The sequence below is a fragment of the Cottoperca gobio genome, chromosome 15 (genome assembly GCF_900634415.1).
Source record: "Cottoperca gobio chromosome 15, fCotGob3.1, whole genome shotgun sequence".
NCBI lineage: Eukaryota > Metazoa > Chordata > Actinopteri > Perciformes > Bovichtidae > Cottoperca > Cottoperca gobio.
Genome location: NC_041369.1, coordinates 10,272,359 through 10,378,738, shown reverse-complemented (window position 1 = coordinate 10,378,738; position 106,380 = coordinate 10,272,359). Strand labels below are relative to the sequence as shown.

At 40.2% G+C, this 106,380-nt stretch overlaps 8 protein-coding genes and 1 long non-coding RNA gene across 17 annotated transcripts; 5 read left to right on the top strand and 4 right to left on the bottom strand.

Moving 5' to 3' along the window:
• Positions 1–7,756: 7,756 nt before the first annotated feature.
• zc3h6 (zinc finger CCCH-type containing 6) lies at positions 7,757–16,962 on the bottom strand. The gene is given in 13 exon segments (XM_029450349.1): positions 7,757–9,292; positions 9,294–10,624; positions 10,823–11,014; positions 11,110–11,522; positions 12,101–12,333; positions 12,430–12,539; positions 12,676–12,790; positions 12,899–13,027; positions 13,289–13,431; positions 13,567–13,816; positions 13,905–14,015; positions 14,127–14,340; positions 16,504–16,962. Coding segments are annotated over 13 exon segments (3,489 nt in total). The 5' UTR covers positions 16,590–16,962; the 3' UTR covers positions 7,757–9,130.
• A 907-nt stretch (positions 16,963–17,869) lies between these two features.
• fbln7 (fibulin 7) lies at positions 17,870–30,016 on the top strand. Its single transcript, XM_029450372.1, is given in 9 exon segments — positions 17,870–18,203; positions 19,373–19,535; positions 22,348–22,524; positions 25,095–25,220; positions 25,371–25,508; positions 26,053–26,190; positions 26,618–26,756; positions 28,226–28,334; positions 28,336–30,016. Coding segments are annotated over 9 exon segments (1,332 nt in total). The 5' UTR covers positions 17,870–18,125; the 3' UTR covers positions 28,600–30,016.
• A 2,070-nt stretch (positions 30,017–32,086) lies between these two features.
• On the bottom strand, positions 32,087–41,834 carry tmem87b (transmembrane protein 87B). The gene is given in 20 exon segments (XM_029450357.1): positions 32,087–33,840; positions 34,777–34,807; positions 34,907–34,959; positions 35,130–35,200; positions 35,312–35,385; positions 35,482–35,585; positions 35,687–35,745; positions 35,887–35,995; positions 37,295–37,366; positions 38,323–38,416; positions 38,508–38,607; positions 38,696–38,879; positions 39,316–39,377; positions 39,647–39,809; positions 40,052–40,105; positions 40,186–40,320; positions 40,421–40,438; positions 40,440–40,513; positions 40,606–40,666; positions 41,470–41,834. Coding segments are annotated over 20 exon segments (1,710 nt in total). The 5' UTR covers positions 41,620–41,834; the 3' UTR covers positions 32,087–33,798.
• A 660-nt stretch (positions 41,835–42,494) lies between these two features.
• On the bottom strand, positions 42,495–56,950 carry mertka (c-mer proto-oncogene tyrosine kinase a). Its single transcript, XM_029450351.1, has 19 exons — positions 56,866–56,950; positions 55,673–55,988; positions 55,200–55,300; positions 54,949–55,119; positions 50,917–51,003; positions 50,694–50,809; positions 50,421–50,610; positions 49,549–49,694; positions 47,715–47,850; positions 47,018–47,168; positions 46,107–46,195; positions 45,911–46,006; positions 45,708–45,788; positions 45,519–45,611; positions 45,295–45,413; positions 45,079–45,188; positions 44,792–44,951; positions 43,840–43,976; positions 42,495–43,285 (listed from the first exon to the last, which is right to left on the bottom strand). Exons 1-19 carry the CDS (start codon positions 56,948–56,950, stop codon positions 42,847–42,849), a joined length of 2,823 nt encoding a protein of 940 aa, XP_029306211.1. The 3' UTR covers positions 42,495–42,846.
• On the top strand, positions 48,170–49,512 carry LOC115020389 (uncharacterized). The gene is made up of 2 exons (XR_003833565.1): positions 48,170–48,574; positions 48,652–49,512. It is a non-coding gene; the product is annotated as an uncharacterized LOC115020389 (long non-coding RNA).
• A 4,424-nt stretch (positions 56,951–61,374) lies between the features above and the next one.
• On the bottom strand, positions 61,375–65,898 carry LOC115020257 (lutropin-choriogonadotropic hormone receptor-like). The gene is given in 5 exon segments (XM_029450210.1): positions 61,375–61,983; positions 61,985–62,100; positions 62,103–62,197; positions 62,199–62,397; positions 65,838–65,898. Coding segments are annotated over 5 exon segments (1,080 nt in total).
• A 1,972-nt stretch (positions 65,899–67,870) lies between these two features.
• On the top strand, positions 67,871–80,686 carry sft2d1 (SFT2 domain containing 1). The gene is made up of 8 exons (XM_029450374.1): positions 67,871–68,153; positions 68,990–69,076; positions 69,820–69,902; positions 73,339–73,420; positions 73,874–73,909; positions 74,011–74,069; positions 76,658–76,687; positions 78,819–80,686. The coding sequence occupies exons 1-8, from the start codon at positions 68,088–68,090 to the stop codon at positions 78,856–78,858; spliced, it is 483 nt and encodes a 160-aa protein (XP_029306234.1). The 5' UTR covers positions 67,871–68,087; the 3' UTR covers positions 78,859–80,686.
• Positions 80,687–81,566: 880 nt separating this feature from the next.
• prr18 (proline rich 18) lies at positions 81,567–83,272 on the top strand. The gene has a single exon (XM_029450373.1). It carries the CDS (start codon positions 81,834–81,836, stop codon positions 82,596–82,598), a length of 765 nt encoding a protein of 254 aa, XP_029306233.1. The 5' UTR covers positions 81,567–81,833; the 3' UTR covers positions 82,599–83,272.
• An 808-nt stretch (positions 83,273–84,080) lies between these two features.
• tbxtb (T-box transcription factor Tb) lies at positions 84,081–101,394 on the top strand. 9 transcript variants are annotated; one of them, XM_029450360.1, is made up of 15 exons: positions 84,081–84,197; positions 84,291–84,397; positions 86,393–86,500; positions 86,747–86,902; positions 89,091–89,171; positions 89,295–89,433; positions 89,526–89,640; positions 93,896–93,992; positions 96,001–96,072; positions 96,177–96,280; positions 96,462–96,522; positions 96,791–96,921; positions 97,020–97,122; positions 98,545–98,764; positions 98,860–98,970. In XM_029450360.1, the coding sequence occupies exons 2-14, from the start codon at positions 84,314–84,316 to the stop codon at positions 98,734–98,736; spliced, it is 1,443 nt and encodes a 480-aa protein (XP_029306220.1). In that variant the 5' UTR covers positions 84,081–84,197; positions 84,291–84,313; the 3' UTR covers positions 98,737–98,764; positions 98,860–98,970. The 9 variants fall into 9 exon arrangements, 8 of the variants coding, with proteins under 8 accessions (XP_029306220.1, XP_029306222.1, XP_029306226.1 ...); XM_029450362.1 differs by lacking the exons at positions 98,545–98,764; positions 98,860–98,970 and adding an exon at positions 97,214–97,297; XM_029450361.1 differs by having other exon boundaries at positions 84,114–84,397.
• The last annotated feature ends 4,986 nt before the right edge of the window (positions 101,395–106,380 follow it).

Genomic DNA, 106,380 nt, shown 5'->3' with positions numbered 1-106,380 from the left:
TTTAATCAATTGGGCTACAATCAACTAGTCTGATAGCTTTACTAAAACGCAACGTAACACTGGTCTATGTATATTTACTTAAAACCCTTCAATTGCCTTTCCATTCCTGAAAACATGGCAAACATTCTCTCTGTGAAGTTCAGCCATGCTCACAATGACAGTGTCAGAAATAAATATTACAAGTTTTGTTTTGGAAAGGATTATAAAAAAAACATTCCCTTAATGTCCCACTTTTTCTAAACTCACTTGACAAACAAGCAATCAATTAGTTAAAATAATAATTGATAAAAATATTTGATAATTCAAATAATATTGAGTTGCAGAATATATATTCTGCTTGCGGGAACATTGTCACTGCAAGTTTGCATACACCTGTAAAAAAGAAAAGAAAAGCAGCGTGTGTTTGGTCAGGTGACCCCAGTTGCTATGAAACACTGATACCGAGCACTAGCTCCTCTGTGGAGCACAATGAATTATTAATACAGCTACAGAGAGAACACCACAAACAAATGCTCACTTTCTTTTGACCACAGAGAATCACTCTGGTCACTATGTCTTCTTTATTTGATCACGGGTTGATCAGGACTGCTGGCGGTGGAGCAGGTGGTCGCACCAATCGCGAGTCATTTGTGCCTCTTGGTGCTGCTGTGTGAAAGTGTGGAGGAACCTGAGCACTTCAGCCAGCTGGAGGGTGCAGCTCAGGCAGTGGCAAAAGCTACTGAGAACCTGGCAGCCGTGGCCTCTAGGTGCGTACAGTGTGGAGTTTGAGGTAAAGAGACATGTGTAATGTATTATCAGATTAACACCAGGCTCCTTACTTCCAGGCAAATAAGTGACACAGAGGATGAAGTTTTGCACATGGAGATGTCGTCCCTGTTGGAGTCGGTCTCTGTGTCAGGACAACATGTGCTGCTGGCAGCCCAGAAACTCAACATCCAGTCCAGTTTGACTGAGCACAGAGAGGAGCTCATAACTGCTACACAAAACGTCTTCCTGGGAGTAGTCAAAGTAAAGTATGATTTTATGGGGGGGTTTCTCCTGGTTTAAAAGGTGGCTGCAAGTATGTTACTTAATATATCATTCGTTTTGTGTGGTACAGAGATAGGGAGGAAGAGATGACTGCAGACACTGAGTGATTAAAAGCAAACATTTCAATAGATTCATCTTCCACAGCTGCATCTGCTTTATATTTCCCAGAAGTTTCCTTAAATGGGAATACTACTTAACACAACAAGAGGCCAAAATGCTGGCTGTTTTAAATGTTACACCTGAAATATCTCAGCTACTGATCTATGACCCTATGAGGACAGAGAACTGTCTTATATTTCATCTGTAATGTCAGTGTCTGTCATTTATGAAAGGGATTATGTCAGCTACTGCGTGTAAACTGAACAAACAACACAAAAGTCTACTTTGTTACTGACACTGTCATAATCTTTTTTAATTTTACAAGAAGTTCTCCACTGGTGTAACATCACATAGTGTGTGAGAAACTGTTTCTTTGTTCCCTTTGGTAATGGGAAATGCTCTCTAGATCTGCCAAAAACAATGTCAGCACACTAGAGTATCATATTTGAAAACAGAGATTTGTGAAATTTAAATTTCAACATTTTCTGCAAACAATAGCTCTGACTGTGAGAACAGGCAGACATGTTACAGCTCTGTTTCCCATCACTGTCAAAGGATTAGGAAGAGATTGACTGAGATCACTTTTTATATACAGTAGTACTTTTGCACTACAACGTTTTTAAGTTCATCAGTGTTTGATTAATATGCATACAAACCTGGTTTTCATTTCTAGGTTTTACATTTAGTCATTAGATTTGATGTTTGCATGACTAGGTAATAGTTATTATGCCTATATAGGAATACTGTCAACATGCATGAAATATGAACAAGAAGTCAGCCATACTAGCAAGTCTACATGAGGCTATAGGCCTACTGCTAATATTAGCATGCTAACAAGCTCACAAGGACAAAGATAATATGCCGATGATTAGCAGGTTTATTATTGACTATGCTCTACATCTTACCTTAGTGTGTCAGCATGCTAACGTTTGACAATTAGCACTAAACCTAAAGTTACAACTGAGACTGATGCATTTTGTCAGTAGCCTATTGGACAAATTATATTTTGTTACGTGATTTTGGCGGTATCTGAATTAGAATTCAGGGAACATACAATTATTAACCACATTTCATACAACAGTGTAACATTCACTAAAGCCAAAAAAGTCAACCTTCTGATGGCACTAGACAAAAAGTCAGAGGATCACCAAAGTAAAGAGTAGGCTTCATCCACTGGTGACAATGCATGTTTATACCACATTTCATGGCAAACTAGTAGCTTTGAAGATATATCAGTCAAAATGGCGGACTGACAGGCTGACATTGCCCTCCACAGTTCAATGCTGCTAAGCATGGCTACAAAAGAACAAGAAACAAGCAATAACTAGTTCCCATATCTGTCTCTCTAATTTTAGGTTCTGTTAGTGGATGACGATGCTACTATCAGAAGAGTTGTAGCTGCTTCTGATCGTGTTTTGGAGAGCCTCTCTGAGCTCGGCTCCGCCTCAGACATCAAGTCTCTACTCAAATCTTTTCAGGTGTTTTCTGAGGCTCTGCTTCTCCTCAACAATCTGACAGTAGAGAGAGCAAATGCCTTGCAGGATCCCAGACAAAGGAAACAGCTTCTTGATTCCTTGGAGACCCTGAGGAGGTGCATCTCCATGCTGCACACGGCCATGTGCACAACCATCAAACACCCTACAAGCGTGCAGGCACTGGCAGCCAAGAGGTACATTCTGGACAAGGTGCAGAGCACAGTGAGTGACATTATTGTAGCCCTGAAGGGTGAATGCCACATTGGATCACTGGGTCCTTGTGGGTATTACATAGGGAGGAAAAACAATCTGTTGCAACTACTTACTAGTTCCCCCAAATCCTCCATTCAAGGCAGTGGCTTTGACAGCATGGTGAGAGATCTTGTGTTTCACTGCATGGTTGTGGCAAACTCTTCTCGTAGAGAGTTTCAGCAAAGATTGGTGGGTCATTGTCGTCACATCCTGCAGTTCTGGTCAGACATAAAAAGGAATTTAAAGTCCTCTGGGGATGATTGTGAGCAGAGCCTTGAGATAACCTGCACTTTGTTGGTGCAGCAAATACAAACACTTGACAAAGCTTTAACAACTACTGTTCTTTATCAAGTCTTGGACACATTTCTGATAGCATCTTCTATAGTTGAGGAACTTTTAAGTGTGACGAGACAGATTCTAGTCGCACATTCTTCTACTGAGATGGATCTAAACTTTATTCAGCCACTAGTTGAGGATTTCATATCTTCTACCGATAGAATGATCCAAGTGACAGGTTTTACCTCAGCTGTGGCTGTTGATGCGAAGAGTTTGGAGAACGTGGAGAACTCGAGAGTATGCCTCACAAGACTCAGAGCTCGGATTACACCTCTGTCGCTGGAGCTGGCGGATAATTTGATGCAAACTGTTCAAAAGCTTCACGAGGTTTGTAAGAACTGGGAAGAGGAGACTAGTCAGCTTCAGGATGCTCTCAGTGATGTAATGGATGTGAGGGCGTTCACCAGCATTGCTATCGATGAGGTGATCAATGATCAGCATGGATGTGACGCAGCGTACAGAGAGCAAAGCTATAAACTGTTTAATGAACATGCAGCAAATCTTATTTGTCACATGAAGCTGGTGGTTCACTCAGTGAGGAGGCACTTGGACAGAAGCAATGACCCCATTTACAGGAACGGTCTCCTGGTGCTGCTCAAACAGGTTCAGTCATCTCGAACCAAAGTGGCTGAGTCGGTCAGAGACATGCTTTTAGGTTCCAGGATAAATGTAGAGTTATATTCTACTTTTTCAGATAATGTTGCGATAGCTACTCAGCATTTTAAAGTGCTCAGAAAGGGACTGGACGGCCAACAGCATCCACATCTCCTAAGCCCGCTGCGTGAGGGGGCACGTCTTCCTGAAATGTCATGGTCACCAGTGAAAGACACCTGTGAACTGAATCTGGATCATATGATAAGAGGCTCTCCTGTTGTGGAGGTTATGGAGAGGGATTCCCAAACCATACATGAGGAGGAGTACTCAAATGAAGAACCCATAGAAGCAGAACTGGCTCATAAATATGACATTGAAGATTTAAAGATCTCAGCTGTCTCCGTTGAGCCCAAACTAATCCACAAGCCTCTTCAATTTGACCTTTTGCCCCTCTTGTATGAAATTGTGACTGTGACTAAAGGGAAAGATGTGACAGCACTCAGCCGGGCCTGCACTGGAGTTCTCGAGCTGTCAAACTGCTACGCTCAAGCCGCAAAGGAAGCCTTGGCCATTGTTGACGCGGTTGATTGTCAGACGTTGGAAAGTTTTAGAGCAGAGCTGGTGTCACTGACTCCGCTGCTCGTCCAGACGGCTCAAGAGACGGCGATGAGCTCAGTCATGAGCACAGAGAGCATCTACAAACACAGCACGCAGTTTACTGACCTTATTAACAACACCCGAAAGGTTTTACTGCCAGTAGCTGGAACCTGGTATCATGCTGTTTACACTGAGCTGCAAGTAAATCTACCAACAATGGCTGCCACTGTTTCGCAGCAACTAAATGAGGTGATGACTTTATGTGCTGACGTGGTCCAGCTCTTGACGTCGACTGATCTAACCTCACAAAGTGATGGTCAAGAAACATTCAGCGTTTTACACAACAAGCTGAACAAATCCCAGAACAACACAAAGTATCTGGTAGAGTTTTCCACCTCATTGAAAGGACAGGTAGATCAACTAGAGGGACTCTGTATCCACTGGGGCCTGTCCATTCAGATTTTGCTAAATTCTCTTGATAAGATTTTGGGAACATCAACTGCAGTGAACCAGTTGAGCCCTCAGAAAAAGCTTTCAGTGTTGTCAGAGAACTCACTTCGAATCCAAGAGGCAGCGAGGCTAACCAGCCTAAATTGTAAAAGTGCTTACAAATCAAAACAGTTAACAGGATACCAGGATGAACTAAAAGCCCTGACTGAAGCCTATCTCCAAGCTGCTGAAGAGCTTAACATAATGCCAAGTGTCATGCAACTTGCAAAATCAGAATTCTTTCAGAGGCGTCTTTTGATTCAAATTAGAGTGCTTTCTGGTCATCTAAGCAAAGCAAATAAGGATTATGACACAGCACTTCAAAACATTGTCAGCGTTGCTTATTTTGCTGCTGAACACTTTCGGGCAAACAACACAGAAGACGCAGAACAACAATTTGACAGCGCAGCTCAAACACTTTTTGAAAATGTAAAACCTGCGATTAAAAGAGTGGAGGACTGCTTACACTACATCCGCGACCCGCGTGCCCGTTCCAACCTGAGGTCTATCAACGACCGCCTGTCTTTTCAGATTTCAGATATAATCAGCAGGGCGAGGCTTGTGGTGGAGACTCACTACATATGTGACACACTCAGTGTGGAAGTGCAGATACAGTGCTGGTCAGCCAAAGCTCACTATGTGGTGGAGGAGATCTGGAAGGTGGATGGGATTCACCAAGAGGCTAAAGTGCATATCAGGGCTGGTCTACAGGGCAGAACAACTGAGGATGTCAAAGAAGGGTTGGCTACAGTCCCATCTAAAGTCAAAGAAGTGAAATTTCCCTCGGACATGACAATGACTTCCTGGCAGAAAACCAACACAGAACGTGTCGCTGCTGCACAACCCAACATAAACATGGCAGCTGTTGCCAAATATGGACCTGGAATTATGGAAATAGATGTAGGTATCTCATGATTAACACAATTTGAAAGTTCAGTGATTCCTTTATGTCACAATAAATTCCTTCATGTCCCTATTTTTCTCTATAGGACGGTTGCAGGCTTGGCGCATACAAAGAGACCCCTTCGCTGACCTACACGTCCTTTTTTCTAAAGCAAGAAAGTGACAGCTGGGATCCCAAGGACAACAGAATTGTCCAGGTGACCAGGAAGATGGCTGACATACTATGTTACATGACTCAGTACTTGAGGAAGAAAGGCCCAATACCGGTAACGAGCACCAGAGGGCACTTTACTGACTTTTTCTTGATTTTTGCAGGCACACTCATTCACAATAATTCCTCTTTTTTTCAGAATAAAGAGGCGTTTGTCACTGCAGCCAAAGATGTGATCTCAAACTGCCAGTCAGTAACTCAGTTTATCAGAGTTATCGCCAATCACTGCCTGGATAGACAGTGTACGGTTGAACTCTCCCTCGTAGTTGAGCAGATTCTCACCATCACCAACCAGCTCAACATCATCTCCAGGTCAGAAAAGTACACAGAGAAATCACACGCTGAAAATTAAGCTAGAAAATAATAATAAAGACAGTTTTTCTTCATGTTTTCCTTAGTGTCAATGCTGTCACACCTGGGTGCAAATCATCTGATGAGATCCTCGTGAAGAACACACAAAATCTACTCCAGACGGTCCTGCGTGGGGTCCACGCTGCAGAGACAGCCTGCATCACAGTAAATCTAACATCTAAAACAAATCTGTAATGATGTGTAATACACATAGATATGATACAGCTCAAACTCTCCGTTATGTGAGATGTCGCCTGTACAATTACTCTCTTGTTCCAGGGTTTGAAGCAACCTGAGCCAAACTCCGATGGTGCAGAGGCTACAGCTTTGTGTTTCCAGTGGAGGAGGAAACTGGAGATCCATCGAGCCCAGCAGACTTCTAACCCAGAGACTGATGAGCTGGGTTTGAGGAAGACCTCATCCCACCATGTAGCACCCAGTCTTGCCCCGCCAGTTGGCTACAAGTAGTAATAATTTAATAAAATAATCATTTATGTCGGCCCTTATTGATATTTTCGCAAAAATAATGCACATAAAAATAAATAAATAACACTAAGGCTTTACATTAAAGGGAAAACTTAAGCTTATTATAACTACCCTTTTTACAGATCATATTCTAATAGGTAACATTTTCATTGCTAGGTTTATAAAAACAAAACAAAAACAGAAACAAAGTTCCAACCATTTCATACAAAATAATAATCATGTCTCAGTTTTATATGTTTAACACCTTATTTGTAACTTTTTTAATTTGAAAAGTTAACTACACATTCTTGAATCCTCGTGACAACCATTCCACAAGTTAACCACTTCTTTATATATATTTTTAAAACATGCCCATTTCCCTCAATTCCTACTGTCTTCCTCTTATTTCAAACAACCTCTGAAGAGTTAGTGAGCAAATGAGTTTGTACTTTGTACATCATCTGTGCAGTTTTAAGATCAACTACATCACAACATTTTAAAGCAAGTAAGTTAATAAATAGTTCGTTGGTTGGTTCGTAATAAGTGGATCGATTCGTATCGCTCTCTTCTGTAGTGGATTGATGTATGTTTCCCCGTACCTCCACACAGTAGGTAATGTACGGAACTATGAAAGTATGCAGTATATATATTTCTATATATATTTGAGTTCTGATTCAAGATATCTTCAGTTTATATAACGTTGTAATGGTTTTAGACATTTTTGGTTTTACATTATTTATGTGTGGTTCCCAACATAATTTATGATCAGTTATCACGCCCAGAAAAGTGACAACGCCTAAGAAAGAAGAAGCCTAACACGGATCACATTTTTGTTTTCTATTTGATATAATAATGTAAAAACGAGTCAACCCTTAGAGAAAGCTTTTCACAGACTCATGCTCAAGGACACTTCAGCAAGGTGGATGACATACAGTATTTAGTATTTTGAAAAAAATTACCTTTTGTCTTATCTCTTTATTTCAGGTTTTCACAATAAAATCCCTAAAATGTGACGGGCATATGTGTTGTTAAAATGTCTTACAGTATTATCACAACCATTACCACCAAACTGACGGGAAAAAATAAAGCATTATTCATTAAAACACTCAAAAACAGACTGTACAAGTGATACAAAATAGGCATTTACAATGTGAATTATGAAAACGATAATAAAAAAGTACATAGCTTAGTTTCAGTCCAACAAGGCTCACCTTACAGACACGAAATGTCAAATAATACAAACTGTTGAGCATTATGCTGCCTTGAGCCCACAACATTCACCCTTTGTAGGACACATAACCCTGTATGTGTTCATCTACAGATAACAAAATTCAACATAAAATGGTCATTAAGGTCATACTTTTATGAAATATATATCAATGCAAAGTGACCAAGATAATATTTTCACTCTTTTGTATTGTACACTGCTTTTTATCGTATTCTGATGAAAACATATGAAAACAAAACATATGAGTGTTTCGAAGAAAAGACAAATCAAATGAAGTAAGCAATATTAATATACTCAATTAACTGTCATCACTGCTAGGTTAGCCAGTTAAAGCCTACAGCGACTTACATTAGGCAGTTAAAACAAAAAAGGAACGACATTGTAAAAAACACAAATTGAATGACTGCAATGTTGCAAAATAACACGTTTCTTCTCAGCTAAGCAGGGAACCGTCTCATATTATGATTATCTGACCCGATCATGTCAATCATAAACTCATATCAGGGTGTGAGGTAAAAAAAAAGTAAATACGAAAACATCTATTGACTTATTGTGAAAAATAACATAACAATGAGCATAAACAGAAAGATAATCATAATATCATAATATAAAAGTGCCTTGAAATAAATAAGGAAATACAAAAACTCAAGGGAATTCTTACAATTATTGTTTGATGGATTGTTTAGCGTTACCTCTCTGCGACTGAGTGAGTGGATGATCTATTCTACAGGGTGTAATGCCTTGAATGAACCCACATGGGTCTGTCCTTAGTGAAAACTATACAAGTGAAAATTATTTATTTTTTTCAAATTGTTTAAAAGGTACATGAAAATTACACAATGATAAAAAAACCTTAACATACACACTTTCAAAACACACATTTCCGCATCGATATGATTATGTTAGAAGTAACTATACACTGTGTCTGTGCACATTATGTAGCATAATCTCCATACTGACAACATGTGGTATACTATGTGATTTTGTACAGGATCATTTATATACAGAAATAAATAGGTTCACGTGAAGCTTAATAAAGATTAATAGACACGTCTCATCAAAATACAAATCTTCTGTGACTTTTATATAATTCCACACTGTTTACTGACAAAAAGGGGAAGCAGTGGGATCAAAAGTCTTGAACACATCTTTAAGTGTCCTGTCGTCCACCTCCTCATCTTGGCCGTCCTGTTTTGGTTCTTCCTCCATGGCCTCCGCCTGCTCCTTCTTTACCTCTTGCTTCTTTTCCTCTGCCTCTTCTTGTAGCTCCTGCAGAGCCCTGTCCTCCAAGTTTGACTGGCCTGGGGTCAGTGTACTGGGGTCGGATGAGCCCGGCCAGTGCTTGGATGGGGAGGATATGAACTGCAGGGGGTTTGACAGGTGAGGCTGGATGCACGGCGGGAGAACTGGAAAGTTTAGTCTGATCTGAAGCGACATCTGTGCATTTGGCCTCTTCCAAAGTGCCACTTCGCAGGGTCGGCGAAAGTGGCGGAGAATTGTCTTTCTTAGCTGGGAGTTTCAGAATCGTCAACTTTTTGGGAGGCTCTGCCTGCTCCTTCTGAGCCTGCTCGCTTTGATTGCGAGGATCGTAAAGAGTGATGCCCCCAAGGATTGTAGTGGGGCTCTCTAGCCCTCCACCAGAGGATGCCAGACGAGGGGCATAAGGTGGCAGCTTCTCAGGCTCTGGCTTAGCTTGGACAGTATGAGGAGTGGAGCTGGCCTTCTGTAACCTGGGGTCCACAACCCCTCCCCCAGAGGAGGGCACTTTCTGACCGAGCAGCTTGGAGTCCAGGCTCACTGTACGCTTGAGTCTGGGGTCTAGACTCTTCTGCTGACGCGGATCTACAGGTCTTTCAGTGGAGGGTCGAGACTCTAGAGATCCAGAGGCTAATCGACTCATACGTTCTTTCAAACGTGCAGCTACCAGTCTGGGGTCAATAGTTGGTGGGCTGGAGACGGGGGGATGGTCAGACAGGCTCGTTCGGTTCATCTGAGCATCTGCAATTAGGGGCGGAAGGGGCAGGTTGATGGAGTGTTCCTGTTTGGGCACCAGGGAAGGGATGAGGTCCTCAGGGGCCCACACCACTGTGTGAGCAAATGCTGGCCGCTGGAGCAGGATGTCCACCCGGATGTGGCTGAACTGCTTTAACTGGCAACGAGGGTCCCGCAGCACCACATCGGGGCTGCCATCTAAAGGGATGAGCACAGCTTTGTCCCTGAGCTCCCGCTCTCCTTCATCATCCTCATCTCCTGTAGGAGGCTTCTTAGGACCAGAGTGGCTCTGCTGGCGGTAGGAACTCGGCTCCATTGGTCTAATCTTCCTGGGGTCTCTTGAGAACCGCGGGTCTGCAGCTCCGTCGGACTCCTTTTTCATATCCGGGGGTCGCTGTCGTGGGTCTGTCTTCACGCGGGGGTCACTGGGTGGAGCCCTCTCCTTCACAAGCCGAGGGTCCCCCAGTGCCAAAGATACTGGGGCAGCCTGGGGGGGCTTGGACTGAGACTGATGCATCTCATTCTGCTTCTTGAGAGATTTAAGGATGGAGGAAACACAGCTCCCATCCTCCTCATCGCTTGAGTACCAGTTTGTAGTTTCATCTGTAAAGAAAAAGAAGATGAAATCATATTTAAATGTTGGTTCTCTCAGAGCACGCTTGTAAACTATCAACATCTTTTTCTTCCCCTTGGTGTTTTTTTATTCAGTCCCAGCTACATATTTTATGGGGGTTCTGGATTTCTCTGTGTTATACTTTATCTTTAATTCATTCATCAAACCTTCTTGCCCTGGTCACTGACCTCTGTTTGAAGTGTTATCATCCTGGCCCTCCGCTCTCGGTGCCTCATTTCCCTGTGGAAGTGACTCTTGTTGTTGCTGCTGTGTCAGGTGTAAAAAGATGGCCTTCTGTACTGCTGGTGGTAAAGAATGCAACTGTGACTCAGCACCCATTTTCTGCTGGAGGTTCTGCATGAAGGCCAGACCAGGGTCTACTGTATTGAAAATACACACACAATTTTTAAATTTCAGTTACGTTTAAAAGGTAATTAATCTATTGGATGTCTAATTAATGAATAAAAACACTGACCTCCTTGGGGAGCCATGGCCTGGTTTCGGAGGAAGTTGCTGAAGAACTCTACTGGGTTCTGACCCATGGATGGAAAAGGGAAGAGACTCTGCAGCATCTGTAGATCTGGTATAGGGGGGAATGGAGGAGGCCTCTGCATATTAGGGTTCATGTTGAGTCGGTTTCCATGGAAAGGTGGAGGTTGACCCGGGGGGATTGGTGGCGGCATTGGAAATCCGTGCGGTGGATGATGTCCAGGGGGGCTCTGTGGCATGGGTGGTCCAGTGGGGTGAATCATAGGAACAGGGGGTGCAGGGGGAGGTATAGGAGGAGCAGACGGCCCTGAAGGCACCATACCTCCACTCTGTATGTCCTCTGAGCTTCCACTAAACTGATTGGTGGCTTCAACTTGATTCTGGGAGAAGTTGGATCCACTGAAAAATAATGTGCACAATAAAGACAGAGAACAGACTCTTTAGACTTTGATTGGTTGACAAATAATGACCATGAAAACAACATATTGAACTAAATACTGTAAAACGACTAGGAAATAAATTGATATCTTGAGTAGAGTTAGTTAATTTATCATGGCTTAATGTATCATTGTATTATGTATTATAATACTACTTGGGCTGCCACATGTCGCACTTATCAAGATTTTCTTAATCCAAAATAATTTTTTTGAGCGTGATTTGTTAAAAGATGCGACTCATCTGATCCTCTCTTTAGAAAATACAAACTTCGATCAATTTTTAGTGTGAACATTTTAGAGCTAACTCATGACTTTTTTTAAGTCTTCCTCAGACATTCACTTATATTCCACAAAACACTGTAAGGACTTTTATCTGTACATTTTTTTTTTTGTATTACTGCTTAATCTTGAAACTTGCAATCTTTGGCTTCTAACCTCTCCTGCACAATATTTAAAGTTTTTCTTAAAAAAAAATGTATATACATGTATTTGTGCAAATAAATACAAATACAAATATAAATTACAGAAGATTTTAGTTACCTTAGGCCAATTTTTTGTGCCAAGTCTACAGTAGGTTGAACATTGATTTCAAACAGGGAGGGGATCTTCTTCCCCGCTTGGCCCGAGGCTCCATCTGTAGGACTGCTCTGACCAGGAGTGGGCAGCAACCCCACCCCAGGAGGAGGCTTCGGAAGTGGAGCGATACCCTGCTTTCTCAGATCCTCCAGCTCCAACTGGTCCTCGCGGGCGTTCTCCTCCTCGGTGTTAATTATCTGATATATGTGCAGAAAGCAGAAATACAACAACCATTAGAGCTGAGAATCTGTTAGCATAGAAGAGTTTAAAGACACCTTTTCTTTTTGTCCTACCTTATCAAGCAACTCTTTGGTCACATTGTTCAAAGTGTCATGGGAGAATTTGCAGTTGTCCCCTTGATAACATTTGGCTCCTGTATGGAAGAACTTGCACGGGTATTCATGTGCAATCACAGGTTAAGGAACAGGACTAATTAAAAGGCGTAATAGATAGATTCAATTACCGATAGATTCAATTAATTATGCGATGCAATTACACAAAAGTAATTAGAAACACTTGTTGTCATTAGTGAAGGATATTGTGCATGTAAATGCAATTATCTCCTTTACTGCAGTATCCTTGGAGGTAAAATTTACAAAGTTCCTTTTTCTTATCTGGCACGACAAGCTCGTGCTCAAACTTGCACTGTTCCCCCTGTAAGAAGAAAAACAATTACCTTTAAGGTAAGAAAGTGCTTATGCTTTTTAAACTATTTCAGCGATTGTTGTTAAAGCAAGTAAAAGAACATTAGCGGTACTATACCTTAATGCATCGACCCTCCAGGAAATACTTGCAGATGTATCTACCGTTGTGTTCAACTGTGTGTTGATTGATAAACTCTTTGCTCATAATCGGCCGTTTCTTCTGAAAACCGGAAGAGTTTTTTCCTTCCTGTGAATGAATGTTTTGATCATGATTATGTATTGCTTAGTAGTTCAATATAGTTTAATTTCAAGTAATAAAAGTTCATTGTGTAGATGAAATACCAGGTTATGTTGAAATTAAGCATTTTCTCAAGGTTTTATACAAACCCTGCATATACAGTACTTGAGCTTGATTCCCCACGACTAATATAATACTAATATAATTATATTCTTCCAAAATAATATTTAATACTAATACACCTGGCTGAAGTTTTAGGGGTACACTAACCGGGACCATGTCTTCCATGCACTGGTCTCCTCCTCGACCTCGTCCACGTCCTCCCCAGGGTTTGCCCTTCAGCTTCTTGTTCTTGTAAAGCATCCCACGTCCTCTTCCCGGCCCACTCCCTCGGCCTCTTCCTCTCTGCCCAACTGAAAATGACGAAAGTGATCAAACATAAAACACAAACAGTTATCTTTCACAGTAAATCTAGATAAATAACCACAGGGATGATCTGATATATATATATGTATGTATATGTTTTTGAATTTGAGAAACATTCATACACTGCTGTTGTTTCATCCCCCTCATGCTTCCTTTCTTCATCTGCTCTTTGGCATGGCGTCCCTTTCCCCGATTCTGGGATATTGAATCTTTTGACTGCTGATACTCGGACATGTCATCTTCGTAAACATCTTCCTCTTCGTCATAGTCATACTTGTCATCGCTGTAGTCGCTGTATTTGTCAAAATCACTGCTTTTGTGCGGCGGCGACTTCTGTACGTTTCCATGGCCTCCCTTTGAATCTCGTCCGTGCTGGCAAGTCAGCAGTCAAAGAGAAAAATGTCACAGATAATTCCTTCCTGAATGTTAAGTGTCAGCATGCCAGCGGTGGTGAACTCACCTGAGAGGTCTGGCCATCAGATCCCTGGACTTTGCGGTTTTTGGGCCTTTCTGGTCGATCATAGTCGGAGTCATAACTGTCCGAGCTGGAGCTGCTGGAGGGGGAGTGGTGCTGAGGAGAGGGCAGAAGGAATAAAAGAAAAACACAACATTAAAGGGATTTTTGTATTATACTGAGTAGTTGACATCAATGCCTTTTGTAAGAGATATTAAAGCATCTTACTTTCTGTCTGTCATGCCGCCTCCTTTTGGACCTCCTCTTCTCTTTGGTCTTTTTGTATCTTTTCCTGGAGTGCCTGTGAGTCTTCTCTTCTTTCTCTTTAACTTTTTCTTTTTCCTTCTCTTTGTCTTCATTCACCTCTGTAGCCTCTTTGTTTTCCTCTTCAATCCCAATCCCTTCATCGTCTATTTCTCCATCTTCCAGTTCGCCATCCTCTCTAGAAACAGGAAAACAGTCAGTGAGTATAAGTGTAATGGTTTTTGTCAGTCTTAGGCATAATTTAAAAAAAAGTTTAACATCATAAGCAAAACCAGAATCCAGAATCACCTGGTGTAATCATTTAATAAGAATATTAAACTATACTTAAGTTGCCATAATGAATTTTCCCTTCATTGGAGCAAAGTACTATATATCATGCCAGACAGTTTCCATTACACCCTGAGCCTTTCCTGTAATAAAACATCCTTTCAATAATTCAAGACAAAGTTTTGATTTCCTGTGAACCTGTGTGTGGAGTTATTTCATGAAAACCAAATTAAATTCAACTTTGGGGTAAGTAAGATCCATAAAAAGCCTCTTGATTTCTAGAAGCAAGGTTATTCAGTTCATTTATATAATGACAGCCTGGAGTCAGAGATGAGTTAAGTATGATTTAGGCACACAAATAAAAATGTATGACTAAGGCCCATGATTACATAAAAGTAACAAACATGTTGATGAAATGTCAGGCTGTAGGGACAAAACCTCACTGAAAGGCCTGAGCACTCCTGCAGGGACTCTCCAAAGGCATAAATACGAAGGATTGTAAATATCTAATAGCAAGGAAGGAAATCTTTGTAGGAGTGGACACTGGAAGACAGTGACGCTAATGCAGACACTAACATATATTACTGTTATGATCAGTATGTAAGCATCATTTTGGACTTTCTTTCTATTAATTTGCTGCATCACCGATGGCCCATGTGAGTCTGCAGAGGAGTTGTTAGTGAAACACGACTGAGCTGGTGACCAGGTCTTCACACACAAGCTGTTTCAGACAGGGATGGTAATGGGTATATTTAGTTGGTTATAACACTAGAGCTTGGCAGTTAAAAGCAAGCTTTTATTCCACCTGTTCCAAATTATGTCTGGACCAGCTGTGATAGATAAATCAATCCAGTGTTAATAATATTTTCATAACATATAATGTCAGCTGCTTGAAAGATATAATGCAGGTACGAGCATGAAACAAAAACACCCAGAAATGGGAAAGAATGTCCAGCCACTGATCCAGGACTGTTTTCACAGACACTCGCTACATCTTCCTCTGACACCAGTGCAGATCAGGCTTCAACCTGAAACCCTCCACATCCAAATGTTGCCTATGATTGGTGGAAAACTGGCATAAAGCACCCCCTTTACTAGTTTCACGTATTTAAGCATGAACTGCAATAAATGTTGATAACAAATGTTGGAACATACTGGCATCACCTTGTATAAGGATGATATACAAATATCCCAGCAAAAATGTTCAATGTGTATAGACAAATGTATAATGCCATGATTACAGTAACACCACAAGATTCAATAAAACCACACTTAAGTCACTTAAATCGTAGTTGAAGTGGACACATGCATTTCGGACCCATTACAAGAATTACAATAAGTGGTCTACAAGTGTCATTGTCACCATGTCTATCCATGTAAGAGAAAATGTAGATGCCAAAGGTGAGGCATGTAAAAACAGAGACAGGCAGCCTTCAACAGCTGGAGAATACACCAGCTTGTATTCCAAACAAACACTACAACAGCTGTTTCTTCTTCTTTGCTTGTTGGACAGTGAAATCACCTTGTGAAATATTTGGTTTGACACCAGCAAACTGTTGGTCCTGTTTGTTGACATGGTCTTTACAGCCCTGTGAGGACTATAGACCAATAACAAGGACACAGGCATGGCCTGTTTCCAGCAGAAACCCATATAATCTCCACCCTGCGTGAACCCTGCCTCAGCAGTACTGCCAGGTGCCCGGTAGGGGGAGTACAGCACTAGGATGGGCGTGGCATTTACATCATAGTCATTTGCATAGTGTCTTGCAGATGGCAACAATGAAGCCATTAATTCAGCCCAGTACTACAACGACACAAAAGATGAGGTCTGCAATCTTGCATGGAAATGATCATGAATGAGGTTCAACACGGTGATGGGAAATCCAGGTTATTTGGACAGCGTTATTCAATTGCACTAAAGAGGCATGCAAAGATGTTTGAGGGGGGAAACCGTGGGCTCTAAACCCTGCAATTCATGGTTAAAAAAAATAAAACAGTAACACAAGCATGTAGACCCACAGCACTGAAACGCACAGATGAGCGTAGTAAGAATTGCATAAGAATGTTACTCGACCTTTCATCCCCTGCAAGCTCAGAGTCTGTCATGTTTTTGTCAAGAACAGGGGCAGGGGGACTGGAAACAAGGCTCACAGAAGCCATTGGAAAACGGATCTGCCTCCCTTCTCTCCGGTACAAGAGTGAATTAACTCAGTCACTCAAGGAGACGTTGGGTTGTGAGAGATGCAGGAAGATTTCAGACTGGAAAAAACTCACGGTGTTACATGTCTCGACAGAGACAGTAAACAGACACTCTCCTCTTTCATATCAATGACGTTTTAACTCTGTGAGCACAGCTTGATACCCCGCTTTGCTAATGTCCCGTCGGTTGACAGCTGCCATGGTGAAATAGAGGAGACGGAGGGAGAAACAGACAGAAATGTAACCATGTTCGTTGATTTCAGCATCTTCATAGGCTTTCTCAACAGGGACATCATCTCAAAATGGCTTCTGAGGTCTGCAGCACATTCCTAGATCATGTATTCCTCCATGTATATATATATAGTCCTATCTAGATCTATCTAACGTGGTTACAACAAATCCTTATCAGCTATTGGTCAGACATCGCAAGAGTAAAGAGAGCTGCGATTCTTATTGGTTAAACGCAACGTCAGTCATTTTCAACATCTGCAACTATGTAGTGTTTACGACGCACACGTTTGTCCTTTGTCAATGTTTTAATTTATGACGGTGTGTATTGCGTAGTTTCAACGACCAGAGTTTATGTTTAAAACAAAACAAAACAGCTTAAGCCAATTCTCCTCATTGCTTTATTAGTAGCTACGTATTTATGTCCCTGTTATTTACGGTCGCGGACTCATGCGCGCAGATACGTCGATGGCGCAGATGAGCTCGAATTCACGCGCTCGTGCAGTTCTTGTCATTGACCACCAGGTGTAGCTCCGACTCTACAAGCCAAACCCTAAAAGCCTAGCTTGTACAACAGTAACATCAAGCCAATACACATAACTCACGTCCGTGGGTAAAATGTTTAGTCAATGGACTAACAATAGGCTGAAAATATGTTTTGTTATTTATAGTCAAAACAATACGGTTAGCCTTAGCTATGTGGCAGTTATCTGGTGTTACAGATATATACTTGGTCAGTTTAGGTGTATTTAGCCGACTATCAATCAGAGCTATAACGACCTGTTTCGTAATGGACATCATAATAGTCAGAGGAAGATTTTATTCTGAAGAAATCCTGTCATTTGAGTTTGTAAGGAAACATATAAACTATCATTGTGTCCTTAATGGCCGAGTAAACAAAAACAATTAAGGTCATATTGACTCTATATTGTGATAAACCTTCAGTGACAGCAACAGAGAGATGTAAAGAGAAAAACACACACATGTTTGGGAGTATCTCGGTGGGAGGGATTCTTTCTGCAGGAAACCTAGGTGGCGTGCAGAGCTCAGCTCAGAGGCTGAACTTTCCGAGAGCGCAGATAAAGAGACGGGAGCGCATCTCTGTCTCAGACACCTGATGAGCATCCCCCAGACAAACAGGGTACGGAACTTCTCACAACATCTCAGTTTTTTGGATTTTATCGAAGTACCAAAACCAAAGGAGTCTTCTAAATCTGGTAAAACACCTATAGGGAACAGTGTTACTTTATTATTACTGGACTTTCAGAGATGGCACTGTCTTTTCGACGCAGGTGTTTGCTTTTGCTGTGTTTGACAGCTATCCAGAGTGGTCATGCGTCCGTCCAGGTAAGAGCAATTTACTTTACTTTAGTTTAAGCAACAACTGACTTGAACAAGAAGATCTGCCGTCTGGGCATACTGGTTCAATAAAGTGTTATTAAATCTCAAAATTTGAGCAAACCATATTTATGATATACTCATATATTTAAAGAGATGTAATCCATTTTAATATCTTAATCCTGTTATCCATAAAACGTCCCCTCAACCAATACTATTATTCTGTTTTAGCACTTTATCCAGCTTCTATCTATTGTGATTGTGTGTATGTGTCATTTTAAGTTTTGCAAGGTTTGTGATCACAGTCTATGTTTCCACTGGAGAAATTACTTCATACATTCTGCCTTTCCGAAAAACTTCCCTTGTGGTATCTGGATATGAGTCCTCTCATGTCTTGTCAGCTGGTGGCATTTCCCCTTTTGCCTGGGGCAGGTAAATGGAGCAAAGCACTGTCTAACTACTGCACATGTCCAAACTTTGTGCAAACTGAATTTAAATGTATTGAAGTTGTTATTGTCGAAGGCTCTCCAAAGGCCAGGGCAGGAATTTAAGGTATGCTGCACAGAGAAATTGTTCCAGTGAGCATGTGATTATTAAACCATCCTGAAAGGATTAGAGGCACTTTCTGTTAGGAACTTTGTAATGGCTTGACAAGCTTTCTCCCTCAAGTAACTGCTAGTGGCACCCATGCTATTTTAAGTCTGCCCCTTCAGGTTTGTCCAATGAGTATGTGCCTTCCCACTGCCATGCAAAATATACAGAGGAACAGCATTTTGGACTTAGGTCCCACTGACATCTGCCAGACAGCTTTGGTCCAGCTGTGTCTGCCACTAGAGTTGTGATAGTAAGTGGAAAGGGGAGAGAAGAAGAGAGATGGTGGGCCTAGAATATCTCACATGTGAGTGCAATGAGGTCTAATGGAAAACATTGGAGATCAAATATAGTTTTAAATGAAAGAAATCAAGGTTAAAATCGTGTTACATAATGCATTTTAATATCAATGTCAACTGCATCATACTCCACAGCTGCACATTAATGTTTATCCACAGCTCATGTTTTATATTTTATGGTAAACTGAGGTAACTTTTATTCCTGCACTGCATTTTGAAATGTTTTGCCAACAGGGTCTTTTTTTATAACTCTTAATTCTGCTCATAGTGCTCATGCTTTATCCGCAGACGTGCATGGATAAGCACCAGGTGGTCGGGGTGCTTCGTCAAATGGAGAAGTTTCTGAAAGGCCAGGAGATACGATTCACAGAGGGCCTCAGGATCATGAAGTCAAAATTGGCAACGCTTCAGAACTCTGTCTCGAAGTTACCTCAAGCTGACCAGTCAGCTGGTGAGTAGTAAGCAGATAAACACCACCACCATTATCTACTCCTCATCGTATTCTTCATCATTGTCATTTTTAAAGGCCTTTTGACTTGTCGTAGTAGGACGCATGCACAATCCCAAGACCCTGACACTGAAGCAGCTAAATGGAATTCAGCCATCATTCATTTATTATGTACATCTTGTGCTTTTCCCATTGTTCCTGGTTAAAATGTCTTCCCTGAAAAAGGTAGGCCTATTGCAGGGATGTACATAATGTCCCCGTAAACTACCGTACACTGTAGAACAGAGATTAATACATTCTGTAAGATCTGCTATTTTACAATAAACTGGGTGATACAGTAGAATTTGGTAAAGGTAGAATTTTAAACATTTGTCTAATTGTTGAGGTATATAAATAAAAAAAATGTGTGTTTATTTTAGTTATAGAAGTTACAAACTATTGTTTGTTTAAAAGCTGTCACAGAAGCATGTGACACAGAACCATTCTCTGCTCAATTGACATAAATATTCATGGGAGGAATATGTGTTTGAAAAGGAAGTTGCACTTCAATAATGGGATTCTCGGTGGAGTGCTAAACCCAAAATCCAATAAACATTTTCCAAAACAATGTGAAGGTAGCACATCCCAGATTTACAAGTGAAAGAGGACAAACTACTCACATTTCACATTGTGAGCCAAATAAATAATTGAAATGTGAGTATTTTGTCCTTCTTGACTTGTAAATCTGGGATGTGCTACATTTTCACATATTTTGGAATATGCTGTAGGGAGAAATGTATTTTAGGTATTTAATATTATGCAAAATGTGTGCCGTCTTAAAAAGTGGCTATGGGGAAAGTCTTCAAGTTTACATTTAAATACAATTATTAAAGCTGATTAACGCCGGAAACTGTATGAAATTGATTTTATAGTCATAAATTAAAACACATTCTTGATGTGTATTCAGTAAAATCACCATACCTGATGACAGGCTGCTGAAAATACAACTATATATAATTTATAAACCATAAGTAGGTCATCATTTAATCTGTGTTTTGGAATATTTTACGAGTCCACCTAACAACCAGTTGTTTAATTTGAAATCCATGCTGTATAAAGTTTCACATGCATGCATTATATGACTGAGGTTTTGTTCAGTAATCCAGTGAATGATTGTTCACTTAAAGGCAACAGCAGATTCCAAACTATCACATTTACAACATTATGGGAACATTCAATAGTTTGAAGATGATCTTCAAACAGTGTTTTGACAATAGAGAGCCAGATATGGCTTCTTATGGGATTGTATAGTCATCCAACAGCGCAAGTTCATCTCAGTTACATATTCTGGGTACTTGACAGGGGAAGTGGATTTGTGGGATTGTGTTGTTTGGCAGCAGACACTGAGGCCAATTTGTTAGTGATGGACCGGTGCGGTCCATAACTCTGGAGAGGACTTGGCAAGACAGGAGGAAGCTGATATTTTACATTTACACCAATAAGGCTCAACAAAATGAAAAGACAACATTTAAATGATTGCACCACCTGCTTTTAAATGCTTGGATCAGTATGAAAATCATTTGAATAAAATGCATATTTGATTTATATATAGTTTCAATAAATAATAAATGTATAAATAATATATAAATAATACTGCTTTCCATATCTTCTTTTAGTACTGATCAACATTAAGCATGTTTAGCCTATTCTATAGTCTATGCTTCTTTATACAGTGTTGGAGGAACTATTTAGAGCCTTTACTTTACTTTAAGTAAAAGTACCAATACAATAATGTCAAAATACTCCATTACAAGTAAAAGTACAGAAGTATTATCAGCCAAATGTACTTAAAGTATCAAAAGTAAAAGTACTCATTCTGCAGAAAAATGGCCTCCATTTGTAATATATTATTATATATTGTATGACATTATTAGATTGTTCATATTGTTGCATCAAGTAGCATTTTACTGTTTTAGACAAGCAAAGTTCTGATACACAAAGTATTCATGTTTAGGACCTTCTTTCCTTTCTTTTTGTAATATATTGGCTATTTTTATCTCTTTGTACCTCAAACAGTTATTCTATTGGATCTTTAGTGATGCATTATGTTACGTGTTGATCGTCAATACATAATTTCCCTCTGAACTGTAGTGGAGTAGAAATATAAAGTAGCATAAATACGCAAGTAAAGTAGTAAGTAACTCAAAATTGTACTCAAGTGCAGTACTTGAGTAAATGCACTTAGTTACTTTCCACCATTGTCCCTATATACAATACATCATAAAATATAATAATTCACAGTTACCTTTCATACTCCTGTGACATCATGCTCAAATGTAAAGTGGTCAGAATAAGGCACAATGGGCTTTTAGTTATACTGAAAAACACAAGCTGGACATGATGGAGATCTAGCAATGGTTGACTTATCATACAGTATCTTAAGTCAACTGGACGTGGTTTTCACTTGAGGTTTAAAGAATAGGAAACATTTTCCCTGAGTTGGATGAAGCATACATTCTCATAAAAGTCAAAAATGTAATCCATTCACAATGTTACGTAATGTAATTACGTTCTTTATTATACAAGCCTAAAACTTTCCAGAGCATGCAACATAGCATAACATTTGGCTGCTGGTGAAATTCTGACTCATAAAGATGGCCGGTGCTGTACTGTGCTGGTTGACTGTGAATGAGGCATTCGAACCGACCTCTCCCATGAAGGCTCAGCGCAGCCCAGTGACACGTGTATATCCCCAGGCAGGGAATGCCAGAGGATGTCGGGAGGCTTACTCCACATGTGACCGGCCTTCCTCTCGTGCTCTTTCTCTCTCCCACAGCTCCCACCACCTGCCCCTCCCTGGAAGCCCCTGCTCACGGAACCAAGTTTGGATCAAAGTATTTTGTCGGACATGAAGTCCATTTCGCTTGTTCCCAGGGCTTCCATCTTGTCGGTTCTGCCACGCGTGTCTGCCGGGATAACGGCACCTGGACTGGCATCAGTGCCATCTGTAAAGGTGAGCAAGATACAGGAATTCTATGCATATTAAACTGCCATAAATCCTATTTCTTTCCCTGTTTTCTTTTAAAGATGTTTTTATTGAAGCAAATAGCATTTTTTCCATAATACACTTGAGAAAAACAAACAAAGTAGCCCTACCACCCATCCACCCAAACCCCAGGAATGGTAGAGAAGTCTCCAATCTCTCACAATTGAAAAAAAAAGGAAAAAAATGTGAGATCAGTGTTACATTTGATTCAGGTGAGGAATGTTCTCTCACTTCAGTATGTTTTCATCACAGGATTAGAAGCTTTTCACCCCCATGACTTTCTCCAAATACAAACACACATCCACTACTTTTCTGATTTGGGGGAATGTTTCTGGGCGGCCGGGAGCTGCTATGTCTGTGCATTATCACTGTTGAGCAGAAATTTAAGGCGACCTTGTCTCTGCAGTGTCTGAATGCCAGGCTGAAAGAGACATCAGCCAAGAAGCCAAACTGAGCTCCTCACACACACACACACACACACACACACACACACACACACACACACACACACACACACACACACACACACACACACACACACACACACACAGATAACAGGCAAAGAAAAGAGGCATTCTTTAGAGTGCCTGGAACTCCTCGGCGTACTGAATGAAGGCCTCGTTAAAATGGCATTAAATGTCTCTGAACACAGAAAAACACCTGTACTGCATTCCACTGTGGGGTGCCTTTCCTTCCAGGTTTCTACTCGTCATGAACAGCAGTGTTGGGCTACTGTAAGATAAACCCTACCTCTCTTGCTCATGTTTCCCTGGTTCTTTGACAGCAGTCCCACTGGACGGGGTTAGGTCCAGACATTATACCCATACCATGGTCTGATAGCACAGAAGTATGCTAAGCATGCTATTGATAGCCCCTTCAGTCAGTGCTGGTGGCACTCTTCCAAAAATTCCAAGCGGCGCACTGAGTTGATGTGCATACCTTTATTGACATTCATGGTTAAAACAACACGAGAAGGCTCGACTCTGCACAGTATTATCCCTGTTCATGTTTTTCAGCCCGGCATGATGGGTTTAAATTTAGTCATGCTTAAAAAGCAGTATTGACCGAGTGTGAAAACTTTAAAGTTAAGAAGAGTTTAAAAATATCTCACAGAGTGAAGTGGGCCTTTTCATGTTATGGCCATGTGGTGGCCCCTGGGGAAGCCAAATAAACATTAAAGGGATTGGTTGTCATCCAGTAAACTGTGGCCTCATAGAGCAGAAGCTGCTTCATCATTTGAACATCTGCACAACACTGCTGACTACAGAAACAAAGATCATAAGGCACACTGTACTATCTTTCCTACCTTGTGTTGTTGTCAGTTTGGAGTATTTTTGTATCGAGTGATACTACATTCTATACACGTTCAGCATCTTCTGGGCCACTGATCATTAATTAATATACTGTATATGCCAAAAATAAGACGATAAGATCTGAATGGATCTGTACTTAATACATGCTAAGATGTCTTGTATGTATTCAGTAGGTGTAAGTATGTTACCCAGCTCCTTTTGCATCGCAATATTGGCCATTACCAACACTGCTGTACTCGTATTCACAGTCAAAAGCATTATACCAATTTGCACATGTTCAGGTGGAGGCCATAAAGAATTGTAGAGAACTGTGAATGAAGTGTGCTTGAAAACGTGAGTAGAACTGCTGTAAACCTGAGATTTATTTTATGGGAACCTATTAAGAAGAAAGGTACTCCACAGATGTTTCTGCAGAGAGAAAAAACCTTCTAATTTCCAAAACAACAAAGGCATTGATGCCTTTATTCTCATACTTTTCACAATGCTATAACGATTTGAGTAAAACATAGTGTCCGTCCTATTAAACACCAGCTATTTAAACTTTTAAGAATTACACTTTAATGGTCATCCCCATTAGATTTCATGAAGATAACTACTGCCTTTCCACAAATGGAACAAATATAAGGGCGTCGCTGACTTACTGTGGACATGCTGTGCCCATAATGACAGTACCAGTCTCTCATTCTTAAGTATCAGTTATCAAACTGGGTGGACACTCATTGCCGCTCCATGGATGAATGGTAGACAAGAAAGGTTTACAGAGGTATTTCTTTTTTCTTTTTCTTTCAGGATCTAATCTTACCATCACTTTCCCTCATGCTGTTTGCAGCCAACCATTGTGTTAAATCTTTCTATAAAGGATGTTATCCAGAAACCTGTATAAAGCACCTAGTCTTTATTTTTATTTTTTCATGGTTGACGGAAACACACTTAGGCTGTGAAGATATCTTTAGATAAACGTTTCACTGCTTGTGAAGAGCCTTCAGTCTGAAGCAGAGATTATGAATGGAACTGTGAAATTATGTTCAAGGTAGCATCAAAAGTTAAAGTTAATGTTTTTCATTCTAGAAATATTAATCAGAAGGAAGTAGCTCCAAAATTGCAACTGTTGAGCCTTTGATCCATTGGCATCAGTATGATGAGGAAAATGGAAATGGGGTTCAGAGGAAGCTGCAGGTTTCTCATGAAGCTGACCACAGTGCTACTTCTCTCCTACACCCACAGATGTAAGCGAGTGTGAAAGTAATCCCTGCCAAAATGGAGGTACCTGTGTGGAAGGGGCTAACCAGTACAAATGCACCTGCCCCCAGAACTGGAGTGGCTCTCACTGTCAGCACCAAACCCAGACAGGTCGGTACCACAAATGTCTCAGACTACTGGTTTCGTTTGAATTTGCATGTCAAGACTGAGATCTACAACTGCACATGTTTACACATTTTCCAGCTCCAGATCAACTGTTGGCACAGGTTTTTAACTTTCCTATTGTCTCCCTTAATGCAGCACCACCTGAGTGGAGTGTTATGAATGATCCAGCATTCAGCCGAAGACCTCGCTGTGCCCAAGTGAACCGAGCCCAACACTGCAGCTGTGATGCAGGCTTCCACATGAGTGGCACCTCTGACAACAGTATCTGTCAGGGTGAGCTGTAATTACTTAATTGATCCCTGTGGGAAGAATTCTCCTTTTGCTGCTCCTCTTCACAGGGAAGCAGGGTCAGCTACAGAGCAGTTCCCGTCGAACTGGTGCCCTGTTCAACGACATCTCAGCAGGGCAAATAACAGATGTTATAGGGGCTTTACTGCTGACCAGATCCCTAAATACCCCCAAACTCTTACTTCTGTAGTGATTAAAATGGCTGTAAATGAGAGTAATCTGTGGAGCTAGTCTGTGACAAAACAAAATAATCCTTTCGACAGTTCACAAGCTGATTAGCATCCATTTAGGTCACAGTTCAGTTTGCTTTTAAGATATAATTTGTTAAGTAACATTTAGAAATGAGCATTTTCATGCAGCTTCCCTCAAACGTGTTAAAGTCCAAGATGCTCAAAGTGCAAAACTAAGGGACCTAAATACTGACGACAACTTGAAAAACAGAAACAACATAGTTGAATTACTCTAACATGCACAATGGTCTAGTCATGTGATGCATGTTTAAGGCATTTCTTTGTGTGTTTCTTGACAGATGTAAATGAGTGTGAAGTGTACCGGCTGGACCAAGGAGGGAAGCTGTGCATCCACGAGTGCGTGAATGTCCCGGGCTCGTACCACTGCTCTTGCCCCAGCGACTACAAGTTGCTCCCAGACGGGCGGAGCTGTGAGGGTGAGTGACAAGAGGGAACAGAGGACAAAGGCTCATTCACAGAGCCCTGGCTGCAGATCTGGCTGGGTATGTAGCTCCAGAGAGGAATACCTGTGACTTAAAAAAGACAAGGAGCCTTGAGCGGCAGAGCTTTTAGTTCCTGCAGAGCAGAGGTGTCTGTCAGTCCAAAAACCCTTCTACCACTTTCATGTGCACCCCTGAAGCTCACAATGCTTGCCAGTGGAATAAATGATCTCACCCTTTTCCAGCAGAAGGGATCTTTAGGACATGAGGCGTTTGTGGGAGACTAAACTAAAAAATCAAATAAACAATCACAGCACAGCACCCCCTGCTCAGACTGTGGTAACCAGGAAGCAGAGAGTCAGTCTGGCAAGCCTCTCTCTCCCCGCTTCTCATTCTTACACGCCTCTGCTGTTTTGTCTTCCAGATGTGGACGAATGTTTAAGCCAGCAGCACAACTGCAGCCGAGGGACAACTTGTATCAACATGGGGGGAGGCTTTCAGTGTGTCAACCCAGAGTGTCCCCGTTCTCATGGCAACATCAGCTACGTGAAGACATCTCCCCTGTAAGTGGATACACCCCAATGTTTCGCTGTCATTTGTTTCGTCGGTGAAAAACGGTAGAAAGAAATAAACCAGGAAGATCACATCTTCCACGTGTCAGCAGGAAATTGTCACGACCCTTTGCGTGCTAAATCAGACCCAACTGTTAGACACTAACGGGCTCCTGGCGGACATTTCAACTTGGAATAGCAAGAAAAGGAGAAATAAAACTGATCATTGCTGAGTGCAGGTGTGCCAGTAATCCATGCCAGTGAACCAGCATGTGCAATTAGAGGTTAAAATGCATGTATCAGCTGTCATTAAAGAGGTGCACTTAAGCAAAGTGTTGCAGCCCCAGAATTCACTAGATGAAGTACATAAAGGGAAATCAGGTTTCATACAACTGGGGACTTAGTTTTGGCCATCACTGCTATTGGTAGAAATAACATTAAACTCACCATGGTAACTGCTGAGATCTGGCAACGCAGCAATGTCACTGACTGCCAAGTTAACCAAACTGCTTTTGGAAGATAAATCAAAGGCTGCCGATGTTATGAACATCCATCAAAGTTTATCAACCAACCTCCTGGTTGTACTTTGACTCGCTGTGATTGCTGTAGTCGTGTGCTCACAATATTCCTGTGCAATAAGAGATTATTACAAACATTTTGGGTGCACTCACTTTCAGATTTACCGTCAAAAGGTTTAGATAATCTGGCTGAACTGTTGACTGTTGTTTGTCTGATTATCTGACTTTGTTGTAGTGATGCCCTCAGATCTTACTTTATTGAGGACAATGTAACCAATAGAAATGTTGACAATAAAACAAAACAGTCATAGTTATAGCTGTATCACAGTAAAGCAAAACGTTTCTAAGAAAAAAACATACTAAGCAGAACTTCACTGGATGACTTTTTCTCTCTCTTTAAAACCATGTACAACGTCTGTGTCCTGGCCAAATGTTTGGAGACATTACAACATCCTTCTTCCTATTCGCTAGTCATCAGCAAGCTGCCTCATTTAAGAGCATGAAACAAAACTCTGTCTGCTTCTACTGAACCATCAATGTGGTGAAATACTGCTCCACTGCCAGTAAAGGGGATGAATAAATGTTTGGGTAAACACTTGTAACAGAGGAGGAGACAGGGAATCGAGTAAGACAGTAGCAGTGTCCCCATTTTATACTACAAAATAATGCTATGCAGGTTTTGAGAGTTTAGAAACACTGCCCTCACAGAACAAGGTTCACAACTTGCCATGATTCAAGACTTCAGGGCACATGACCTCATATGTTCTGTATGTAGGTGTGTCACTTCTCTTTAGTCACAAAGAAACCAGTATAAACACTTTCGCACAGGGATAGATTCATTATGTAATCGTTTTGTCCGTGTCAAAATGTACCTGACATCTGCAAAAACACAGAATAGAGAACATTTACCACGTTGTCCTGTAATGCCCCCTGCTTAATATTTGCTGCATTTCTGTCCTGCAGTCAGTGTGAGAGAAACCCCTGCCCCATGGACAGCCGCTCCTGCCACCTGGCTCCTAAGACCGTGTCCTTCCACTACCTGTCTCTGACCTCCAACCTGCAGACTCCTGCGAACGCTTTTCCGTATGGCGACCGCCGCCGCCCCAGGGCGCAGCGGGCCGGACAGCCTGCGCTTCGGCATTGTGGGCGGAAACTCACGAGGGATGTTTGTCATGCAGCGTTCAGACAGGCAGACTGGTGAGCTGATACTGGTCCAGCAGCTGCGCGGGCCGCAGGAGATCAGCGTTGATGTGGATATGTCTGAGTACAGCGACCGCACCTTTCAGGCCAAACATGTGGCCAAGGTTAACGTTCTGGTTTCACCTTACAACTTCTGAGAGTGAGCTGGCGAAGGAGGAAGACTAGAGACAGAAAGGTGAAGAAGAACAAGGAAGTTTAATGGGCACTGAGTTTCCTGCTACAGTTTCTTCATCCCCTGACAGAAATTCATTTCAAAGGCCAGTATTTGTTCAGTGGCCAAAGTACCAAAAGAGTGATAATGACAAGTACGGAAGCCCGTGTGTTTATGACTTAAGAACAGGTGAAAAAGAGGCATTGCCAGTATAATTTTTCTTAGTTCCTTAATGTTGTTTTGCATTAGTAAAACAGGTTGGAAAACAAAGTTCTGCAAGGGGAAAATAAAGTTTTTGTCAAGATAATTTGTGTTTGTTGTTGTAATACTCATTTTGGCCACAAGAGGCTGAAGTGCACCACTTGTTCTAAATACAATTAAAAGCATTGATGTATAAAGCAAGTTATGTAACATGACTGCCTTGTATTAAGACATGTAACTTGTGTTGAGAGTGCAAACTCACCTCGAAGTAAACATGAATGATTTTACTCTCATTTAGAACATGGGCTCGTGGTGGACTTCAGTCTCTTGTGACTGAAACGAGTATTACAACAACAAACACTTAAAGTAAATAAAATCAATCTGCCAAAACTCTTTTTTCACCTGTTTCAAAGATGAGAAATATATTTTGTTATTGAACTTAGAAAGATTATCCTGGCAAACCTTTTTTTTTTTGCCTGTCATAAACACAGGAGATAAAACTATTTAGATTTATTTTTTCACTTGCCTCTCAGGGCTTCCGTCGACAAGCCAATATTTAACAGTTATATTATGAATAACAATATATGGCAGAACACATCATAGATGCTTCTTTAAGTAATGTCAGTACGAGCTTTGACTGATGATGTACGACTGAGTGTGTTTGAATGGATGAAAACTATCTAAACAAAAGCATAATGAATTCAGGGAGGGATGGAGAACTGTTTTTGACATTTCTGTTGCTTTATGTTTGTATTTTTGTGTCCATCAAAGATCATGTCTGTCTTGCTCAGGGTCCGGCCCCGGGGCTGATGCACTGCCTCATTGCTTCATTGATGATAAATCCCTATTAGACATTAGTGCTCCTGTGGCTCTAATTTATTGGAAATATTATTGTTTGGTTTTTACGTACCGTATGCCACATGTTTATCTTCCATCATATACTGTATATTTGTTTTGTTTTTTGTACTAGCTTGTCTTGTTTAAGGCACCATCCATTATACTAAGGGAGTTGTTTTTTTTAAACAGTAGATGCAATACTGAACCTGGGCATATTTCCCCTATTACTCATATTCTGTATGTTACCCAGAAATCATTATACTCTAAATCACAGATGATCGGCAAGCTTGGCAAATGCACTACACAATTTATGTGGAATTTTAATTGTCTTTTCATAACTGAAATAAAGTCAGTCTAACATTTCAGTATTTGTTAGATCTACCTCACTTGACGCTGAACAGTGTGCTATTACATGTCCTTGTGGCTGTGCTTGTTTTCATTCTACATCCATTATGAGTGAATTTTAACGAGCGAAATTCAAACCGACGCATAGTTGATGAATGAACGCTGGATGGCTATAAAAAAGTTCTTTGACTGAATGGATGAAAGGTTGGAGAGGAAGAATTTGCGTATTATAACATAACCCCTGGGGCAGAAGTTCACAGACAATACAAGTTAAAGCAGCACTTCCCCACATGTCTCGGAAACAAAAGGAGTTTCACAGTATTTCTATTTGACTTTGATACAAGTAACTGTTACGCTTGAAAAACATATCTCAGTGTGTGGACTTGTTAGAGAAAGAAGAGACTAATGTTCACCACATGTGTTCTCTTCCCTCTGTCCTCCTCTCACGTCTCCATCCAAGGGTTTAAATTGCAATAAAAGGAGCCAGAGGAGCTGCATGCTTCCAGGAGAGAGTGGATGGTGAGAATCAAAACACATATCCCGACGGTACACACTGCTCTGAAAATGACAGCGTGCCCTAATGGCAGGCGTAATTTCCTTCTGTAACCATAACAGGAGGGCTCACATTGAAGCCTTTGTTTCAGACTTGTGCTCGGGCTGTTTGATGTTCACATGTTTCATCCATTCGGAGGCGGAAGGATATATTATTGCCAGAGACAACTGGAGAGTGTTGAGCTACATAAAGCAAGCCATTTGGCTGGAGAGTCATGATACAAATATACAGTAAGGTCCTTGAGGCAAAGTATGGAAACTCTGGTGACTTCAGTGCTCTGTCGAGTCTTCCTTCTGGTGCTTATGGTGACTTTAGTGCAAGATCAAAATAACACAAGCACAAATACAGTAGACACAAAAAAAGATACAGAGGCCTGCAGTGAAGACCAATGAAGCTTATATTGTGCTTTTCAAAGTTTAAGAAGTGATGCCTGAAATTCTCTGATCAATCAGTGACCACTGTTCCCCTTTACCAGTGCAAGTTTCCTGTGCCTTGGTAATTGTCGATGCTGAACTTCTGGTTGAAATAGACAAACATACATTCACACAACATCTTAAGCTACTTGGCTTTGCCAATTCAAGCACAAAGTGTGAACCGGCAAAAACACTGTGAATCTTTGGATCTCCATCAAAACAGAAAAGAAGCACGTGTGTAGCTGGTGGGTGAGTCCAGAATGAAAGGCATTGTAGAGGAATTTACTTTTTTTTTTATCCGGGAGGGGAGAGGTTGCCTGTGGATCATCTTTCATGTGGGATAAATATTTGGAAGAAATCCAGAAATATGTGAGGGTACTGTATAAGAAAACAGAATGAAGGTCCCTTTGCTTTTGTCTCTGACATTAAAGCAGCCTGTAATCTGCCATTACATAATAACACTTGTTTTCATGTTTGAGACAAATATGTTAGATGCAGTCTTATTTTGAAAGCATTTATGATGGATAGACAAGAAAAACTGTGATTAGAAATGAATGAATGTATGTAGCAGGTTGCTCCGATGGAGGTCTCTCTGTCTCCCACAGGACTTTTCTCAAAATGTTTTCCCGTTTGTCTCCACAGAAAGGTCATGACGGTTTTATTGGGGATTCCATATTTGTATAGTTGCAGTTGAGGTATTTGGGCTCCGTTATGGTTTTGTATTTTAGACCCAAATGCTGCAGCAGGTTTGGATACCAACAACAGCACCCGGTAGTGCATGTGTCCATGTTGGATAATAGTGTAACTTTAAAAGGGCACTTTAAGTTTAAAGGTTTAACCAGCTTGGTCTACTATAACTTGTGATGTCATAACAAAAACAGTGGGCTGTTTGTGGACATGATGCTGTTTCTGCCCTCTTGGTCACAAGCCTATTAAGGGCTAATGGCTTGATAAAAAAGTCAAAGTCTCCTCTCAGTGTTTCAGTCTGTGTTTCATTATCATTCATCATCATTTCCCTCACAATAGCCCATTCATTCAACAGTTTCTTCCCCTATTTCCTCTTGAATCTGGCATAAGACCGCTTTAAAAAGAAACAGATTTCAACTGATGCAGCAAAATCACAATCGTGTTAAAATGTTTTATTTTTTTATTTCCCAAATTAATACTGAAAATCATAGCCCAGGAAACATTCTCCTGTGTTCAATATTAATATTTAATCTGAGTGTGCACACCTCCTGAGAAGGAAGAGAGAAGAACACTGCTGGTATGAAAAGTTTTTTGTGACACCCATAACAAATCCAGACACCTCCCCACCTGTGGAATTATGAAATAACAGGAATCAGCCAAAATTCATCTGTACAAATAAATTGAGGTCCACTGCAGGTGTCTGCAGTTTTATATAACAGACGGACAGCTTGCCATCATAAACACAATTCTTCCAGGTTTCCAACCAATAAAAAAAAAAAAACAGAACAGGGACATTATAAACCAAAGTGATCAGCTTGTGCTTGGGCTAACCACACACCTTACCTAATGTGTCATAACATGAAACGGCCTCGACAGAGAAGTCCTGCCGTTACATCGACGACACATGAAAACGGTGTTCAAACTCCAAATCCACACAGACGAAAAAAAACAACAGGAAAACCGTTTTCAGAAGAAAATAAGACTCATTTGACAGAACATGAATGTTATTAAGAGGTTTGTGAAAGCACCACAATGATTAGTGTTTTTTATCAGCAAAGAAAGCAAACAATGCAAAGCAATAAGAAACAAGCTACAGTTTGTTATTCGCCTCATACATTTTGAAATTGTTTGGGATCCAATGCATTAAAAAAATTGAAGGACACATTGTGAACACACTTGGGGAGTAAACATGGGCGAAGAAACTCTTCAACAACTTATAAGTACACTTAAAAGACAAATAAATAATGAAAGGATTTAACATTTTAAATGAAACGGTATATTGCTGCTCATTTCAGATGACAGACACACACACACACACACACACACACACACGGTAGATTCAAAACATGACCGCACATCCCCAATTCATCCCCCCCTCACTTATCCTACACCAACACTGTGGGCGCTTGTAGACATGAACATACATTCATACATATTGTTCTCAACTACCTGAACACATTAGGCGTCATACAAGAACGCCATGTAGTCCCAGCTGTGATGTTCAAAGCTTTGATCTGTTCTATTCAAAGTCAACGTGTTTCTCGTCTCAGATTTTAATGTTGGAAACAAAACGAAAAAGAAGTGTGAAAAAGACATAGTTTACTGAACTTCATGAATGCTTCTGATGGGGAAAAGAAAGGCCTTTTAATTATTTCCCCATAATAAATTAAAGTATCTTAACAACTAACCAATAACATCGAGATTCCCCGCAAAAAAAAGACACTTAACGTATATTTGAAAGTATGCTCATGCATGAGGCCCACTGTTCTTAATCCTCTGATAAAATAAATCCACATGAACATAACATAAATAAATACAGCACTTAATATAAAATGAAACATGAAATTCTCTTTGGAAAGAAAAGCTCAAAACTGATAATAATCAGGGAAATGGTGAACAAGCTGGTCAGTGAAAAGACAAGTTGTCCTCTGGTAGAGTCCTTTGCTCTTGAGAAGTTGAGGAACTGAGCAGAGCTCCCCCTAAACTGTGGCCTGCACCACCACCCTGCGAAGTAGAAGCCTTACGGGAAGTACCCCTGAAGAACTAAATAGCACTCCACCACCACCCGACTGGAAATCCTGCAGAAAACTCTGCTGCAGAGTCAGGGACAGCTTCTTTGTTCTTCCTCCATGTCTGGAAATGTTTTGCCTCACTCCAGCTTTGACATCTCATATCTGGTCGTCATGATTTCCTTCAAAAACAATATGCAAAAATGAAGTTTAAATTTTTGATTTTCAGACAAGATTCCCCAGGAAACCAATGTTATTGCCCGTTATTCTTCAGACACAATATAGTGTTCGCTGAACCTCACCTCACCGTAGTTACTTTTGCTACACCCGTCAAGCTTTCCATTCTGGCAGAGCATATAGTTCACAATAACAGTGGCAACAGTACCACCCACAGCTCGATACGATCCTTTACCCAGAATTATAACTTTTTAAACAATGGCTCCCTACTTTCAGACAGAGCTATACTGCATTCCATTTCCCTCGGGGAGTTGGAAATCGGAGCTGGTAATGACAACAGGAATTGCCATCTTAAAAGACAACAGCCGTTGGCAGATTTTGCCAGCTCAAGCTAACTAGTTACTCATGACTGCACGCCGCAGTGCTGTAGCATGGTACTATAGGGTGAAGGCCATGTTGTCACCGATAGTTAGCAGAGCAGAACAAATAAATGGTGCAGTTACTCCTTTAAATGCAGAGTATTGCCTCTTTACTGCAGCGCCATGCGCATCGGTTTGCATGGGAGGAAATCCAAAGCATGACTGCTGTGCCGAGTTACAGTTGCTAAACTATGATTGGATCATTTCTGTTTAGGGGAGAAGTTTAGCGAATAGTCAGTTAGTATGTGCTTGATTTCAATGTTTGCATGAACAAAACATTTGCCTTAAAGCCCCAAAAACATGATGGGTCTTCACTGTGTCCTGAAGTCTCCCCCCATATCATCACTAATCCAGCAACTCCTAAATGAGTCACTAACATCATCAAGCAAGGCTTTCTCTCTTACCGTCTTTTGGGCAAAATTACTCCGTCCCACTTATCTAGACCAGCTGTCTCTGGTTAAAGACATAAGGAGTGTGAATCCTGTTATTATAAACATTTATAGATTCTAAAGTAATGCATACCTCATCTGAGTCGAGCAGGACAGGTAGAGCTCTGCAGTAACAAACAGGAACAAAGGGAGACTGTTAGAATCACACATGCCTCGTATAAAAACTGCTGGATTAATACATATAGATTTGATAGGATGCTTACACATCCGTAAGAGAGCTAGGAATGTTATCCTCCACCCACTTCAAGTCTTCCTCCTGGACAAGTGGAAAAAGCGGATGAAACAAAGTTAAACACTGCCATCTGCTGAAATATGTGACACTTGTGCAGCTGCATTTCCAGCTGCTCTGATCATAGATGATTCATTTTTAATACACCACAATTAATTAAACTAATCAATACAGAAATATGCAGGTGTGTTACTGACTGGGTTGGCTTCGGCGGGCCTCCCTGTGCCATTCATCTCACTTTTAGTAGATCTCAACTTTATGCCATCAGCTGCGAAGAAAAGATGAAGAAAAACACAATAGGGAAGAAAAATAACACGATTAGAAACTCCAAATGTTTAGTGTTCTGGGTAAAAGGAACGCTCCCATGATGATACCGTACCAATGTTTGTAGAGGCGATGAACTCCTCAATCTCCTCGTCGTCAGAGTCATCAATCAGAGGTGTGAAAGCGTACCTGTGGATATTGAGATTAAGTCATTAATAAATCACAGAACAAAATGTCAAATCCAGCTCTTGTTGGTGAATTCAACAGTCGGGATGTATAACCTGCCTTTGGTTGTTTGCAGAGGGTCTCCACAAAAACATTATGACGAGCAGAATGACTGAGAACAAGAACCTCCAGAAAGCATCTTCCACCCACAGCTCGATCCAATCCTTTACACAAAAACACGTCCAATTATCAATAACGCAATTGTCATTTTTTTATTTTCATTTTTTAAGCACAACTACTGATGAATGTGCCAAACCATACTCACAGACTGGCAATCTGCTAGCCGGAATTTCTTCGCTATCCAACCCATGAAAATGATGGACGCTGAGGGAGAAAAAGGGCAAAACTCTCGAGTCTGTTTTGTGAGGATACTCCACTGTGAAGTGGGACTTCTGTTGTTACAGGTTTTATTGCAATGAAAATAAAGATATCTAGAAATCATGAGTGCTGACACGTATCACTTACCAATGACGGCAAATATTAGTGTGTTTGTAAAGTGCCTGTAGAGAGACAACTTGACGGGGTTTCTCCTCAGCTTCAGAGTCTTGATGGTTTGTGCCAGGCTGACAAAGATGTTAGTGGCAGTCAAGGTAAACATGTGGCAGACATTACATGGAAATCATATTACACACTCAGAGACTTTATAACTTCAACATATGAGTATATACAAACTCATTCCTTCTACTTTCCCTCTGTGACCAAGTAAATGAATGTGAAATGACAAAGCCGTTTCCTAAAAGAAATTACGCTCCCATAAAACTAAAGAGAATTCTCAATTTTCTCCCGGATTACAGTCACAGTTTTAAACATGTGGCAACATTGTGAAGTGAAAGAAAACAAATCGGGAACAAAAACTACTTGGTTATGTTTAGTAAAAAGATCATGGCTTTGTTATGTAACTTCTTACCAACTCTCCTGGGTTTGTTTGACTTATCCATCAACGCCAGCCTCCTCCATACGTATGACTTTGATTAGACAGAAACCAAGAGAAAATAATATTTTGCTTTATGGGAACATCATTTTTAGGAGACCAGGCTGGAAATTAATGTGGTTGATGTCAGAAACAGCCTACACTGCAAAATGTTGGCACTCTAGTGATATAACAATGTTTAGACCTTGAGTGAAGGGATATCAATTAATCAACTATCCCTTTAACAACTCTTGGTGTTTTACGTTAACAATTTCTCAATTAATGTTGCAGAAAATGTATTAAATTCATTTTTTTTTTTATTAAATATATCGCTATAGAACATTGAATCTATCCAATATATATATATATATATATATATATATATATATATATATATATATATATATATATATATATATATATATATATATATATATATATATATATATATATATATATATATCTATATATATATATCTCTATCTATATATCTCTATATATATCTATATATATATCTATCTCTCTATCTATCTATCTATCTATATATATATATATATATATATATATAAAATATGGATTCAATGTTCAACATTTAAAAACAGAGGTGGTGGGTGGGTATGCAAATCAAATCGCCTCTGACAGTCCATGAATGGCAAAAATAGCTGAACCACTTTGTGCAGTGAAAGAAGCCGTGAGAATGGAAGATTTTAAGAGCAGTTAAAAAAAATCAACCAGAAAGAAAAAAAAAACAGCTAAACATTTCAGTGGATGAATGAATGATGAATGATTAATGCAGGGCTGTATGTCTATACCAACTTTTACTATAAGTGCTCTTAGACTGCTCATCATCTGGGAAAGGAAGCAGACAGTTGCAGATAAACCTCTCATGGTCTAATTTGGGCTCAAGGGAAGGAGGTGAGGAGAACCACACAGGGAAAAGGTTGTGGGTGCACTAAAGGATATCCACCAGCATAGAGAGGAGTCAAGCAGAGCCAGGGGAATGTCGGCCAGCAGGGCCAAGTCAGAGTCTTTCGCCTAGAAGGGAGGATAGAGCAAGACCAGAAGGGTTCATGGTAGAGGAGAAAGACCACGGCCAGTAAAATAAAGAAACCAGTCACCAAAGTGCAAAGCAGGAAATACCAAATAATCCAACCCAAAAGGCAAAAACACTCTAAATCCCTTGGGGTCAAAACAAATACGCCCGATTTGTTGTTACACGAGGGAATAGTAACTATTGATTATTGGTGATGCCGAGTAGTACTCTGGAAGGATATGAACCAGATGTTGCAGGAGTCAATCACAGCCAGAACTATTTCTGTAATGAGAGCGGGGCCATTGTCTCGACCCTTGTTTTTTCAAGAAAATACAAAAATTGCAATGTCAACAAAAACCACAGCTTTAGTACTAAAATGAACTCTTGATAATTGTTCACATCAGGTTGTAAACAATCAAGCAGAAGGGAAACAAAGAGGCAACTTATTGATCATCAGACACTTTATCAGGTTCCATTTTGCTCATCCAATAACGGTTTGTCATTTGCCAACTAATAGTAGATACAATTCCATAGCCGTAACGTAAAGCCCCCTGATGGTGGTTATTAACTTTGTTAACCCAGCTTTTCTTCAACAGGCTCTGTGCACGCTCACATAAAAAGTGGGCGTCTGCCGTCATTCGACTCTTCTAACGAACAAAATGAACGTATATTGTGCCGCCTACTTCCGTCAAAAGAACAAAGTTAAATATTACAGAAAGAAGTTGCAAATAGGGAAAGCGAGGAATGCCGGCAGAAAATTGCTCATCGTGTAAATTTGTAGTTTTATATTACTTTTACCACTCAATGCACAATCCCTGCCTACCGTTTATCGCAACAGCACATTCTAGAGCTTTTAAACTTTAAACTTGATGCAGCAAGTTTTAAATAATATACTCAAGCATTTAGGTCCGAAACTGTGCCACTATGACGGACAGAGTGTTTTATAATCACAACTCACCCCAGTAATCCTCAGGACTCCTTCAATGCTAGCAAAGGCAAAGTAGAGGATGCCGAGCCCCACAACTCTGTGCATCACTTGCCCCAGGCGAGGTCTAAAACAAGAGAAAGAATTAAATTAAAAAAGTGATTTGACCCAATTTTGTTTGTACAATAATTTAAGGGTTGGAATACATGTTGACATACTTTACAATGCCATAGCCAAGGCTGACGATGATGACGAGCAAACGAGCCAGAGTCCGCTTCAGGGCAGAGACCAGCTCGGCAAAGATCAACAAGCCTGGAGCTGAAGGCAAAACAAATGACATTTACAAAAAAACAAACATCTTACAATCTCACGCGAAGAAAGGGAATGATCATCTGTAGACACTTACAAGCCGAGCCGACAGCGTTGGTGTTTTCATATTCGGCACAGAAGACGGCCTTCTCCACCATCCCGAGAAATATGACCCCTGCTATCCAGAACTGGATCCTCAGCAGATCCTTCCAGTAGCACGCTGCCCAGATAAACCAGAGCAGGGCGTACAGGATGTACACGATGCACATCACCATGTAGAACTACAAACACACAGTGAGGGATCAGTCCATCAACACATTTGAGAGCAGTTATCCTTCATTGGCTAAAGACCAAAAAGAAAATGACAGATAAACGGACAGTTCATCCAGGAAGAATCTTGTTTTCTTTCCTACTCGCTCAACATAAAGCATGACTTGCTTTCAGTCAAATGTTGCCAGTCCTGTTGTGTTTATAAAATGGAATCCACTCAATTCCCTGGAGTGGGTTGTACTGGGCTGGCCAGAGCTCCGACTATGTTTTATTGGGTTTTAGGAGAACTGTCCCATTAAAGCATAGGACACATTTGTGCACTCTGTGGTGTCTTTACTAACATGCACAAAACAAAAACAATAAAAAATATATACATTTGGCAAATGGGTAATTCACCGTGTCTAACATAAATCACAAAAAAACATTTATTTTAAATGATCTACTTACAATCATGAGAGGCCATTCTGTGATGGAAATGTAGCCACGGCTGCTTTTCATCACCACATTAACTGGAAAACAAAATCCAGACATGAGACAAATGAAACACGTTTCCCAACACATTCACATTATTATTTATTTCTGGTGGTGACACGTTTTGACACTTTAGTGTCAGTTGCAAAACAGCTTTGCATTTATGAGCCAGCTTGTGAAGTCACTTCTGCACATTCATGCACCACCCACCACATGCTTTCAACTGCATTTCCTTGCAGAGTGAAAATAACACAGGGTGTTAAATGTTGCTCATGATCATGCTCATAATAGTTTGAAAAAATCTCACCTGTTAAATTCCAGTTGGCATCCTCTTTATTGGACACAATCTTAACAACCAGCAGGTAAGGCCCGTCCTTCCACGTGGTGGCTATGACGTTGTCAGGGATGTTTACACTGCTGTTCTTGGCTGCGCTGCTGCTGTCATACTCCTCAGTAATCCATTTTTCATCCTGCAGTATTACAAAAGTGATGCAATGTTTGTCATTACTTAAAAGGTATCTTAATACTATGTATGTGGAAGCCATTTAAATAAACAACACACTAAATAAAACACTTAAATAGACAATGAATACTGGCCGATTACATTATATGTTACTTTCCAGAAGGATTTTCTTAAATCTTTGCCAACTTTAACTTATATTATTGTATTATACAGTATAATTAAAATCAAATAACATTAATGTTTTCATACAGGAACTTCACCCTGAACAGGCGGAACAACTGGACGAGGATCTGCCTTGGATTTCTGGAAAACACAGACAGTTGTTGTGAGATAATAAATGGCACGATGCATTTATGCTGAGGAGAGTAATGTAACAAACCTACTTTGAGCATTGGAAAGGAGTGCAGCTCACTGTTACATGTTATTTTACTGTGTCTGTGTTCAATGCACTCTCCTTGTCCGAGGGGATTTGGATCCAGGCTCTCCCCGCGACTCAGCGCTGTTCTCCCGTACATTTCCTACAGACAATGACGGTCACGATTCAGCATTCAGAAACAATCGAGTCCAGATAGACAGACTGTCTTGATAATTAGTTTGCCATTAAGCGTCTGTACTTACTTCAATATTGTTGAATTCAGTTGTGACAGGGGTAGTATTTTAAATACCAGTGAATATCGAAGGTCACCTCCTCAGGACAGCCAAAACGCACAACTAAAAGATGAAGACATAAGTGAAACACAAGGGACACAAAAGGAGCTCATTTTGTGATAGTCTATGACATTAGCACATTTTTCATGTCTTACCTTTCAATTCAATGTCAGTGTCTTTATACATGGATTTCCTTAACAGCAGGGGTCTTGAGGTCTGCGGTATAGATGAATACAGTTTGTGAGCGGGAGTGCAACAAAGGATTATTTTTCCTATTGATCAATAAATAATTAATTTGAACTGATTCATCATTTAGTGGCTCAGTGGTCAAAACTGTCAGAGGTTTAAACCCAGGCTGGGCCCTTTCTGTGTTTGTGAAGAGGGTAAAAGACCAGGCTGTGGGTCAGGTGAATCAGAAACTTAAATATTGTCCATAGGTGTGTATGTGTGTCTGTAACAGGACGGGTGACATCTGCAGGTTGCACCCTTCCCCTTAGCACACCTAATACTACAACTAGATACAGATACAACAGAGGGAAATGGAAACTTCTTTATACTTAAATTATTGATCAAGGTTTTCTAGATCTCCTTGGATTGGGTCTTTCATGGTGTTGCTTCATGTATGTTACAACAATTATGTGTTGGACAAAGATATATATTACGGTTTATCTCGGGAGCTAAATAGCAAAGAATATTTGGACAGCCGTCTAATTTAAACTGAAGCCAGCTAGTTAGCCGACGGCTAACCTTAAAGTGTTTAATCAGCCCTTCTCCACAAGGCGAATGCTAATGAACTAAGATCAAACTCTGCTCTCATGGTGGGCACACGTTATCCAAATATATTAAGGATAGCAAGTCGCAGTCAAGAGTAGTTAACGCGATACCATTAACGTAGGACAGATTATTACACCACTGTCCCCAACCTCACAGCTGATAGCGAGCGAGCATAACAAGGCTAATGTAGCTAACGTTAGCTAACCGGCGCTGCAATCCTCCAGTGTTTCCAGTAAGATACTCACATTTACAACTGTGATTTTCCAAAGCCCTGTCTCTGGTGCCGCAACAACCGCATTTAAGGTGCTGAGAAAAACTAAAAAAAGGACTGCCCATGGATAAAAAACTCCTCTGGTCGGACAGCTCCACGTCCTCATCCTGACTGCAGCAGCCATGTCGTTGTGGGAGTGAACACTTCCCTGCAGGAGGCGCCGTCAACCACCGGAGGAGGACTCTCATAGCCGGACGTTAGCTGTTCAGCAACACCTGTCCCAGCGTGGAGATTGACTGTTTTTTCAAATGTATTATAAAAGAACAAAGTCTTACGCGGACATGCCAGCTAGATCCTCCGGTTTAGCCTACTGCGATCCGTTTCATCCCACTGACTAAACAACAGCCCGGTGCGGTGTGTCATTGCAGGCAGAAGAGAGAACGTGCTGCTCCTTATCAGCCAAACTTAAAACTCCAAAAAAGTTGCCATGGGATGAAGACAAAAAAGATCCTGAGAAAGTTTCTCAATATTTTTGAGATACTAACCCATTATTTTGAGATACTAACCCATTATTTTGAGATACTAACCCATTATTTTGAGAAAGTTTCTCATTATAATGACTTATGTGATCTTTTTTTTCATCAAATGAACTATGGAAATGCTTTTTGACTGGACAAAATACTACTTATGTAGGCTATATGACCACCTGTACATACTGTGCAGTACATAGCTGCACATGTATATATTCAGTATAGTTGTTATTAATAATACTGATCCATGTAATTCCAATGAACCTCCTTGCTATAACAATACAATATAATTTACAGCATCTCCTACACTTGCATATTCATTAATCATTGCATATATTTAGTAGCATAAGCATATGGTCTTGGTTTTTAGTGCAGTCTTTCGTTGGGATTTTATATACTTACACTTAAATATTTTAGTGCAGTTCTTTTGATAACATATTTTCCCATGATTTTAGCTGCTACTTTTTTACTTTACATAAACTTTTATAATTACTGTTTTTGATTTACATAATAAACACGGTCACCAATGTGAGGGAATCTTGGCAAAATGTATCTCATTTTAATAAATTCTTAAAGATATCATGTATTTGTTTTTTTACAGTGTATAAGATCACTTTCAAAAATGTTCTGTACATTTCTATATTTACATTGCAACACAAAATGTAATGCAGTTAACAACTTCACAGTTCAGTGCACCTTAAGCTTATGGAACATGTTCATGAACATGTTTGATGTAGACACACATAGACAACATTCCTAACACTGACATATAACAATACTAAAGAAAGTCAGGAAATGTCCAGGTGCTTCCTGTGCAATGAGGCAGACTGTTAAGCACTGATGCACCATGTTGAGAGTTTTGATCTGCTGGGTACCAATCTTTACAGCAGGAACGAAGAGTCACTTGAGCTGTGATCCATAGCCCTCACATTGGCTGGACTTGGAGCATCACTTGACAAAAGAGCAGTGTGCACTGCAGGAGGTCTCAAGGAGCGATCAGAGGATATCACCACCACATAACGATCACAGTCCTCACTGTCCTCATCCTCCAGGCTCCCGTGAATGTCTGCAGTAACTACTGAATTTTCTGCCGCCTGATGGCTGCAGGAAGGTGACGAGTTGAACAGAGGATGTTGTGCAGGTGCCAGCGTTTCTCCATATGGGTCCTCTTCTGGAAAGCTGGTGTTAATATAGATGATATCGTCCTTGCTGAAAGACTCCGGGAGCTTTTCTGTGAGCTTTTCCAACATTTCTCGCATTTGGGGAAAGAAAGGTCGGTCTAGCGGATCGGTCCTCCAGCAGCTGTACATGATCTCATACCTAGACGGAAATGTATTACATTTAAATTATTTCAATTTATTAAATTATTTTTTTTGGGATGTAACTAACACAACTGGAGACATTCATTCCCGTAAAGAAAACTCAACTTTGAAAAACAGTTGTGAGCAAAGCAGTCAAGTTATAAATGTGCTTTTAGACTTATGTTGTTTGCTGGACTGGATGTAAGCCAAAAGAAGGAGAAGTGAACAAAGTATCTACTGTACATCAGTGCAAAACAACTTCTAGGTGCTCAAGTCTAGCATGTAGTTTGCAGTTAGGTTTGCTGCAACACAGAGGAAATAGGGGAGGACTACATATAACGTTTTTTGAGAGGATTATCTTAAAGTGTCTGTGAAAGCTTTCATTATATATATTTTAAATTGTTGATATATTAAGTTCCCATATTTTATTCTTCAAAATCCCCCCCATTACCACAAGGTTTCGACAGCTAATGTTCAGTTCTACTTTTTTAGTCCATCTTGACTCCGATACGGTCACCTCCAACACAAACAAACCCAAAGTCAACATTTGTGTGAAGAATAGCGCACACTCACAGCTCATCCAAACAGTCTCCTGGCTGCTTCAGTCTCTGTCCTTCAAGAAGGTAGTCATAAATTTCATGGTTCTGGATGCCAGGGTACGGCGTCATGCCTCGTGTAGCAATCTCCCACATGGTGACACCAAATGCCCACTGCGTGACACAGAATGTTAACTTCAGATGAGTATTTTCTCCTATTATTAAGAACTTTAGTGCAAAATGAACAGTTTCAAGTCAAACTATAGAGAAAATATAAATAAATATTTATATTTGTCACATTGAACTGAGTGGTGATGTAAACTGCAATCTTAAAATGATTCCCTCAAAATATTTCACATCAGAGTTTCTGACAAATTTGAGTTTCTTTATCTATTATCGATTTAGACAACGTGATTGTGTAACAGGATATCCTGATTTATAATTTCATCACGCTACGATTTCTTCGAAAGATGATAAGTTATTATATTGAATCATTTCCCAGGCCTTGTGCAGCCCACTACAAAATTGTGTGAATGTTGTGTGTATACAGCCTCTCTTTTCGTTTCCAGTTTTCATTTCCATTTTTCATTCTCATGTTTCAATATAGGGAATAAACATATTTTTCCCCAATTTCAGTTTCATGATTTGTGACTTTTCGCCAACAACACAAAATAGGGCTTTTGTTTTTCATCTGACACAAAAACTATGATCTACAATGTTCTGCTTTTAGAGTTGTAACATTTCAAAAGCAGGGAAAATTACATAAGTACACTACAAACTGATAAATGAGACAAGAAAAACAAAAACTTTCCCACACAAGGTTGACTGAGTGTAAATTCACCTGACTCAGACAAATGGCTTTAAAATGTATCTGTAGTGCAAAAGACAGAAATGAGGAAAACCGAGAGTGTCAGTTCTTCTTTTAGTGATAATATAGCGGTGACTGTTGTTACCGGAAAAAAACAGATGAAGCAGATGAGAGTACTTACCACATCACTCTTTACAGTAAAAACTCTGTCTGCCAGACTCTCCACTGCAATCCATTTTACAGGCATTTTGGCTATTCTGCCCTGCCTGTAATAATCTCCACTGTAGATCTTCTTAGATAACCCGAAGTCTGCTACACACACCGTCATGTCATCACGCAGCCTGTGAGACAAACGAGGAATGGACTTTATAATAAACGGGGAACGGGAAAAATCACATAAGCCTCCTAATGTAGTTTACAAGTTTTGCCTTTAATCTAAAAGCGACTATTACATTTTTTTCAACCTACATGCAGTTGCGAGCCGCCAGGTCACGATGCAGAAAGTTACGACCACTAAGATACTCCATACCCAAAGCAATGTCAACCATGAACTTCAGGAGTGTCTGAGTGGGCAAGAACTGCGTAAAAAACAGACACACAACACAATAAGAACGATATAGTTTAGTGTAACAATAGTATATTATATGAGCTGTAATATATTTCTGTTTTTGGTGGAGATCTTACCACTGGACTCTCTCCCAGGCGTGAGCGCAACAGGAAGCTATGAAGATCTCCATATTTCATGAAAGGCAGGATGACCATGGGCTTGGGAAAATGTCCTGCGCCTACTTCCAAGCACACACCTAAAGAAGACAAGACAATACACAGAAATAACGTAAGGATGTGCAAATGAAAATGGAGCAGGGATTAGAGCAGTAGGATTCTACAATACTCTAAAGAGGTAATACCGAGCAGTCTGATGACATTAAGATGGTTGAAATCTTTCATGCAGGCCGCCTCATTCAGGAACTCTTCAATCTCCCTTTGAGAGAAGCTGTCCACTGTTTGAAAAAAGAGAGAAACAAACATCCTTTGTTTCCACTTGTTCTGTAGTTTACAAATGATGAACGGATGTATTTCAGTAATAGAAAGCTCACGTTTCATCGTCTTCACAGCAACTTTTTCAGATGTCCCGTCTGGTTGTTGTAAATGTCCCTCCACCACGGAGCCAAATTCACCTGATTAAATGAAATCATAAATACTTCATACTCTGCACAATATGTGTTGTTATCTGTATTAAATCAAGATATAATCATGTGGATATGAATGTTTCCTACACAAAAGGAAACTGCTCACTCACCCTCTCCAAGAATCTTCCCTATAGAGAGCAAGTTCCTCGTGACCATCATGTCCTGAAGTTTGGTCTGGAGTTCATCACTAACGCCAAGGCTTCCCACTGCAGACAGGACACGTTATTTAAAAATGTGCCTTTAGCAGGGCAACATAAATCTCTTCATACACGTACATGTTCCACAGTAATATATTCAAGAACATACGTGTGATTCCTATGGCTGATCGATTGTAGGATCTCTGGGGGGTGTACTGCACAAACGGCAGCAGCTTTTCTCCACTTCCACACACCCGCCTGCAGGGGGAGACAGGGAAAAAGGAAAAACAGGGAACAGTGAGGTAATTCTCTCACGGACATCATCACAGCTCAGTAAGCATGCACGCACAGGCTGAGGAGGTGGTCATAGTGAGGAAACCCTCTGAGTTGTTGCTTTCCTGACTTTGAGGTCACACACTGTTTTCCTATCTGAGCAGCAGCCTGTGACACATTCCGATGCATATCCTGAGGGGCCGGACTGAGTCACAGATTCATAATAATGAATGGCAGAGAATTAACAGTTGGTTGTTGTCCATAACTCCAGCTGCAGTGTTATTACAGGCCTCAGGTGCAGAGACAGTGGTGATTAAGAGGAAGCAAAGGAAGTTTATTAACAGAGTCCGGAAGTGTTCAGTTCTTCAAGTCCTACTACAGTGTGCCACTAAGGAGGGATTACTCCACACACCCCACGGGGGTCCAAACTACAACATCAAATCTTTCTCTCTTTTTATTTACCATATATTTATTGGATGTTGTGATTGATTAGTTATTCTGCTCATTTTGTGTGTGCTGCTTATTTGTAGTTGCACTTTTCTAAATTATGTTAGCTTAGTTCTTTTTGTTTTTCTCTGTAAGTTTTGAGGGAAGGTCCGTTGTATAAGTCTGTGGCTTCTTTTCTTCTTCTTTTTTCATTATCTTGATTTTATGCAGGAAATAAAGTAAAGATGAACCATGTAAACAAATCTGTCACAAACACAGTGATCCGTGGCAACTTAAAAAATAAGACAATTAAACTTGGAGCAAGGTTGGTAATTAAATGAACCCCGTGTTTGCACAGAAGGAAAGAGATTAACATCATACCCAAAGCAAGAGTCAGAAGTCCTGTTGTGTGCACAGATAGCCCCCCAGAGCATAAGCAGCAGAAGACAGACGCCACACACCACGGCCAGCACAACATGGACAGAGTCTGGAGACCTGATGTCAGGGCTGGACGACGGGGACACCCCCGATTCTGACATAGGAAGAAGAAATGATAAGCACGATCAGAATTTATTTTATAGCAACATGTCCATTGATAAGTTGTAACAATGTCAATCAATAAGGATATGTGATTATGGATTACAATGTGTAATCTGTCAGCAAACTTCAGTCTTTTTGTATTTTCTGCCACAACTGTTGTATTATTGAATGAACTAAACTAAACTTAAATAATAGTTTAATGTCCCCGAGTCTAGCGTAGTATAGGCACAGCGTAAATGCTGACATCAGTTTGTTATTCCAATGAATTCCCAGGAGATCAATAATGTAAGTATCATTTCATGTCAATCCACCCTATAGTTTTTATAGATTTCAATCTGGACCAAAGTAGTTGACTGATCCCTGAAGCCACTTTGCTAATGCGGCTAACAACACTGTAACAAGCCTTAATAGGCCTTGTATCTACTCATAGGGCAGTAATGTTATTTTAGTGTAGTACAATACATCAGCTGAACTATCTTGGCCAGATTGCAAATTCAACAGTTCCCAGACAATGAGATAAATCTCTAGAGCAGCTCACTGTCCTCTGGCACAAACAGCCAGACTCGTGGGCTGACCATGCCGCTCCCTGCCTGTGTGCATGCAGCCACCTCCACACTGTAGGTTGTGTTGAATTCCTGCACATCTACAAAGACCATTGTAGTGTCACTGTGGATCTGAAATGACACACAGCAAAATAACACATTTGAAGGTTAATCATTATCTCTGTGGAGTTCACCCGGGTGTTATAAAAGCCTACTGTTGGTCACAAGCTGAACAGAGTTTTAGTGGTACCTTAAGGTAAGTCGTGAAACTAAAAGAGAAGCAAATTCTCCATGAAAACAGAAAATATTTTTTGTGGACACTCACAGCATGCTAAAGAACATCTTGTACATGTGTGCAACGTCTCAAATTCAGGTCAACAACTTTGCTGCATGTCATGTCCTTTCTCTCACCACTTCTCATTTCCACTTTGTGCACTATAGCAAACAGGAAATGCAAATAAAAAAGTGCCTGCAATCTGTTTTTCACCTTTTTTGAGAAATCCCGGGGAACTGGGTATAATACTATGTATACTTTTATCAACATATATTGAAACTCTCTACAAAAAAAGGGAAGGAGACCAACTTTCTGGATAGTCTCATGTGCTGCAACGAGAGGAAACATGTGACAGACATAGCGCTGTATTTCACAACACCACACGGTGGAGTTCCTCTGCTTTACCAATGTGCTGACGGTCGGACTGGGAATGCTGAACCCATGATTAATGCTTTTTCATGTCTGTGGCACCAAACAGAAGCAACACGTGGTTGAATGTTGGTACAACAGCAACAATCCACAAAGTATGGGAATCAACCTTCAAAAGAAGATGATGGCACCGCGACAATTCAACACAAAATTGTGAGAAACGTTTTATTTGTCTAATTTAAAGATAATTGGTTTATCTGAACTGTTTATTTCATGTAAGGTGATTTTAGGGGCAGGTGGGACTGAGGAATAATCAAGCTCTTACAAAGCCTGTGAGCAATGACATCACCAACTGACAACGCATGACGATACTTGGACCTATAGTACACATCCCGTTGAATTCATATTCCATTGACTGTGTGATGACTCAAAGCCTCATACTGAACAAAGAAAAACACGGATTTCACGCCGTCAGCTTCCTTTAACTACGACACAGACAGGAAGGACGGGAAACACACTATTGTACCAGAGAGCAGCAACGCAGTAAGCACAACTACAGCATCATGGAATAATGCACCGGACAATTGAGACATACAAAAGAAGTTGTTTTTAAAACAAACTTAGAAAGTGTAAAAAAAGAAAAGGCACTTCTCGTAAATGACTTTCCCTGTCCTCTTGATTTTAAAAGGAAATGGAAAAACAGTTGTTAAGAGATAATAGGGAATCTGACCTCTGGTTCAGTAGGCAAGACAAAGGGAGGATCACATATTCCCAAAATGCGAGACTCATTCTTTTCATATTTGTCATACAAGAGTCATTGTTATTAGGAATGTTTATGAAAACATCAGCTTTTACATAATAAAAACCCTCATAGATAACAAACAGCATAACTATTGTTCATATTACTCAATATGCACAATATACAGCATGTATAGGGGAGAATATGCACTGTACATACAGAAGTGTAGGCCGCTTATACTTTAATATCTGTCCTGGACATAATACGATACGAACATATGCTGATGCAGTTTAACTATGTACAATCAGTTTAAATAAATATATAACATGTTTTGGTTTTCTACTAGTACTTTGTGTACATATCTGCTGCTACTTGAAGGAGGAACAACTCAATAAAACATTTTTCACAAAAAGCTTAATCTTTAAAACTGTGTTGTGCTCCAGCTCACCTTATTCACTTGTGTGCCATGTCTGACAATAACATCATAACCGCGCAGGATGCCATTTATCTTATCATCTGGGGGAGGTTTCCACCTGACCACCAGCCACGACTCATTCAGCTGTGCTGTGACATTTCGGGGATAAACTGATGGCACTGAGAGTGTGACAAGAAATGGGAAACTGAGGGATTAAGACATTGTCAAAAAAGAATTATCAAGAAAAATGGCAACCTATAAAACTAAAATGGTAAAAGAGAAAGTAAAACTGCCCCTCCATTGAAATCTTTGATTACAGTTTGGTATGTGGTGACTTCCTGGCACAGCATATCACATCTTTCAACTAAAATATCCCCTGTGGTGGCTTTCGGAAGGAGCTCCACCCAGTAAGAACTTTGTGTTTTCTCAGTAATACCACTCCTATTTCCTATGTGACCCTATAACAGAGATTTTAGTGGATAAGCCATGTTTTTCTAAAGGGGACTTGCCGTAAGCAGAGCAGGTTGCTGTGCAACTTCCGTAAAATCCAGTTATAACACGCTGCTATTGCAAGGAGGCTTACATTAAGCACATTTTGGATGGGAAAGTAGGCTAATTACACAGTGCTATGTTCTTGAAATCTAAACAGGAATCTGTTATGATTAGGAGGCAGGAGCATAATAGATGTTCTTCTTAAAAGTAACTGCCCAAAGTGTTTTTTAAGGCAAACACAGCCTTGTGAATTCATTGACAGAATGGTGTGTATGTGCTGGGATGGATTTAATTAGATTTTGGATCATTTCCCCGAGTTGCAGCCACGTATCTACAAATCTGCAGTTGTATCATCAACTGGCAACAAAATTCAACCTGCAAATTGTTCCAAGTTTCCTTAAGTACTCACACACCTCCCTCTGTGGTGTTGCTCTGGATCCACATGGTAACAGGAGAGGCTCCCACCTCATTGCTACAGGAAACACTCAGGTTGTACCACGTCATAGCCTGCAGCCCGGGGACTTCGCACTGGACAGGCGGCACTGTGGCGTTGATGAACCTGGTGGTCATCACCTCGCCTTTCCTCCGACTCACCTCTTTAACCTTAGATGGAACAAAGAACATGTGAGGATCAATCTGAAGACATTAAGCGACAGCAGTGTTTGTGCAAACGTGGCGGGGCTTACCCTGATGTGGCATTTAGTTAGTGGAGAGAAACCATCATGTCCGAGGCTCCAGCTCAACATCAACTTATTGGACTGCCTCTCCGTCACCGTGACATTAGACACAGGGCCGGGAAGCACTACAAACACCCAATAGAACATGTTTATTAACTCCCTAACATGAAGACGTATGGTCAGTTGCAGAGCACTGGAATGTCTAACAGCCCCCAAAAGACCCCAGTTTCACCTTTGATGTTGATATTTGCTTCTCTGGAGGTGGTGACACCCTTGGAGTTGTAAGCTTCGCAGCTGAACTGAGTGAACTTTTCCACACCTGTAATTGACACATTATAGATGACAATTTAGCAGTTCAATGCTGTATGAATTCAAACAATCCTAGATAGAGCTGAATATTTTGATAATAGTGTTATTGTCCTTAAAAACTGGAGAAAACCTAAAACCAGCTAGAAACACTCTGGTGAAGTTCTTCAGCAAACTAGCTGGTTTCCCTCTGTGTCAAAGAATCTGGGGCAAAAGTGCCATGATGCCTTGATAGAGACGCACAACTAAAACTGCTACAAAAAAAGACACATTTGGGGATGACTTGACCTTGAACGTTCACACAGTAGCACCTCATGTAGTAAGCTGAAATTGAGCCTCTTCAGTGTGATATAGTTCAAATGCTTTAGTTGGGTCTCCTTTTCCTGGATGCACAACTCCATTCTTTCAACAGCCATAGATCTGCCCAGTTAGAATAGGCCTGGGACAGCTGCTAAATAATGTCCCTTTTGTGCTCTGTTTTCCAGTGCCTCAATCTCGGAAACCTTTCCACAAAGCTTATCACAGAACATTCTGTGAGAGGTGACTGAGATCAACTTAGGATGTTTTGTTTACATTCTGCAGAATATCACATCCTGTTTAGTTTGCCTGTGTCTGCTTGCGAGCACCTGGGTAAAGAGTGTTTCGCTTTTCACACAAACACTTACCACAGAGCGTTGGTTTGCACAAACATAGAGCCTTACTTAAAATAGGTCGGATTGAATCATTCATTAAAGTCACATGAAAAAAACATTTAAAATAAACATTGTTTCACTGCAGAGAGAGCAGAGAGAAATATGCAAATACAACAGCTCCTTTGCAGCAAAGCTGTGCACGTGTCATTATCACATGACTCATTTCAAACTGCATGGCAAACAGTGGTTTGGACAATGTGGGCACTGAGCAGGTTTGTCTGTTGGCCCAAATTAAACTGGACATTCTTATATAATTTTAGCAAAGAGAAAAGGGAAAGACTTGGTACATTTCACAACACCATTGACAGTTTTACTTTAAAGTGATATTCCTTATCAGTTCAGCAGCCACTGTCAGGTGGAAGCACGTATATGTTGACATGATGAAAGGGACTATGGATTCCAATGGTGACAAGTTCGGTGGAAAAAAATATGTCCACAAAAACTTCTCTAATTACAAGTATGGAAATATGCTTCAATGAGCGTGAAGGGGGAAACACATGGAAGCCTGTGAGTGCATGTATTAGGCAGTATATTGATAAAACAATGAGTGTTTCCAAAATACTGGGCTAATATATGACAACAGAGGAGTGGATTATGCTGCCGGAGCGGTTTCATAAATGGATTCTCTGCTCAGCATCTACACCAGAGTGTCAATCACAATCAGCTCATGGCTCATTAAAGACACATTCTTTGTAGGTCGTATCATCTTTTGGATAAGGAAATGAATAACAAATAAAAAAGGTCAAACACTTGCATTTCTGCTTTCACTGTACTTGGCAAGTAAATCAAAACAAAACGCAACAGCTCTGTAATACAAATAGATGGGTTGGCAACTCAAATGGAAACATCACAAATTATGGAGGGAAGCTCTCCAGTTTACTGAGCTGTCTATGTAAATATAGCCAAACTACTCCGTCAGGTTACAACTAAGCCGACGACTTTTCTCTCTTTATTACTGTGTACCACATTCAGTTGGTCAGTTTTCTTTGCGTTTTCGTAGCTAAAGTGCAAAACCTGAGTTCACCTGCTGTCCTGAGAGAGATTAAATAATGAAATGTGGATAAGTAGGCTTTCATTAAGCCAAATGAAATCCCCATTGACGTCTCTATCTCTTTAAGAAGATATAATGCCCCGATTTCAAGCAATATAAATGATAAGTGCATGCTAAGGAATTACTCAAATAAAATAAACAATCATGCACCAATGCACAAAACCAAAGCACTTTGATAATGTCATGTGATCTAAGGGGCCCTAGATTCATAGTATGCATGAGGTGCAGAGTGGGTTTACACTGTTTTACTGTGCCAATATTTGGTCCTGCACAGAGCGCTGTTCGCCGGCAGCCTGCAGCCTGCCAGCCTCTGTGTCCAGCCCCTCCCTGCTGGGTATAGTGGGCCTGTCCCGTGAATGAGGTCTTTGTCCCCGGAGTCAACCCCCGAACAGACTCACTGTGCAGCCCCCCATCCCCTTACTGCCCAGGCCCTTGCACACACTGGACCAAAGCACAGCTCTAAACCTTTAACCCCTCAGCTTCGGGCTGTATCACCACTCACTGGCTACAGCAGGAGTGCTTAGCCTGCGGCGACATAGAAATGAAGGGTTAGAGAGCAGAAAGATTATGCTTCTAATAACAAATGTTTGCTTTCAAAAGGAGCAGTTGAAGCCATAAAGAGAAAGTCTACGTTGAAAAAACAACTATATAATTTCAAGAAAATTCCATGTTGAACTGACAAACGGTCTTGACTTTTATATTCATTATGACAAATAACCAGGTTTACGTAGGTCTTCACTTTGGTGTAGCTGAAATGATTATTTGATTGATCGATTAGTCAGTCAATCAATTTGCAAAAATGTTGATAATGTTTTCTTATTCTTATTCTAGGTTATTAAATCAAATATATTTGGGTTTTGGACTGTTGATCAGACAAAACAAGCAATTTGAATATGTCGACTTGGCTTCGGGACATTTTGTTTTAACAAACAATAAAAATAATTGCAGCCTATTTTAAACATGAAATTGAAATGTTGGTAAATACACTTATTTGCTTTTTTTTTGTCGAAAGTTAGCAAAGAAGATTGTTACCACTCTCCAGATCCTTCTTTTAGCTATAAGTCTACAGCGTGGTTAGCTTAGCATAGAATTAGATGCTTAATCCGTACAGAAACTGGAGTGCAAAAATGATTCTGTTAAGGGGTACCGCGCTGGACTACATCTTTGCCGTGACTATTAACTTCTGGGAGTCTTCCTGGCCTGGTTACCTGGCAAGTGGTCTCGATGCTGTTACCATCAGACAGAGTCAGGCTAGCCGTTTCCCCTAGTTTCAAGTCTCATGCTAAGCTAAGCTAACCAGCTGCTGGCTCTAGCTACCTATGTGGCAAACAGACATGAGAGTGGTATCAATCTTCTCATAGCTCTTTGCAAGAACATTTAAGTATATTTCCCAAAATGCCAAACGATAGCTGTGCATTTCCACAGTTATTTTCCATGTGTCACATTGCCTTTAGTATACAGCTAGTAAAACACGTTACAAAAAGCACAGACCACGCGTGAATGACCGCTGTTAACCATTCAGCAGTGCAGCAGGAGGCCCCAGTGATGCTGACCTGGTGATAAATCTCATTGCAGTAAGCAGTGTACAGATGCTGAGGCAGCAGAGACGAGCAGAATAGAAACCACGGACAAAGTGAGACTAGCCGAGTAAGACCCGCTCCACCCTTTGTCACCATTATCAGTGTCCCTTTACCTCTGTTGATGAGTGTTCTCACATTCAATCATAGGAAGTTATTCAAAGTGAAACTAAGTCATTGGTTTATTAAGCTGCAGCTTGTGTGTGTTCCTTCTAGCATACTACTTGTACAATTTTTTATACAAGACAGAAGTTCTTCCAGTAAAATAAAAGCCTTTAAACTTTTATAATTTAGAAAAAAACAAACCCACAAATAAAGCTTAATCAAAAAGCACTTGCAAGGCAGATGAAACAGACTTTGAAGGAGTACTTTGAAATTAAACAAAGCTTCTCCAACACATTTCAGACTGATAAGGGAACGCTATAAATCTCAGGTTGGCACTTCTTCAGCTTCTTTTTGTCTAATTCAAGGTGTCCTTCTGACTTATGCCGTGTCATATTCTGATCATTCATCGGACGATGTTTAAAGAGAACAGCAAGAAATGACACTTCTCCTCCGAGACCGCCTCAACAGGAACAAGCAACAAAAGGGAAGCTTTGTGAGAAAGAGAGAGAGAGACTGTGTGGTTGTTGTCTCACCTGACACAGAGTAGCTGCTCGGTGAGTTATGAAAGTCACTATCAGGTAACCCGTCACGGAGCCAGCGGATTTGAACAGGGTCTGGAGGTCCGACCGCCTCACATGACAGCGCGAAAGCTTTGTTTCTTGTTACATTCCTGTCCTCTGGTTGATAGATAAATGTTGGTAGACCTATAGAAATAATTAATATGCGTTATGAAAATGTTAACGCCCCGAGAAGCTCCCAATTTTGACACCATGTTGAAACTCACCTTCCACCTCGAGGGTGATCGGCTGAGACTCTACCATCCTGGTGCTGATACTCAGCCTGCAGCGATACTCCCCAGCATCCGCTCGCTGCACATGGATAATGCTGTAACGCAGTACATGAAGACGCTTGTTAATCTGCGTTATCAGCAGGGCTGCAACTAACAATTATTTTCATTATCGATTAATCTGCCGGTTATTTTTTCCAGAATAATTTATTCATCTTTTGGTGTATAAAATGTCAGGAAATAGTGAAAAATGTGGGTGATATCTTTAAATGTCTTGTTATGTTAGACTAAAATCCAAAGATATTGAGTTTAACACAATATAAAACAGAAAAAAGCATGAAATCTCCATATGTGAGAGGCTGACATTTTCTGACATTTTTGCATGAAAAATTACTTTAACGATTAAAGAATTATCAAAATAGTAAGCGATTATTTTTCCAATCGTTTTTCACCTCCATGTGTTAACATACCTGACAGTAGAGACGAGAGTGGTGACCCCGTCTGTGATGGTCTGGAGCTCGTTGATCACCACCTGCATGTTTGCTGCCAGTTCCTGGCCATTCTTCACCCAGAAGATGGTGGGCTCCAGCCTGGCGTCCGGGATGTTGATGGAACAGTTGAATTTAGTCTCATGGCCCTCTGACAGCTGGATGGTGCGTATGGTGGGCTTGAAGTGAAGCCGTCTGAGTTGATCCTGGCTCAGATAAACCCTTGAAACACGACCTGGTATCACAAGAAGCTCGGAGGTCCTGGTGGGACGGTTGAACCGGCCCCTGGAGTGCTGATCTGTTTGCAGAGGGAGCACAATGGTTTACCTGAGAGAGGAGGTCTGACATGATAGAAGGATTTGACACCCAAAGTGAGAGAACTGCTCATGGGTTTACATCTCAAATGTTCACAGAACCACCATAAAGTAGCATTCAAAGATCATGACAATTATTATTTACATAATTCAAAAAAGTCTGCCATCCTTCTTTCAAATGATCAATTAATCATCATAATCATTATAAAATGTGAAAAAATAGTCAGATTACTTCTTTGGTTCAACCAACTGCTCAAAACTCAACACTATTATAAGATCGTATAAAACAGACAACAGGCTCTGTGCCTTAAAATGACTATTATATAAATAGATTATCAGAATAGTTGGCAATAATTTTCTGTCATCACTAATTGATTAATCGGCTGATCAGTTTTTATTGAAAGACAAAAAGATAAAAAAGAGATTTAACTGTATGAATTAATATATGTTTCAAAGAAGGCATGAATAGTGAAATCAGGCTTCAAAATAAAAAAAACTGAATGTTTCCAAATGCATGGCTCTTTAACATTTTTACTGTCACCATTCCAGTCCACAACCGGGTAGCCAGAGCCTCAGTTTTATTACTATAATTAAAAAGAAGCAACAGTAAGATAGACGTTTAGCGCTATGAAACAAACTCTCTACCTTCAGTTTTTTAGGATGTCTATAGGAGTCTATACAGAACGTATTTAAGCTTTCCAGCGGTGGATATAAAACTATTTAAAGTATTTAAATCTATTCCAGCTGCAGAGAGGATAACTGTACACACACACACTCACACATTCAACTGAGAGATGCCACTTTAAGGGACATGAAGTTAATGCAGGAAAACACAAACCTCCAAGAAAATAAACAACTCACCGCTGACCGGACTCCCCACAATAATGGCTATGGTCGTTGCAGAGAGAAAAACACCTAACCAGCCTGGAGTTGACTTCTCTGCCATGACCAGTCTGAACTCTTCACTCCTGCTTTCTGTCCCGCAACAAGCTGCAAATGTATTTTATTCTAAGCGGATTGTGCGGGACCGGACCCTATAACTCCGACAATAACCAACATCACCCGCTTCTACGCAGGTCGTTTAAAGAGTTGTTGACCCGAGAACACATCACATCTAGCTGGAGAGGGGGGGAAAGTTAACTTTTCCCGACCTCACAGGAGGGATCCCATGAAGGCGGGACTGAGTGTGGAAATGCACCAAAAGAAAAGAAAACAACTAAATTAAAGCATTACAACAGATTGATGGAGCTACAGACTCTCAACACAACTCTTGCAATTTTACAGTAGTAAATAGTGTTATATGTTTATTTTTTACTAATATATCCTTTTTTCTTATTCTTTCTCTTTAATACAGAAATACTACCTTAAAAATATTACCATATTATCCTACAACAAGCATTATGCATGGTTATATGTAGGTAGCCTAACAACACATACACATACACGGTGATATCTTTTATTTTTAATAATCTCAAAAACCCTTAGAAGAAAAATAAAAACTCTGGTGGCATACTTAATGTGTCTGCCCAACTACTCCACCACGTGGTCAAGTACTGTACAACAAAGCTTTTCATATTAACCAGTCTCTTCATTTCAATACATGTAGCCAACGTCATACATAGCCAACCTCAGAATAAACCAAACAATTTACTTTTATTATTTGGAGCACTTTGTGTCTATTTGAAATTGAAAATTAAATCTTGAGAGTAGTTGACAAATCAATGAGGGTCCATTTAGTAGCTTTTCTTGTGCTTCTTTCTGCAGATTTCTATTTATTGATGTCTCCTTGCCTTTACATGTAGGCCTTTTTCAGAGGAGACACTGTGACTTGTGATAAGATGGAAAACTACAAGTGGGACTAGTATCATGAATGACAGCTCCATTCCATTTAGGTTTACCAGTTTCAGGGCACACTGGCATGGCTTACTGGGACACTTAATTGAACAGAGCCATCATCAATGATAATAATAATGATAATGATAATAATAATAATAATAAGATTTATTTGTATAGCACCTTTCATACAAGAATTGCAGCCCAAAGTGCTTCACAGCAAAAACATAACAATTAGTACAAGATTAGACAGAATAAGAGCATTTACAGTACAATAATCACAGTGTTGATGTAAATGAGTCTGAAGTACCATTATAAAAATTGTCGAATTAAAATAGTATAAAAATAGCAGAAATAAAATAGCAGATACAATAGTATAAAATAACATTGGAAATCATGCCTAGTTTCCCTATCTGTTCCGTACTTAACGACCCTACTGCCGGGAAATCCCATTCATCACACCATTCTTGTAAATGTTTTAAACTATCAGAGCCATATTTTGAAAGCATGAGGTCAACAATGGGCCCCTGTGGCCCTTCAACTGGTTTACTACCTTCGATTAAAGCCAGTTTTTTTCCAATACACATTTATCAGAGAAACTTCCTCTTTTTCCCGTGATAAAACAGACTATTTCAAAAATGCACACTCTGAAATTTATCTCAGTTACCTTTACACATTCAATGTTAAACCAGGTATAGCAATCATTTAAATTAGTTTAAAGTGGCACCATTAAAAGGCTAAAGTAAAGAGATATAAAATATCACCATTAAAAGGCTAAAGTAAAGAGATATGTTTTTATCTTACTTTTGAAGATATTGAGTGAGCTTGCCTCCCTAATGTCTGCAGGTAAAGTGTTCCACAGCTTTGGTGCATAATTGCTAAAGGCTGCATCCCCAATTTTCTTTTGGATGTTTCTGGGAACATTTAATAAACCAGTAGTGGATGATCGTAATGTTCTTGGGGGCACATAGTTGATTAGAGAGTTGGCAGTGTAACTTGGTGCGGTTCCGTTTAGGGCTTTGTATACAAGAAGGAGGACCTTAAAGTCAATTCTAAAAGTTACTGGAAGCCAGCGTAGAGCGGCTAACACTGGACTGATGTGGTCTCTCCTCTTGGTTCTAGTCAGTAGCCTCGCTGCAGCGGTTTTTTTTGGGAGGCCGGTAAAAAAGTGCATTACAGTAATGGAGTCGGCTTGAGATAAAAACATGGATTAGTTTTTCAGCATCCTTTTGATTTATAAATTGTCGGATTTTAGCTATATTTCTAAGGTGGAAGAATTATGTTTTTGTCACCTTGTTTATGTGGGATTTAAAGCTTAGGTCTGAGTCTATGATAACACCAAGACTTGTAACTTCAGGTTTAATCAAAGGAATAAGTTTCCCCATGTTATTCAGCATCATCTCTCTTTTTGTTACAGGACCTACTAGTAGGATTTCAGTTTTGTTCTCATTTAATTTTAAGAAATTATTGCTCATCCATTTATTTATTTACTGTTGACAGACAGGTGGTGATGGAGTTAATAGCTGTAGTATCATTTGGATCAGCAGAGATGTATAGTTGTGTGTCATCCGCATAGCTATGGAAGCACACATTGTGTTCTCTAATGATGTCCCCCAGTGGTAGCATGTATAGGGAGAACAGTAATGGACCGAGGCAGCTCCCTTGTGGAACTCCAAAGTGGGCATCATGCTTCTCTGACACATGATCTCCAAGCCTGACAAAATACTTTCTCCCTTTGATATATGTTCTGAACCAGTTTAATACACAGTCAGAAAGACCAACCAGTTTTTCTAGACGATTAATTAGGATGTCATGGTCGATCGTGTCAAATGCTGCGCTCAGGTCTAGCAGGATAAGAATTGAGACCTTGTTTGTGTCAGAGTTTAGTCTGAGGTCACTAATTATTTTAGTCAGAGCAGTTTCGGTGCTGTGGCAGGCTCTGAAGCCTGATTGAAATTCCTCCAGGATGTTGTTTTCTTTAAGAAAGGAGTTTATTTGGACCGAGACTATTTTTTCTAGTATTTTGCTGATGAATGGAAGGTTAGATATTGGCCTGTAGTTGGTCAGCGTATTACTGTCTAGGTTAGGTTTCTTTAGCAAGGGTTTTATAACGGCTGTTTTGAAGACGTCTGGGAAGATACCCGTTAGAAGAGACATGTTTATAATATTTGGGACGTGACTTAAAATGCTGTTGAATATCCGCTTAAAGAATGCTGTAGGTATCGGGTCAACACAAGAGGTGGAGGAGTTACATTCCATCACAGTTTTATGAAGCTCAGTTAATGTGATGCAGGTGAATGTTCCCATGGTTACATCACAATGTTTGCAGATGTTCTGTGTGTATGCATCATACGTGATGCTGGCTCTGATTGAAGTTATTTTATTATTGAGGAACAATGCGAGTTCTTCACACTGTGATGCAGAGGACAGCGGAGGGGTGGGGGCAGTGTTAAGTAGCTGGTTAATAGTCGAGAATAGTATTCTAGAATTTCCAACATTCTCTGTGATAATCTTACAAAAGTAATCCTTTCTTGCCAGCTGCATTGCTTTACCATAGGCAGCCATGGATACTTTGTAGATATCATAGTTAACTGTGAGCTTAGTTTTCCTCCATCTTCGTTCAGCTGCTCTACAAGTCCTTTTAGTCTGAGTAACATTGCTGTTGTTTAACCATGGGGAGATTCTGTCAGTGGATTTCTTTTGTACCTTTAATGGAGCAACAATATCCAGGGTAGATGACAAGGTGTTGTTTAAATTTTCAACCATGAGATTTAAGGAGCAGTCTGAGCATGGCTCAAATGATTTCATGATGTTTCCTCTGTTGTGTCATCTAGTATTCTTTTTTTGACTACTGTCTCTCTTTTGGCCTTTGTTAAGAGTAGGTTAGCATAAAAAAAACACACAGTGATGGTCAGATATTGGTAATTCGATTACTGAGACCTTATGGATGTCCAGCCTTGTCGTTATCACTAAGTCTAGTGTGTTACCATGCTGATGAGTGGGTTCACTGATATTTTGTTTTAGATCGTAGCTGTCTAGTAACTTTTCAAGTTCAATAGTCTTGGGATCATTCTTCTTATTTACGTGAATATTTAGGTCTCCATGCAGGATTATTCTTTCACATCTAGTGATGCTGAGTGAAATCAGCTCTGAGAATTCCTGTAGAAATAGTGCTGAATATTTTGATGATGATATTAGTTATACTAATAGTGCTTTTCCTTTAATGCCCAATCAACATTTCTTTGACCATACAGTGGGTTGAATTTATAACAGATTTGATAGAAAAAGGCACCCAAGTTTACTTAATATTTTCTCATATTTGCTAATAATAAATATGAATATCTCCAACATTGCAGTATGACATTGTTAAACATGTGTCAATGTCAACATAATAGATGCCTAAAGTAAATAATTCCCTCTCTTGTCCAATTGTCTTAGAGTTTTAAAACTCTTTTTTCTCAAGTGAGCTATCCCTCCTCTTTCAGGTGTCTCTGTTGTGGCATGTCAGCCAGCCTCGTTTCTGTGCGGGCTCCTTTATTATTGGATCCCAAATTTCTCTTGATTGCATTTTCGCAGTAGTAGGCCTTTGCTTTCACAGCAGCCCATGGTGCTCATGAGCTGATACGTATCCTTCCTGAAAGCCTTAGTGAAGATAGTTTGAGGAAAGGGATTGGCACACAAGTTGATGGGGAAGAAGGGGACCAGCAGAATCTCAGAGTTAGTAACTTTGATGAGGGGGACCTTGAATGCAGCGGAGATGGCAAAGAAGATGGGCGCCATGTAGAGAAAATCTGTGAAGCTAAGGACAGCCATGTGCTTTGCAATCTTGGTGTCCGCACTTCTTTCAGGGATCTCTGGGTTCTTCACAGCTAGATAGCTCAGCACATAACAGACACAAACAATAATGAAGGAAGCCACGTTGAAGAGCAGGATAATTATGATGAAGGCCTGAGCTAGAGGCGTCTCTTTGTCCATGGGTAAGCACATGCTGACTTTGGTGTAACTGCTCACACCAACCAGGGGCAGCATCCCCATCCCCAGACAGGTGAGCCAGCCGCCTGCCATTATACTCGCTGCCTGTGTGAGTAGGAGATGGCGCTCTACCTGCAGAGCATCGGTGATGTTGTGCCAGCGCTCTAGGGTGATGTGTGGAAAGTGTGTAGATTGACAGCTCCCCACCAAACACAGACAGGAAGCCTGCATCGCTACAGCCAGGCCCTGTCTGCCTTTTAGTAGCATGCTGACTGTAGTGACCATGTGACGCAAGTCTACTGTGGCTCTCATCAGAAGGTAGATCCCAATGCAGAGATGAGCAAAAGCCAGGTGGCACATGAGGAAGCGAGGCTCTATCAGCTTGTTCCGTTTTGAAGAAGACCAGGAGCACTGTGAGGTTACCTGTTATGGCCAGTATGTTGATGAACTAAATGGCAACTCTGAGAAAACTGAAGCCTGCAAAGTCCTCAGGGGGGTTGAAAGTATCTACTTCAGGCGTGCAAACTAAAGTTGGTCGGGTCTGAGATAAGTCCAGGTCCAGATAGTGGAAATTTACTTTTCCAAAGCCTTCAACAAACAGATCAACGTCTGGGAAAAATTATATATCCATAATTAGAGTTGTGTCTGTTGAACCTCCAAACACACGCTGAACCCTGTTTTTAAAGGAGAAGAAAAAGGGAGGCGCAAATGTTCTGGTTTATTCATCTAAAACTTAAGAATCCAGAAGTCAAATTGCTTTTCCAGCAGAAAGATATTTTCATTGCACTCAAGGTTTAAACAACATGAGCGATGGATCAGTGTGTTATTTGAAATCACGATGCTGCCAATAAAAACTTTACATAAACGACAAAAGCTGCACACAGAAACAACATTTTACCTTGCCCTCATCACAATATGTAGAGAGATTATTCTATGCAAAATGAATGTGAAAGTCCCTGGAGAAAAGGAAGGAAATCATTAAAATACTCACTAAAAAAACAAATGTCAGTGCGTGTGCACCTACATTTGGGTACTTGGGGGGCCTCCCAACCCACAAACTGTGAAAGAAGACAACACAGTCAGTTTTTTGTTTGCTGCTTAAGTCAGAAAACATGAGATTCAACAAGTAATTTAGATTTGGCTCCACTTCCTATTTGACATGCAGTCTCCTTAGAACAGGGGTGGGCAATTACTTTTTACAAGGGGCCACATGAGAAACCCGAGCTGTGTTGGAGGGCTGAATCAACAATAAATTGAACTTAATTCTGCTCAATATTCATTTTCTCCCATTGTAAAAAGCAGTACATTATATATTTTGATTAGCTGCGACTGGTAATCAAAAGAATAAGGATATTCTCTTCCAATAAATATATGAAATTGTGGAGTGGGTCAAATAGGAAAATACTCCTAGAGAAGTAATAAACAGTAAAAACAATCATTACATCAGTATTCTTCACAAACCAATACTATGCGCAGGACAGCTGATCATCAGTGATGGAGGATCTGTATCTGGATCTATTGAACTTCATCACTGAGAATGTCTGTTCACATATGTAGGTAGATCCAAAGAGGACCAGAATCTTCTGAGCATGTCTCCTCATGTGTGGAACGTTCTCCTCTTTCAGGGAAGAGTAAAACTCAGGCAGTGAGACTGACCTAAAGTGCTCTGACAGAAGTGTGTCAGACTGCAGGTCAATGAGCTGAACATCACTGGGTGCATCATCCACATTGCATGTAAATGGGGAAACATCATGTGCATTTCATTCTCAACTGTTTTAAAGTCTTGAAATCGCCTCCAAAACTCACCATGCAGTGCTTCTAACATGGATGAGTACCTGTGGAGGTATATATATATATATACACATGTATGTATGTATATATATATATATATACAGTATATCTCAAAAGTGAGTACACCCTTTAGATTTTTGCAAATATTCTGTTATATCCTTTCAGGGGATAACATTATCCTACTGAAACTTTGATATAACTTAAAGTAGTCAGTGTGCTGCTTGAATAACAGTATAGATTTATTGTCCTTTGAAAATTACTCAGTACACAGCTGTTAATGTCTAAACAGCTGGCAACAAAAGTGAGTACACCCCATAGTGAACATGTCTAAATTGTGCCCAAAGTGTCAATATTTTGTGTGACCACCATTGTTATCTAGCACTGCTTTAACCCTCCTGGGCATGGAATTCACCAGAGCTGCACAGGTTGCTTCTGGAATCTTCTTCCACTCCTCCACGACGACATCACGGAGCGCACGGATGTTGGACACCTTGCACTCCTCCACCTTCCTCTTGAGGATGCCCCACATGTGCTCAATTGGGTTTAGGTCTGGAGACATACTTGGCCAGTCCATCACCTTAACCTTCAGCTTCTTCAGCAAGTCATCTTGGAGGTGTGTTTAGGGTCATTATCATGTTGGAAAACTGCCCTACGGCCCAGTTTCCGAAGAGAGGGGATCATGCTCTGCTGCAGGATGTCACAGTATATATTGGAATTCATGTGTCCCTCAATGAAATGCAGCTCCCCAGTGCCGGCAGCACTCATGCAGCCCCAGACCATGATGCTGCCACCACCATGCTTGACTGTAGGCAAAACACATTTGTCTTGGTACTCCTCACCAGGGTGCCGCCACACACGCCGGACACCATCTGACCCAAACAGGTTTATTTTGGTCTCATCAGACCACAGGACATGGTTCCAGTAACTCATGTTCTTGGATTCATTGTCTTCAGCAAACTGTTTGCGGGCTTTCTTATGCATCGGTTTCAGAAGGGGCTTCTGTCTGGGGCGACGGCCATACAAACCGATTTGATGCAGTGTGCGGCGTATGGTCTGGGCACTGACAGGCTGACATCCCACTTCTGCAACCTCTGCAGCAATGCTGGAAGCACTCGCACGTCTATTTTTGGAAACCAACCTCTGGATATGACGCTGAGCACGTGGACTCAACTTCTTTGGTCGACCCTGGCGAGGCCTGTTCCGAGTGGAACCTGTCCTGGAAAACCGCTGTATGATCTTAGCCACTGTGCTGCAACTCATTTTCATGGTGTTGGCAATCTTCTTATAGCCAAGGCCATCTTTGTGAAGCGCAATAATCCTTTTTTTCAGCCGCTCAGAGAGTTCCTTGCCATGAGGTGCCATGTTGTCCAGCATTCAGAGAGAATTGTGCCCAAAACACCAAATTTAACAGCCCTGCTTATCATTTACACCTGAATCCTTGTAACACTAACGAGTCACATGACACCAGGGCGGGAAAACAACATCATTGGGCACAATTAGGACATGTTCACTATGGGGTGTACTCACTTTTGTTGCCAGCTGTTTAGACATTAACAGCTGTGTACTGAGTAATTTTCAAAGGACAATAAATCTATACTGTTATTCAAGCAGCACACTGACTACTTTAAGTTATATCAAAGTTTCAGTAGGATAATGTTATCCCCTGAAAGGATATAACAGAATATTTGCAAAAATCTAAAGGGTGTACTCACTTTTGAGATATACTGTATATATATATATATATATATATATATATATATATATATATATATATACATGTATATGTGTTTATGTATATATATATATATATATGTGTGTATACATATATATATATATATATATATATATATACACATGTATATATCACTGTGTTATAATTATTGAGGCATTAATGCATCATTATTGTTGCAGGTGGTAAAGGTGGAGCCACTTTTATTTACTTTATATACAGCTGGGTAGCCTCACCTATAATAATACATCATTATTAGTTGATTTATAACTTATATTAATCTAAATCTGTAAACAGTAATTAATGTCAAATTAATCTAATGAAGTAAAAAGTACAACATTAAAAAACCATCAGGTTTCATAAAAGATCAAATGTTCAGCTCATTTACTAAACACATGCATATTATCATATCATCATTGTCTTCCCTTTATCAAAAATACAAAAGTTCCCCTAATGATGGCACTAAATACAATATTACAATTGCACTCTCGCAGTGTGGTCATCATACCTGTCAACATTGGAATTTCAAAATAAGGGCCGGCCAAAGGGCCGGACGTGGCCCGCGGCATTACAATGCCCAGGTCTGCCTTAGAACATACCTTATAGAGGGGATTAAAGAGACAGGCGCTAAAACTGAGCGTTTCAGACAGAGGGTGAATACAGTATGAGTTAAAGAATATTGTGTTTTTTGATAATTAAAGCATGCAAACATGTTCTAGTAGAGACCCAAAACATAAATATGAACCTGAAAATGTGCATGATATGTCCCCTTGAATATTACCTGATTAGCGTTGGCAGACACATATGAGACACTCACATTGTATACTGTGGTTATATTGTTGTCCAAGATTCTTTATTTTATACCATTATACAGAAGTTGTAAGTTCTTAAGGTGAACAGCAGTGCAGAAGAACTTACTTTTGATCAACCTGTAAAATGCACCATGTTCCAGCTCAGCAATGCACAGCAATGACTGTTGTATGTAAGGTGGGCCTCTCGTCTGTCTGTCTGTCTGTCTGTCTGTCTGTCTCTGTCTCTCTCTCTCTCTCTCTCTCTCTCTCTCTCGCATTAAGTGATGTTCAAGAGGTTTAAAAATGTCACTTACAAGACTCCAGGGCCTGTGGCTCCTTTGAAAGCATCTCTGTGAATCACTCTGAGGTTTTGAATTATAAAAGGCAGTAAGCAAAGGCTTAAGAGAACAAAACTCAACTTACATCATTCAGTTTGTAAAAAATAAATGAGAGAAAATAGAGTTTATCTTTATATTTCCAGTAGGTACAGGTTGCGTACAGACTTCAGCGACTGATGTAATTACAAAATAAAGTCTGATTCAAGAGAGTTGATAGATGTAATGTCAGAAAAAATGTGTATCCCAGTATTTGAGATGCTCTTGGTAATGCAAATGAAACACATGTAATTTGGTGATATGTTTTGTGACATTAAATATAAAACATAATGTAAATGAATTGCTTCTGGGCAGTAATAAATACAGTGAAAATGTTATAACAAGCGCAGTTAAAGTAAGTGTGTCTGAGGTTGGATTCAAATTGACAGAAATGTTTGATTTAGTTATTGCTATATAGGATTATAATTGTATATTTTGAGGTATTTTACAAGTAAACAAGTTTATCCAAAAACATACATGTGGCACTGAAAGAAAACAAATTGCTGTCTGGTGTGTAGACAGTAGTCTATCAATGTGATGACATGCATAGCCCTATTCTTACTTTATTATATGGTATACATTAGGTAATTGGCAATGCATCCATTTGCTCGCTCCTATTTAATCTAAATACGCACGCCAGGATACTGGCTTTTTTCGGAGGAGTTAGTTGCATAAAGAACACACTAGAAATGATTTATATCTGTTATAATGATAGTACCAAATGCATTAACAAAGACAAACCAACTAATCAGTGTTCAGTTATACAAGTTATGCATGAGATTGGTCAATAAAACTCTGCACAAGCAAGATAAACTGATAAAACTACCAAGCAGGGTCATGGTAGGAGGACATAGCTAGGTACTGTAGTTGACTGTCGTTATACCTACACTGGGTGGCGACAAAGCAACAGAAAAGCAACAGCAGGGAGCATTTAACAGTAGTCAAAATAGGCAGGAGTAGTGCCATTGCAGCGGCAGGAGTAATATATTTGAAGTATTTGAAACTAGTAAATAGGCAAGCAAATAAACACTATTTAAATGGTTATTTTCAGACCCCTGTTACAGTTTGTACGTGTTTGCCTGTTCAAGCCTCAAACTACAGTATAATATATATATCATTTAAATCAATGAGTTTGTACCTGCTTTGTTTAACTAAATAGTTTTGTTTCCACTCAAATCCTACTTTAGATTAAATATTGTAAGGCATCAAACACCAACCACAACCTAAATGCCATCATATTATCAAAACAGTCCAAAGAGAGCGCAACATTTCTGGTTATTTCGGTTCGTTCGCCGTTATTCATTGTGTAATACCATTATTTCCGACAGCACTGAAAGGCAGCACTGTTCAGAGGAAGTGGGGTTTTTGAACTGATCTCCAGTCTGTTATTCAAACTCCGCCTCATGGACGTTGTCCAACACCGACTGCAAACAAACCGATTCTAAGTCAGCACTTACAGAAAGCCTCATCCAGGAAGGCAGGAAGTCAAAAGTGTCACCACTTCGATAACAACTTTCAAACATAACAGCACACATACAGTCGGACACATTCGGACTTCGTTTTACTTTTCATTTCGCCTGCTAGCCTTCAGCGATGGACAAGCTTCGTCGTGTGTTAAGCGGCCAAGAGGAAAATGAAGAGTTGGGTCTCACTGACCAGGTAATGTAGCTTAACTTACTGTGTGACAGCTGTACGAGGCTAATGCTAACGTTGTGTAACGTTAAATGGATACACTTGAATAAAAGTGTACTAGTTTCGTTTCCTGTCTGAGACTCAGCGTTATCGTTCAGAAACCTGCTTTTAATGTAAAAGTTGTTCCGTTTTCTCAGATAACGTAACGTTATACCAGTTAGTAAAGTTAGCTGTTAGTGAAAACGTTCCCGCTAGCTATGTAGCCTTTGGCTAACATAACAGTTTAATTATCATGTGTCTTTTCGGTGTCTTTAAAAAAAAGTTTAGAATAAAGCTAACTTGCCTAATATATTCTCCTGTCAGCATTTAATACATTGTACTGTTTGTTTATTTACACTTTTTACACGCGTTCCCGATGAGGAGGACATGGGGTAAGGTGCTGACTTGAACAATGTGTTTTTATAATTGTTGCAAAGTGAAGTGTCACCCTGGCACACTATAGTCTCCATTGCTTGCATTTGTGGATGTATTTGCAGATTCTTCTTGATACGGAGCGCCTCTGGGGTCACATGGTAGAAAATAAACTTAATATGTAAATCCGGTCTAAAAGTTACACGTCGAGTTTCTTTTTCTCCTACCATGTGACCCCTGGGCTCCGTTTGATTTCATTGGTTAATTTTCCTAAATTCAGTGTACTGTGTATTTAACGTAGTCCTGTGCTGTGTGTGTGTGTGTTTTATGATAATACTGGGTGTTATCTGTTTGGCTTTAGCCAACATGGATACATCACCAGTAGGATGCATGTAGGTCTTTCTGAAGGTCATTAGGCTTGTCTTGTGACATCCTCCCATTGTTCTCACCAGGTTCTTGATGCCAGCACTCTCAGCTACAGCACCAGGGTGAAATGCTTTGTCATATGCTTTGCTGGAGGCATCCTGTGCTCAATCCTCGTGAGTGTCTCTGCCTTTTATGATGAAAAGGCAGCTTTTATGTTCTTTCTGACTTCATACTGACATCAGGAATGCAGAGAGTTCATAACACTATTAATGCTGTTAGCAACGGTCCAAGTTATTTTTCTCTTGTGTTATGTTTGCACCATAAAACTCAAGTTATTGACACGGTTCAGTGCAAATACCATCAACACAAATTCCTGTTCTCGTGGCTTGCAGTTTTACGTGATTGACGGAATGTCACTTTTCCTAAGTGACACATAAAGTTTGATTGCTGTCCGGAGCTGAAAGTTTCAGTTTGTACAGTGTAGCTTGCGGTTCAAATGACTGCATAGTGATAATTCACACTGACAAAGCCCCGACAGAACCTGTGGAGGCCTGGGTGGTGAAATTCACAAAGTGGGGATATCTCTTCCAATCATACATTTTAAAACACTTACTAAAGCCACAGGGGTGCCCAATGCTTTTCTGTAGACATACACTCCAAATACAGTAAACATGCTGTGTGCCTTACTTCATAACAGGGTTCTCTAAATGTCATGTCTCCCATCGAAAAATGCAGGATGGGAGCCCATCGTGTTTCAGTGAAACCATAGGGCATCCCATAGAAGTACTTATTTTCTTTTTTTGTTCTATGAAAAGAATAACGTAAGATATGTTAAGTAAGTTAACTAGTTGCTTCTAGCCCTGTGTGGTGACATTATTCTGTGTAGCTGACTGAGACTCTCTTGCTGTGTTATCAGGGTTCAGCACTGCTGTTCCTTCCTAATGGATTCAAGCTCTTCGCCGTCTTCTACACAATCGGGAACGTCGCAGCTCTTTCCAGGTAAGAGTCTTCAGTCCAGCTCAAACTGGCAGGTCAGAGAATTGTAATGTATTAATATCTTTCTTATACCAGTATGGTGCAAAGCCAGAAATACATCAAACGATGAGCATCAGGCTCATACACTCTAAAAATGATTTTGCCTTGATGACTGACGCACTCCTCTGTGACGGTCAGTATTGATGCAACTACACATTTCTCCAAGTTTAAGCTGTTTATAAAGAAGACACATCACTGTAATCATGCCTGTTATTTACCGTCATACTTTCTGTGCACTCATCACATGTGGCTCAGAGTTTGGAGCACAGGGCCTGAGGAACCATAAGATATTATCATTCTGATTTTATATGATAAATACTGTAAATCTTAATATGCTAACGGTGGTTACTAATGGTTCTGCTCCAGACTATAGGATTATATTTAAAAGGATAATCCCTGTTATTTAATCAGATTAGCATTAGTATAATTATACATTTTAAGTATTCCTATAATCTAAATTAACAGAAAACTGCCTTTTAAATCACATTGGACTTAAAAAATAAAATAAAAATAATAATACATTTAAACATTAAATCTGCTTCATAAAAAGGTGTGATGAGAATGCTTTTGCTGCCTGGCAGGTTTACCTGTGAATAGGGATTGCACACTTTTATCAAAGCAGGCGCTCTGAGTGCAAAGGGTTAATATTGCATCTAATTAAGTTAATTTAATTGTGATCTCTAATAATATACAATTTATTCTGCAGCCCTGCATCTTAATTGTGTGTTCTTTGAAAGTCAGTAGGAAATGATTAGGGATAATGAGACAATGGTCAGAAGCGAACAGACTCACACTCTGCTGTTTGTTTTGCTGTCTGTCTCTACAAGTAGACCAGACAGTAGTGTTTGCTCTCATATTATTATTTGTGTAGGAGCACACAAGATGTAATTCCTTCCCAGTGGACCGCACGCCATACTTTCATCTATCATTACAGTACCCTCGCACAGGAAACATCTATGTTTCATGGTACATTATTCTAATTTACACATTGATTCAGTATTCGTAGGTTCTTGCTGCATGCTCTAAATGCTGCCACACTGACATATAGACGCAGTCGTATAGGTATTGTTTATAGTTTGGGTTATATTAATATCATGGCCAAGTAAGATTAGAATGTTATTTTATATCCTTAGAAGTCAGCATCCTACTGGATTTTTCAAAAATGATGGATTATTTAGTCTAGATAATCCAAAGGCTAAATCTAATCATGATGTCTTTTGACTTCTTTGACAGTGAAGCATTAATGAGAGGATTTTTTTCAGACAGGGCAGTCTCTATTTCCAGGTATCATATGTCCAGAAGGTTTAGATGTGTCAAGAAACTGGGTCACCTTCTGCTTTCATGGCCCAGGTTACCGATCCAAAGGAAGACAACAGTATCATATTTTAAGGAGCTTAATGCAATTTTCATTTGTATGTGACTTTGACTGCAAAAAAGATTACACAGAGATCATTGGTTACCTTATTTCACCAACAGTGTTGGAAGATTATGTCAACAATGGGAGTCATTGTCATGATGGATCACATGTAAGTGTTGTAATAACCAAACAATAAACATATCTCTAGTATGTATTTTATTCTATATGTTAATATGAACTCCTTTTCAAAAAGCAATATTTGTTTGGCTTTGGAAAAGTCACAATTTGAAGAATCTAGCATTAAATCGAACTTTAGCTGCCGACTTTCTCTGTTCAATCAAAGTAACATTTATTCTCCAGACATTACACAACACAGTATTATTTCCATAGCAGTAGTAATGGCATTAACATTGCTGTCATCCTGCTCCCTAACCAACGGTAGCAGCACGTGCGTGGATATCATCACTGTCTGTCATACGGAGATTAAAAGCATCCATCCCTCTCAGTAGAAAGATCCTGCGTCAACAGACTACCTCTGGTGTCTCATCTAACAGATGTGACGCCACACAGACTCCCTCTACCCTCCGAGCTCTGTGGAGCCCAGAGCTGCGTGCCTCGTCAGCAAAGAAAGCCTTTGTCTTGTTATATTTACAGACGTCACACATTCATCATGTAGGAGGTTCTAAATGTGTCATCGTGGTGTTGGGCATAAAATACCCCCCCAATAATTGCAACATTTAAAATGTCACTCGGAAGAGATTTCTTTGTGTGTGTGTGTGTGTGTGTGTGTGTGTGTGTGTGTGTGTGTGTGTGTGTGTGTGTGTGTGTGTGTGTGTGTGTGTGTGTGTGTGTGTGTGTGTGTGTGTGTTTATGCACATATGAAGACTATTCTGAAATCCACCTTGACCATAACGTTTAAATACAGAGTATTCATCCGATTTTAAAATTATGGAGTAAACACAGATATTGAGTATCATAGCTGACCAGCCAGCCAGATGATATTTGCACAGTTCATCATTTTCAAAAGTGTTGCTAAAAGAACAGAAAAAGCTATTTCTAAATACATAACCTTGGTAACCTACCATTAACATTCACCACGCTGAACATACGAAGAAAAGAATGGCACTTAAAGAAACAGAGTTCTTCAACACATTCTCGGCTGCCTTGTTTAGTAGATGATCTTTGGAAAGGGCAATGAAAGATGCACCACAGGGATGAATCTGATATAAAGACATCACATGATCGCTATCAGGGCTGCAAGACAAAGAACTGACTGTTTTTATGTTTTCAGGTTGTCCGTCCGTCACATGCTCGGTAAAGCAATTATCTCAGCAATGCATGAAGGGAATTTCTTTAAATTCGGCGCAAACGTCCATTTGGACTGAAGGATGAATTGCTTTGTGGTCAAAGGTCAAGGTCACTGACTTCACAAAACATGTTTTTTGGCCATAAAGCAAGAATTCAAATGCTAATTATGAGAATTTCACACAAATGTCTAATAGGATAAAACTTGACTTGTTGGCGGAAGCATAAAACCACGAGGCACTAATTCCAGTTTTTTTTCTGCGCTATATTTATACACATGAAAGAAAAAAAGTAATTTCACCAGATGACCACAGAGTCCCTGTTTTTGGTCAACATCATCCTTTCTGTTGCCAATATTATTTCCCTACTACTAACGTTGCCTTTCTTTTTGCAACCAAATCTGCCTTTTGGGTGTTTTTCTCGTTTTCAGTTTCGGGCTACGACTAGCAGAGCCTGCTTTGGTTGTTCGATAAATTAATCAAGATTGTGATTGGTGGTAGATTAGATTAGTCTTGGAAATTAGAATCGTAGGAGTTTTCTCGCAAAAAAGTTGTAGCATGATGCGTTAGAGTTAATTTGCCTTATTTCACGTCCATGTGATTATTGCCATGTTGACACTGAATTAATATAATGTGCAGCTCTCTTTGCAATAATCTCTTTGGATTACCATTTTAACGTACCTTTTTTGCTGATGTTTAGAAAGTGTAACATTTCTGTTTCTCTTTCGTTTTTCTAAAGCACCTGCTTCCTAATGGGACCACTAAAACAGCTGAAGCGCATGTTTGATCCAAAAAGACTGATAGCCACCATTGTTATGCTGGTAAATACCTTTTTACTGTTCCTTTGAGCCAGACGCTTCACTGGATCTGTTTGATCTTACTGTACATTGGAAAGTAGTCCATACCTCGTTTCCAAAGGTGTTCGATGCAGTTTTCTCTCTGATTCCCCCTTGACATACGGTTAACAGCATTTACATTTGTTTCTGCTTTCATCCTACTCTTGAGGGTGTAACAAGTCTGATTTGGGATTAGAAGGCCAGGTTCAATTAACGACCTGGTACTCAGTCCCCACCTTGTGATTTTAAAGGCTTGCGAGGATTAAGTAACTCATCTTGACAAGACGTTTCATCTTAACACTGTTGTTAATGTTTTCTGTTTGCCGATTTAGTGCCTTTAACATTTTCTTTGAAATACTGAAAGAGATCAAGTCTCAGATAGCAAGCGTCATTCTACAAGCGTACAAGAAGATAACTGTTCCTTTCTCCTCCCACCAGCTCTGCCTTGTCTTAACTCTTTGTGCAGTGTTTTGGGTAAGTGCATAATACACCTGTTTTTAAAGTTGTTTTGTAATTGTTTTAGTGCAGTGTTTTCAGCCATTAGAATAACGGTTTTGTGTTTTTTTATTTTACAGTGGCATAAAAAAGGGCTGGCGATCATCTTCTGTATCCTGCAGTTTTTGGCAATGACATGGTAAGTGTGACCAGCCATCTCTCCACTGTAGCAAATCTGGCAATTAATTTGCTCATCACTCACACCCACTCAGATGAAGCAGTCTTCTCTCACTCTGGCTGCTTTGCCTTGCAGTAAATGTCCCTGAGTAGAGTTAGTCTAACTGCTATAGACATGTGCACGACTAAATCTATAAATGGTTTAGCTTCTTCTTTGTGACGGTGCACATTCAACCACACTACTTGAATTTTTGGATTGCTTCAGAGCAACACATTATGTTTTCAGGATAGTTCAAGCTTAACTCAGACTATAAAGTGTAAATATCATAATATATGTGTCATGTAATGATAATAAGAGGCACATATAAGGTAATATGGGAACTTTAACCACATTGGTTTCCCTGAGCAGTCGGTGACACCTGCTTGGCAATGTGTACCTGTTGTAGGAAGACTGCCAGGTAGGTTGCCAGGCATCATGGTACAGTAGGTCAGTATGTGTTTGACCTGTAGTGAGAGACGGGTGTTCCTGCCTGTGTTGTTTACACACACGTCAACGTCACTGCCAGTTATCGCTGGGGTCATTACTACTAATAAGATCACAGGGGGACGTACCAATGAGAAGACATGGCACCCCTGGGTGCTTAACGGGTTAAATACATTTATAAAAGAAAAATAAAGTAGAATCAAGACGTAAACTATATTAATGTCCTCCTTGTTGTATATAAGGTAGTATGTTGAGTGACGTAAGCACTTAATTTCTACTCTTAGATGATTCACAAGATTTCATTGCAGTATCCAAAGCTTCGTCTGCCTGTAAAGCTCTTTACACTCTTTAATCACCTCTGCTCGGCTGGAAAAAAACAAAACATGATTTTAATAATTGATTAATTGAGTAAATCATTAATGACTTGTCTGGCTCTCAAATGAAATGTGAGTATTTGTTGGTTTTCACCTTTGGCTCTGGGAAATTGTGATGGACATGTTTAACTGTTTTCTGGTATTTTTAAACCAAACAATTATTCAATTAAACGTTAGAATATTAGAAATTGATCGAATCGATAATGTAAATAATTGTTAGTTGCAGCCCTGGTGTTCATCCTGCACGTAACTCAGACTAGATCAGTGAGAAAAGAGTACTTATAGTAATAAGGTCAGTGGGGTTGAGCTCCAACATAGCAGTGAATACAAGAAAGAGCTGTGAGTGATGTGTATGGGCATGTCAGCACTTGTATATTCATTAATTTGAACATACTTGCACAGCGGTAACAAAAGACTTTCGGTGTGTGAATGTGCATAGAAACACAATCTCCCAGCAGCTCCGGAGGAGGGGAATGGACAATTGCATTGCATCACTGAGCAGGACTGTGTCCGCCACATAACTGCACTGCTTTTTTGCACCTTCATGTTGTGCGTTCACTTCTGCTCTGCCTGCGTTCTCAGAGGCATCACCAAGGCAACCACAAGTCACACATCTAGAGCTCATTCTTAACAGACTGGGGGGCATAGTGCGCTCCCACGCAGGCACTCAGACGTCTGTGTGAAGGTGGTTCTGTTAGAAGACGTCACCGCTGATCCACACGGAGAGGTGCAAAGTCCAGTCAGTCATAAGGCCATATGACACTGAAGCGCTACTGTTTGATACAGAATCACCACTCGCAGCTTTTACTTAACTTACTTGTTTAGTTTGGACAGTTTTACAGTAAGTAGTACAGCTCTGCTTAACCTCACTGATGAGGGGTTTCTTGCTAACTGGTGGTCAAATAAGACGGCCGTCTTGCTCCGTCTTGGGCTGTAGTTAATCATTCAGCTGCTGTAGCAGATTCCTCGCATATTTTAAATGTATACGGTGTTTGATCAGGGGTGTGTTTTGAGCTAAACTTCAGCTGTAATCATTTAGAGGGTACCGTGTTTTTGTTGTTCTGTGTTTGGCTACCAAGCCGACTGTAATCATTAGCGCAAAGATTACAGTGTATCCAATTCATTCACTATTCATCATGTTTGGTTAATCCCCTCTCTGAGCGACATCAAAGGACCTTGAGTCCAGTGATTACTGCTTGATGGAGCATTTTAACGCATATTTTCCATTTTGACGTGTTGATCGTCAGAAAGGCATTATTCTGCTGTTAGTAAGACCTAGATGTATTTTAGGTCCTGCATGCTTTGGGGTTGTGTTATGCTTTTAATCTATAATCTCTTAGACATCTCATCTGTACAAGCACATGATGTGCAGACGAGCATTATTAAAACACACTGGAACTCTTAGGTTTAAGTAAAGATCTGGAGATTTCCAATGATGCATGTCGAGTTGCAGGGAATGTGTTACCTACAAGGCATCTTGAACTGTCTTTTGGAAAATGACAACTTTGCTTCAAATATTTACAGCACGGAAAACTACATCCAACTTTGAAGGCATCTAAGGGAAACATCCCATTCATCATATAATACGAAATAAATACTAATTATAATGTATTTTAAGATAATGTTTCAGCTTGTGTTTAGTTTATCATGCTGTCTCATATGTTTATACTTTCTTCTATGTAATTAATGTCTTCTACAGTCAGTAACTTGTCATTGTCCCCTCATTCTGACTTTTGTATTTTTCCGTTTCAGGTATAGCATCTCTTACATTCCATTTGCCAGGTAAGACAACATGACTATATGGTTTAAGTTTTGTCTACATTGAACTTCAGGTGATGTGCGTCTGTCCTTCTGTCAGTTGCATGTGTTGCTACCATTTATATCTCAATAATACCCTCTCCACAAATGACGCTACTGCCACACACAACCAACTGGAATGAATAGTACGAGTGCCCCTTCAATGAAAACATGTTTTCATTTACCTCCTAACACTGTTTGCCTCCACCATATGTCTGTAATCCCCCCCTACCTCTAGTGCAGGCACTTAGTGTCAGGCAAATGGCAGCTTGTTGTTTCACACTCCTCGGTGCTTTAGCCCTGTGACGCTATTTGCTTTATCCATAATATCTAAATGAAATCTTTCCATGTGAAATAATGCTCTTTCAGCCAGATTTACCAAAAATGTATCTCCCAATGTAGCTTTTATATTACTTGTGATGAGCTTATGTTAAGCTCTACAGGGTTAAAGCACAATGCAACATTTTGATTAGATCAAGACCCAAATCGGCTGTCCTGCATAAGAGCCCAGGATATAAATCTCCTACTTTTTCTCTCAGGTTAAAGATAATGTGCAACATAGAGCCTAACAACATTGAACGCTTACAGCGATTTGATTTATCACTTCCCTCAGAGTACACCACAGTAGAGTATTTTAATTTAAAGAAAATAATCTGCTATACTCAGATGTTCACTTCTCAAATTGTCCCATATGGTGTATGGCTTCTCCAAGCCGAGCGTGAGGTGTGATGTTGTTTTGTCTGTCCAGCTGTAAGCAGGGTTATGTCTCATTTGGTGAGAGCCCCAATGCGGCCCCCCCACCTAAGTGCCTTGTGTATTTGGGCGACCCTATAATCCATCCTGACAGCTGAGAGACGTCCCATAACCACCCGAGTTCCCCCTCCCCCAACCCAAATGCTACCAACAACACAAAGCTGGGACAAAGACCGTTTCCCGTGCTACCCTTCCAAAAACAAAATTCCTGTAGAGAAATGGAAATGTGACTGCTGCTGACTTTTGAAATCCTGACGATCACTTAATTTTTTGTTGCTCCTACGTTGTTATATTTAGTAAAAAAATTGTCAACACATTCTTTTCCTCTCTCCTTAAGCTTCTTACTTTAATCCATTTCTTATTTAATTTTTTTCGTTTATCTCTTTATTATTTGCCATGTTGTTGCCGAGCGGCACATTTCGACCACAGATCTCTATCCCTCCGGGCGACACATTAAAAAGCATTAGACGGCAGGCTTTCCGTATTCAGGTCCATGACCGCACAAACTGTGATACCTGGCTAACCACAACGCCACATGGCCAATGGACTTGATCCTTTAATGTGTTTTACCTTGTTGCCTATTTATAACCAGACCGAGGCACTAAAACCTGCTGCATGTGCACTTCCCACATTGCTTTGAGGATACTGTTGCTCTGATATTTAATCAGAAATTGGGGAAAGTCCCTGAGACGGATCATTTATTCTTGTGGATTTTGGGGAAGCAGATATAGCATGAAGTGATGATATAAGAAAAACAAACCTCAGGCTGTATGGGAGGAAGAACATGAGGATTTGGTGTTGAATGTTTTTTTTTTATTTATACATCCAAGGGACAAACCTGAGCATTTGAAGGAGCAAGTCTCCTGTCGGTCCCCTGACCTCCCCTCCTCCCTCCCAGACTGCTTATGATCCCCCCTTCTCCTTTTAACCTTGACTGGTTTCACACCTCCTCCACCGAATTTTGACTGTGGCTAGAGGCGAAGTCTGCATAGCAACACACCGATGGCAAGAGCAAACGGTGTGAGGGGAAACGGAGCAGGCGACTGTCTGTGGTTACCATGGTGATCGCTCGTATTGCATCATCCCTCACCACAGTACCTGGAGAAAGGGAGCCCCCATCACTCTGAGCGTGTGGTGCTTCCCCGCCAAAACACGCTCACTTATTCATGACGAGCCCCACCCAAATCATCGTAATAAAGGGTGGAAGGGCTTTTTCTGTCGCTTTTAATTTCGTACGCATGACAACATTTTGCCTCCATTAATAATTTTTTAAAACAACATTCCTTTATTTCATTTATTTATTCATTGATTTATATTTCTGGCCGTTATTTAGACATGTTCTCTGTTTTGTTTTTCTTTACAGGGATGCTGTGATGAAGTGCTTCTCGACCTGTGTGAGTTAGGACTTTGAGAAGACTTGTCCTAACAGTGACTCTGTAAAATATACATCTATGTTGTTTATACATTATAGCTCCAGATTTTTACTATTGCTCGTTTCATACTGCAAATCCTCACTTTTTAAGTCTAGCTGAAGGTCTATTACTGTTATCCCATTATAACATATTTTGCTTTAGATGTGAGAGAATTGAGTGCCTTTAATGCTTAATATATTTACACATATTCCTGTTTTCTGAGGATTTTAAACCAAGTGCAGGGAAATCATTTAGACTTTTCTATCATTTACAATACAAGTGACTTTACATTATATTTATATACAAATATATAAATAGATCTGTTGAAACTGGCCAACACATATTTGCATCTTAAACAGTGTGGATTTGAAAATGGCGTTCTGATTTCTTACACACAAACATTATTAAAACACATTGTCTTTCTGTTTACTGTGTATAAAGAGGCTCTCAGATGCTATTCTATGTTGATCTGATTATTCTTTAGGCAATTAAGACACTGCTTCGCTGTGATATATGATATCCACAGCTCTGTTGAGGTTTTTCCAGCTAAAGAGATTACATGTGCAGCTCCTGTCTAGCCTGATCGTATGCGTGTGCATTTGAACACACCTGCCCCCCTTACCTCGTCAAATTACATTAAAACTGCGTCTCCTCCTTTTTAAATTAGATTTCCTGCCAGATGTAGCAATGTCCCCGTTAATTACGCCTTTCTGAGCAGTGTGATTTTGATGTGACCTAATAACCTAGAACGGCTTGCATCGACTTCCCTGTATTGCCTCGGCATGATGGCGTAGCCTTTGAGGATGCGGTTGTCATGACAACTTCCTCCAGATTCACAACCTCAGCCTTCCCCCATCTGTGGTGCAGATGTTAACATTATCCTGATGAGGAGTTGTGCTTTTTATTTTTTATAGAATACCTTGGACCAGCATTTAGTCATGGAGCTCTTCAGATTGTGAAAACATATTTCATTACAGTTTTTACGCATCAATAGCCTCAGAAAGTCCTAGTGCATCATGCTTCCCCGTGTATGAGCTGCAGAATCTGCTCACGGTTTAACCGATATGCCTCCAGGTTTTCTTTGTGCTACATGCAACAAAGCAACAGCATTGCACTTCCTGTTGTGCAGCCCCTACGTAGTTTCATTAGATGCTTGTATAATGTGGTGGATTAGCGTGGACAAAATCTCCCTTCAGTACTGTTTGTTCAACTAACTTGGTAGAGACCCGGCAAATCCTTGAGCAATTAATCTTAGGGATAAAATAATGCTGTTGAGTGAAGGGAGCCTGGTTGTTTTTGTGATCGGTTTTCTTTGCCCGCTATTTTGGGATTACGCCGAAGTTTAAAGGTTGAAGATGAAGTACCCCTGAGCTCGGCAATCTGTTAGTCTCCCAACGGTTTCCTTTTTAATACATCTAATCCATTGTTGAGAGGAGAGGGATCCCATGCCACAACAACCAGTCTGTGTCCTTTCAGTTTAATGATCCAGCGCATCTTGTAAATATGAATGAATAACTCTTCCTGCTAATTTTATTTGGAAAACATTGAGTTACAGAACTCGTGTCTCATTGTGTAGAAATTCAAACACAAAACACCTTTGAAAGTATGAACCGCCAAGGGCCCAATGTTACACATATTTAATGTTATTTCCTGTCTTTAAAGCAATTCATTTGTATACTTTAATGTAAATTATTCACTTAAATTCCTCACATCGATATGGTAATAGCAAGAGCAACTGAATAATGTATGGACAAATGTTTCACAAACAAGTGAAATTTCGACATCCTCAGGCGACATCAAATAAACAGTCTAAAAACTATAGATTTGGAAGGAAGTATTGATTTTCTCTTACACTCTACACTGAAGGTAAACAAAATCACATTGCATTAATTGTGGAACTGTGTATGTGAAAGTGCAGATAACAGCAGAAAGGAAGAGAAATCAATATTGTAGACCGTTTGTGTTTTACCCCGGATGTCTGTCAGAGGCTGCAACAACAGACCATCTATATACATCAGCTCATTGATATGTGAGACTATAGTGACTGACTGAAAGGATTGTGCCAGTGACATGTTTCGTTAGATCAAGAACATACAGGGTTGTCTTACAGCACCAAGAACCAAACGGTATCTTTATGACCATATATACATGTAGTATATAGGGAGGTATATCCACAGCTATAGGGCCACTTTAACTGGACAATGTGAGGAGGAATTTAAAAATGCAATTTTCTTTGCGTTTCTCAACTTGTTGGGGTCCAAACATGTTTACAGGTTTTTTCAGAATAAGATTTATTGCCAAGTAAGGTATTCACTTACAAGAAATGTCCCTTGATGTTCGGTACAAACAATAAACATATTAAGAAGAAATACAAGCAAAAACATAAATATTGAATAGAAAAAGTTCAATAAGCATATTAAAGAGATACTTTAAGATACTATAACATATGTACAATATAACTAACGGGTATATTTAGGACTTTAAAGAAGATGCTGAGTATCATCTGATTCATTTCCAATGCATGTGTCTGTATACAATTAATCACATTTAAGAAAACCAAATAAACCCTCATCTGTGTTCACTGATTATCTATTAAACAAGTTGAGTGTAAAACAGCAGAGCGGCGCTGTGAGAAAAAGATGAGGTGGATGTCGCTCATCGCCTCAGGAAGTTATTGGAAATTATGAAATGACATCACCACAGTTTTTTCCTGGCTTTGTTTGGTGCTTCTTCTGACCACGCCTTCCTGACAGCTCCACCATAAAGCAGCCAGGCGGTGTGTGTGTGCACCAGTTGAACTCCGGTCAGTGTGGACAGCAGGTGCACTACAGCCTCTCTCCACCTCGCCGTTGGATAATGCCCGCAGAGGAGCGCCGCTCGTTGCTTTGCGCAGGGCTTACTCATCATCTGCACTTTGAATCTTATTTGCACGTTTTTGTATCCTGATCACTTCCAGCCACAAAAAAATGCCTTTTCCGCCTATCAGCCTCCACCAGCGAATCTCCTCACCTGGCAGGGATCTTTTCGGGAAGAAGAAAGCCAACGGAGTGCCTGCTCACACTGAGCTCACCAGCAAATCCGGCGGAGAGAAAGGGGGGTCGGATAAGGAGAAGCAGTCCTCTTCTTGGACATCGGCGAATTTAAGAAATTTGGGGCGAAAAGTATATCAAGAGAAGAGTAAAAGCCAAGCTCAGAAGGCAGGTGCCAGTCAGGAGACCCAGGGAAAAAGCTCCTGGCTATCGGTACCCAAACCTCAGGACTCTGAAGGAGTCAGGCGCTCCAGCTCCATGGACTCCGCCAGACACCTCCACGGCAGAGAGGAAGGGAAGAAGGAGATCCAGTTCACCCTCAGTCTCACACCTGAAGCCATTCTTGTCATCCAAAAACGAAATCTAGAAAAGCAGATGATTGCAAAGCAGCAGAAGTGTTGCGCCTCCGCGGACTTTCGGCACAGGCGAGTTTTTCCATCCAAAAAGGCGCACGGAGCGTCAAAGGGCTGCGCGCCTGTAGCCAAAGCGGAGAGCGCCGAGCAGGACATCACCGCCATCGTTAAAATATCGCTTTTGAATGATCAGTACAAGTACGACGATGTGGAGTATGAAGAAGAGGATGGAGACGTGGATGAGACGGTTGTGAGGAAATGTAAAGAGTGGCTGAGAGGGGTCGAGAATGCCTCTGCTTTGGGAAAAGTCGACAAACTTTCTGCACTCCCGCACCTTAAAGGCTGCTGACACCTGACTTTTGAACTTTCATTTTTCTTAACTTAAGAGATGATGGACTCGTGACAAGTGTGCACCGATTTAGGCCTGCTGCAATGGCATCTTAAATTTGAGTCATGTAAATGAAACCTTTGCAAATGAGGGGAGAAAATCCAGTCCAGAGTAATGCCAATGTGCGAGTTATTTACTAAACTATATGTCACAGTGTAAACTCATTACTTTGAAATAAGAGGACATTTCACATTCACAAAAATAAGAATTTAAATTACATTCTGCGGCTCAGTCAACAGGGCATCTTATGGTTCACATGGACGTTGCTTTGCGAGCTTGATGTCTGTTCAATGTTTTGTTGAAGTTTGAACTGAATACCTTAATATTCTCGTCCTTTGCACATGGTTTTTGTTTTCAGTCGGGCGCCTGTGGATGGGCAGAGGGGTTTGCGTAAAGCGACGCGAAACCGTTCCTTTGTGTAGGAGAACAATACGCTGTCAACAACAGGGCTTTATACACGCCTGCTGCTGAAACCAAACTGGACTGTTTATTTGTCCTCTAATAAGAGGGTATATCCTTTTGTAGGGATTTATCAGCAATGTACAGTATTTAATATTGACTAAATATTTGTACTGTCAAACGTTTTCTCAGCTGATGATTTTATGCCATTTGAAGTAAAATGTTTTTTAAAATTATGCAAATGTCACTGACTCTTTTGAAAGCTGATTTGTGTTGTGCCTCTTGGAATATTCTCTTACATGATGCTAATTTGCAGTCATTCAGATTTCTTTTACACTGCTGGCCACTTACCAGATTGCATTTTAAAGGCTCTTTTGTGGCCATTGTTGCTACCTGAAGCCATTTGGGCATTCGTTTTGTAAGCTTCTTAGATTTCCTGTTAAGCAGGGTTGATCAGTGTACTACAGTGGGGCCCAGGTACATGATCCCTCCATGAAATTACCTCCAGCCTGCTTTACCATTGTCATATTAAACAAAACAATGCATGTAGTTACTAGAGATAAATAGTGTTGGTGCCAATTGCCTGGAAGATAATTCCATTCTAAGTGCCAGAAATGTGTAGTTTGCAGCAAAGGTATTCCCAGTTTGAACTGAGGGCTTAATCCTGACATTCCCAAAGACATGTCTGACCTACAAGGAACTCTGTTTTAATTCTATAAGAGGTAACTATTGAACTTCATGCACTGCTCAGAATGAAACGGCTGATCAGGGACACATGTGAAGGCTTAGAAACGAACCAGCATATGACTGCAAAAATACAAATTAAACCAGAGTTTAGGAGAAATATAGACTTAAAGACACTTTTGACTTCTTTGTTGGTTTTCCTCAGCTGCCTACATTTTATTGTATAGACCACTAAACCAGTCAAGGAAACAGCAAACAAATGCCAGCCTGAGACACAAATGAAATATTCATGCAGGGTCACAAACAAGTTTAAAATGTGAGTGTCTGTGTGTACAGTGTGAAGGCTTTACCATTGTTCTCTGTCACTTGGTAACCAGAGTTTTACTCAGTGGTACACTTTAAAGCCCCACGTTGGAAAGAGGAGTGTAACCTTTAAGACGTTACAGTGCGTTTGAAAAGCCCACACACCGACAACTGGTAAGCTATTTTTGAAAAATGACTTATATCCTCAGGTAGCATTGTCGTTCGATATCATTTTGGAATTTGATGCCAACAATCTTTTCTCTAAAGGTTACATCAATAGTGGATTTGCCATGACATCTGGGTACAAAGACCTTCATCAATCCAGCACTCTGTCCTCTATTTCAGATGCACACTTATTACCTGGCGTCAGAAAGGTATTTTAAATAACTCTCATCAGCGCTGACGGTTTCTATTTCATGTTCAAGTTTTATTTGTCATGTAAGTTAACACAGGGTCAATGGTACAATGAAATGTGTCTGAGAGAGACAGCACGTCAGCTCAGCTGTCAAAAATAAAATATTTAGAAGAAAAGAGTACGATATACAATTTAGTGCTATATACCATTTAAGTTAAAACAATGACACAAACAAGATAGCTTATGTACATGACAATATCCCTTGTATACATGAAAAGAAGGGGGGGTTGTGCAGTGCTGTAAATAATAATATTTATTTATATTTCTGTAGTGCAGACAGTGAGAGGGTGTGTCTGTGGGTCTGGAGGTTGAGAAGCCTGATGGCTTGGTGGTAAACATTTGTATCCTGTTAACCTGTTAAACAACATTTGAATCAGTGACGGATAAACATAGAGTAATTAATTAATATGCTTTCATCGTGGTCCAGTACAAGACATTACAGATTTCTCATGTGAGTGAACAAACAAGCTGCCAGAATAAAGCTTCTTGTGCTGAATAGATGTTCTCAGTCAGTGTAACAAAGTGGTTTAATTGTTGCATGTCACGGACTGAGATCATGGCTGAACCAGTACAGTGTGTACCAAGACCCATTCGGTTCTCCCCTGATATTATCTACTGGCTCGGTGACCGAAAGTTGTGTAATCCTGCTCTATTGTGTCATTTCAATTGTGTCCTTGTTTACGTGCCTCTCTCTGGTATTCACTGCTGTCTGCTGTAGGCCTGAAGCCGAGCTATTCATGACTGTCCTGGGGGTGAGAGAGCTGCATTATTTTTCTCTGAAGTAGCTCAAATACGTTTTAAAGACGCAGGAACTGGCAACAAGTTATGGTTAATGGTCGGCTTGGTTACAAGTGGAAACACTTTTTCCAAACAGCCCCTCAAGGTCTTCACGCTTCTTTCATCCTCTGCCACAAACTGCTTCTGTTTACACCTGCAGCATCTAAAGTCTTTATTTTCTATTTTTGTACCATTCTCTTTATGGATCAGGAGCTTATGTCCACCTCACTGCAGTATCATGATCGCTGTCTAGCAGAGTGACCTGGTACAGCAGGACAGCTGCATTATCTTCCCCTGATTTATAGCGTCAGGGAGCGCAGATGGATGCTGCCTTCGCTCCGTCACTGACACTTTGCACACAGCAGTAAGAGCAAAAAGAACTGCAGGTCCCTGAGCTCTACCACGACAGTATTACTGTGGCAACGAAACTGATAAAACCCCTGTGTTTCCAGCAGCTTTTGTGAGAAAAGACAAAGCAGACACTTCCTGCACAGGCTCAGCCCATAAACTTCAGTAATATGGTTATTCAGTGGCAGCCTGCTAAGAACAAGGCATTTCTCAGAGCCAGGGCGACTTCTGAGAGAAGACTTAGATCAGGGAGTGCAGTCCTCCCATAAAAGCTCAAGCATGTTTCATTCTTCATTTCAGGGTCATGAAAGGGAGCATATGGCTCCATGTTTAGTAGTTAATCTGCTTTGGCATGTCACTCCCATTAGCCTTGCATTCTTTGTTAACATGCTCCATATTTTGCATTCCATTGCATCTTATATTTTCTCTTTCCACTCTGGGACAAGTTAACATTTGCCTTAATATGCATTAGTCGAAATCTGCCTCTAAAACCTTCCTCTGCAACATCTGTTGGGAATCAGTCTTCATCCGGATTAAATAAGTACACCAATGATATGCTTAGGGCAGATCACAGCCCTACAAAATTGTTTTCTGGAGACATGCTGGAAATAAGGTGAGAGCTTTGTAGAAAAAAAGGTGGGCATATTCCTCCTGCGTATGATTTCTTTGCTGGATTTTGCACGAACACAATGTCAGGCTGTTGTGTGGGAGGTTGCTCTTGGCAGACGAGGGGGATTACCAAAAATGCATTCTTTTTTTTAATCTTCAGGCAAGCTGACTGATTCCCTCCCACAGCATCTATATTTGTTTTGTTTTTTACTGTTGATAGGCAGGGGATGGAGTCAAAGCCGAGCACCAGAGGAGGAAAGTAGCGCATTTCAGCTGTCCAGACCCGGACCAGGAGGCCAAGGCCCGGCATCAGGCTCAGCTCGAGCAGGTTGATAAATACTGTCACAACGATAACATGTTTAAGACACTTTCATAGTCACTTGTTGTGTTGCCAGTCATCAGCAGAGAAGGCAGAATGACGCAGTGGGAGAACACGCTCTTTGATCTGTAGTCAATACTTTCTTAATCGCCTCGTCAATAATGAAGCACAGCACTGCCTCCATACTCAGGTGGTACTTCCTTTTAGCTCACTTCCCCTCAGTTAGTCTCCTTCCTTTTCTTGTTTGTCCTCCAGCGCCATCTAGAGGCCTACAGGAACATGCACCGTCTCAGAGATGCCCTCCGTCACCGCTACGCTGCCCTGCTCAAAGTCAAGGTTCACTCACAAAGATTACTGCTGCAGCAGAGAGACGAAGCAGCCAGAGCAAAGTCAGAGAGGGAATCTCAGCAGGTACTTCATTACATCTTAACGCTGCAAAACTGAGGGCTTTATTTGAGTCATTCCCATGAGTTGCAGAGGTCAACATCTGTTTTACATTAATAGTTTCAGATGAAAGATAAGTGTTTTTCTTTGTAGTGACATTATTTGTTATAAGTTATGTGCTTTAATTTAATGAATTTTTAAAATATTGATATATTTCCAGATTATTATTTCCATTAGTAAGTTTATTATTTCCACATATAACAACTTGTGTGGCAGAAATCTGCTTCAGGGCCAAGTGTTCAGCCCAAGATTCTGTTTCTAAATTAGTTTGTTGTAATTTCACTAAACACGTTTATTTAGAATGAGAGCACAATATAAACTGAAATAATAATAAAATAATTAAAATAATAGAAGTCTAAATGTTAAGACTTTGAGACAGGGCCCCTCTACAATACACAGGTAAACATCAAACAATAATGCAGCAATGACAAGCATTAATTGATATTGTATTTTTTTTTTTCACCAGGGACATTGCACATTAACACTTCAGTAACAACCTCAATGTAAATATTCTTAATACGAAACATTACAATACATAAATACATTACAAAAGTAACATGTAAAAACAAAAGTATGCAACAACAGGGCCAGAGAGGAGGTATGATTACTTATGATTGCAGATTTGGTGCCATGTATTTACATTTGTATCTACAGTAAATGTTTTGATGTAAACTATGGTCTAAGTCACAACTTCAGCTTTCTTCAGCGGGACAATTATTTTGCTGGAGGGCCTGATTTCACTCACAGGCTGCTGTTTGCCTTCCACTGCACTTTGTCTGAGCTCAAATACACAACCCTGCAAATCAAAGCCTCCTTGTTTTGCCTACAACACCTTCACTTTCTCTTGTACTCCTGAAGTGACATGCATAACATTAAAACGGTTGCAGCAGCAGTTTACAACTTAATCCTTTAAATCCTGCGCAGTATAGGCAGTAAAGCAGGCTAACACTTTCGATGAATGGGACTTCTGGAGCAACTGTTGTTGTTATTTATTCAAAAGTTAACTTTCTACAGATAAAACAAATAAGTTGAAGTGATGTTTGAGCAGGTAATCTAAGTGTTTCTGCTTCATTTTATGAAAGCAAAGAAAGGCCGTAATAATTTAAATCTTATAAACAGAGTGCCTTATAGTGAAATTGAATCACTACTAACTCATTAATGTTGAAATTTAAACACCATTGAGTTTTAGCATTGAAATATTTTATTTTGAATTGACAAGGTACAGTTTCCCCTTTCACATGTGTCACATGTTTTCATATTGTCATTTGATAAACTCTCATTATTAAAATAGCAATCATAGTTGTTTTAAATAAAGCTTGTTGAACATTGAACACCACTTGAGGGAAATTCAAACCACAAATTTAGATAGATAGGAAACGCTATTAATTCAGTGGTATTTAAATATCAACAATAAAGTTTTAGTAATGCTGACGTTTCGCAATTAGGTTGCATTAAGTTGTTTACATATTATTATATTATATTATAACTCACATATTATGAGCTTTTTTACTTCTATACATTCTTTCACTTTTTTCTTTTCTCTTTACAAATTTAGTTTCTTGTTCTTGTGTAAAAAAGCTCCTTCTGCCGTAGCTGTTGTGATTGACTTTGATTTTGACTGTCTCGTGTCTGTTCTGACGGGGTGTGAAAAGAGCAATAACCTTTAGAGAGGGTCTGCATAGAGGGGGTCTAACATGAGAGAGATCCTGTCTTATCTTCCCCTCCTGTAAAAGCTGAGCTTCTTCAGGAGGATGTAATTGTCCTCTCTAATGACTTGCACTTGGTGGGGGGAGACAAAGAGAGCACAATAAAGGACTATAGAGGCCCTCCAGTAGGAATCCTTTGCTTCAAATTGCTGAGCAAATGAAACTACCCGTTGTTTCCTCAGCTCAGATCGAGAGGCTCCGTCACAGACACAGAGGTGAGGCAGGACCAAAGCAGGCAAAGGAAAAGAACACCTGCTGGGGCCTAATTGGTCCTTGCTGCTGTTAATGGCTTCCTGTGGCTGTGTGTTTACTTCTCATTTGTTCTGTGTACTCTGTTTCCCAGCCCCTGAAACAAGGGAGGCTTGCTTTAAATCTCTTTTCCCACAACTCTCAGTCTCTGTCCTTCTCTGACTGTCTGTCTGCCTCCTTCTCTTCTCTTCTTTACTCAGAAACAAAAGAAGTTGGCCTTCTCCAAACTGCAGCACAATGACTCGTACCTGAAGTCCCTCCCCAAAACCAGCTATTACCTGGTAGGTTTTTGCCCCAGCAGCAGAAGTATAACATCTTACTTGATTCCAGCTCAGTCATTGATTTATGTTTAATGCCTCACTGCGACATTCATCAAAGTGATCTGTCACTATTTCTTTCCTGAGATCTTTGACCTCCAGAGACAATTAGCTGAGCGTGGACATCTGAAAACCCACCACGTCTTGGAGGACTTTTATAGGCACATCACATATAACTGTCACCCATCACAGCTGCATACAAGTCTGGAGGATGTCAGGACAAGGAGTTGAGTTACAGCTTGATAGAAAAACCTTCTTTCTAGATCTATGATGGAAAAAAAACTATAGATGTAATGTGTGTTGATGTAACGTTTACAGTGCTGGAAAGCAGACCTGCAGCTGATTTGATGACTCACAAGACTTCAGGAAAACATCCCTGCACTGCTGAAAATAGAGGACATGAAGGCCAATCCAGGAGGAGACTACCTACACTGTAATAAGTCTGGCTTGTGCTCATCTTTCTTTTAAAGTCACAACAAAGTTGATGAAGAAACATGTTTAATCTGTGGGCAACTACCCCTTCGATAAAGTACAGTCAATTAGATTCATCCAAAAAATCTTATCATTTCATATCAATGTGCATCACTTTTTTTTTGTCCTGACCCTTGTATTTCAGGCTTACTGGTATTTTTTTTAAATAATCATTATCTCTGCTGCCTTGATTATAAAACCTCCAGCATTAAGTACTTTTAAAGCAACAGTTTTTACATGTTGGGACATAAGCTTATTCACTTTCTTGAGAGTAAGATGAGACGATCGATACCACACTCATGTCTGTACGTTAAATATAATGCTACAGCCAGAAACTAGTTAGCTTAGCTTAGTATAAAGACTGGAAACATCTAGCCTTGCTCTTTCCAAAGGTAACTAAATCTACCTACCAGCACCTCTAGGCCCTCCAGGCCCTGTCACACACATCCATATGACAGAAACGTATGCTGGCGTATACGAAATATCGGCAATAGGTTGATATAAATTAAAGGTAAGTTGTGATCGTTTGAAGGACGCAGACGGTACGCCAAACACGGCAGACATACGGCCCTGTCACACAGTTCTGTATGGCAGAAACATGCCGATGAAAAGTAGCTCAAAATTTGTCAGAGTCCAAATACGTCCAACTTTTCCACAGCGGTGTTGTAGCTGACGTATACATAACAAATACATAACAAATTATTATACGTATGTTAAACATTGATAGCTTATCACTTACTTATTTAAAACGTATCAGAGCGTCTGGCCAACGGAGCTGGAAAAGTGCCATCTGGTTCACGTCATGCTGATGCTGGAGAACGGCTAACATGCTGAACGCTAGCTGTACTGTAGAAACACGTTAATAAGTTACTCCGTCGTCAGGCATCATCTTACCATAGGGTAGGAATAGGGTATCCACTCGTTATCAATACATTGGCTGTAGGAGTCACCGCCAGCCGACGTAGCCTATATCTAACGTACCTCTAACGTAGTCACGTAGGTATTCACGTAGGTATTCACGTAGGTATTCACGTACTGTATTTACGTAGGTAAGTATTCACGCACGTATTCCGTATTCACGTATGTCTAACGTCACGTAACGTCTGCATAACTTATGAAGCACACGTCGGATACGTTCGGTAATTTTGAACATGCTCAAAACATCATCGTTCAACAACGCACCCCAGCGTAACACAGCGAGCTCTTAACGAATACTACTTATACCTTACCTTATATCAACGCACCCCAGCGTAACACAGTGAGCTCTTAACGAATACTACTTATACCTTACCTTATATCAACGTAAACCAGCGTTGACGATATTTTGTATACGCCATATTTTTGTATATGCTATGCATTCGTTGGGCATTCGTCTGATACATTTTGTATAAGTAAGTGATACTCTATCAATAGGTTAGAAATGCGTATCAGTATATGTTCACTTTTCCGATCCGATGAAAACTTGGACGTATTTACACTCTGACAAATTTCCGTATGCGCCGGCATACGGATATGTGTGACAGGGCCTTGACTGGGTCAATGATTTGAAAAAGCAACAGGTTGAGGTGTATAAGGTTTTCATGCTGGACTACAAGCTAAGCTAACTAGCCTCTTGGCTGCAGCATCGATATTCTCACTGACCACTAACTCTCCGCAAAAAGTAAATAGGCGCATTTCCCAAAACTTAGCACTACTGCTTTAAAATGACAATAACATAGTCAAATAATTCTTGAATTTATTTGACTACAATATTAGGCTGCGCCATAAAATGTTTGGCAAATACATTTAAAGACTTCCAGTACATTTTGTATATTTAAGGTCCTACATGTCTGAGGTTTAAAGAGACAGCTGGTGTTGGTGGTGGGCCGGCAGGGAGATGGTACTCAGCTGTAGAGGCCTCTGGTCTAAAACTGTGAGCACTCTGGATCTCTGTTTGCACTGCTTTTAAGAACAAACACAGACTCCACTGGAGGCTTGTTTAGCATTGGACCCTCCTGGAGGAGAGAGCTGATTACTCACGTAGAAGTGAGATGACCAAACACAATCTGACCCTACTGTTGTGGAGACTTGCCTCCTCAGACGGTCGCTTTGACTCGGACAAACATCATCCAGGAGAAAATGTCTTAATTATATCCGCTACAAATGAGATATAGCAATTGGACCAGTGGTGTCACTTCATGTCAGCACTGCGAGCAGATGCTGAACTGTTTGGAGAGTTGCTTCTCATTTAAAGCTTTATGGGCTTCCAGGCAAACAGTGATCCATTTAGCAAAAAGTTGCAGAGATAATCTGAGAGCCTGTTAGACTTGAGTTGTATTGTTTTACATTCATCACTAGTTATACAAGCATAATCCTTGTTTTTAAGAATGATGTACTACATAAGCTTCAGTTTTAGGAGGTTTTGCTTATTCTTCAGCTGACACTTTAGCTGACATCATCTTGCAGTTTATACACTTGAGCCCCCACTTCCAACTCAATTTATCATCGAATATCGACTGACATTTCAACTCCTTTTATCACTTTCACTTCAACTTCCACTTCATTCAGCGCTGAACTGAAGCTAAACTGAAACTTGTGCTTCTTTCAGCACATCCATTTTACTGCTGTTTCATATTCTTCAACTTTAATTGTTTCAGTATTTTAATTATTTCAAGTGTTTCAATTCCTACATTTTAGCAGCAAGTTTGAAGTATTATTTGTTTTGAAATTATTGTAAGTGGTGATTGATTGCCTTGAAAGAACTTTGACAGTATATTCCAGAAAACTCCCAAACTCTTCTCTTTTCCCCCTAAGTGTGAGGGCTTTCTGTCCCTTTATATCATGACACTCAACAGCTGGCCATTAATGTAGGTGCTGTTAGCTTCAAATACAAATTTCACAAATTATACTCTACAGCTATTTCTGCTTTTAATCTAAAGAAAATAATCTCCAAGCCCTGTTGTTCAGATACACTTTACATTTATGCACCTGCTCATATCCCCCTCAGTGTCTTTTGTGTTTACATGTTGTGAATGTTTAACAGAACAGTGTCGGCCGCTGTCAGCGTTGTTGTTAATTAGGACTGAACTCTGTTTAGTAGGAGCATGTATGATGTTAGCACGAGGCTGCCACCGTCAAACAGCACATTGGCTTGGGGACATTAGGAGCTTGGTAAGAAGGCGAGTGAAGGCTTGCACTGACAAGTCCTCCATCAGTGTGAAATCTCACCACTCCACAGACAAACATGGTGAGACAGCGGCCCTCTTGCGCCCCCAACCACCCCCTGTGCCAAAGGCACATTCCCCACATCCGTAAGAAATACCCAAAATAAAAGCAATTAGAGCTGAAGCCAAAATATGGAGTCGGCAAAGTCCTTGTTTATATTTTTAAGTATTGAGCCAATTCATCCAATCTGTCCTGCTTTGTGGCTATTTATATGTTTATTATTAGCTGCTGTGATTTATTGGACAGTTGAGGGAGTAATTTGCTATCTTTGTGGCCATCTGGTCATGGTCTCTTCAACATGTTGAATTTCACGAGTATGCATTACAGGTCTACAAAATTAAATTGACCAGAACATACCATGTCTATTACTATATATTGACTTCAATGAGTGGAACATGTACATAAGACGGGGCTAGTCGAGTTGCCTCTTATTATTTAGGATCCTGCTAGGCATAATTTTTAATCCGTTTTTTATATTCAAGCTTCTGCAGCGTCACCTGTCAACATGTCAGCACTAATACTGTACATATATGAGTGCACAGGTCCACATCCTCATTCCCCCACCTGCCTCTGGGTTTGTATAGATCTGTTACCTGCTGCACCGTCCTGTGAGTAAACGCTGCCTTGCTCAGGAGTCCTCCCTGGAGCCAGTTTGCACCCAGCAGACAAAGTGTGTTGTCACCCGAGTGCGCAGTGTTATTGGGTGTGAGCTGCACCACACTATGGGCTACTCTTGAGAAGTAGCACACCATTATGAATATATTAACAACCCGACATTTTGTGTGCAGGTCAGACATCACAGCAGTAAGTAAGTTGACCGGACCATAATATGTTTTGAGACAGCTGTTCCTCAATCATTATCCCTTAGGTGAAAATTAGATTTCTTGTTGATGGCCTTTTCTTCTTCCAGCTGTAAAATGTACTAATGTGTGTGTGTGTGTGTGTGTGTGTGTGTGTGTGTGTGTGTGTGTGTGTGTGTGTGTGTGTGTGTGTGTGTGTGTGTGTGTGTGTAGGTTATTAGAGCGAGAGTCCTGTCTAGGGGAGAGTTCGACGGAGCAGAACTTCGGTGGCAGCCAGGAGAAGGATGAAATTGAGCAAATGTTTCCCAAGGTTAGTGTCAAAACCACAGGGGCAGTAATCCCTCTTAACAAGGGCAGTGAGAGGCAAACACACCTGGAGCAGTGATCACCCGACTGCCTCCCCAAACCAACACGCATAAACCCACACTGATAGAACACACTCGGCAGCATGACGTATTACTGCGGCCTTCATAATATAGCCTACGTTCATTCTCTTTGCATTCAGATTAGATTTCCTTTTACATAGTACACTTACATTAAATATTAAATATTAAAGTAATAGTTACTTTACAGAGAAGCTACATCAAAGCAGCTTAGCTTATCTTAGCATAAAGACTGGAAACATGGACAAACAACTAGCCGGGCTGTGTACAAAGGTAGCACAATCCACCTACCAGCACCTCTAAATCACACCAACACATGACATCTAGTTTTTATTAATACATTAAAAATGTTTTAAAGAGTATCCACTGCTCATCACTGCTCCCAGCAAACCAATAATTCAACCCTTAAACTATTATGTTCAGACACAGCCAGGCTAGCTGTTTGTCCATGTTTGCAGTCTTTAGCTAAACCAGAGTATAATTGTAGCTTGTGTCAAGATAAAGGCTCACCATGCCTATTACCCAAAGAGCAAGGGAGACAAATGATATTAAGATAAAAATATATAGAGATTTGTTTTCGATCTTTGCATTGATACAAGAGATCAGGAGAGAGGCTGGGAAAAATACTCAGAAAAGTGAGAACATTGGAGACGAGGTTATGCTCAGGTGCTGAGATGAGCATATACGGACAAGCACGCAGGACTCATTTTTCTCTCACCTCAGTGTCAAAACGGGCCTGAGCAAACAGAGGATGGGCCTGGCTGGAGGGAGAGCAGGGGAAGGCAAACAATGGTCAGACGAGACTGGTGAAAGCCAGCAGGCATGCAGGGGCTTTAACTCCCAACAGCTCCGTGCTGACATCTCAGATCCTCCGCTGCCAGAGAGGCATGTCACCCCTATTGACAGCCTTAGGGTGTCATTTCAGGGTTCAGGCGTTTAGAGACTCCTACAATACGTTTGCGTGGGAACTGTGGTGACGTCAGGCCACAACCACCACACTTACCTCACAATAATATACACATGGAGGGATACAATTCAATTACTCTGCAAAAGATACTGCTTTTCTTTTGAACCATATACAGTGTCAGCGAGGTGTTGGGATGTTTGAGGTCATATTTAGTTTTTATTTGAATCATATTACATTATTGTCATGTTCTTCACTTATTTTAATCCTCTGTATGTGATGAGTTAATGAGAACGTAGGACAATGCCAGTGTTTCAGCAACTTTTAGCCCATTTGTTACAAATAAAATGTGGTTTATATGATTGCTTTATATCTCAATGTGAAGGTTGCCCCTTGGCTTACATTCATTACAATATGAAGATCAGCTAGCAGCAAGACATGAAATTTTGTTATTGAATAGAAGTTTAGATTGCAACAATGCTGAACTTATAAGTAAAATAAAACCAGATGTTGACAGTGACATCATAACTTAAGCAACTTGTGTCTCATAGTGTTGATTTTCATACACCGCTGGGTCAAACGAAAATCAGCGCTGGCCTCGACGGTGAGAATACACTGATAAACCACATTATCATGCAACAATGCTGAACTATAAGTAAACGCAAAGCAAAGCAAAATGAATGCAGACATGAATCTGTTCTCTGAAGTTTATTTGAGTTACACCTGTATTTCATCCTTTGAGGATCGGAGGAAAGGGCTGGGGGATCTATATAGCACCATATACTGTAGATCAATAACATCACAACAGGAAGTGGCCTAGTGTGACAGTTAGCGCTGGGTGGGGTGTTGGAGGAGGAGAGAGAGGCGCCAAACAGGACACTAGGACTGTGGGAAATGACACAGGCTATGACACCTATGACTTTTACGCCATGGTTATCTTAGCTCGTATACAAGGGGATGTCTCATTTTAAATTACAAAATGATTAATGGACAAGGAAATGATAGATGAATGTAATATGTGCCACCCACAGATGAAAGCCCCCACATTTGCAACCCTACATCCTGACTTTATGAGGAACTTCCAGAGCAAGATGCCTGATTTGGTAGGTCAGCCGGTAACGTAGCCTCTTTTAGTCACAGTGTGTGGTAGACCAGCACAGAACAACAGAGGGAAACGCTCATGTTTACTGCTTTCTCTCAATCACAGATTATCCCTGAGATTCCTGAGAAGAGCAGGAAAGCAGAGATTTACTTGAGACGGCTGAGACAAATGCATGATCTTTGTTTGACCAACATGGCTTTCTCCCAAAGGTTGGTAATGCAGCAAACGGGAAGATACATAAAGGAAGTGATGCACTGACACGGATAGTTAAAATGTAGTTTTTTAGCAACATTTGGAACCAATGCGGCGAGATCAGAAGTGTATTGAAGGAGTCTTTCTTTAAACTGAGTGAGGTTTGTTTTTCTCTGCTTGCTGTGAACTCTGGTCCAGACTGCTGGAGAGGGAGACAGACTCACTGTGCTGGCAGGAGGAGCGAGGCAACCAAGATTTGGTTAGTAACACAAACCAGCCACAACACAACACAACACCGCTGAACGCTATGGAAGCTAACACGTAGCTGTCACACACTATCCGCCTTTAACGTTTGTTTTTTTCCCCTTTGGAAGCCACCATGGCAACAGGTCACACCGAATAAATTTACCAGAATACAGTAGTTATTTGTGAGCATGACACTGCGGCACTACATGTCTGGATGTAAATCAGTTCATTACAAATGGAGTTATCAGTGAGAGATGTTTTCCGTCCTTGTTCTTTCATAGATGCTTCCAGGCATTGACTCCAAGACGAGCCAAACCAACCAGGAGCCTCTCTGCTCTCCAAAACAACAAGGAAGTGTTCGGAGTGACCGGCCTTCATGTCCCCAGGAGCTGAGCAGAATGACCTCGGCCAGGTGCTTGAAATAAACATCCATAATATTTTAATATTAATTTGTTTGTTGGAGACAAAAGACTGATTGTCACTGTGCACATGTGGGTGTTTTCTTGGTAGCCATCAAAGTCTTCAGACTCTGGTTTGGGACACAGCAGCGTGCTGTCGTAAAACACCTGATCCCTTGTCCATTGAAGATGTGTGTCAACAAAAGCATGTAGAGGTAAAATGATCTCTCAGATTGAATACATTTCTGTAACTGATTGTATTGGTTTTTTTTTAATTGATTTCTTTTTTTCTCGTTTTCTCTTTAGATAATTGAATGTGGATTTAAGCTATGGAAGAACTATTTAGAAAACACAGATCACTGAAGACACAAGAGCATCTCTTTAGAGGGAATATATATATATATATATATATATATTATTAACAATAAAAAATATGAAAGATACTTTTTTTTTTTACATTTTACTTTTAACATTATAACCATGTGTTTATTCCGTGTCACACTATTTTATACGTTTATACAATCGTATAACATACAATATAATATGTTCGTTATTATTAAATGGTTCTATTTTTGTAAATTGTTAATTTTACACACATATATATATATATATATATATATATATATATACACAATATATATACATATATATGTGTGTGTGTGTGTGTAAAACAAAAAATATATATATATGTGTCTGTGTAAAATATATATGTGTGTGTAATAACCCTAACTAACTAACTAACCCTATATATATATATATATATATATATATATATATATATATATATATATATATATATAAAATATAAATCTCTATATGTACATATGGTAAAGTCCGCATACATTAGGTTTTCTGAAATAAAAAGCATACTATGATAATATTCAACTGTTGGAACTGTGATAAGTATTGCTGTGAAATGATGAAGTTTTACAACCATTTTATTAAGTAACACCTCAACAGTTTGCAATACAATTATTAAGGATGTGGTTGTTGCACTTGAGAGTGATTTTGTTTGTGTTTATGTAGTCATTAATTTATTCATTAATTCATTAATAATATTAGAAGAGCATATTCTTTCATTCCCTGATTGGCGCAGTTTTAGCCCACTAACACATGACTGAAACAATTCCTGGGTTTCTTGAAAATGTCCTAAATTGGCTTACCAAATCTGTCCCAGTCAGAAGGGTTTTCTTTTATATAAGAATTGGGCAACATTTATCTTCAGAAAGTCAAAAAGAAAACTGGAGTCAAATCTGAGCCTTCGGGGACTGAAGACCAGCCCCAGTATGTCAGCACACAGTGGTTTGCTCTCTGCAGGTGTGGCTTTGATGTAAGTGTCAATGTTTACAGGTTGATGTAATAAAGTAGGTCAAACTGCTTTATTCAAAATCCTGTGGACCTCAATGATATGGCCGCTCCCAACCAATCGGTGGGAAGCCCGCAAAGATCAAAGAGGAGATGAGCCAACCATGTCTGCTCCAAACACCCATCCTGAGCCGTAGCCTCTCTTCAGCCTATATATATAGGGAAGCTGTTCATGACGTCCTGCGACCTGAGATTACTGTTTGTGGAGGCACAAGAAGAGGAAAGAGATTTAGTTTTTTTTCAAATAACCCCTGTAGATTACATTTATTCAGCCCTGGAGCTGTTGGACAGGATGGCCTCCGGCGAGTGTCCCGGGAAAGCCAGTCAGAACCGGGTGGATCACCTTCTCAGCGCCGTGGAGAGTGAGCTGCAGGCCGGCAGCGAGAAGGGTGACCCCACTGAGAAGGAACTCAAAGTGTCTCTGGATGAGAACGAGCTTTGGCAGAAATTTAAGGATCTTATAAATGAAATGATAGTTACAAAGAATGGCAGGTGAGGTTACAAACAAACTTTCTATAATATTAGATCAAATACAGCACTTATATAATAATAATAATCAAAATATTGGTTTCATTGTTTTTATCAAGGCGCATGTTTCCGGTGCTGAAAGTGAACGTGTCCGGATTGGACCCGAACGCCATGTATTCTATTTTGCTGGACTTCGTATCTGCGGACAATCACAGGTGGAAGTACGTGAATGGGGAGTGGGTCCCCGGTGGCAAACCTGAACCTCAAACTCCCAGCTGCGTGTACATCCACCCGGACTCTCCAAACTTCGGAGCGCACTGGATGAAAGCGCCCGTCTCCTTTAGTAAAGTCAAACTCACCAATAAGCTGAACGGAGGAGGTCAGGTAAGGAGATGATGTTCGATGTTAAGTACTATCTTTGGTTTTTCTTCAGATATAAAACGAATAATTTTTCCAAAATGCTATGCTTTTTTGAAATAAATCAAAAATAATACACACGTGGAAATTATGAATATTTTTGTTTTGATTTACAGATAATGTTAAATTCCTTACATAAGTACGAGCCACGCATCCATATAGTGCGGGTTGGAGGCCCAAGGAGGATGATCACCAGCCACTCTTTCCCAGAGACGCAGTTCATTGCAGTAACAGCATACCAAAACGAAGAGGTTGGCAATGAAATATCTTTTTAAATAGTAAACTGATTTGAAACGTATTACTAAAATGAACGCAACAATAATATTTACGCACAGCATTTAGTCCTTTGTGATAATTAACGGTGGATAACCACAATTCTAATGATCTTTTTGTCGTTACTGTTTGGATCTTAGGTAACTGCTCTTAAAATAAAGCACAACCCTTTTGCCAAGGCCTTCCTCGATGCAAAGGAGAGGTAAACAATTCACATTTTTATATTTAAACATTGTATTTATGTCTTTAAGATGTGTAAAAGTTTAGTTTAACATTATGTGAAGTATACCATCAATCATTTCCTTTTTTTTAAGAAGTGATCACAAAGACATCAGAGAAGATGCCAATGAAAACCAGCAGTCAACTTACTCTCAATGTGAGTAGTGTATTTCTTTTTTTCATGTAGCCATCTGATTTCATGTCACACTTTGTTATAGTCGAGCTACATGGTGCCCATATGGTTTCATAATGTCTCTTCTCGTCCGTGGAGCCAGTAGGTGGTTGGTTTATCCCAGGCACAGGCTCTCTCTGCCCTCCTGCCAGTCCTCACAGCCAGTTTGGGAGTCCCATCTCCCTCTCGCCATCACACGGCTGTGAGCGCTACTCCACCCTGAGGAACCACCGCTCGGCCCCCTACACTAGTCCTTACGCCCATCGGACCAACTCACCCAGTGAGTGGTCTCTTCCACCCTTTTCATTCACACACCACTTCCTCCCCTTGCTATTAACAAGAAACGCAAACAAATGTTGCTGAGCGTGGGATGTTTTGCATTCCTCTGGCTTTTGTGAGAGTGGAGCCACAGAGCTGTAAATTGTTGGGCTTCAGACGGGGAATGTATGGAGGGAATAGTCACACCTTTAACTGTCATACTGATATCAGAGGGACAGGAAGTACTTAATCACAACAGGTTCAGTGATAACATGATTTCTGACAAATACATTTGACACCATTAGTGCCCTGTATACCTGCTGAACCCCGGTGCCTCTGTTTGTGTTTTAGTCGGTTACTCCGATAACTCGCCAGCCTGTCTGTCGATGCTCTCAAGCCACGATAACTGGTCCGGCCTACAGATGCCGACACACTCCAGCATGATGTCCATTGCCCACAATTCCACCTCTGGTACCAACTCTAGGTTTGTATAATTCCTTTTCTTTTTTCTTATTGCACAAACTGAACACATAACAATACAACTCACAAACACAAAGACGATGATGTAAACAGAGAGAAGAACTAAATTACAAAACAAAACACAGAACAGCAGAACATTAACAGGACAACAAGTTATTAGGATATTCAAGTTTCATAGGTGCAAGTTAGACTTTTTTCTGCTATTCTATATGACATAAAACATCTTAAGTCCATCTGTCCAGGAGATAAGTGATAAATACAGTTTGCTTAATGGAGCATATATGAATTTGCTGTCTGAAATGTGTTTTTCTTGTCTTTTTCACTGGACATTATTGAAAAATTGGCTTAATGTTCTGTAACCATTCATATATGTCACACTTTAAAAAAAGTTTTTTATGGATGCCATTTTTGAATTTTTGCACGAGTATCAAGAAGCTTTCTGTCCATGTCTCTGTACAGTCAGTACACCAGCCTGTGGTCAGTGGGTAACTCTCCCCTGACTCCCGTGTCCCAGAATGGGGGGATAAACAACAGCCTGAGCTCCCAGTTCCTTCGAGGGTCCAGCAGCCACTACCCCAGCCTGTCTCACTCAGTCGCAGTGCCCTCCTCTGGCACTCCCATGTACGACAGCGGCACAGTTACAGAACTGCACGACACAGCTCAGTACGATACCTCTCCACACGGGCGACTACCTTCAGCCTGGACTCCTGTGACACCTCCGTCCCTCTGATGGAAGTTTCATGTGTCATGAAATGATGTCTGCAGGATGTTTGGTCTGCTGTAACTTAAGAGAAGAATCAACACCATAATAATTATTTGTTCCCAAAATCAAATTTCACAGGTAAAAGACTATTTTCAGTTTTGGGGCACTTTCAGGGCATTAATCCTGAATTAATTAAGAAATAATTTTCCACTTCTTAATTGGTATTCACAAGAAGCTACAGAGACTTTGAGTTCTTGAAGTAAACCTTTAAAAATGTGCTTTGTTCTCAATAAATCACAGAGAGTTTCTATTTGTTTTTAACTCAGAAAACACAGAATTAGTATGCTTACTTTTTTTTAAACTTTTCTTCAGCATAGCAGAAAAAATATATACTTTAATATTTGTGAACCAAAATACATTTTAACCTGCTTATGTTAAGCATAACTGATATTTACAGCAGTAACCAAAAAAACAATGTACAGTTGACAAATGTTGAATGATGTTAAACAATGTTTATAGTGTAAATTAGAGAGTAATTGAGATTTACCATGTAAATAGATAAATGACGCTTTATGTATCACAATGACGCTGTTTGAGATATTGTGTTCCAGGTAAAAATGAAATGCAAAAGGGGATCTAATGTTAATATTCTGCTATGCAGATGATACAAAACTTTCTATAACATTAAAAACAAAACATCATTGCACACTCCACTGCTCTTTATGTTGTTGTTTAAGTTGTCCAAATTCATCCACCTTGGACACAGTGTCCTTTTCGTTTTCATTGTGATGCCACACCACGTTATTTAATTCGCTGAGAAATGGGACGCATCCAGATTTCTGGCCCATTTATTACATCCTTATATACAGTATCTGGCTATGGACTATCCTCCAGTGGGCTTTTTTAAAGTTATAATCTACACCGGTGGTTCGCCGAGTCAGGTCGAGGGACCTCCAGGGTTGCTTTAGATTAATGGAGGTCCCCATCAACATGAGGGACATTTGAGTGTCCTGTGGTTCCTTGGGAGGTAGAATTGGGTCAGTGGTCTAATTCCAATCTCATTAGCGTTTCCTGACATAGATTTCCATCTTTTCTACAGAAGTCACTGGGTGTTAAGTCCAAAGCACCTGTTTTGTTAAATAATGAACCTGTCCCCCCCAAAAAAAAATATCTTAAAGATTCTCCAAAACTCATCCCAAAAAATATCAATTCCTGCCTTCCTATGCGTGTTTGTTGGTTTTGTTTCTCTCTGTAATAAACATTCAATCTGCTGTTTGTGATGAAATAACCTGGTGACTCAGCACTACAGCAGCTGCTGAAAAAGAACAAAACAAATACAACATAATTAGAAAATGCACCTCAAACTAAAATAAACTTGATTGTCTAAAAACAACCAACATAATGTTCATTCATACTTGAAAATGACAAGTAAACATTTTAAAGGATTGTTTAGGGTTGTATTTGTCATTTCGACATAATTGTTTTTGTATAGTGTTAAAAATGTGTGACATTAGCTTCAAAACTCAAATTCTCCGGCTCTATTTTTGAGGGTTAGGTAGTAGAAGAGGAGTCATTTTCACACTTGGGTGAGGAATTACATCCATGTACGTCTATAGGAGGGGGGTTGACTGCTGGGACTGTAGACAGTGTGTGGATGTCGGGGGGGAGAAACCTCAAAGATCAACACTTGACTTTTGCTCTCTCACCCTCTATTCACATGTCCCTGACATGAGGGCGGTCAACTCCTAAAGGATATTGGTAGCACATGATCATCTCCTGTGTGAAGGGACAAACTTTTGTCACACTCTGAAGACCTTTATAAACTTCAAAGTTGAATAAAAACATGTTTTTCCACGCTTTTGACAAAAGGACACTCTCTATTTAGTATCTGCTCGGTCCAGTGGTTCATTAAAGCTGAATCGCACTGAATTCAAATGTTTTAATTTATTTTTTACAAATGAACACCTGTATGGCTCTACTATTTATATCATAAGAAATACTGCTAAAAGCTTTTGTGTCCTTGTAATTCAATCATCCATTCCAGACGTATGTACACCTTTGAAACTTTGTGATTTCAAATAGAATTTCAAATAAAGTTAATAAAATGTATTAAATGTCCACATGCAAAAATAATCAGTTAAAGCCATTTACAAAACAATGTAATATTTAATAAAATTACACAACGCACTCTTTTTTTTAGCTTTTTAGCACAATCCTCTCAAAGTGCAAGCCCAGACATGCATTTTGTTAATTAGGTGAGAAAAATGCAATCAGTCTTGTAGAACCGGCATGAGATGATAATGACCTAACGGACGTAACTAAAGTGTGATGTTCCGTGTTTGACCAATGTTGTTGAACTGAAACCTTTGACACATATTAAATATATATAATATATAAATATATAATTCATATATTTACATCATGTACTAAATACTCATTTAAAAATATTTGCAACTAACAACATATTCTCAATCAAAATGTTCTCCAACCTGCGACCGTATCTTTGAATGTGACGGTGGACTGTAGGTTTTGTAAAGCTGTTGTGAGCAAGATGACTACAGATCACATTTAATTGGTTTGCCTCATTGAGTGCATCATATGGACAAACACACCCCACCACTTTGAATCTGGGCCTTCACATCTGCAATATTAAATGAGAAGTTTCCATCAATTCAACCTGAAAAGTTATACGGAGCTAGCCCAGAAAAGAATCCGACCTGATTGGGAATTTCTTGCACAGAGTTTATTCTACAGTTCCTGCCTCCTTCACTGGCGATCTGAGGGTTAAGGTTAGGGATAGCCTACACCTGCAGACTTAAATGGGGACTGGACACAGCTTGGTAGCCAGGTTTCTGTTTAACACGCATTGTTCTTATGTACCATAGAGATATTTATAGTAAAGGGAATAAAATGCACAAAATAATTACACATGCATTATAGGCAGACAGAGGGGAAGGACAGGAACTCTCTTCTTTGGATAACCCAAATAATCAAATGTCAGTGTTTTGCTAAAATGTTTGCTAGTTTGGATTCACACATTGAATTAAAAGCCGAAGTCAGCAAACAGGATCTACTGCTGTGAAGCGCTTGTCTGCACCATACTTCAGCTGATGTGAGCTGCAGGAATGAAGCTTTAAATTATTATATTTTAAATTAGTGTATGTATTTAATCAGAACTTCCTGATGTCTTGCTATTAACTTTTCAGTAGATGGAAAAAAAAAGCTCAAGGCAACAATTCAAGTCCTGTTTTAATTCCCAACTCGTCACAAAGCACAGAACAACCATTGTCCTTTAAAATGTTAGGGGGAATAAATCTGCCAGTGTATATGAACGCTTTCATTCACTTCCATTTGTGTGACAGGAGATTGTATCGTGAAATTTCTACATTGTGTCACATTTTATTTGTTTGGTTTGCATTTGCAAATAAAGGGACAGTTCACTCCAAAATCACTCCTAACCTGTTTTGAAGTCAAGATTGATTTAGTGTAAGTAGACGAGTGTTGAGTATTTTCTTTGCACCCGTGGTATATGGGGTTTGAATGGAGTGGCACAACGAAGAGAAGTTGAGCTGAGAAAGTGTAAAGAAAAAGGTATTATGGCTGAAGTGAAGCGAGGACAGTCAACGTACACAAGCCCATTCAGCCCTGGAGATCAAGGTCAGTGTATAAGGACATTACGACATCCCCCTCTTCTACAAGCAGCAACCACAAACTGACAGGAAGGAACAAACATCCAAGCCATTAAATCGAACACACAACTGCATCTCACTGTCAACCCACTGGATGAAGTGGTCTCTGTCTGTACTGTTACGTGTGCGTATACTATTGCATGTGTGGCATAGTTATTATATACAGTATATAAAGTATTATTACATATCATTGTCAAATCAATCAACACAGACAAGATAATACCAAAAAGGGAGGGTCTATTTTCTTTATGCAGTTTTTGTTTTGTGCAGATTCATGTCCATAAACACTATTTGTCTTGTTTTTTGTATTAATATATGTAGGTCATTTAAAGGTGTATGTCAATTGCTGTAAGAAACTATTGCAAATGTAGTAAATAATTGAAGTAAAAAGCATCATCATCATATTGTGGAATGAAATTCAATCATACAGACCTTTTGATTTGCTGTAAGAGCCAATTATATGTCCTATATCCTTTTTGAAATGATTCTAATAAATAATGTGTAAAGCAAGAAAAGATAATGGGACATCTATGGAAAATAAATAAATCTAAAAAGCCATGAAGGCAGGGTATTTCTCTAAACCTAATAATCCCATTATGATCCCAGTGAGAAAAAAAAGCTCTGTCAAAGCAGGGAGCATTGACGCAAGCATGTCCTGACGTCAGTAGCTGCAGTGAATGAGGGATGGGAGGGGGAGAGCCAGAGAGAGAGAGAGAGAGAGAGAGAGAGAGAGAGAGAGAGAGAGAGAGAGAGAGAGACAGAGAGAGACAGAGAGAGAGAGAGAGAGAGAGAGACAGAGAGAGAGAGAGAGAGATGCGTGTTCGCCTTCAGAAAATACCACGAAATTCCAGCGTCATTGGCATGAATGCAGCTGTACCTCTTACAATAAACCCGCAGCGAATGTGCGCAAATACACGCACAAAAAGAAACCCCGCAGCTTTTTAATTTCAGAACTATTTGCCATGACATCCAAGTGACACATTTTGGAGAAACAGTGTAGGTGCTGCACTGGAAATCTAAACCAGATGTAGTAAATGGAATATGATCCCCTGACCCGGGAGCGTTCATAAATAAATCAGCATATGAGAGAATGAAGAGAGGAGGAGGAGAACGGGGGAGGGGGGGCTGTTGCTCAACTGGTGTCACCCATCTCTTAAAAGCAAAATGAATGAGTGAAAGTAGAAGTCAGTGATAATCGGAGAAGGTTTGTGCAGTTTTATCCAAGTGGAGATCTATTGAATGCACCCACAGTCCTTTGTTGCGTTAGTGAAAGAGAGGAGCGCTGGTTTCTTTTCTCTCTGGCATTGAGATCTGAGTCCACCGGAGTGAAAAACTACCATCAAGCAATTTGCAGAAAGCCAGACCGATGGCGTCATTGCCTCATCTATAGTAGCCTGTACGCGCAACACCAAGACTCTCCTGCTGCATT

What these genes read in the sequence shown, in the direction of transcription:
- mertka (XM_029450351.1), bottom strand. Translation starts at nt 56,950, where the DNA reads ATGGCAGAGAAGTCAACTCCAGGCTGGTTAGGTGTTTTTCTCTCTGCA. An exon ending in GCTGTTTGTGCCAGAGGACA is followed by an intron (nt 47,169 to 47,714) that starts GTGAGCTGCTCT and finishes TTCCTATGTCAG; the next exon opens with AATCGGGGGTGTCCCCGTCG. An exon ending in TTACTGTAAAGAGTGATGTG is followed by an intron (nt 43,977 to 44,791) that starts GTAAGTACTCTC and finishes TGTGTCACGCAG; the next exon opens with TGGGCATTTGGTGTCACCAT.
- sft2d1 (XM_029450374.1), top strand. Translation starts at nt 68,088, where the DNA reads ATGGACAAGCTTCGTCGTGTGTTAAGCGGCCAAGAGGAAAATGAAGAG. An exon ending in AGTTGGGTCTCACTGACCAG is followed by an intron (nt 68,154 to 68,989) that starts GTAATGTAGCTT and finishes TGTTCTCACCAG; the next exon opens with GTTCTTGATGCCAGCACTCT. An exon ending in CAGTTTTTGGCAATGACATG is followed by an intron (nt 74,070 to 76,657) that starts GTAAGTGTGACC and finishes TTTCCGTTTCAG; the next exon opens with GTATAGCATCTCTTACATTC.
- prr18 (XM_029450373.1), top strand. Translation starts at nt 81,834, where the DNA reads ATGCCTTTTCCGCCTATCAGCCTCCACCAGCGAATCTCCTCACCTGGC.
- tbxtb (XM_029450360.1), top strand. Translation starts at nt 84,314, where the DNA reads ATGACATCTGGGTACAAAGACCTTCATCAATCCAGCACTCTGTCCTCT. An exon ending in ATCAGGCTCAGCTCGAGCAG is followed by an intron (nt 86,501 to 86,746) that starts GTTGATAAATAC and finishes TTTGTCCTCCAG; the next exon opens with CGCCATCTAGAGGCCTACAG. An exon ending in GGAGGATGTCAGGACAAGGA is followed by an intron (nt 89,434 to 89,525) that starts GTTGAGTTACAG and finishes TAACGTTTACAG; the next exon opens with TGCTGGAAAGCAGACCTGCA.